The sequence below is a fragment of the Peromyscus californicus genome, unplaced genomic scaffold, assembly GCF_007827085.1.
Source record: "Peromyscus californicus insignis strain IS unplaced genomic scaffold, ASM782708v3 Scaffold_13__1_contigs__length_99412109, whole genome shotgun sequence".
In the NCBI taxonomy this organism is placed as follows: domain Eukaryota; kingdom Metazoa; phylum Chordata; class Mammalia; order Rodentia; family Cricetidae; genus Peromyscus; species Peromyscus californicus.
The window spans coordinates 3,623,001-3,744,896 of NW_026294424.1; the positions used below are offsets into that span (position 1 = coordinate 3,623,001).

At 52.5% G+C, this 121,896-nt stretch overlaps 3 protein-coding genes and 1 pseudogene across 4 annotated transcripts; 2 read left to right on the forward strand and 2 right to left on the reverse strand.

Annotated features, from left to right (window-relative positions):
- Window positions 1-33,430: 33,430 nt before the first annotated feature.
- LOC128108829 (thymosin beta-4-like) lies at window positions 33,431-33,896 on the forward strand (annotated as a pseudogene).
- Window positions 33,897-51,750: 17,854 nt separating this feature from the next.
- On the forward strand, window positions 51,751-67,307 carry Lrpap1 (LDL receptor related protein associated protein 1). The gene is made up of 8 exons (XM_052736136.1): window positions 51,751-52,014; window positions 55,094-55,238; window positions 58,588-58,706; window positions 59,630-59,750; window positions 60,224-60,382; window positions 62,709-62,791; window positions 63,905-64,081; window positions 65,219-67,307. The coding sequence occupies exons 1-8, from the start codon at window positions 51,802-51,804 to the stop codon at window positions 65,279-65,281; spliced, it is 1,080 nt and encodes a 359-aa protein (XP_052592096.1). The 5' UTR covers window positions 51,751-51,801; the 3' UTR covers window positions 65,282-67,307.
- A 5,603-nt stretch (window positions 67,308-72,910) lies between these two features.
- On the reverse strand, window positions 72,911-106,165 carry Dok7 (docking protein 7). 2 transcript variants are annotated; one of them, XM_052736138.1, is made up of 10 exons: window positions 105,913-106,165; window positions 105,762-105,807; window positions 97,910-98,140; window positions 96,150-96,350; window positions 87,224-87,343; window positions 84,189-84,308; window positions 81,434-82,158; window positions 77,740-77,782; window positions 74,103-74,255; window positions 72,911-73,795 (listed from the first exon to the last, which is right to left on the reverse strand). In XM_052736138.1, exons 1-10 carry the CDS (start codon window positions 105,964-105,966, stop codon window positions 73,662-73,664), a joined length of 1,827 nt encoding a protein of 608 aa, XP_052592098.1. In that variant the 5' UTR covers window positions 105,967-106,165; the 3' UTR covers window positions 72,911-73,661. The 2 variants fall into 2 exon arrangements, with proteins under 2 accessions (XP_052592098.1, XP_052592097.1); XM_052736137.1 differs by lacking the exons at window positions 72,911-73,795; window positions 74,103-74,255; window positions 77,740-77,782 and having other exon boundaries at window positions 80,222-82,158; window positions 105,937-106,155.
- Window positions 106,166-114,425: 8,260 nt separating this feature from the next.
- Window positions 114,426-121,188, reverse strand: Hgfac (HGF activator). Its single transcript, XM_052735862.1, has 14 exons — window positions 121,075-121,188; window positions 120,333-120,504; window positions 120,131-120,227; window positions 119,861-119,940; window positions 119,102-119,224; window positions 118,830-118,961; window positions 118,529-118,639; window positions 118,266-118,440; window positions 117,947-118,032; window positions 117,286-117,541; window positions 116,129-116,268; window positions 115,733-115,873; window positions 115,498-115,646; window positions 114,426-114,608 (listed from the first exon to the last, which is right to left on the reverse strand). Exons 1-14 carry the CDS (start codon window positions 121,186-121,188, stop codon window positions 114,426-114,428), a joined length of 1,959 nt encoding a protein of 652 aa, XP_052591822.1.
- Between the last annotated feature and the right edge of the window lie 708 nt (window positions 121,189-121,896).

A 121,896-nucleotide genomic window follows, 5' to 3' on the forward strand; every position in this document is an offset into this window, starting at 1 on the left:
GGCTTGGGCCACAATCAGGTTATGACCCAGACTTATGGGGGTCAGGACCAATGGCCCCACCCCTCCCAGTGGAACCAACCTCACCTCCTACAACCCTACCCCCACATGACCCCCACCCTACCTGGAGGGCCAGCTCCTCCCAGACTCACATAGGCACCCTCACAGGCCACCCTCACAGGCCCACCCTCACAGGCCACCCTCACAGAGACTCACATAGCTACCCTCACAGGCCACCCTCACAGGCCCACCCTCACAGGCCCACCCTCACAGAGACTCACAGAGCCACCCTCACAGGCCACCCTCACAGGCCATCCTCTCAGAGACTCACAGGCCACCCTCACAGAGACTCACAGGCCACCCTCACAGAGACTCACATAGCCACCCTCATAGGCCATTCTCCCAGAGACTCACAGGCCACCCTCACAGACCCACTTGTGCCCTGGCACAACTCTCCTTGGGACAGGCTGCCTGTGTCAGAGGGGTCAGGAATCAACTGCTGGCTGAGAACACAGTCTCTGCTCCCAGGGCTCCACCTTTGCTCCCAGACCTCCCTCTGGATTCAGGGAAACTGTGCTTCCTAAGAGTCTGTCACCTCTGATAGGTGACAGAAAGCCTTGTGAGTGCTCCAGAGGGTTGGGGGAGGGCCATCCACACAAAGAAGGCAAAGCCAGGAAAGGGTAGCTAGCCCACCCCAGCTGCTGCCCCTACCCTCAACCCCACCCTCTTCCTCCCACAACCACCACTTCCAAAGCTACATGGGGCCATCCTGAGCCTCTGAGGCTTCTGGAAGTCGTAGGACCCCATCCCACTTTACTCCACCCTGCCAACCCCCCAGAGGACTTTAAACATGGCTGTTGCTTAGTGAGTCTAACTTGGACAAGGATTCTTCTCTCTAGATTCAGGAGCTGCCTGCTGGGACACTATCCCCCTTTCCACTACCCACCTTCACCCCTTACCATGCCTCCTTTACATCTCTGTTCCATCTGCATGAGGGCCCCACTCCGAACCACTGCCTAGGACAAATCCACACATCCCCCAGTGGACACTCTGCCATCCAGGGCTCCCAGCCTAGTAGAGGCCACTCCACATGCATTCAGAGGAAAGCAAGGCAGCCAGGGTGAGCGCTGGATGGAAAGTGGGGGGCCTCTAAGAGCCACAACCGGGGTGGACACCTTAGGCTTGTCTGACCAGGTCGTAGAAGCCCACCTGTCACAAAGCATGTTAGGTCTGTGAGCTCCGAGCCTTAAGAAGGCAGCTGAGACACTTTGGTAGGGTCTTGGCCGGTGTGTAGAAGGTCTTCTTGTCCTGACTTCCCGACCACTTGCACTTGGATGGGCTTCCCTGTTCTGTGTGTCTGTATGTGCTGAATGTGTCCTTCTCCTGGGGTCCTCAAAGGCTCTGGCCTCTGTGGGCAGTTCCAAGCCTGCTGTCTGGGCCCCAGGTGGTCCCCCCCCTTAGGACTCTCTTGGCTTGCAACAGACCCTCACAGACCCTCCCCTATTCCACCCCCTTCCTCATCCCCTCCCTCAAAGCTGCGCTTAGCCTTTTCTTCTTAAAAGTTTTTCATTTTTATTTTATGTATATAGACATCTTGCCTGCACATATATATGTCTGTGGACCATTTGTATGCCTGCTGCCCGTGGAAGCCAGAGGAGGAAGTTGGATCCCCTAGAACTGGAGTTACAGAAGGTTGGAAGTGCCATGTGGGTGCTGGGAACTGAACCCAGGACCTGTGGAAGAGCAGCTGGTGATTTAATCTCTCAAGCCCCCCAGCTTTTTTATTCCAGCCTCATGGACCCTCTGTCACAGCTTCGACCTCCCAGAATTGCCACAGCCCATGGTGCCATGTCCACATCTGGGTCTCTCCCAACAGACTGGGGGCTCCTGGGAAGTGGGGGTCAGGAACAGCCTGTCCCCGTACTCCTGAGGAAGACCTGGCCCAGGATGGGATCCAGGGAGGAATGCTATGGGGCTCATCTCAACGTTGCATAATTGAGTCAGCCCAGTTGCTGGAGCTCCATGGTTAAAACTCCGTCTGGGGAACAATTCTCTTACTGCTCTGGCCCAGTTATGTCCCTGGTTTCTGGGCAAAGCTGCTGAGTGATGTTCTGAGGATCGCTGTGGTAGCGGCTGATAGCTGGCAGCGTGCAGGATCTCCCCCACATGCTGCCTGGTGACAACCCCACACTACCTCATACCCCCTGCCTTACAGCCTGGGGCAAGAGATCAGCCTAGTTGAACCCCTGTGTCCTTTGCAGTAAAGACGGGATTGGTGTTGAGGTCATGAGATCATCCGTGTATTAGTACATGCCAGACTCAAGTGGAGATGCCAGAAATGAACTCCCTGGATCCAGACAGATGGTCCTGGGTCTGATGCTTCCATCAGCTAAGTGGTCTGCCTGGAGGCAGCCATATTCCCCAGCTGAACATCAGCTTCCCCATAACTAGCACCTTCCCCAACTAAAAGGATCCAAAGAGAACAGCTCAAGAATAACATAGAAACTAAGAGGGCCAGGATACCTGAGAGGTTGTCCTGAAGCTCGGGCCATGATAAGGATAGTAGTCTTCTATCCTTAGACACTTCGGGCCTCAAGGAGCCCAAGACAGACATAAGAGACACATATGTACCCATGCACACAGGCACACGACACACTTGCACACACACTCACATGTGCACACTCACACTAGCCAGCTCTCCTTGCCTGGCCACCCTGGAGGGAACCCCAGGGATGAAACCAGCATGTCTAGGAGTTAGGGGCTCCCAGACCAGGGCACTGTCCTGGACCGGGCCAGCCTACTCTAGTCAGAAGGAAGTGGGACAGAGGCTGCCCCTGCCAGAGCAAAGACCCTTCTATGCAGAGGAGGTGGTTTTCAGTGCTGGGAGAGAGAGAGAGGCAGCACAGGGACAGCCACACACACGAAGACAGGTCAGGAAGGTCCCAGAACTCTCTGAATCATCTAACAGCCCCCGAGAGCAGGTTCCCGACCCTTGGGCAACTGTGCAGTAAAATGACTCCAGTTTCACCCCTGAGTTCCCAGGCAGCCCGATCTCTGACTCAAAAAGCTGAGGAACACCATTTCTGGGTAACCAATAGTCACCTAAGGTGGCCTGGCCACAGCTGTCTGAGCAGGCCCACTCCCTGGAAGTGCATGCTGGTTCCTCATCCCTTGGACCAGGACCCTGCCAGCAACCGGTCAGAGACAAGGAAAGGGAGTAGGAAGGCAAAATACCCCATTCAGATCTGTAAGACCTGAGGTACAGCAACCAGGAAGACTGTGTGGTGGACCTGCTTCTGCTTGGACAGTCAGCCAGCTCCACAGTCAGCTCTCCAACTACTAATCTACCCACCCAACATCTACCACTACAGCCAACTCCCCAGACATCCATTTAAAACCTGTACCCTCGTCTTACCTGTCAGCCACCCTCCATCAGCCCCACTCAACCCAGTGCCCCCCATTATGGCCATATTTTTCTCCAAACATTCCCACCCACAGATACACAAACCCATCCATCCTTATATGCCCAGACAGCCACACCCCCAAACACCGTGAATATGCAATCTATCTACACAATGTTCACCTAAAAACTAACTAACCAGTCACTGGACACAGCACCCACCTAGCGACCATCCTACCACCAAACAGTCCACTGGTGCACTCAGGCACCCATAGACTCGTGCACCTCATTCTGACCACCAGGACAACCATCTACTGAGGAACACAGTGCCATACCAATTAATGCACCTCACCATTAGCCCAGCCGGTGCCCATCCTCTTGCCCACACCCATTCAAACAACTGTCACTTTTCATTCAGCTACATACCCACCCATCAATCCATGTCTTTCCTATACTGGGCCATTTATCCACCCATTCCGTTTATCCACCCTCCAGAACCTGTTTTTTTTGTTTGTTTTATTTTGCTTTGTTTTTCGAGACAGGATTTCTCTGTGTAACAGCTCTGGGTGTCCCAGAACTTGCTTTATAGACCAGGCTGGCCTTGAACGCACAGAGATCTGCCTGCCTCTGCCTCCTGAGTGCTGGGACTAAAGGTGTGCACCACCACCACCCAGCTCAGAACCTGCTTTTAAAGCCCCCCAGGTGATGAGTAGATCTGCCCCTTGTCCCCAGTGAGCTATCTATCAGAACAAAATGACCTGCTTTTCTCTGTGCGGCAAAAGGCAAGCTCTCTCAAGCATGGACAGGGCGAAACATGACAGATCTCATGAAGTCTTTGGAAGCAATAAACATCAGACTTTTAGCTGCAGAAATGAAAAATTGGAAAGGAATAAGAGATAACATTCCTAACTGCAAATGAAACAAAAGTTGCAGCTGGGCTCGGTAGTACATTCCAGTCAACTCAGCACTTAGGAGGCCAAAGCAAGAGGATCAGGAATTTGAGTCCAGCCTGGGCTATAGAGCAAACCTTGTCAAGGAGGGAGAAAGGGAAAGAGGGAGGGAGGGGGAGGGAGGGAGGAGAGAGGGAGCAGAGAATCGGGTGAAACAGGTACTAGGCAGACAAGATGAAGTAAGAAAACAAAAAGAATGACCACAGACATAATAGAAGAAAACTTTCCACTCTTGGAACTGAAATTCTGGGGAGAGCAATGTAGAGACCAATAGGAGAGAACAGTGCGGGACAACACTTCCATTACATGAAAAAGATCTCTGAAAAATTCAAAAACGAAGATAAACAGATTTCCTTAAAACCAGCTAAAATTAAGCCTAAATCCCATGTCCTCCACTGAAAGGTGTCTGGAGACTGTGGGATGATTGACCCTGGTATGCCAGGCCTGAAACCTTCCAGAATGACGCCCTCAACCTCATTCTGTAGGAGCTGCTTGACCAAGGCACCCATTTAAAGGAGCGGCTTAGATCAGTCTCTAAAACAGTGCCACTGGGGATCCTGGAGCTAGAGAGAAAAAGAGAATAAAGTGACAGTGACTGCTGGAGAAAGCTTGCAGCTGACACAAATGTGAATATAATCACAGCAATGCCAGCAAAGGAGAATGTATGACAGAAGAGCAGGAGACTTCAACTTGACGCAAGATGGCTCGTGGTTCTGTGGAAGTGAATGCACCTGGAAAGGGGCCGGGGACAGAAAGGAGGAAGAGTGACTCTTGTTTCTTGCAAAATGGAACCCAAAATAGCTGCTTAGATTTTGATTATTAACTAAGTAAAAATGTATGACTATTTTAAAACTAAGAGTAGAGTCATGACTAGAAAGGAGAAAGACGGAAGTCATAAGTCTGCAAGATGGAGAAGAGAAGGGTAGGAGAGGGGTGGGAGAGGAACACCGTGCCACTTGGACAATTGCAATCCAGATTCAATCCACGACCTCCCGCCTGTGAGAGACACCATAAAACAAAAAAACACAGAGGGTTTAATATGGAAAAGATGGCAAAAGCCAAGAAGGCTGGTCGGGGAATTCACATCACAAAACTGAATTGACAACGAAAATGCCTGGAATATTGAGGGTCCTTCTGTATTTTTCCAAATAAAGGTGGTGACTAACATTTGTGAGCTAATTAAGCCACAAAAATACACAGCAGAGGAAGAAGGGGAGGGGAGAAAGAGAGAAAGAAGAGAGAGAAGGGGTGAGGAGAGAGAGAGAATGTAATAATTATTACAAACACAGCCCCCGTCTATCCCCTTTCTATTCTCAATTCTACTCTTATTTTAGTCTTGGAGGCCGAGACAACTAAGCCAGGCATATGGTAAGAGATCCGGGATGCACAGCAGTGCTGATGCTGCGGAGAAGGGGCCCAGGCACTGCGGCATTGTCACAGTCATTTAGATGCAAAGGAAATCTCAATAAATATTTAAAATGAAATTCTACACAGCTCCTGTTTTCCTAACACAATGAAGCTACAAATAATAAACATGAAAACAAAACCCAAAAAGATCCAGCCACTTGGAAAAGTAGGGGTTTCAGAGCAAGGCAGATATAAAATAATATATTTGTAATAAAATAAACATAAGGTTGTCCCTCAGGGAAGCATAAGAAATGGAGCCAAGACTGTAATCAGGCCCCATCCATAGCTTCGACAGCTAATGCACTTTGGAAAAGTGTGCTCTTGGCATTCACCTTGAGAACACGGAGAGCCCTTCTGGTTCAAAGCGAGTCTGGCAAGAGACTGTGACACAGACCAGCTTCATGGGACCTTGAAGTCCTCAGGGATATGGATGCCATGAAAAGAAATATTGAGATCAAGCAAACCATTCCTCTATGACTACATACCGTGGACAAGGGCAGAGAGCAAAATCAACTTAACAAGCATGCTGTACAAGCTTAGAAGATGCCAATCAAAAGTTTTTCAAGGAGATGGAGAGAGGGCTCAGTGCTTAAGAGCACTTGCTGCTCTTGCAGAGGACCAGAGTTTGGTTCCCAGCATCCACATCGGGCAGCAGACAGCTGTCTATCATTCTAACTCCAAGGGATCCATTGCCCCCTTCTGGCCTCTATGAGCACCTGTACTCATGTGCTCAGACCCACACTCAGACACATACATACACATAAATTTAAAACATGGGATAATTTTTTTTAAAAATACCATGTCAAAGACCCGGGAGTTCCCCCACTCCTTGCCCTTGTGAGTCTCTGACAGTGGCCTGGGTTCCTTCCAGTGACAGATCCCTGCATGGGGCAGCAAAACACACGACTCCTTTGAAAGTTCCAACATGCAGAAGGGGCAGGTGCTACAGCTGGAGACTTGTTCTGACTGGGAGGCAGAAGGAGTAATACTTCAACTATGCTTGCCAGGCCAGCTCTTGGATGGGGAGTCTGTTGTGGACTATTACTTTAACTGTGTATAGATGTGTTACATTTGTTTACACTGAAGAATATTTAACTATGCAAAGATGTGTTACATTTGTTTATGCTACATTTGTTCAACTCTGTAAAGATGTGTTGCTGTTTCACCTTGCCTGCCTAAGGCACTGATTGGTCTAATAAGAAGCTGAACGGCCAATAGCTAGGCAGTAGAGGGATAGGTGGGGCTGGCGGGCAGAGAGAATAAGTAGGAGGAGGAATCTAGGATTGAGAAAAAGAAAACAAGGAAGAAAGAGAGGGAGACGCCTGGGACCAGCCTGCTGGACAGCTGCCAGACAGAAGACAGACATGGAAGAAGCAGGAAAAGTAGGAGATACAGAATAAAAGAAAGATTAAAAAGCCCCCGAGGCAAAATGTAGATGAAGAGAAACAGGTTAAATTAAGTTATAAGAGTTAGTGGGACAAGCATAAGGTAAGGCCAAGCATTCATAACTAATACTAAGTGTCTGTGTCTTGATTTGGGAGCTGGTTGGCGACCCAAAGAGAAAGCCTGCTACAGGAGTCAGGACCAAAGAAAGGCCACTTAGGCAGGAAGAGGTGGGCCCAATCTGAGGCTTGACTCTTGGGAAAGTGCAGGCTGCCATGGAAGCCAAAGCCTGGTGGGGCCTGAGGCACAGGCCTTTTATCGGTCAGCTCTTGCATAGCAAGTACCTATAGCTCCTCACACAGCACCAGCCAAGGACTGGGCTTGGCCTGGAGGCCAACTGGTGCCAGCAGGTGAGACTGGGTCAGTTTCTTCTCTCTGTGGACAGTAGACAGGTAAGACACCTATTTGCTCTTTGGTCCATGTTCTTTACGGTTGAACCAGTTCTGGGTCCAGAGTGTGCCCTCTTCCCCCAGGAACACAAAGACTTCTCTGGCAAAAGGCCTGAATGCATGAAAGATAATCTCTGTCTATATGCCACCTGCTACACCAGCCTGGGTAAAGTTGGACTCCATCCTAGGGGCAGCAAAAGTCCATTAGCAAGTGTCACGGGAAAAGGGTGGCCGAGCAGAAAGCTGGGGACCAGGAGCAATTGCAGTCATCATCCTGGAGGGAGATAAGGGAAGCCTGGATCAGGGTGATGGGCTGAGTGAAGGACATAAGCAGAGGTGATTAGAAGGTGGGGCCTCTGTATTAGAGAATGGCTCGAGGCCAAATGGTGCAGGCAAGGCCAAGAATCTGGCTGTGCCATGGGCACCAGGAGACAGGGTACAGACAAAAGCAACAGGCGATGTGAGCAGCTCTAGTCTCCGGTGGCCTGGGGCACCTGTGTTTGCAGTGGAGCCTGAACTATGGGGGACGGGGCAGTGGTAGTGGTCATAGTGCCTGCCCAGGACACCATCCCAGGGCATGCTTAGTCTCAAAGGAACCCCAGCCCTGACTCCCTCCTCAGAGAAAATTATTCAGAAAATCAGTAGTGGGTTTCCACAGCAACCCAAAAGCCAGCTAGTCCTCACCCGGAAGCCTGGCTGCCAGATCCTAGGTGGGCAGGGGAAGGCACACACAGGTCCCTGTCACTAGGGAACGTATAGCTTGTGTGCCTGTGCTATGCTCTGATAACAGCAGGATCTCCACAGCTCTTCAGTCTCACAGGAAAGTGGAGTCCAGAGCCAGGGGCAGCAGCGCTGTCCTGGTCACCTCTATACACCCAAGGTCCTGCCCTCCATACATGTTCCCAATCCCCAGAACCACTGCATGCATGTATACACACACACACACACACACACACACACACACACACACACACACACACACACACACATACACACCCATTTAAAATAACTCAAAACAGTGTTTTATGTCTATTTATGGCAAGATAATCCCAAGTCTTGAAAGGTCTATGGGACCCTGGGGTTCCCCACATGCAAAATATGATACTAAGGAGCCCCATGTCCTCAGAGCATCCGCTTTCACCAAAGAGGGTCCCCCTCCCTCTCCCCAGTTCACATGGACCCAATGTTCTTATAGAGTTACAAGGTCCTTTTGTAACCAGGAGGTTTCCTTGCCAGCCCCCTCTCTCCGGTTGCTTTCTCGTGCTGAGACAAAGCACTGCCCAAAGCCAAGTTGGAAGAGGAAAGGGTCTATTTGTCTTCCATCAGTCCATCACTGAAGGAAGGCAGGGCAGGAACTCAAGCAGGAGCTTGGAGGCAGGAACGGAAACAGAGGCCGTGGAGGAGGATGCTTACTGGCTTCCTCTCCACAGCTTGCACAACCTGCTTTTTTATGCAGCCCAGGACCACCTGCCCAGAGATGACACTATCCTTAGTGGCTTGGGCCTTTCCACATCAACCATTAATCAAGAAGAAGCCCCACAGACGTGCCCACAGGCCAATCTAAAGGAGGCTGTTCCTCAGCTGAGACTCCCTCTTCCCAGGTGACTCTAGTTTGTGTCAAGTTGACAAAATGAACCAGCACACCCCCAGCACTCTCTGAGGACCCCTCTCTCTATCTCAGCCTCCATCTCTCCCATCTTCACCCTGACCTGCCTGCCTCTGCAGCCCCTGGGTCTGGTGTCTGAACCATTCCCACGGGAAATGCCCCAACACAAAGGGAGATTCGGTGCCCCCTCTCTCTTCCTGGTCCTCACACCCTGCAGAGCGTCCGACCTTGGCCATGCCCCTCGTCTGTCATGTCCAACCTTCAGTGCAGTAACACAGTGCAAGGAAGGCTGTTCAGGGCTGCTCTAGACTCAGCTCTGGTTTGGAAAGGTCATCAAGAGGGTCCCACCACACTCACCTGAGAGCCAATACAACTCAGCAAGCTCACTGTGGGTTCCTTCCAGACCCAATTCATAGACTAGGGACTGCTGGTTAGATAGAGATCAGTGTGAGGAAGGATGAAACACTCACACAGATGGGTAGAGAATGGACAGACAGATAGATGTGTGCTGAATGGAGGTAGATATAGATGGTGAGTGGATAGGAGCAGATAGATGGGATGATGAATGGGATGGAAAGGAGGGTGGGAGAGTGGGTGGGCAACTGAATGGACCATACATAAATGATAAGTGGTCGATGTGTGAGGAAACCCTTGGCAGTGAGTCCGTCAAAGACCCAAACCGAAGCTGAGTTCCATCTGCCCATGTTATCTTAGTGTGGTCAATGAGCAGGTGCAAGTCCAGATAGCTCTGGTAGGGCTGCTCAGCTGTCAGAAACACCCCTGGGGGACAGCTGGGGGCTAACGGAGTCAGGATGAATGGCTGGATTTCACCTGCCCGTGTACTTCTGCGTTACAATGTGGGTGCGTATGTGTGAATGTGTAAGTGTGTGCTGCTGTGTCTTCCTGTGCGTATGAGCGTATCTGTGTGCCTTGCCCACGTGTGTGCCTGTATCTGCAGGTGTGTGTGTACCTGTGTCTGGATGTCTCTGTGGGAGTTTGTGCACCTTGGTGACTGAGTCTCTGTGTCTGCATGCATCTGTCTGTCCATCTGTGTCTATTTGCGTTGGCGTCATCTTCGCACCCTAAAGCTGGAATACCTGCTATGTTCCTCGCAGGTTTCTGCCAGTGCTCAGTGCTGATAAATGTTTGACAATTGGCTCTTAGAGCAAGAGCTGGGGAGCCCTGTGCCGGATGTTTGCTGATCCCCATGAATCAATCGCCTCCGACACTCTCCACTGGTCTCTAGTCACTCCACCCAGAAGGCAGAGTTGGTGGTCAGAGCAGACGCCACCTGGCGTCTTTGGGTACTTTGGCAGAGGTTTGGCTCCTTGGCTGACAAGCCTATGCCACCCCATTCTCCCTTGCTCACCCCATGCTCCCTTGGCTTCCTGCCCAAGCAGCTCCTCCCGTAGTCTCAGGCCTGTTCTAGTGGTGCTGTTCAAAACCAGTCTAGACAGTTCTTTCCAGCCTGTCCCGTGTAGTAGGCTGTAGAGCCCTGAGTGAGTGTTCAAGGGCAGCGCACAGCTCTACAGAAGGACCAGGGGCTCCCTGAGGACTGCACAAGCTGTCTGTAGCCCTGGAGGAGGGTGTCACCCTGCCCATCTCCCCCTGTCTCCTAGAAGCCCCCTCCAGAGATGCTGCTTCACCTCCTATCAGACAGCAACACTTCCCATGAAGTATATGCAGAAAGCGGGATCCCAAAATGGTGCCACCATTCACTCATTCATTCTAAAACCCAAGCCTTTTCTCCTCCGGGATCCCACCCACTGTGCTAGATGCAGAGCTCCAGAAACAGTGGCACAGCCTCACACAGAAAGACAGCCTTGGCTCTGACCAGCCCATCCACACGAGAACGGGGACATGGGGCTCTCTGTCCCTCGGCTACACAGATAAGGAGCATGCCCACTCTCAGCAGGGAGGCGGGTGGACCAGGCACAAATGGAGGAGGGCCCTCTCCCTCCTCCACGTCCAGCCTCCCCTTTTGGGCTAGCATCTCACCATCTGCACTCACTTGGCTGCCAGCTCTGCTGCCTTAGCCTACCTAAGGTGAACTTCCTCCTGTCCTCCCTACCCACCCGCCTTCAGTAGCCACCTTTTCCACTAGGGTGGCCTTATACGCCTTCCTATAGCCCTCCATGGCTCCCCAGGCCTGGAGACCTAAGCTTCTCTCCTGAGCCCAGGCTCTGGGGACCCTGGCTCTTCCATCCTGCGGGTCTCCCTGGCCAGTTTCATCCGGGTAAAGTAGTTGCCATTCTTTTTCCCTCTTCTCCACACACTCGAAGTGCTCAGCACGTCCAGGAAGTACTGAAGGAGCCAAGGACCAGGCTCCAACAACCAGGCCTCCTGGAAGCAAGGCCACGGGTGAGGAAGAGGCCAGGCTAGAGGTGGTCGTGGGCACGGAGGAGGATGGAGGGCAGAGAGGAAAGGAGGAAAGCCTGTGAGTTGGGGGTCGGAGGAGCAGAAGTCAACTGGAGTGGTTCAATGTTGCCTTTGAAGGAAACCTTGCCGGAAGATGGATGTGAGCAGACCTAAGCGAGGCAGTCAGCCAGACAAAGGATGGGGGATAGTGTCTCAGGCAGTAAGCACAAAGGACTGAGGCAGAACTTGTCAAAAGAAATCACCGAAGAGCCAGAAGGTCCGAGGTGAGTGAGGCAGAGTCTACAGAGGCCATGCTTAGGAGATGCCAGCCAGCTGGGAGGCTTGCTGAGCGCCTAAGAAAACTCAGCAGACGTGTTGACTCACTCACTCATTCTCTCACTCATTTATTCCCTCCCTCCCTCCCTCCCACAGTCCCTTCCTTGATTGCTCCTTGTAATCCTGGCTCCCTTTTCTGTCCCTCACAAGGCTGAACCCTGGGGACATGGAGGACATGGGTCTAATGTATTTTGAAGGCATCTCTGGTCTGCGGGTGGGTGAGGGGCCTCTGAAGCAGCTGCAGCTTCCATCACTGCTGGGCCCCTGAGCACAGCACTGCTGTTGCATTACCTCCTGCTAAGCACGCCCTGGGCACCTGTGCCACTCGGATGCACAAACCCCTGCAGGGGATCTGGACTCAGGAGGTGGGGATGGGGACAGTTAGCATTTTATCTATACCCTTCCTGGTCTGAAGCTGAGCTTCTGCCATCCCCAGGGAACGCTGAGGCTGGCCTTTGAGGTGGGTAGGAATGAAGGACAGGTGTACCCTGCTTCCCCCAACCCAGGAGCCCCAAAGAGCACTGTGAACCGTGGCGTGTGATAGAGCATTGTTGGCTTGGATCATGTTACCAGCAGGGTGACTTTAGCCATTCAGTGAGATGCCTCACAGGAGTTCCTGGTGCAGGTCCTCTGGTAACCTTCTGGAGGATAAGACAAGAGGGGTTTGAGAAGACCCAAGGCCGAGGGCAGGGCTGTGGGGGATAGGGACCAGGCCTAAGATCTTCAGAGAGGCTGGGAGGACCAGGATCTTGAGGTTGTGGGTAAAGAGAGGTAGACTGGGAAGGCCCTGGTGCCTCCATTACTCTCCCAGAAGGCCCATGGATCCTGGCATATCCAGGTGCCACACCAGGCCTCCAAGGTGAACTAGTTGGCTCCTGGCCCCCTAGTCTTCAATGCCCTTGGTGGGTGGTCACATGTCTCCTGTCCCCACATGGTCCCACTGGAGGGGTATGGAGACCATGCTGTAGGCTGCTCTGAGCTGGAGTCTCAACGTATGAATCCTACAGACCTAGCAGTGAATCTGAGGATGGAAGTGTCACGTGACAACCAGGTGGCCAAGATGCTCAGTCACCACTTCAGACAAACCCTGTCCCAGTACTCCAGCTGCCACCCCGAGCAGTCCTCTGCAGGGTGGGCTCCCTCTGGCTTCAGCTTCTGGCCTGCCTAGTGTCTAGAACCCTCTTGGTGAGACAAACTCAACTGTGGCCCACTTGGCCACCGTGGCTCTCCTGTTGGGTGGAGGCCAGGTCATCTGGCCCCTTCCCACTTCCAATTGCCTTGGCCGTGAGGCTGGCCCAGTCCCTGCCTGAAATCTGGCCTAGACAGACCTTGCCTTCAGGCATCTATCAAGGGTCTGCCAGGCTCTACAGGACCCACCTGTCTGACTAGTAACAGATTTAGTAGTTAGCAAATACCTGGTGCAGTGGGACAAGCAGGCGGGCTGAATGCCATCACCATATGTATGGGCCCAGACTAGGGACACAGAGGAGGATGCATTTGGAGCAGGTATCTGTTGGAATTCCTGGCCACTCCCCCAGCTACATGACCGCACATGCCCCTTTCAGATGTTTAGTCATTCCAGGGCTTTACGTCCTACATAATCCATGCCCTGCATGGTCATGTAACTTGTGCTCAATGTGATCACATAATCTATGCGCATGCATGGTGTAGTTTCATAAGTCCATATGCACATGTACAGGGGAATCCATAAAAAGCGGGTCACAGACTCTCCCCCCTTTCTTCTATTCCCCCCCACACACATGTCTTTCAAACAAGCCTGATCATATTCTGTCCTGTCACTCCCTCCTCCTAATAAAACTCTCATAGTGGGTTTTGTTGTGCTTCATGGCTTAATGAATAACATTGTGCCACCACATAAAACCAACAGTATCCTCAGAATCTCTTGTATCCCTTAGATACCCCCTTAGATACCTGAGGGAAGAATGGAAGGTTTGTAACTAAAGGTGGAGAGGGTACTTACCCCACCCAGGAAAGGTGTGCTCTTTGACCTCTGCCTAGTGGAAAGTCCTTCTAAGTTTAGCTACACCTGGAATTTCCTTCCGGTTGTCCTTGTCTGATGTCACCAGGCTGGGGAAAAGATACCCCAGTGCCTTCTGCTAACCCCAGAAAATAGATTGGGCCAGGATGGTCTGGGTGAATGAAAGATGAGCAAGTGAACGAGTGAATAGTGAGTGGATGAGAGAGTGAGCGAGTGAGTGAGTGAGCGAGCGAGCGAGCGAGCAAGCAAGCAAGCCAGTCAGTTCACGTGAGATAACAGATTGTCTGTTCAGAGATACAGAACCAGATCTGGGTGACCCTCCAGGCTCCAGGCAGGGCGCTGCCCATGTTCCACCAATGCAGCCTTCATCACTGGCCTGGAGCCACCTGAGGGCTTTGCCCCTGGGTCCCTCTTGCTGATGTTATTTTGTACAGATCAGCAGAGAATTGGGGTTGCAGGAGACTACAGCTTCTAGAGGACTCAGCAGGATTTGACCCAGAAGCCCCTGTTGTGGGAATTCGTTCTGTTCAGCCAATGGCTAGCTCAGTCAGTAGATCACAGGACTCAATCCCAGGGTCATGTGTTCGTGCCCCATGTTGGGCGCCACTTGTTATGTGAAACCATGAGAGTCTATTAAAGGATCTCAAGAATTCATTAAGGTATAAAATGGGGATAATAAATAACTCACTGATACAGAATAAGGAAGATGACAACGCTGATCCTGCTGGTCCAGCTGCCGCTCTCCTGACCTTCCACCCCAGGGGTGATGGGGACCAACTGCAAGCTGCTCCACGCTGCTTGACCCAGTCCTGGCCACCCAAGAGAGCAAACGACTCCCCTCTCTCAGCTCTTAAGGAGTCACATATGCAGACAAAGCCAAGCTCTAGGGCTTGTACTCCAAAGCCATTGGCTGAACAGAATAAACTCCCACAACAGGCCCCAGCCCTGGAGATACCACTTAACCTTCTGCACAAATCCCTGCACATTCTGGCTCCTTCTCCCACAGAACCCTCCCTCTGCCTGGAGGGACTTCAGACTTCAGCACAAAGAGCTGCCTCTACCAGGAAACCTTCCCTGACTGCCTGTCCACATGGGGTTGCTTGTGCAGCTGTGTCTCACCCCCACCCCAGCAAAGGCCCTTCCAATGACAGTTGCTCACTTATTGGACACAGTATGTACCATGCACGCCTCTGCCTCCTGGCCAACCCCCTGTGCACAACAGGCTGGCACCCTGCTGGTGGCCCTGCTGGATTTGTCCTGGTCTGAAGAGCTCCCATCTTTGGGTGGCTGTAAGTTTCCAAGCCCAGCCTTCAGCCAAAAACCTTTCATTAGCTCTGTTTGTTTGGGCTGTTTTTTTGCCCTTTTAAAGTGAAAATAGTTTATTTTTAACATATGGATGCTGTTGTTTTCTTTTTAAGATGGTGTAAAAATTAAAAAAAGCTCTGGCCTGCTGCTTTTCTTGGCCTGTGTGTCTGAGCAACCTTCTTCAGCAGACACCCTGGGCTCTTTCAACCCCACCCCGCACCCCCACCCAGAGCACCCACTGTTCCACTGGCTCCTCAGAGAAGAGCTGCTTAGGTACAAAAGGAGGTGGGCCGAAGCTCAAGAAACAAACCAAAGGGGCCCAGGAGCAGCCCGGGGACAGAGAGAGACCGAGGAGCAAAAGTAAGCTGTCAAGTGGCTGCCACAGCACAGAGCACAAGGGAACAGCCCTGCCTATGCCCTCAAAACCACAGGGCAGAGGGTAAAGGGGGCAGCGAAGAAGGGAACAAGGCGTGGAAACAGAAGAGACGAGAGGGCAAGGGGGGCAGCCCCTGAGCTGGGCCCTGAAGGTTGAGAAACATAAGGTGAACCCGCCCAAAGTAGGAACGGTACCCCCTGTGGTGCAGAGCATGGTGGAGCATGCTTGTAGTACCAGCCTTTGGGAGGCAGAGGCTGGAGTTTGAAGCCAGCTGAGACACATACATAGCAACAAAACGAAGAGACTCTGATGGGGATGAGAGACAAAAGACAGAAAAGACCAGGCCAGAGAAAGGGTCATGGTTATGCACACACACACAGCCCTCATAGCCAATAGGGTGAGCCTGATTTCTAGGGTGGCACTCACCTGGGAACAGAGGCCTCCTGATATTACCATCTCCAATCTCCCGTGAAGATACCTAGCTTCCGTGGGAAGAGCACACACCAAGGACAGCCATAGCCATGGCATTAGTGACAGCACAATGGATGTGCCTCCGGTGTCCTTCAGCAGATGACCAAGATTCAGCCACACAATGAAGCTCTTAGAGCAGAGGGGACATCAGCTCTCTGTGTGCCCTCACACTATGTTCTCTGGGATGTTGTTCAGAGAGAAGCACAAGGCACAGACTGAGGTGTGCAGAATGCCACCATCTGAAAAGGAAAACACACCTGACATACGGCTTCTGCTATGACAGACACTGGTGGTACCTCCCAAACACAGCCATAGAACCTGACAATACGTTACAGGTAGTAGAGACTATGCTCCTGTTCTACCATTTCTGCCCAGAACATTTCTAAAACAGTAGAAACAAAGGCGGTCCCAGGAAGGCATGGTGGTACTAGTGAGTAGAATGTGGGGGGGGGGGAGTGCTAATGCAGCTAGAATCCCAGTGCAGAAGCCCCAAGAGGGGGGAGCTGAATAGGTTGGGGATTCTGAAATGTACACAAGGACCCCCAAAGTCCTCTACACAAAGCTGTCTGAGCAAGGGAACATGGAGTGGATATTCACTTGTTCTGGGAGCAGAGGGCAGTCTGGAGGCTGCACAGAGCTAAGAGACATTTGTACCTTGGCCAGTTAGCCCCCAGGCACTCATCAGGAAGGCCAGGCATGAGGAAGAGGCCACTGGCCACAGAGCAAGAAACACACCAGTTCCTCCCCCTAGGAAGCTGTTAACAAGGCTCCCAAGGGCAACACTGACCCGAGGGGCAAACATCTCCCAGTGGGCCTCACTGCAGCCAAACCCAGACTAGAAGGCAGCAACCAGCAACCCAGCCAGAGGAAAGACCAACTGTGAAGACCCAGAAACCGTGAGCATGCCTGGGAGGAGAGCTGCCCAAGACGGGCACTCAGAGATGTGGGAAGCCGCTTCTCCGGCTAGGCTCAACGCAGAACAGTTTTTCAAAGAATTCCAAAAACCAGATGGTCACAATGAGACAGCAGATGGAGGCTGTCAGCAGAGAAACGCAATGCCCCAAAGAACAAAACAGGAATTCTAACCTGCAAAGTTCAGTATCTAGAATGGAATTACCACTGGGTGGGCTGCAAGCAGCAGACAGTGTGGCTGGGGCACAGCGGCAGCATAGGCCTTGCTTAGAGTACGGGAAGTCACAAAGCCACAGGCTGGTTCCACAGCCCTGGAAAATAAAAACAGTTGGTGAACGCAGAGACAGAGCAGCGCAAACGATCCATCTTAGAGATTCCGAGAATAAAGCTAAGTGTGTTGTGGGACTGACCTTGGAGCAGAACGTGGCTATCCTAGACTGGATCTGTTAGCATGCCCTCATGGAAATGAAGGGGGCTTAGCAGGTAGCACACAAGGCTGTGCGCGAGGTCTTGCTCCTCCCAGAAAACATAAAAGCAGTAATTGCTGGTGAGGAGACCTTTCTTAAGCAGTGTAAGTAGCCTAGCACACATGTGGAGGTTAGGGAACAAGTTTCGGGAGTTGATTTTTTTCCTTCCACCATATGTGAATCGTGGAGATTGAACTCAGGTCACCAGGTTAACACATGTATCACTGGTGTCCCAGAAGGAGAAGAAATAGAGAAGGGATCAGAAGAAATACAAGGAATCGTAACTACCATTTGCCAAGTTGGTGACAGACACCAGATCACAGAGCCAAGAAACCCAGAGAACCCCAACAAAGATAAGATACCAAGAAAACAGTGGCATGCCTGCCCACATTTTCAAACCACTGGAAACCAGAGACAGAAATCCTTCAAGGCAGACAGCAAGAAAGGCCGTGTTATCCACACAGAAACAGAAGCAAGGCTTTCCAGATTTCTCATCACCAACTGTGTAGCAAACACAAAAGAGAAACCAGCCTTCTCCAACCAAAGCTGGGGTGATCATTGTCTGAAGATCCACTCAGGGGAACTGCTTCCACCCACCAGACAGGAAGAATGTTGAGAGGAAACGTTAGGAACTGAAGGTACTAGATACTGGAGATGGAGTCATGGCAGTAAAGCAGATCAATGTTTTATTTTGATTACTTTGAGGAGTCCCCAACTACTGGGGATATGTGTTTACAGCATGCTAGCAATAGCACATGGACAGTGGGAAGGGAGCCCTAGTGAGGCTCAGGGAGAGACACGATACCCTTTGGTTGTCTGCATGAGACCCCCACAAGACAGGCCTTTTACCAGCCAGCTGAGGCCTGACCCCTCCATGAGGATCTGTAGCAGTTAACGGTTGGCGGTAGAAGGAGATGTTTTCTATAATGGTGTAGCTACTGGCAAAGGGGCCCATGCTCCTGTAAAGTAACTCTAATTAAACTCTTGTGGGGAGGGGCATGAAAGTAGAAGGAAGTCTACTTAGGAAGGAAACAAGAATGTGTAGAGGGTGGGAGAGCCATCAAAATACGTTGCAAAAATGTATGAAAATGTCATAATGAAAACCATTGTTTTGAATAATTAATGCATGCTAATAAAAACATTTTAAGTTAGCATCACTACAGAAAAGGAGCTAATTTTAATCTGAAGCTTTCCATCTGGAAGGAAGGGGGCTAGTCTCACCTAAGAGACACTAAAGAGACACCAGTGACCAGTGTGTGACTCTTGTTGAGCCTTGGCCACACAGGGACATGAAGGACTTGGGGACATGTCGGACACTTGTAATCTGGAGGGATATTACGTGAGTTTGGAGAATTCATTGCTACCTTCAGTGTGGAAATGGCTCTGAATTCTGTGGGACATGATCGAGCTTTTGACAGAGGTGAACTGAAGGGTTAGGGTACCAAGTGCCACAATGCCTGATACTTATGGTGACACGTTCTGCAAGACCTGGGGAAGGGGAGGGTGCTCTCTTTCACTAGCTGAACCTGGGGGTGAGGGGAAGGTCGGTGTTGTTGTATTATTCTTCCATAGTGTTCTACAAGCATAACAATTTTCATAATTAAGAAAAATCCTCTAATTTCCCACAGATCAGATTTCCAGGAGGTGCAGCCATCTGGCACATAGGCATATGCCCAAAAGCAAGCAAGAGGACTGCTGAGCAGCCAGCCATGCCACCACAGAGCCCGGCAGGCTGCGAGCCCATGATGGGCACTTATTGACGAAACTCTCTTCCATCTGCTCCGACTTCCACTAAGAGATCTGTGTGGTTTGGGAGAGGCTGACTCCACCCCAACTGGGACATTCTGTGCCCCCGACCAGAGACTCAAGGACACCGTGTACTCTGAGCCAGCCCAGTCATTTCAGAGTGGGCATGAATGAAGCTGCCACCACTCAGCAGGTGCCGGCACACAGCCCAAGGAACACAAGGGCCTAAGACAAAGCCAGCTCCCAAGAAAGTGGAGCCCAAGGGTACAGGGTTGGTTCTTGGGCACCCTGGAAGTTCTGAGCATGCTTCACCTAAACCAGCATCAAAGAGCTACTTATTAATCTGTGGCAGAAGTTGACAGAGTCACTCAGTGATGACATGAGGCCCTATGATTCTGTAGGAGGTGCCTGCCAACCCTCACTGACAGGCTCAAAGCAGGAGACTGTGTTACATGTATGTATACACATACACACACACACACACACACACACACACACACACACACACACAATTAACAAAAATGGTGTAACATGAGTTTCTAAATTGTCTTTTAATAAAAAACCTGGAACCTGATATTGGGGTGAAAGCTGAAAGATTAAAGAAGCAGGGCAAGCCACAACCACCACCTCTTACCTCACCAACTCCTCAGCCTGAAAAAGCCTCTAGCTGAAAGAGACGCTTCTGCTAAAAAGACTTTAGTTCCTGTCTCCTCATGCCTTATATACCTTTCTCTACCCACCGATATCATGTCCTGTCTCAACTTTCCTAGTGCTGGGATTAAAGGCATGTGACTCCCAAGTATTGGGATTAAAGGTGTGTACCACCTCTGCCTGACTCTGTTTCTCTCCTAGACTGAGTCAATCTCATGTAGTCCCAGGTGGCTTTGAACTCACAGAGATCCAGACAGATTTCTACCTCCTGAGTGCAAGGATTAAAGATGTGTGCCACCATTGCCTGGCATCTATGTTTAATCTAGTGGCTTGTTCTTTTCTCTGATCTTCAGGCAAATTTATTAGGGTACACAATCTATCACCACAGATGGCTACTGTGAAATCACATCCTAAGACTCAGGAGTGTCGATCCTGCAAATGAAGAGTTGAAAGGGCAGCTGGAAGCAGGCACACCACCGACAGCATCCAACAGTAAGCAAGGATGGCACGCGAGCAGATGGACTCCTGGCGAGGGAGGGAGCCCAGATGCTCAGCCACATGCAGAACTGGGGAAATGCAAATTAAAGCCACAACAAGACGCCTCTTTACGCCCACTGGCTGGCAGAACCCCCAAACTAGGATAATATCAAGTGCTGGCACAGACATCCAACACTAAGAATGCTTCCATGCTGCCGGGGTAGGGAGGGGTGTATGGAATACACTAGAACAACAACAATGCACGTGTAAGGGCACATGCATCCATGTGCATGTGGATTATAGACCCGTACACGTGTTTATACACAGATGTGCAAATCTATATATGTGGTATACCTATGTGTACATGTGTCAACATCCTGAATATGGGTACAGCACAAGAATGGTTATGTTGTATAGATGGATGTGTCTGCACATGTGTGTATTAAAACACAGATATGCATATGGATCATGGGTCTGTGTAAACAAGTAGACATGGGCATGTGTACATGCAAGTATACTCATAGGTATGCATATATGTTCATACATAGATGTCTCTGCACAGATGTGGCAAAACTTCAGCAGCTGTGAATCTGCTTGGAAGGTGTGCATGTGACCTCTGTTCTAATCTTCCAATTTTTCTGTTTGCTTGAAAATTATCAAACAGAAGCTGTGGGAAAGTAGTCTAGAAGAAGACAAAGAGAGAGAGGGGGGGGGGTTGTGCACAGAATCAGTGAAGGAAGTGCAAAGGAAGGCAGAGCCATAAACTCACACCTGTGTCTGCTCGTGCCCTGGATGCAGTGGACCAATCGCTCTACTAAAGCCAGCACAGGGGCCAACAAGATGTCTGCGTGGCTAAAGCCCTTGTCACGCAAGCCTGATGACCTGGGCTCAACTCCTGCAACCCATGGTAGAAGGAAAGAACTGTGTGCCATGGAACGTGTGCACACACATACACACACACACACACACACACACACACACACACACACACACACACACACTCAAGAATGAACTAATCAAAAATCATTTTAAGGCTGTCATAAGGTGGTTTCAGTGGGTAAAGGTGTTGGCAGTGCCTAATGATCTGAGTTCCATCCTAGAACCCACGTAAAAGTGGAAGGGGAGCTGGGCAGGGTGGCACATACCTTTAATTTCAGCACTCAAAAGGCAGAGGTGGGATGATCTCTCTAAGTTCCCAGGCCAGCCTGGTCTCCATAGTGAGAGAGACCCTGTCTCAAAACAAATAGACAAAGCAGAAGGAAAGACAACCCAACTCCACAAAATTGTCCTTTAATCTCCACACATATACTATCACATGCCCCCACCATGTACATCATACACAAGTACCCACAGCATGCACATGCATGCACACACATAAACAACACACACACTAATAAAAATAAGTAAAATAAAGTTTTGTTTTGTTTTAAAGAAGAGTGGCTACGGTCCTCTGCCGCTGTTTGGAAGGTGTGCAAGTCCGAGAGAGATGCACTGGAGGGCAGACTCCTCCCAGGTGGCATATTTGGGTCAGTTTTCTCTACAGTGACTAAAACTTCAAAGCCAGTGAGTTCATAAGCTAAGACACCTCAGAAATTATTCCTTACTGACCCTGGAAAAGCCTAACTCCTAAAACAGTCATCAGAGTCAACGGTAAGAAACAGGGAGAGATATGAATAATACAGCCTGGTCCCTTTTGCCTGAAAACCTGGGAGTGCAGGTGCACCGGGGAAGTAATACCTGTGAGGTCAGACGTACCAGGGAGTCTCAGCTGGGAGTGCAGGTGCGTCAGGGAAGTCAAGTGGAGGTGCAGATGCACCAAGGAATAATACCTGTGAGGTCAGATGTACCAGGGAGTCTCAGCTGGGAATGCAGGTACACCAGGGATTGTCAGCAGGTGATATGGGTATACTAGGAAATCCCAAAGAGGGGATACACCAAGGACTCACACCTGGAAGAGTGGTCACACCCTTCCACCTCACCCGAGGTCATCTCTGGTCCCTTTTAGATTCTTCAGTCTGCCAGCATTCATGCACAACAGAGGCTCTGTGCTCTGAGCCCATGAGCCTCTCACTCCACCCTGGTCTAGCCTGTGCTTCTTAGCTCCCTGGCAGGAAGCCCAGAGGAGTAAGCACTACTCCTCACTGTTCACTGTGGAAAGGAACACAAAAAGTCTGATGGGCACAGCATGGGAACGTGTGCTTCATAAAAAGAAATTCAAATGGGAAATAAGTAAAACCAAAGACATGGAAGCTCATTTGTTCTTGAGAATTGCAAGCCAGAACCACAACTAGTTCTCATCCACAGCCATAAGATGGTCCAAAGTGTTAAAACCTGGGGCCGGTGCTTAGCAGAGTACATGCTTAGCATGTGTGATGATGTGGGTTTAATTCCCAACACCTAAAAGAAATAAAAGGAGTTGTAAACACCATAGTAAGTTAAGATAACCACAATGCCCAGCTTCACACCAAGCTACCAACGCTGTGAAAATGAAAGCTTTTCAATTTTTAAGACTTACTATGTGCACGTATGTGGATATTTGCATATGGAAGTGCAGGTGCCCACAGAGGCTAGAGGCATCAGATCCCCCTTGATAAGGGTATTGGGAACTAAACTCAGGTCCTCTTAACCACTGAGCAATCTCTCAAGCCCAAGAAGTGAAACCTTTCTAGATTTTGTTCCAAATATAATTTTGGATTCAAACACCTATCTACCAGAAACAACTAAGAAAGGAAGAAGCATCATGTTGGTCCTCTGAGGTTGCAAAAGTCTGGTGTCACCAGCTGGTGGTTGGTAGCATCCCCACCCACTACTCATGGGTTGGCATGACCCTACTTAGGTTGTGTTACAGGAGCTTCAGATCATAGATCTAGATCTGGTGGCTTCTGCCTCATACAGAACATCATCCTCTTCCTTTCTCATGCACCTTCAAGCCCTTCCCAGGAGTCCAATTGGCCTTCACAGTAAGCAAAGTTCTCCATGACCATAATGGTCTTCCTGGCAAGCCCAGAGGCCAGAAGTGGTAAGATGACATCTATTGGACACTACACCTCTCAAGGCTGAGTTGGAATCTTTGGATGAATCATCTAAGATCATACTGCTGATGTGTGGTGCTCAGGTAGATGAATGGAGGGGGTAGATGGGAAGTGGAGAGGCAAATGGTGGGTGTGAAGAGAGATAGGAGAGTGGATGGGTGGATAGGTGGATGGATGGACTTTGTGGAGGTAGGGGGGATGGATGGATGGATGGATGGATGGATGGATGGATGGATGGGTGGATGGATGGAAAATGAGTGGATAAAGAGTTGGAGGATGGGTGAGTGGAAAAATGAATGGATGGGTAGATGGGTGGGCAGATGCACTGGTGGTAGGTAAGTAGGTTGGTGGGTGGATGGATGGACAGATTGGTGGATGGATGGATGTATAGTGGATGGATGGATGATGGATGGATGGTAGCTGGGTGGCTGGTAAAATAATAAATGTTTATAGTTTAGAAGACTAGCGTCCTCAAAGAACTCTCTCAGAGTTCCTGGGTACCACAAAGTTGCTTTCTAATTCTTCCCTCTCTGTACTCAGTTTCCCCATCTGCTGCCCCAGGATGCCAAATCATTTGGACTGGTTAACTTAGCCTGTTTCCACTCCCCAGCCCAAGCTTAGGTGTCTGGAGTGGCTCTCTGAGACACTTGGCTTCTACCACTTGATGCCAAGGTCACCAGCCTCTGGCCAGCACTGTCCTCTTGGGACAAGCTCAGACTGGGAGAAACCCTGGGTCCTGCTGCTGGTTGCCATGGAAACCCTTCATCTCTTGTTTTTGTCCCTGACTGATTAAGGAAGGAGACTTGTAAAAATGACAGCACGTTACTGGGCCTTGTCTCAAGCCAGCTCTGATTTATCCCTGACATTTCCCAAGAGCCAGCTAACCTTTCTGCCACAAATAGACTGATGTAGGTTCCTCAAGGCAGCCTAGTGGGGACAGAGTCCTGTCTCAGAGGAGTTGAGGACCCAAGGGACAGAGAAAAAAGGAGCTACGTAAGGATAATAACCAGGCCAGAGAACAGGCTGTCCTGTGGGGCCGGGCCACTGCTCTACTGCACTAGGGATAAGCAGTCCCTTCTTTCCGGCTTCTCCTGGCTCAGCCCTGAGGACCCTCATAGGCCACAGATGTCTGCCTCCATCTCTGTTTCCCTGACTGAGGGTTGGGGTCAGAGAGCTGGGGCCTGTCCAAGCCCGTGTTACGATCAGCAAATGCGGGCTCCCCCACAAGAGCTCACATCCAGCTACTCCTGGGGAAGAAGGGCTGAGTAGGGAGGGGCCTCTCCTCAGAGCCATGTCCTCCAGCCCAGCTTCCCCAGCCATCGTCTCTCATGACTGCATCTCAGTGAGGGGACAGAAGGCGATGTCCCTCTCGGGTATGAGGCAAGTTGAATACAGATTGCCCTATTGAGCTGGCTAGTTGTATGTCAATTTGACGTAAGCTAGAGTCATTTGGCAAGAGGGAACTGCAACTGAGAAAATGCCTGAATCAGGTTGTCCTGTGGACAAGAGCTTGGTGCATTTTCTCAATGGATGATTGATGTGGAGGGCCCAGCTCACTAGGAGCGGTACCTTCCTGGGCTGGTGGTCCTGGGTGCTATAAGAAAGCAGGCTGAGCAAGCCATGAGGAGCAAGCCAGTAAGCAGCATCCTCCACGGCTTCTGCTTCAGTTCCTGCCTCCAGGTTCCTATCCTGACTTCCCTCAGTGACATATTATGACCTGAGAGTTGTAAGATGAAATAAATCCTTCCTTCCTGATTTGCTTCCTTCCAGGGGCTGCATCGGGTCCAGAAACTGGGCCCAACAGCAGCACCTGGTGCAGGCTCACTGGGGTGGGGTGCCGGGACAACATGGAAGGCAACTGTGCCATCTGCATGGCAAAAACGGGTCCTGGGGACTTTAACAAAGGCACCAGAAGGAAGCGGGTCGTAGAGCATTCACAGCTATCTCTGGGCCCGAGGACAAAAAGGAGAGCCGCCCAGAAATCTGGAGAGGCCCAAGGGGTGATAGGGACGCTGGGGAATCTCTGGTGACACTAAAGAGACTGCCCCATGGGACAGATGCTTCCCAAACCCTGCAGCCTCATCCAGAAATTTCTCCAGAAAATGGCACTGCTGTGGCTTTATTTAAAGGGTCAGAAAATCGGGACACGGTCCCACATAGCTCAGTTTCACACTTTGGCACCTTCCCTGCCCTCCCAGTGTAAATCAGGACTTTGTCATGGGAAAAGCAGAAATGGAAGAGTAAGCCAAGGGGAGCCTGCGCCTCCCTCCCAGACCCTGGTTTCAGCATCCAGATATGAGACTGTAACCCCAAAAGGCCCAGCTCCTGGTCTGTCAGACAGACAGCCTTCAACTGGGATTGCTGAGGGAAAAAGAGCCTGAGGTCTCCAACAGGACGCCAGAGGGAGGCCTCAGCCAGAAGAGGGCAGTGCTGAGACAGAAGTCAGAATCCACCCGAAGCAGAGTGCATTGTGTCCAGCCAGCTGCCTTACCAAGGCCAGCAGAGGCTGCAGCCATGCAGGGACTGGGCCAGAGGAGAGGAAGGGGCGCTTCCCAAGTAGTGAGTGAATGAACAAGGAAGAAAGAAGAGAAGGGCTGGTTCCACAGCCCAGCCCAGCAACTCTCCTGGTTGAAACCAACCATGTTTACTCTCACCAGGTGCAGACTCCAGTCCTGGAGGGGCTCTTGGGCTACCTCGTCTGAGCCCTTGGTTTTGCCAATAAGGAAGCAAGGCTCAGGGCCCCCACAGAAACAGTGATGCCAAGAGGGCTTGCCTTTTGGTGTCCTCAGCCAGAGCCACCTCTAGTGTCCATTCAGCATCCCCCTACCCCCACCCTCGAAGAGGCCCTCACCCTAGCATCTGGGATCCCCGACTCTCAGGTCGAGGCAGGCAAGCTGAAAGGCCTCTGGAAGTGCCTGTCACCCCTGCCATCTACGGTGGGAAACATCCTCGGCCATGCCAGGGCCAAGGAAGGCTCAGCAAGGTTACTGGGTATCTGCAAGTCAAGACTCTATGGGGAACGGCCACTTCAATGTACCTGCCATGCTGAGCATTGGGACCCTTGGCCACATATGCCTTCTGCAGCTAGAGGTCCAAAAAGCTGGGTTTCTAGGAGTAGACTGTCTCCCCTCCAACAGGTACCCTTGGAACTCCAAGGCCCCTGTGCTTGTCAGCTTTCTGTCATTATAAAGAATTATCTGGGCTAGGAAGGTGGATCAGCAGGTAAAGCTCTCACCACACAACTATGAGGACCGGAGTTTGAATCCCCAGAATGCACATAAAACCAAGCCCAACAGTGCATATTTATAAACCTAGCATTCCTACCAGGAGATTAGGGGCAAACAAGAGAATGCCTGGGGGCTCAGAGACCAGCGAGCCCAACATATGCCGCTTCAAACAAGAGAGCCTGTCTCAAACAAGGTGGAAAGCAAGGACTGAAAATGGAGATTGTCCTCTGACGTCCACGTGCATGTGCCGTGGTATGCATGTATGCTGCACACACACACACACACACACAGAGAGAGAGAGAAAGAGCGAGTGAGCAAGCAAGAGAGAGAGTTTTTTTAAAAATTACTTGAGATAACCAACTTAAAACTAGGAAAGTTTTAAATTTTTTTAATTAAAAAAAATTTTTTTTAACCTAGAAAAGTTTTCATCAGCTCAGCTTTAGGGTTTCCAGCCTCTGGTTTGGTGTGGAAGCTTGTGAGGGTGGGCTTGTGCTCCCCTCATGGCCAGGATTTAGTCGTTTTTCTCATTCCTGTGACTACACATCTACAGGAGCAGCGTAAGAAAGGGACCATCTATTCTGCTCACGGTTTCAGAGGGCTCAGTCCACAGACACCCGGCGCTGTGTTCCAGCATCATGGCCGCAGGTGCACGCAGAGGGCATCTTACAGGGACAGAGGAGGGTACAGCCACCGCAGTCCTACATCCTCCAGGTAAGTTTTCCTCCTCCCTTTCACCACCTCCCAACAGCACTGCCAAAGTACGAATCAATTCCCCTCAAGGAATTAATCTATTGATTAAATCAGATCCCTCACAGCCTGGTAGACTCTTGAGGATAGAGTCACTCAGAGGCTGCTCCAGGATAAACCATCACAACCAGGAAAGGGGGCTGGGTCCCAGTACCCCCTCCAAGGGACACCCAGTGAGCTAACTTCCTGCAGACCCACCTCTTAGAGTTTCTACTTCCCCATAGCACTGCTCTGAAGGCCATGACTTTGTCACGTGGCCTCTGGGAGAGTCAACATCCAACAATTGCACTACACAGCCCCAGAGCCTAGGACTGAAGTGGCATGCAGCGGGTACTCTACAGATGGATAGAATAGCAAAGGTGGCCAGGAAGCCCCCCCCCCACTCAGCGACAGCAGCTCCTGCACTGGGTGTGGTGATGCACACTGGTAGTGCTGGGGAGCGTGAGGCAGGAGGAGCTCCAGGCCTGAGGAGCGTGTTGAGGGCCTGTTTCAGAAAATAAAAAGTGGAGTCTTGGGCCTGGGTGTAGCTCCACAATAGAGTGTGTGCAGAATGTGTGAGGTTCTGGGTCCCATCGCTGCCACCAAACAGAAGGAAAAAGCTGTGTCTCTTCTTCCACCCTGGATGGAAGCTCGGCCTGGGACTACTTTAGCTGGTGATGGCAGCTGGGCTGCCATAAAAGCGTGGGAAGCGCCTGTCTGTGCCCAGGGTTGGCTCTCCCTTGCTCCTGCAGGGCCTGGGACACCTCCCTCTGTGTGAAGGTGCTAAGGCTGGTCCCTGCAGGGAGAGACTCCAGCCAGGTTGTCCTCTTCTCGCCAGCGGACACAGGGCGCAGAGACAAGGAGTCGTGGAGAACGACCATGTCCAGCTGAGCCGCCAGCCGACTCTGAGCACGTCAGCCAGACAAGCTGCCCACTCGATCTAAACCACCGAGAGGGCCGCTCCTGGCTACCAAGCCTCCCGAGCATCCAACCGAGTCAAAGCTGACTAGCGTAGACTCCGCATCTCCCAAGCGGGCCCACACAGGAGCTGAGCTGAAGGGCAAAGCATACCACTAGCAGAGATAGACCTGCTGGGTAGTGGCTAGACATCTCCCCTCTCCTCTTTGTCTCCTCCTCAAACTTTTCCACCATGCCACACCTCATCCCACCTCCAGCCTACCCTCCTCATCTCCCCTCCCCTCCTGGCCTCCCCTCCATCCCTCCCCTTCAGGACAAAGTGGCCACCCCACACTCTGCTGCCACATCCCCTCACTGAAAGCGCAGTTGCCAGGTTACTCAGCAGAAGAGTCCCACGCTATGACATAAACATGCTGCCACTTGACGTCCGCCATGTCTTCCCCACCAAGGACAGATGGTGCAGTGATTTTTCATTTCCCGGCTCTTCGGCGAAAGCACTGAAGAGGAAGGCAGCGGAACAGCAGGTGGAGAGGGAGGGCCACCCCACACAGCCATGCTGGCATGCTGCACACTCAGAAGAGGTGGGAGGCAGCTGTAGCCAAGAGAAGCACACGTGGGCACAGGGTCTCGGGACAGGGAAACCTGGGCTGCTGCCTGGCTTCCTAGGTACGGTCCCCACACACACCCATCACTCAGGCTACCAAACCTGACTGCTGTGTCCTAGACCTTGATCAGGTGGGGTGAGCACATGGAGACACTTGGCAGGAGGGAGCCTCCTCCTTGCACAGTCCCCCACCCCCAGGAGCATGCACTGCTCCCATGTACAACCCAGCACCCCAGAATCCTCAAAGCAGTGCTCTGTCCCTAGGCCTCCCAGGGGACAGCACAAATCCACAGCAGCTTAGAGCTGGAGGAGCAGCCCCAGGGTCAGCACCAGGCCCGAAAGCCTACAGAGCTTCAAATGTCGACGCATCGATTCATACATTACAATTGAGACACAAGCAGAGAATGGTACTACGAGCAACCTTCCGCCCTTGCTTTATTAGACGTATAATAGAGCTGGCCCTCCCTGATACAGGTTCTGGATCTGGATTCAGTCAGCTGAGATTTAAAACTTTATAAAAATAAAATGTACGCCCAAGTCGAACATATGAGGATGTCCCCACTTGTAGCACTGCTAAAAATCACAGCATCTCTGTTTACTCAGTGCCAATGTCACGTTAGGCCCCCAACTGAGATGGCTTAGACTCTAGGGAAATGGATGCAAGCTTGTGCAAACGGGACATATCTCTACAGAGGGCCTGGGTCTGTGGATTTTGGTCTCTGTGGAGGGTCCTGGACCTTGTGGCTCCTGACGAGCGACTGTTCATATATGTAGACACATATGAAACTGCTAACATGGTGCAACACAGATTCAAGAACACCATATGAAAGCGGCAATCAAGGGGCGGGAGAGATGGCTCAGGGGTTAAGAACAGTGGCTGCTCTTCCAGAAGGACCAGGGTTCAATTCCCAGCACCCATATGGCAGCTCAGAACTGTCTGTGGCTCCAGTTCCGAGGGATCTATCTGACCCTCATACAGACATACATGGAAGCAAAACACCAATGCACATAAATTAAAAACAAAACAAAATAAGCATTCAAACTTTTCAAATATCCCCCCAGCTACAAGTGTGTATGCATAATGTGTGTGTGTGTGTGTGAGTGTGTTACACACAAGTGTATGTGCCTGTGTGTACACAGTCATGACTGTGTGCTGGTGTACATGGCATGTGCATGTGTGTGGAATACACTAGAGTGTATTTGGATGTTTTGATCCAAGATCCAATAAAGAACAGGTGCCCAGGGCCCCTGGGGTCCCCCTCACAGTAGAATACCTCTTCTCCTCCAGTGACATTGATAGCTTCAATGGGGCCAGTTCTGGAGGGTTCTGGACCATGTGGGACTCAAGTTAGATATTTGGGGAGCCAGCACTTGTAAGAGCCACTGTGCCCCCATGTCAGCTTATCACACAGGGACACTTGACATCTGTCTGGCCGGTGTGATGGACACTAAATGGACAAATGGACTCCTCTGGCTGGGTATGTGTATCCCCGCTACAGATGCCCCCATACCCTTCGTGATTCTGCCACAATTTCCTAGCCTGATGGCTGTCGTTGCTGAACCATTAGCTCTCGCTGTGGGGTTTCTGGGTTTTCTAGGTTGTTTTAATAGTTCCTGCACAGAGAATGGGAGCAAAGGGGGATCCCAGAAAAGACCACAGAAAACCAGCAACTCCCTCACAGAGGCACGGGAGTGGGGTATGTCTCTTTGGCTCTGGAAGCTCTAGAAAGAAAAGGAAAAAGACACTCTAGAGAGTTCTGGTCACAAGCCTGGGTCAGAAGAGTGGGCACAATTCATACTTGTTGAGTGACCCAAACACCAAGCCACAAAGCTCAACTTAGAGCAGCCTTGACAACATAGATTCCTGGCAGAAGTGAAAGCAAACATTTCCAGAGAAAAATATTTGAGACTCTAGTCTTTAAAATTCCCACAGATATAATAAGTCCAAGGGGGCGGGCTCACTGTGAGAAGCCACAAGGAGAAATCTCAGCATAAGACTATAGGACCAGACCCACAGATGGGGCATGCACAGAATAAGAAAATTAGTCTATTTGATTTGTTTAAATATCTAAAAAATAAATAAATAAATAGACAGACTGTTCAAAACTCCTGAGCAGATTTAAAGGGAGACCAGACACTGAAATTAGAAACTCAAATGGGTGAAGCAGAAGATAAAAGGTAGCTGCAGAGAGAATTCAAGAACTGGAGAACAGACCTGAAGAAATCACTCAGAAGGCAGAACAGAAAGACAGAGGGATGAGACACAAGAGACCTGCCAAGGACTGATCTGAGGGGACTCTCCCTGAGGAGTTCCACCAGGGGGTGATGGTTCACAGACAGGCCTCGTAAGGAGACCCTCCAGGTAGTTTGAATGTGAAATGTCTCCCATAGGCTCAACTGTTTGAACACTGGGTCCCCAGCTAATGGTGCTGTTTTGGGGTGCTGTGGAACCTTTAGGAGAGGGAGCCTCATTGTGAGTGACTGGGCGTCACTCACTGAGGCACGAGGAGCGTTCATTTAGGTTCCATAGCCTGACTGCACTTTCTATCTATGTTGCTTCCTGACTGAAGACACGATTTGACCGGCCACCTCACACGCCTCCCATCATGTCTTCCTCACTATTTCCCTTCAGGAACTGTGAACCAAAATAAACCTTTTATGTTGTTTTTGTCAGATATTTCTGACAAAGCAATGAGAAAAGAAATCAATACACTCTCTGAGGACACTTTCCCTTAGGAGGGCTCCCCAAAGAGACCCTCCTTGGAGAAATGGCCCTGGAGAGAACTCTATAAAGAGACCTTCTCTGAGGAGACCCACCATGAGGAGCCTTGGGGAGAAACTGCATGGTGAGACCCATCCCAAAAAGATAAGCACGGGACAATCCTCCTTGTTGTGGACTATTACTTTAACTAGGCAAAGAGGTGTTACATTTGTTTATGAAGGGGAATATTACTTTAACTGTATAAAGGTGTGTTACATTTGTTTCTGCTGCCTTTGTCAATGATGTAAAGATGTGTTACATTTGTTTATGAAGGGAAATATTACTTTAACTGTGTAAAAATGTGTTATATTTGTTTATGAAGGAGACTATGACTTTAACTGTAAAAAGGTGTTACATTTATTTTTGCTGCCTTTGTTAATGATGTAAAGATGTGTTACATTTGTTTACGTTGCATTTGATTACGTAAAGTTGTGTTGCATTTGTTTCACCTTGCTGACCTAAGGCACCTGATTGGTCTAGTAAAAATCTGAATGGCTAATAGCTAGGCAGGAGAGGGATGGGTGGGGCTGGTGGGCAGAGAGAATAAGTAGGAGGAGAAATCTAGGCTCAGAAGAGAGAAGGGAGAATGAGAGAAAGAAGAGAACAAGGGAGAAAGAGAGGACATGCCTTGGCCCAGAAGCCAGGCAAGCCACCAGCCAGACACTGGAGGAAGCAGGAAAGTAAGACGTACAGAAAGGAAGAAAGGTAAAATGTCCCAAGACAAAACATAGATAAAGAGAAATGGGTTAATTTAAGTTAAAAGAGCTAGCTAGAAACGAGCCTAAGCTAGGCCGAGCATTCATAACCAATAAGAAATCTCCTTATCATGATTCGGGAGCTAGTTGGTAGCCCCCCAAAAAAACCTGGTATACCTCCTCAAGGAGGACCTTCCTGGAAACAACCATGAAGAATCTCTAACTGGGGAGAGTCCCCTGAGTCCCTCCTTCAGAGAATACCTTCCCAAGGAAAACTCCCTGAAGAGCTCTCCCTCCCTGGTAAGACCTTCCTCCCCACAGACTTCCCTGATGATGCTCTCTCTAAGGAGACTTCACTGAAGAGATATGCCTCAGGGGACCTGATTAGAATTCCCAGTTTGATAAGGTCTTAACAAGTCTTAGGAGGGAAGACCTGCTCTTAGGAGGACTGCATGAGTCCTACCTGTGGATCCCTGTGAGAAGATTCTCCATGACAAGAAGTCCCCCCAAGAGATGGAAATGACTCGAATACATAATGTCCTCCCTTGGCTCATGAACTGAATGCTTGGTGCCCAACTAGGGCCACTATTCTGAATAATTCTGGAGACTTCACAGGGTGGGACCTAACCAAAGGAAGTAGGTCAGTGTGTGTGTGTGTGGGGGGGGGGGTGTCCTGGTCTTTCTGTGTCTGTCTCTTTGGCCTCTGTGTATTTGTCTCTGTGTGCATCTGTCTGTCTGTCTGTGGTGTCTCCTTCCTATCCACCATGAGGTAAACAGCTTTCTTCTTTATACACTAAACATGATGTTCTGCTATAGAATGAAATCTCTGGAACATGAGGCAAAATAAATCTTGCCCTCTTTCAAGTGGTTTGTCAGAAATTTGTGTCACACGATGAGGAAAGCTAACACTGAAAACTGGTACCCAAGAACTGAGATCATTTCTGTGACTAAATCTGAAGGCATGATTTGTAAGCCTTTGGAGCTGATGTCTGGAAGAATATGGAAATGTTCAGAGATGCAGGCTAGGGAAGCCCAATGATGCTGGGAACACCGCTTCATGGCTGATTCTCGTGGGAGCTCAGACGAGAAGAATGCTGTTAAAAATGTAGATGGGAATCCACAGTGGCCTCTGAGCCGATTGGACTCTCCTCTGTTCGTGCACTTTGCTCGGCTCCTTCCGGCAACCATGTCTGACAAACCCGAAATGGATGAGATTGAGAAATTCGTTAAGTCGAAATTGAAGAAGACAGAAATGTAAGAGAAAAATCCTCTGCCTTCAAAAGAAACGAATGAACAGGAGAAGCAAGCTGGCGAATCGTGATGAGGCGAGCGCCGCCAATATGCACTGTACATTCCACAAGCATTGCCTTCTTATTTTACTTCCTTAGCTGTTCAATTTTGTAAGATGCAAAGAGGTTGGATCAAGTTTAAATGCCTGTGCTGCCCCTTTCACATCAAAGAATCAGAACTACTGACCAGGAAGGCCTCCCCTGCCCCTCCCACCTATCTGTCGGTCTAGCTGGCAGGGAGGGAAAAGAACTTGTATGTTGGTGAAGGAAAAAGCTGGGTGGGAGGTGGTGAAACACAAAGTAAAATTCAAGGTGGTCCAAGGTGTCCTGCAGGATGTAAAATGCAGTTTAATCAGAGTGCCATTTTTTTGTTCAAATGATTTTAATTATTGGAATGCACAATTTTTTAATGTGCAAATAAAGTTTTAAAACCTGAAAAAAAGGTAGATGGGGGCTAGAGAGATGGTCCAGTGGTTAGGAGCACTTACAGAAAACTCACATGGCATCTCACAACTGTCTGTAACTCCAGTTCCAAGGGATCTGACGTGCTCTTTTGGCCTCCACAGGCACAGGCATGTATGTAGTGCACATACACATATACAGGCAAAGTATTTGTACATACAAAACAAAATGTTAAGAAAAGAATTTATCTACATTTCCCTGTGTCTTGAGATCTTGAGACAGAATTAAAAAATAATGGACTATTGGGCAGAGAAAAGTTCATGACAGCATATCATGAAGCTGTTTGTTTTGTTTTGTTTGTTTTTCTTTGTTGTTGTTTTTCAGGCACCCAAAATGTAACTTTTTGAACCATGGAAGCATCTACCTAGATTTCAAAGGTTGGAGAAGCTTGGCAATGTGCAGCAAGGTCAGGGTCCCTGCAGGCATTCCCCAGGGCATTGCATGAAGTTACAACAGTAAATTTCTTCAGGGAGGTGGTGACTCACGCCTTTAATCCCAGCACTTGGGAGGCAGAGGCAGGCAGATCTCTGTGAGTTCAAGGCCAGCCTGGTCTAGGAAGTAAGTTCCAGGACAGCCAGGGCTGTTACACAGAGAAACCCTGTCTCGAAAACAACAACAACAACAACAACAAAAGAAAAAGAGTAAACTTCTAAGCTTCAGGGGGAACTCCAGGTCATTAGAAATGCTAGGAACATGGGATGTCTGTTGAGAGTCAGGACAACTAGTGGAGCCGGCCCAGGAGAGAGGTTGTGTGGGTGCAAATCTCAAGGCCCTAAGAACAGGGCTGCCCATGCCTGTTAGAATCGACATCACAACACTGCAGAGATCCTGGGCATGGATGGGCATGGCCAGGGTGATGTTTACCCTGTTGGGCTTTGGTATTGCTTTAGCTCTTTTGGAACAGGGACATTTATTTTATTGTGTACTGGAAGTACGCAACTTGTGGGGGGTTTATATATATAATTACAGGTATTCACAGTGCCCTGGTTTGGTTTTCTACTGCCATAATAAGCACATGACCAAGAGCAACCAGGGAAGGAAAGGGCTTATTTGTCTGACACATCCTGCATGGTTGACCACTGAAGATAGTCAGGGCAGAAACTCAAACAGGAGCAGAGGCAGGAACCATGGAGGAAAGCTGCTGCTAGACCCGTGTTCACCTACCTTCCTTATACCGCCAGGAGCACCTGCCCAGGGGAGACACTGCCCACAGTGGTCCAGGCCCTCCCACATCAATCATTAATCAATAAGGTGCCCCCACAGACTTGCCTATAAGGTCGATCTGGTGGAGGAAATCCCTCGGTTAATATTCCCTCTTTCTGGATGACTCACTTTAGCTTGTGTCAAGTTGACAAAAAAAACTAATCAGCACACACAGGTGGTTTTTTGGTTTTTTGGTTTTTTTGTTTTTTGTTTTTTTGGTTTTGTTTTTGTTTTTGACCTTGATTCTGACAAGAAACTTTGAACTTAAACTTCTGTGCAATGTTGAGAACTACGAAGACTTCAGATCTCGGGGTCTAAAGAGATGCTCAGTGGTTAAGAGCACTTGCTGTTCTTCCAATGAACCTAAGTTCAGTTCCCAGCACCCACATTTGGTGGCTTACAACCTCTTGTAACCCCAGCGCATGGGGAGCTCCATCCAGACAGAACGTGCCCATCATTGAAGACATGCCACTTATCTGTCAGTCCCCACTCCCACCCCCTTTAGAAATGAGAGCCACCCTGACTTCCCACCATAGACAGTGTGGCCTCTTCTGCAGCTTCATGCAGTCAGTGTCTCGTGGACCTGCCTTGTCCTGGTGTGTAGGGGCCAGCTGACACTGTACAGCAGCACACTCTAGTAGTTCTTTCTTGTCAGGACCACCAGCCTGCACACACAGAGACTTATTATTAATTATGAAAATCAGCCTTAACTTAGGCTTGTTCCTAACTAGTTCTTATAACTTAACCCATATTTTTTAATCTACATTCTTTCATGAGGCTCCTTACCTCATCTCCATACTGCCCATCCTGCTTCCTCCACATCTGGCTGGTGACTCTGCCTTTCTTCTTCCCAGAGTCCTCTCTGTCCAGAAGTCCCCCCTATACTCCCCTGAACAGCTATTGGCTGTTCAGCTTTTTATTACACCAATCACAGCAATAAATCTTCATACAGTGTACAAATATCCCACACCTCAGCTGTAACTCGGGAGATGAGGCCTGAAGACTGAGCCCTCCTGTTTGCAGGTATGTAACAGGTCCCTAGATCTTAGCATAACTGACGCCATGTTAGAGGCACCAAGGTACCATTCTGACCTAAGAGCCCAGCATGTAGACCCCAAAACCTGCCAAAATCAGAACAAAGACCCAATCCATCATAGCTCACAGTTTCAGAAAGTTCCTAAATATACTAACCTTGTCTTTTGGCTTCTGTAACTTTGCTTATTGCTAACTGTTCTTGCTAATTGCAGTGTGTCAACCAGGATAAGGCTTTTGTGCATAAAAATCCAAGAACAGTAAGGCTCATGGCCACACCATTTGGGCAAGTTTCCTGTGTAGCCCACTGGCCGGTGGAGAAAAACTGTTTCTTACCTTGCAGCAGGTAGGACCCACTGTCTAAACTGCAGTCCCACACTATTTTCCTGGGGTACACAAGGATGTACACACCAAAGACTTGAGGCATTGAAATAGAGTGATCAATCCAGGACATGCCATGGTACAACTGCTGGGTTTTAAATGCTAAAGACACAATCCTTTGGGCACTATACCCCAAAACTGAGCATCATGTAAGGAAAGAAAGCCAAGTTAGCATCCGACGCCTGCTCAGTACCAGTCAATACTAGAAAGAAAAGAAATGATGTTTCTTTATCTGAATGACACTTGTCTTGAGTAGATTTATGTTCCTCCCCCAAAATATGCTTGAGTCCTAACCTCTGGCCCTGTGAATGTGACCTTATTTAGAAGTGGGGTCACTGCAGATATAATCGATGCTCCATATGGTGAGTCCTAGTCCCATACACCTGTTGTCCTTAGGAGGAGAGCCACAGACACGGGAAGACAGGCATGTGACGACAAAATAGTTTAGCAGTTGATAAGCAATAGGACCCAGTAGGAATGCATATAGCACTCAGCACCTCCAGCTAGAGAACACAGACCTGCTGGTATTTGGTGGTGAAGCCGTGGCCTCCAGAAGGATGAGGGGATAGAGTTCCGTTGTTTTCAGCTCCCTGTTGTAGGACTTGATGCAGGCAGTCCCAGAAGATCAGCACAGTCCTCATGGGAAGAAGGTGAGGTTTTTACACATCTCTCCTGCTCAGCTGTCCTCAGGCACAAAGGCTGCTGTGAGGGTTCCATGTTTGAGGACATGCAAAAATCAAGCCCTGGGGCACATGCATGTTCCTGAAGAAGAGCCTTCCTACTACCCAGAGAATTTGGAAAGGGTTGACAGAAATCATTAAATGTAATTAATTACAGACCAAAAAATAAAAGTAGGGATGTGTGCTGCTGATGTAGCCTGGTGATAGAGCACTTGCCCAGCATACATGAGGCCCTGAGTTTGATCTCCAGTACCAGAAAAAAAAAATGATGGACATAAAAAGTAAAGATAAAATAAAAGAGCATAATGGAAATTGAATAAAAATGTTGCATAGTCCAATGATAAAGGAATCAGTAACAAGACAGCAAAACGCAGGAGGTGGGGCACACTTGGCTGCCAGGCTTCCTTGATGACTGCCAAAAATTAGAGGATAACAACATGGACAAATGGAGGAGACCAGATGGCCAGTTTACAGCATAGCCCGAGCACTGCAGACAGAAGTGACTAATGGAGAGGAAAGGGGGGCTCAGAGGAACAACTGAACCTCCCCCAACACACATCAACACACACACAATGCCTAGATGGGTAAGCCTGGGACAGAGCGAAATGACTGCCCGAAGAACAGTAGGGCAGGCACAGCCAAGGTAGGAGACGCGCTTGGCCACCTAGGACTTTACCGACAAGTACTAAGCACACATACCCCTCTTCTAACAGTGCACCTAGCATCAGGCTACAGGCACACCCCTCTCTAAACAATGGAAAAGGTTTCTCTCCTTCCTAGTAACCATCAAACTTGGGCAGTTTCTGTTAAATATATTCCCAGCATGTCCAAGAAGAATGTAGCAGGGCCAATCTGGCTTGAACTAGTTTTGAGCACACATGCAGCAAGACAAACTGTGTCCTTGAAGTAAACTTTTAGGAAAAGTCCCCTCTTTGCCATCTTGTGTATGCCTGAAGTCAGAAGACTTGAGGGAAAGGATATGCACAGTGAGCAAAATCAAAACACAGTACTGCCCACCTCCTGAACCCCATAAAAGGAAGCCCTAAAACAATGATCAGTGGCCTTGAGTACTCTCTCCCATGTGGCCTTGTCTCTCTTGACAGAAATAATTCTCTTTTTTAAAGTTGTAATTTGCTTTTATCTGTGTGTCTGTGTGTGAGTGTGTGCGCCCTGTGTGCAATGCCTGAAGAGACCAGAGAGGGCGTCAGATTCCCGGGAGCTGGAGTTAGTTAGAAGGGGCTGTGAGCAGCCCCGTGTTGGGGCTGGGGATTAGACTTCTGTCCTCTGTAAGAGTGACAAGTTGCCTTCATCACTGAGTTAGCTCTCCAGCCCAAGAATGAAGGAATGTAGCCATCTTACTAAGCTTTTCCTTCTGGATTTTCATCTGGGGTCTATGTGTGTGCATGTTTGCACACATGTGTCTATGTGTGTGAGTATGTGTGTGTGTGTGTGTGTGCGCGCACACGTGTGTGCATGAGTGCAGGTGAATGTATGTGTGTGATTTCTTTCTGATCTGTATTGCTTTGCTGTGAATATAGTTTCCTTGCTACTTTGTAGTCCGTATGAGCTTTTGTTTCAGTTCTTTGAATAAGAGCACAAAATCCTGGCAAGAGAGGCTCAGACCCAGATCACCAGGAACATGGCCGTGGGCAAAGACCTGCAGCAGCCGATGCACAGCCCCAATTGCAACCAATGACATCCCTCCCCAATCCAATTTAAATTCCTTGACCCCCAACTCTCTATATATGATATTCAGACAAATAACGTTAAGGGACCCATGAGAACTGAGGAACTGGAGTCTCTCTTACATAGAATCCAACACCATTATACCTTCAGGACCCCAACGACTCTAGAGTCACAGACCTGAGAAGAACTAGGCATCATCCCTGCCCCCAGACTGGCTCTGCCAGGCCAGCTGAATAAACTTAGAGCCAATTCTTCCTCTCTAGGGATGGTATGCTGCAAAGCCTGAGGAGCTTGGGGTCTGAGGCTCTGGGTCACAGGTCCTGGTGTGGGTAGGAGGCTGGACCCCTACCCACCAGGGCCCAGGGAGTGGACTTGCACTCAGTGAGTGGAAGATGCTATGGCTTGGGTCCAGCTGACTCATCACGCTGAATCTCTCCAAGGACAACAGTTCCCAGCTCATTTCCAGAGCAGCCACTCAGGAAATCCTTGATGACAGAGCACTGGCTGGTAGTCCCAAACACCAGAAGGGATGAGAGGCAGGGAGGGGGGCAGATTCTAGATCAGGGTTTCCTGAGACACACCTGATGCCCACATCAGCTTCATTTGCTTTAGATCAGAAAGTAATACAGGGCACAGGTTCAGACCACAGGAAAGGCAAGAGCCCCTTGAGCTACCACCCCGCCCTGGGATTGATAGACATCATGTAGAGAGATTCAGAAGCTTAAAGGAACACAGGTAGAAGGTTGGAGAGATGACTCATTAGTTAAGAGCACTGGTTGCTTTTCCAGAGGACCTGGGTTCGATTCCCAGCTAACTCTGTAACTCCAGTTCCAGTGGATCCAACACCCTGGCTGGCTTCTGCAAGCACAGTGATGCACAGACATACATGTAGTCAAAACACCGACACACATGAAAAATTTTAGAGAAATGAAAAGAAAGAAAGAAACACAGCTAGAATGAGGAAAGAGCCAGAAGGTTCTGATGATGAGAAGAGGGGCCCAGCTTACACCTCTTCTTGCTCAGTTCCTGAGGGAGTTTGGGGGCAGGTCTCCGGACTCTGCCCTTTGGAGAGGTACCCGTGAAGGTCTGTCCCTCTGTCTTTGTCCCTGTCCCTTCCCAGGTTGGCTGTGTTCTACCAAAGCCATAGGACTCTCTTGAGTCAGCTCATGTGGCCATCTCAGCAGATACAAGAGAGTATCGAGTGTCGGACAAAATTCAGTTTTTGTTCTTAGGAAAAAGTGTTAGCCACCCAGAAAGAAAAAGACTCACTGTCCCTCTGATAAAGTCTATCTGGCAAAAGCCACAGGCAGTAATCACAGTTAATGAGAAAATGCTGAAAGCTCTCGGGATGAGATTAGCGAGCAGACAAAGATGCCCGTGAGTCCGCCGCTGGCCAATGTCAGCTTGGACATGGCACACAGCTCAGGGGGTGAGTCAGGGAGAGCCTGGAAAGAAAGCAACAAAAACCCTTTATTCAAAGCTCATGCGGCAAAAGACCCTAAGGAATCCACGAGAGATTAAAAGGAGAGATTAAGAGCCAAGGTTGTAGACAAGGTGATGCAGTTGGCTCTCTGCTCATCAAACTTGGCTGGCCAGAACTCCACCTGATGCTCAGCATGGCCCATGGAGACCAGCACTGCAGTTCCCTAAAACCCCAGGCAGAGGAAGAGAAGAGGGTACGGTGCAGGAAAAGAATACAGGCCAGTGAGAGACCCTGTCTCAAAACACAAGGTGGATGGATCCTAAGGAACAACACCCCAATCTGGGCTTGGTGGGGCACAGTTTAAATCCCAGCACTCAGAGGCAGAGGCAGGCAGATAGCTTTGAGTTTGAGGCCAGCCTAGTGTGCATAGTGAGACTCTGTGTAAAAAAAAAAAAGAAAAGAAAGAAATAAAAAATAACTTTTTTTAAATGAGAAAGATAATAACCAAAACACAATATATAGTGGAAGGCAAATAAATACTTTGTAGAAACTAGCAGTTTTCTTGGTATTTTACTGCAATAAATACTTTGGAGATACTGGCAGGGTGGGGCAGTTTGTGGAATGAGCTGAGGCCAGGGAGGGCTGCATTGAAGGTGACATTTAGGAGACTCAAGCGCAGCTAAGACATTCTAGAAGTGATAAACATGGGCTGTGCTCTGTCGGAGATCAAGGTGTATTTACAAACCCTCCATAATCAAGACAGTGTGGAACTGGGTGGAGAAGCCTGCAACACCAGATGAGGAGGAGCCCAGTCTTGCTCACGACAACTAAGGCAGGAACACGTCGGCAAAGAACGAACTCTGCAGGGAGCGACTGTGGCAGCAGCTCTCTGATAGGAGGGGAAAGTGAAGCTGTTCTCTGTCCTCAGAAACCGACATCAGGGACATTAAGATGTGACATGAAAGGCAGAGCCATAGCACTTTTAAAAGATAGTACAGCCGGGTGGTGGTGACGGCGGCGGCGCACGCCTTTGATCCCAGCACTCGGGAGGCAGAGCCAGGTGGATCTCTGTGAGTTCAAGGCCAGCCTGGGCTACAGAGTGAGTTCCAGGACAGGCTCCAAAGCTACACAAAGAAACCCTGTCTCAAAAAAACCCAAAAAAAGAAAGAAAAGAAAAAAAAAAGACAGTACAGAAATGTGTTCGTGACCTTGAACCTGAAGAGATTTCTTAAAGGTGCAAGAGCCAGGCGTGGTAGCCCAGGCCTTTAATCCAAGCACACAGGAAGCAGAAGCAGGTGGATCTGTGAGAGTCCAAGGCCAGCCTGGTCTGCATAGTGAGTTCCAGGACAGTCAGGGTTATGTAGAGAGACCCTGTCTCAAAAAGTCAAACAAAAAAAGAAAGAAAGAAAGAGATGAGGGGGAGAAAGGGAGGGAGGGAAGGGGGAGGGAATGCAAGAAACACCAAAAACTAGAGGAAAATGCTGGTAACATCAAGTATATTAACATGTCTAGGTCGTGTGGGGCTCAGAGCTCAATCTGCTGCACCGCACAGAGAGAGAGACAGGCAGAGGGAGAGCGAGAGGGGTGTCTGCATCCAAGAAAGTCACGGTTAGAGTGAGCTTCCTTCTGGGATGGGAGTGGATACTTGCAACAAGTGAAACTGCCGTGTCTACCGAGAGAACTTCCCCACGTTGGTGACAAGAGGCAGGGACAATGGCCAGCCGAAACACTGCCTGGGAACCTGGCAACACAGCCAGCCTATGCAGATGACACAGAACAGGGCCACACTATTGTCACAGTCAATTTGAAAATCAACAGTTACAGATTAAACCTGCAGCAGGTAGGATTCCAGATTAACAGGCAGGGACAGTCAGCTGACATCAGGGTGGGCCATAGGTCACCCATGCTCCCTACACCCTGCCACTGTTGGAAGACAGTTCTAGACTATCTCTCCAGGCTAAGGGAAATGCAGACTAATGACCCAGAAATTCCATTCCGAAGTCAACAAATACTCCAGAGGAATGCAAACTTGTGCTTGCCTGTCCTTCGCAGCACTGAGGACAACTGCCGAAGGTCCTTCAAAGGTCAGACACAAACCCACTATGAGTGGAGTGGATAAATGAGCGGAGTAGGTTCACACAAAGGAATCAATCTCACCTAGCCTGGAAACGTGTGAACTGGGACGGTGTGACACAGAAGGTTCACCGACAGGACACGGGCAGAGGGATACTTTCATCTGAAAGAGTATGTGCAATGTAGTTAGTATGTTGTTCAAAAGCTGTAGCCAACATTGTAAAACTACAAAGTAACACAAAGAAGTGATTGCTGCTAAGGGGAAGGGAGGGAATAGGGTTGGGAGGGGCCCCAGGGGACCAGTAATGTTCTGATGGGCAGATGCCCTAGGACTAGTGACCCAACTGTGTATGCACGTGGGTTACATGCTTCTCCATGTGTTAGATTTTACTCTACATGCCTATTCTGTAATAGTATTTGGGGCCAGGAGCTGGGCTGCCTCTCCAGTCCCCTCCATCTGACCTTGATCTGGCAGGGGCCTGTTTGGGGCCTGGAGGATGCATCCACCCCTGGCACTTGTTGAGTGAGTGAATGACTCAGGATAGACGGAGGGCTGAGCCATGGCAGGGAAAGCGCTTCTTTACTGTTGCTGTGAGAACCCCTGACAGTGCTGCTCTTGTGCCAAATCTTGAGTGAGAACTGTCTTTCCCCATGAGCCATCTCTGCAACCCGGTAAGAAAGAGGCTCTGGGTGGACTATCCTAGTCTTTGCTGTGCTGCTGACCAGGTGTGGAATCAGTCCTCTGAATGCCAAGCCCAGGCTCTCTGTAACCTCCCTGAGGAGATTCCCAGGATGTCTTGTGCACCCCTGTGGCGGGAAGCAGACTCTAACAATCTCAGACCTCTTAGGAGTTGCTTTCCACTCTCAGGGCTGACCCCTAAGCGGCCACCTGCTCAATACCCCAGCCAGATGTTCCCATCACATTCCTGCTTAAGGACTTCTGCTGTGCATGCGAGTCCCAGCACAGACCATGCAGGCTAAATGCAGTCTGGCCAGGGACCTATGCCCCACTTCATCTCAGCACTTAAAGGTCCTTAATTCCTGCCCCAAACTGTGAGCCACCCTGGAAGTATATTCCATTCATGTTATATTGTGTCTTTTCATTTACCCAGGAGCCTTTAAGTAGAGTCCTGTTTGCATCAGAAAGAAGCAATATCAATGATGTTTCAGTTTGTAACCAAGTCACACCTGCATGCCCATCACTGTCAGTGAGCTGCTTTCACATCCATGCCTTGTTGGTGACCTCAGAGCAGAGCTGGGAGGCAGGCCCACACGTGTGAGAGGTGAAGTGTGAGATGCCACAGGGTGGTCAGTGCACCGGTGGAACAGAGCTTCCAATGCCTGGTGCAGGCTCCCCCGTAGGGAAGCAGGCTACAGGTCATGGAGTGATACAATTGTCCATGCCTGACATCAGCCACTTAGAGGATGCTTTTTGTAATTTTGTACACTGGCCCTGGCAAATGAGCATGCCCAGCACAGGACTGACCTCCTTTGTTACTGCCTGACACACAGGAATGGCCAGGAATGTTTGTCTAATACGAAGCAGTGCACAGTAGAAGGGCCTCAGGAATGGAGATCTTGGCACAGCTGGGGAAGCGCTTGCCACGAAAATCTGATGACCTGTGTTCACTCCCTGGAATCCATGGATAGCTGCACAAAGTTATCCTCTGCTCTCCACAGATGCAGCCTGGCACACAGAGGCCCACACATACATCATGCATACACATACAAATAATAATAATAATAGTAAATAAAACATTAAAACTACAAGAAATGGGGATCTTGATATAGGACGTAGCTCAGTTGGTAGAGTGCTTGACCAGCACATATAAAGCCCTGGGTTCCAGGCCCAGTACCACATAAAAGCAAAGGTGGTGCATGCCTGTAATCCCAGCACTCCACAAGTTCGAGGTTATCCTCAGCTACACAGAGAGGTTTAGGCCAGTTTGGGCTGGAGTTCCTATCAAAAAGCAAAACCAAAAACAAGACATAAAAAATTAAAAAAAAAAAAAGTGTGAGGGTCCCGGTAGGAGCAGGAGGAAGGGGGACAGGAAGGGATGAGAGAACCCACAGGGTATTCAGCCTCTAACCTGGAGAAGATCTGCTCGTATGGGTTCAAATCCTGCCTGACCCTAGAGAAATACCCTCCCCATCCTTAATTTCATCTGTGAATCTGTAAAATAGGGTGTGGGCAAGCCCTTATCAGATGCTCCTGAGCAGAGAAGCCCACACTGCTGCCTCTTTGAGTGCCTTTTTGAGCCCCAATCTGTGCAGGCAGCAGGTCCCATGGTTATTCCACTCTAGTATGGCCTTCTTAGGGCCTCATAAAGTCGCTCTTGTCATCTGAAAAGGGGCCTGCAGTGTCTGTCTTAGTTACTGGTGTCATAATGGGGTTCTTCTTTTGCTGAAGCTCTGCTGCTTGGTACAAGAAGACAGCCCTGGTGGAGGACAAATTTCCTAAGGGAGCAGTGGTAGGCAACTGGGCCCCCCACCCACCTGGGGCCCTGGCAGTGGGGAGCAGCCAGAGCCAATGTAACTGCAGCTTTGGAAGTCAGGCTCACAGAAAAGACCTAAATAGCTATCTCCTCGGGGGAGGCTGGGAGCGGGGGAGGGCAAACTCTCACAGAAACGTCAACTTTTTTAAAAATATGTTTTCAGTAATTGCTGTTCTGTGTCAAGTTTCAGCCTGGTGGGAGTTTCCTGTCAGAATTACTAAGTAGGTGTTCCTAACAGACAAGATAATCACCCCTGTGTAGGGGCGAGATGCTGAGCACTGATCCGGATCCCTGTGCCCAGGTGAGGTGCCTCCTGGGTGTGCTAGAACCGGCGTGGGGGGAGGGAGGGGTTCTGGGCTGGGAAAGGTGCTGTGCAGGGGCAGAGGAGACAGGGACTCGGAGGGTAGCTACACACCAAAAGTGGAGGATGCTGTCCCACTCCAGTCCCTTCAGGACTACCTTGCCCATGTCCTCAGCATCCTAGAGGAGGCGGGATGTGTGTTCTGAGAGGCCTAGAGGGGGCTTCTCTCCCCACCTCAGCCGCGGCTCCTCAGCAGCAGCAGAGTTCACCTGGGTGATCTCTGGCAGTTTCTGAATCTGAGGTTAAAGGGGTCACTCACTGTCTATCTCTGTCTCTTACTGTCACTGGGGACTTTGGGGTTTTGTTGTTTTGTCTTGTTCAGATTTATTTGTATGTGTATAAATGTTTTGCTTGCATGTATGTCTGCATACTAGGTGCTTGCCTGGTACCCAAAGAAGTCAGAAGAGGTCATGAATCTCCTGGAACCTGAGTTACAGATGGTTTTGAGCCACCATGTGGGTGCTGGGAATCGAACCCTGGTCCCCTGCAACAACAGTCAGAGCTCTTAACCACTAAGCCATCTCGCCAGATTTTGGGGGGGAAGGGCTGTTTGCTTGTTTTTTATTTTGTTTTGGATACAGGATCTCATTATGTAGCCCTGGTTGGCCAAGAGCTCACGATGTAGATCAGGCTGGCCTCAAGTTCACAGAAATCACCTCTGCTAAAGGCATGCACCACCATGCCCAGCATGACAAGCTGTTTTTGAGAAACGGCAGCATTCTCTGTGACAGAACTTGAAACAAGAGAGGAATTTAGAATTTATCCCACCATCTATTCTTCTACCTATCTACCCACCCACTCACTTACCTACTGTCTACCTACCCACCCACTCATGGATCCATCTGTGTATCTACTTATCTACTCATCTACCATCTATTCCTTTATCTATCCACCTACCTATCCATTCATCAACCCATCCACCTACCTACTCTCCATCCACCCATCCATCCATCCATCCATCCACCCACCCACCATCCATTCATCTATCCATCCATCCATCCATCCATCCATTCCACCATCCACCATCCATTCATGCATGACTCCATCCAACCATCCATCCATCCATCCATGCATGACTCCATCCATGCATTCATCTGTCTACCCATCCATGCACCCAAGTATTCATCCATCTACTCATCTCTCAACCAGCTCTCCATCCATGCATTCATCTACCTACTCATCCATGCATCCAAGCATTCATCCATCTACTCACCTCTCAACCAGCTCTCCATCCAGGCATTCATCTACCTCCTCATCCATCCACTCACCTATCACTCATATCCCTTTTCTGAGCAATAGGAAACAGCTATAGAAGCATAATCCCTGCCCTCAGAGACCACACAAGCTAGGAAGAGGAAGACACAGACAGAAGCCCCAGAGGAAGCTGCATAAGGAACAACCCTAAAGTTGGGGGAGAGGAGTGGGTAGCTTGCAGCTCAAGATCATCAGAGGAGATCAGATCAGGGTTTTAGAGGCATCATCCAGGTGAGACTTGAAATCAAGGATCATAAAAGTAGGAGTGCTAGAGAGAGTGATGCTGTCTTTTGTATTTTAGGTTTTAGGTTGTTTGGGTTTTTTTTTTTCATTGTTGTTGTTGGTTTTGTTTTGATTTTAGTTTCTTTCAGTCATTATTTGACTCTATTGCCCAAACTAGCCTGAAACTCACTCTGTAGTCCAGACTGCCCTCAAACTCACAATCCTACCACTTCAGCCACCCAAGAGCTGGGGTTACAAATGTGCAGCTCTACCCATGGTTTGTCTTTGAAAGATAAGATAGTACCCATTTCCAGTTATAACTGGGTCAAGGGAGGACCCAAAGGTTGGGATATAGGAGGTACTGCTCATGGCAGGTCATGAGGAATGTGGGAATTATACAGTGCCACACGTCACATGTCATTATAAAAGGGCCTATGATGCCCACCTGGGTGGGATAATAAGGGGTCTGAGGAGACATACAAAACTGTGTGAGATAAGGAATAACTTTGGGGACCTTTACTTGACACACAGAGGGAGTAAAATCATAGAAAGATTAGTCCCAGGGTCTGGAGTGGCAAGGGGTGGGAAGCAGCGAGAGTCCTGGGTTTGCCCATGAAGGAGGCCAGGTGAGGATGGTCTGCTTTCAAGGATGCTCTGGGTGGAAGGATGGAGAGAGGGTGCTCAAGACATGAGTCCCATATGTCTCCAGATGATGGCACTGGCAAAGGATAGAGATGATTCTAGTGCATATCTAGATGCCTTTCTGCCTGCTAGAGTAACCACTCCCAGCTGCTCACAGTTGTCCCTCTTGGGAACTGCTTTGGCCAAACAGGAATAGTCTATCCTTTCCCAGAACCCAGTGGGGCAGGGGCATGAATACCTGAGGGCCCTGGCCTTGAGGTGGGCTGGTTGGGAGGTGAATTTGAATCTCCTGAGCTCCTAAGTGATAGACTGAAGCTGTGCAGGTCACAACCTGGAAGGAACCGGAAGTTCTTTGTACTTGTACACATCCTCACTCTTTGCTCCTCCCTCTCTTTCTCCCTTTTTCACTCCCCCTCTCTCTCCCTTACCCCTTCCTTCCCTCTCTTTCTTCTTGGAGAGAAATGGGTGGCTCTTCGGCTTTCCAACAAGGAGCTGGAGGCTAACTTGGGCATTCTTTCTTGAGGTTTAAAAACACAGACTAATGGCAATGGCAGAATTTCATCTGTTTGTCCCTTGAGTCAACTATCACCCACCCTCTCATTCCCACTCTCAGGGATTCCTCTTACCTCTTCCTACAGTACTTTCCAATTGGGTCTGGTACTTGTCTGCCTCTGCTTTTGATTTATTTCCCTACTCTGGTGGAGCATTTGTGTCTGGAGTGTATTTATTAACCCGATCTCATGAAGTTCTCTCACATTTTCTTAGTAGTTTGGCTGAGTATAAAATTCTAGGTCAGAAGTCATTTTCCTTCTAAATATGAAATGATTGTTCTACTCATCTTTCTTTCTTTCTTTCTTTCTTTCTTTCTTTCTTTTTCTTTCTTTCTTTCTTTCTCTCTTTCTTTATTGTAAAGACAGAGTCTCATGTTGTCCAGCTATCCTCAAACTGTAGGATGTAGCTGAGGATATCCCTGAACTTATGATTCTCTTCTCTCCACTTCCCAAGTGCTGGGATTACAGCTTCTGCATTCATGGTGCATGCCAGGCAAGCATTTTAACAACTAAACTCCTGCCCTCACCCAGTGCCTTTCTATTTTAAGGGGTTGTTGTTGTTGTTTGGTTTTGTTTTTGTTTGTTTTGTTTGTTTTTTGAGACAGGCTTTCTCTCTGTGTAGTCCTAGCTGTCCTGGAACTCACTCTGTAGCCCAGGCTGGCCTTGAACTCACTGAGATCCACCTGCTCCTACCTTCCAAGTACTGGGATTAAAGACATGTGCCACCACTGCCTGGCTTATTTTAAGGATTGTTATTGGGAAGCCTAGAGACAGTTTATAACCTTCTGTTTGTTTCTTTTTCTCTTTTAAAAAAGGTTTATAAAATCTTTTTGCCTTCTACACTGTAGATTTTCACAGTAACATGCCTGGCTGTAAGGTTTATTTTCACTCATTCTAGGAGTCACCCCATGGGCTCTGTTCATCCCTTTGGGGTCTGGATATTGTCTTAAATTATTAATTTTGAGCCGGGCGGTGGTGGCACACACCTGTAATCCCAGCACTGGGGAGGCAGAGGCAGGTGGATCTCTGTGAGTTCGAGGCCAGCCTGGTCTGCAGAGCTAGTCTAGGACAGGCTCCAAAACTACACAGAGAAACCCTGTCTCGAAAAACCAAAAAAAAAAAAAAATTATTAACTTTGTAGTTTCTAGTTTCCATTTCCTCTGTGCTTTCTTGGGGGTAGGTAGGTGCCGACATTCTAGAGGGCACACATGTAGCCATCAGAGGACAACTTTTGGGGAGTTCTCTCTTTCCACCAGGTGGATCCCAGGGTTTGAACTCAGGTAGCATGGCTTGGTGGCAAGCACCCTTACCTCCTGGGCCATCTCACGGACCCTCTGTGCTTTCTGAAACTCCTGTTCATCAAAGAATAGGTCTCTTGGATTGGAAATCATGTTTTTCCTTCCTGTTGACCACCTCCTTGTAGCTTCAACGTACTTTCTCAGAGTTCTCTTTCAATTATTATTTAGGTTTTAATTTCTGCTCTCAGTTTGTGAGCTGATGGCTCTTTCTGCTCTCTAACATGCTTTTATTTATCTATCTATTTATTTATTTTTATATTTCATGTGCATTGATGTTTTGCCACAGGTGTCCAGTCCCCTGGAACTGGAGCTACAGACAGTTGTGAGCCGCCATGTGGGCGCTGGGAATTGAGCCTGAGTCCTCTGGAAGAGTGTCCCTGAGCTTAACCACTGAGCCATCTCTCCAGCCCCCTCTAACATGCTTTTTATGTTCCATATAATTATGTGTCATAACATCCATGACTATGTGTGTGAATTCTTTCCACAGCCAAGGGCTTCTGTTGTCTCTTCAAGGATAACATTTCTTCCCGTTTTCTTTCACTGTGTGTGTGTTTATCTCCTGTTTCCACTTTGCTGGGTTTTTTGTTTGTGTGTTTGCACTGCTCAGGACCAAAGCCCAGGCATGTAAGGCCCCTGCTTTGACCTTGCTACAGTCCTACATTCTTCCTTTCTGTTTTCTTCCAGCTGCTTCTCTGCAGTTGTCTGTTTCTGTCTCTCCAACTAGGAGCACCCCTTAGCCTTAGAACGGTAAGGAGTGTGAAGTTTAAAGGTTGACAGGAAGCTACTTCCGTGGTACCCATCTCTCTGTGGATTCTCTTCAGACTAAGAAAAAGGCCTGCAGCTTTCCATCCTCTCATCTCCTCTCCTTTCAGAACTACACACCATTCCCAGCCTCCAACACAACCAGGAGGATCCCAGCAGTGAATCCTAAGCAGGGGTAACATAGCTAGCCTATCAACCGCTGCTTCCCTCCGCCTGTGGGAGGCAGTCTTGGAAACTGCAGCATGCAGGTGAAGAGCCTGGCTTCGAACCACACCTGGAGTGCATCTGCCTAAGACTGAAGCAAGGGCAAGATGAACCTCTGTCCTCTGGGACCCTCATGCATTACCAGGCTTATTACAGTTACGCTAATCTGAGCAAATAAATAAGGGTAAGTTAGTAAACATTAAACATTAATAGCCAAGCGGCAGGGAGCCTGTGTTTCTTGACAAGACAGAGGACTAGGGACTGACTTCACGCTCTTGTCTGAATCCACTGGAAAAAATTAACTCAAGCAACTGCTCTCAAGATCTGGGACAACTGGGAGGTAGAGAAGGGTGGATCCCTGTGAGTTCAAAGCCAGCCTGGTCTACATAGTTGAGTTCCAGGGCTCCCGAGTGAGATCCTGTTTCATCTCAAAAACCAACAAGACTAAAAAGCCCCCAAACAAAAACAAAACACCCTTCTTCTATCTGAAGGGGAGGTATTTGAGGCCAAGCATAGTGGTGCACACCTTTAATCCCAGCACTTGGGAGGCAGAGGCAGACAGATCTCTATTGAGTTTGAGACCAGCCTGGTCTACACAGTGAGTTCCAGGACAGCCAGAGGTACATTGTGAGGCTCTGTTCGAAAAACAAAAGAAAACAAAAGAGCTCAGAAAACAGGTGCCAACTTTGGCAAATCACCAGGTTTCCAGGCATCCTGAACCCTTTCTGGAGAAACACAAGGTACAGCTTAAAGCTAAAAAAAAATAAGCACTGGCTCCCTCAAAGACCCCCTCCTTTTGTCCTCTATGTCCCTCCCCATTGCAGACCCTTTCGGGTCATCCTCACCAGATGACTCTTCTGCCTGTCCCTCTTAGTTCCCCAAACTGTGCTGGTGCCTGTACCAGACCCTGGGTTCCTTTCAGGGCCAGGCTCTCTCCAAGCCAGGCCACGCCCCCAACAGGCTGGCCACACCTCATTCTGTCCACTGGAGTTTCTTCAGGGCTGCAGGTGGGAAGAGACTAGGAAGGTGCACAGAGCCTGTCAATCGGAACCCGCGCGGAGGAGAAGCGTCCCAAAGACCAAGCGGAGATAGCTGCTCCCAGGTTTAATGGCAAAGTCCTCTCCCGCCGCGCTTCTTGCGTGATTACATGAGGAGTGGGGTTGTGCGTGAGGACGCAGATGAGACGGAGCAGCCCCAGTTCGGCCGCAGGGCCCGACTTTCCCAGTTTCCACTTCTTGGAGGAACCCAGGAGACCAGCTAGTGGGCTCTGCAGGCCGAAGCCCCAGGCCCAGAGCATGAAATGCGCTGGGACCTTTGCGCTCTGCAGGCGGTGGGCGGAGCCGAGCCAGTAGACTGGGTCTGAAAGCGAGAGGAGGGCAGTCATGTGGGCGGGGCTTGGAGGAGGGCGGGATCGGGATAAGGAGAGAGGCGGGGTCCGGAGGTGGGCCTGCTTGGTGGGCGGGGCTACCGGTGGGCGGTCCTACACGACCAAGCCTGTCAGTCGGCGAGCCTCAGGCTCTGCAGAGAAAGATGGCGCCGCGAAGAGAGAGGGTTTCTGCGCTGCCTCGGCTCCAACTGTGGGTGCTGTTGTTTCTGCCGCTGCTGCTCGTGCCCCAGCCCATCGCCGGTCATGGCGGCAAGTACTCGCGGGAGAAGAACGAGCCTGAGATGGCCGCCAAGCGCGAGCCCGGGGAGGAGTTCCGCATGGAAAAGCTGAACCAGCTATGGGAGAAGGCCCAGCGGGTAAGCGGGATCCGGGAGATGCACGGGGCTAGGGGTAAGGAGTTGCTTGTGAGCAAAGGAGAGCAGTGCCCTGGTCAAGAGGCTGGCGTGGCCTCCGGGCCGGGGGCAGCCTACCCTTTGTACTGCTTCCCCTAAGTGTCAGATGGGCCACCCAGACCTTGCAATAAGGAGAGACCCAAAGGCCCAAGAGGAACTTGGTGCTGATCGTACGGGGCTGTGGTTGCCTTTAGTGTAGCTGGGGACCCCAAAGAATGAGTGATGCCTACCCTTCCTACCTATGCACACCAGATCACTCTGTCCAGAAAGCCAATTTTCCAAAGAGCCAGTTATTCAGATGCGGGTAGCCGGGTGCTTTCTACATGAGATCTTGTTTGCAAGCCTTTTCTTTTATCTATATTTTCCCCCGATGGAAAGAAGCAAAGCAGATGACCTGAGATGGTGACAGTACAGAAACAGCAGATGTCTCAGTTGCTAGCAGAGGTGGTTAATTTGGATGCCTTTCCCAAGGGGGTGAGGGGTGACACTACACAAGACCTGGAGAATGCCTAACTCACATTTAGCAGATATCTTTATCTGATTCTCTTCCTTTTGGAATGGAGATAGGAAGAGCCTGAGGGCTGGCTTGGAACTTGGGTCCCCTCCCTGATTGAGATCCTAAAGCAGGGCTTTTGTTGTGGTATAACTAGGCCCTCAGGGCCACAGTCTCTTCCACTCTGGCTTGAAGAGAGTAGCCCTTTAGCCCTCCAGCTTGAACATTCCTGAGTCTGGGAGGATAGTAAATAATTTGCAAATGAAGAATGAGTTTTCAAAGAAAACAGTGGAGAAACTTTGGCCCTGGAGGATTAGGATGGAGAGATAGTTGGGAGGTTGGCGTACAGCCCCACAGGCCCCTCCTGAACTACCACAGGGCCCAGCTTAGTGCCCAGCCAGTGCGTTTGAGGGGCTGCTGCAAGAGGGGGGGACAATGTGCAGTGTCCAGCCTGCGAAGGTTTGGGACAGCCCTGGTGCCCGAAGCAGCAGTTCAGCTCCCTGGAGAAACAGGCCAGGAGCACAGCGGGGAGTGGATGCCAGCAGAGTGTCAGCCATGGGAACCATCTAGAGTGAAGAGGCCTGCTCTCCCTGACAGCTGTGCCCACTGTGATGTTCACTGTGAGGAACACTGTTCACCTGAGATTACCCAAGAGAAGGATGGGGGCCCCGAAGACAGTACTAGTCTGACAGAGACAAAGTCTGTGGGGGAAGTGCACTCTGGTGCCCACAGAGCCTGGCATCCCCTTTTGCTCAGAAGCTGGCCCCAAGTCCTCCCCCGGCATGTCCAGGTGACTTTCTCAGACCTGCCGTGGCCTCACCTGTCCTCATCCTGTGCCTGTGTGGTCCCTGGGTCCTTCCCTGCGGTATCCACTCATCTGTTGCAGCATCCATTATGTCTCCTGATTGTCCACAGCTCCTTGTCACTGCTGGCATGGCTGCTCTCCTCATCCTGTCTAAGCCTCGGGCCGCGTGTCCTTCCAGCCCTGTAGCCTGAAAGTTCGGCTAAACGGAAGGGGATAGTCTTCCAGGTGGCTTTCCTTTTAGGATGCCTAGTGTCTACTCCCCGCTTCCAAAGTTGAGTAGTGTTGCTTTTCCTTTCAGACATGAAGGCTTCCAGCTGTGTCCTAGCTGCCAAGTCACCTCTGCTGAAGGGAAGAGCACCAGGTTCTTATCTTTCATGTAAACATTTGGAAGTGGCCTTCTGTTCCTTCAGGATTCAATAGTTATTAGTGCTGCCATCTCCCACCCCCACTCCCACCCTTTAGGTAGATACATGCTCACCTAGGCCCTCCCTGGATTGTAGTCTCTTAGGGGTTCTCAATGATCTTCACCATTCAGGGAGGTTTTATTTATTCTTTAAACAGTCTGTGTTTCTTTGTGTTCCAAATACGAAACTACATCATAGTGAATGGAATATAGTTTTATCATGCATGAAGCCAAAGAAAAGGTGTGGCAGAGCTGTTTGCCTCACCCCATTTCCAGCCCACCTTTAGAACTGAGGTCAGTCTTGAGAGCCCAGGGAGTGGAGTGGGCCATGGGAGAGCTCTGCAGAGGCCTGGGGCCCACCTCCATCTTGTGAGATTGAGCAATGTGACATTTGGGGAGTCATTGCTTCATGCCAGTCTAGCCCTCATGCCCTGACTCTGGTATTACCCAGTTCCTGTTTCATAGACATGCTTGTGAGGAGCTGTGAGCCGGTCAGTGGGGGACTCCTGGCTCAACCAACCATCCTGACTCAGTGCTGTGACATGCCTAGTGAGTTACAAGAGGGAGACTCCTGGGTAATGTGGAGAGCAAAGGACTGTCCTTGGAGTTGGAGGGAGGGGAACCTCTGCAGGTTGTTACACACTCCCAGAGACTCAGTTTCTCATTGACTCTTAGAGCGGCCATGTATTCAGATGACAGTTGACTTCTCAGGTCCCCTGGGAGGGCGGTCCTTCCTTCTGATTTTTTTTTTTTGTTTGAGACAAGCTCTCTCTGTGGTAGTATGCCTAGTATGGATAAGGCCCTGGATCCTGGTCCTAGTACCTCAAAAAAAAAAAAAAATCAAGATTTTATTGGGAAGTTTTCTGTAAACTCAATCTTCTACTCTGTAGTGGTTTTTTTCTTCTTCTCATACTTACTGTAGAAAAATCATTTCTTCACCAAGTCCAGCCCTTCACTGGTGTACCCTTTACCTGGTTCATAGCTCCAGGTGTCAGAATGTGAAGGTGTAGCCTGGCGGTGGTGGGCACGCCTTTAATCCCAGCACTTGGGAGGCAGGGGCAGGCGGATCTCGGTGAGTTCGAGGTCAGCCTGGTTATAAAGTGAGTTCCAGGACAAAAAAAGAACATAAAGGTGTCCTGCCCTGTTGCAGGAGGCTGCTGACAGCAGACCTCGCCTCAGCTGGGTTCCTGACACAGGGCACAGTCTCTGAAGTCCTTGTGTGTCTTGTCAGCCCTGTCCACTCTGGACTCCTAGTCTCCCGCCCCCCCACCCCCACCCAGGTCTTGTTCACCATGCCTGTCACACAGAGCTCATCACATGTCGGCCCTTTCTTCTTGGGCAGCTTCATCTGTCTCCTGTGAAGCTGGCGGAACTCCACTCTGACCTGAAGATACAGGAAAGGGATGAACTCAACTGGAAGAAGCTGAAGGCGGAAGGCTTGGACGAGGATGGGGAGAAAGAAGCAAAACTGATCCACAACCTCAATGGTACCTTCCCATTCTCACGACGGGTGCAGCCACCAGCTAGGGGCCAAGTTGAGAGGTGGGGGGGGAGGTATTGAGACATCAAGTGTAGCCTGCGAGGTGGCTCATCTGAGGACAGATAGATGCCCTGGGTCATGGTCAAAAGTCTCTGTGCTGCTTTCTGAATGTTGGAAGGGCGTCAGGGCTGGGGACTTGACGAATTGATACCCAGGCAACCAAAGGCTCTGGAGCTTTTTGGCCAGGAACAGGATATAGGATGCTGTCAGCCAGATGAGGAAGCAGGTGTGATCTCAGAATGGAGTATGCTGGCAAGGCAGGGTTGTGAGCATCTCCTTGTTGTGGACATTGAAGATGGGCAGAGCTCTCACATGCCCTATTCAGTGTGCATACTTATGCATCCTTAGGTCTAGATGATAGGTGTGACTGCTCCATTTGGATTTTCCTCTGCCATCCTCCCAACACCCTCAGCCCACACTCAGGCACTAATAGGAAGAGTTGGGTTCATTGTGTGCCATCCTGTGGCCTTCAGGATACGGCACGTAGACTGGCCACCAACCCTTCTGTATGCCCTGGGCATTAGGGTTTTACCCTAGCTCTGCCACCCCATCCACTATACCCCCACTCCTTGAGCTAACACCCTGCTTCTCACATGACCGGGTCATGTGCTGCCTCTCATGGAAGTCCCAAACTGAGTGGAGTATCCACCATGAGACTCCACTGGACTGCAGGATGGGTGGAGTTCTCGTTGACCGGCATAAGCAACTGAACTGTACCCAGGGTTCACACAGGTGGCTTCTTCAGAACTAGCCCTCAGGGTCCATACCTCAGGCCTGATGTCCACTGTGGAGTTGGTCCCCCAGGAGAGGAGGCCAGGAGCTGCCAGAGGGAAGTAGGCAGCCAGCTCTGCAGAGATGGGGTTGGGCTCAGAGGTAGAGGGATGCAGACGTTCCAAGGAAGTGGGCCAGTGACCAGCCTCTGGCTAGCCAGTGTCCTGGCCAGGGAGTAGTTTCTTCCAGCGTGGCAGAGTCTGGCCCACAACTCAAGTAGGGCAAGGCTGCTTGGGCGATGCTTTCTTTTCACTGGTGCTTGGCAGCACACCTAACAGGATTTGGAGCCGACACCTGAAGCTGACTCTTCTAAGCACTTGGTAGATGGGTGTTTACTGATGCTGGCTACCCGCTGGCTGTGGTCCATGTGCGCCCCTCCATTCACTGTTCAAGTCATTGTCAATGCTGCTCCCACACCTTGGGGACCAAAGTACAGAGTACAGACCCGTAACCTGGGGATAAGAAATAGACACTGCTGGTAATCACAAGGAAGGGGTAGGCCCCCTAGCTATAGCCAGCTCTACCCTGGGCCAGGCCAGATCCTTAAGGCCTAGTCTCATGGAAGCAGCCTCATCTAGACCCTCAGCTCTTGTGCAAAACCCCGCATGGACTCAGTCCTGTGAGGCAGCGATCCTGCTGGTCTATTCAGGGGCATGCCCACTATCAGCTCCAGGGCTACCTCACTCCCCTGGCTGGGCCTGGACACTGCTAGGAACTATGTGAGACCTCAGCTTTCTGGGATTCTATTTCATACAGAGCTCAGCACTCCAGGATCCAGAACCTTGCTCAGCTTTACTTCTGAACAGTCTTGAGCAATTTGCTTATGGGCCCCGAGTCTGATAAAGCCCCTTCTGCCCAAGCTCCCCTCCTACCCCTACCCAGCTCAAGCACCAGGGTTACCCAGCTTGAGGGTAACAGTGACAGCTCTTTTCCATGGTGGCAAGCAGTGAGCAGGCTTGGGCTAGGCAGCAAAGTTGCAGAGGCAATGCCAGGCACTGGCTCTCTGAGACTGAGGTGTCTGAGCCCCCAGACTCCAAGACTCCAGCAATCTTCCTGCCTAAGCCTCCCACGAGCAGGGATTACAGGCACCAGCGGCTGTCCACGTATAGCTTTGCACGTCTGAGTTAGAGTCCAGATCAAGTCAGTGTATGTACCCACACCGTCTGCTCACGGATGCCTCCTGACCTGTGAGTAGAAGTGGCTTTCCATGGTCATCTAGAATGCTACAGACCGCTTGTGACTGTGGCGCAAGGCCCTGTGCTCACAAACTGGAAGGTAGGTATGCACATTATACCAGGTTCCAGGGGTTCAAGCTTCCAGACAAAATGAGGCATCTTAGTTCTTAGGCCTGGGAAAAGGGTAGAAATCCCCCAAAGGCAGGTACAGACTGAGCAACAGGGACACTTGCAGGGCTGGCCGTGACTGAAAGCAGACCCCAGAAGAAGGAACGAGGTGGGGGCTACGGTGTCAGCCATATGGCCACTGACCCACTGGAGCGTGGAGACCATGGTGCCATGTGGAACTGTCCAGTGAGAGCTGTGTGATGAAGGTGCTAAGGAAAGGCTGGGGACCAGTGGGTCACCAGCTTGGACCCAACAGAGTAACACAGCAGAGAAGTTCTGTACCCTTTCTAGACAGGACAGGGTCACAGGGGAGGATCCCCAGTGGCTAAGCAGACATTAGGCCTAGGAGTGTCTCTGCCTTTAAGAGACAAGCAAGCCGGGAGGTGGTGGCACATGCCTTTAATCCCAGCACTTGGGAGGCAGAGGCAGATGGATCTCTCTGAGTTTGAGGCTAGCCTGGGCTACAGAGTGAGTTCCAGGACAGGCACAAAGCTACACAGAGAAACCCTGTCTCGAAAAACCAAAAAAAAAAAAAAAAAAAAAAAAGAAGAAGAAGAGAGAGACAGACAGAAAGACAGACAAGCAAACCCTCTAACCAAACAGACATTATGGGTGGCTGCTCATGGAATACAAGTTCCAGGGCAGTCTGGCTGGCAGGGGTGTGGAAGTTAGAGGCCAGGCATTTGTGAAGTCAGCTGGCCTGCTTGCCCTTGTTATGTGTTGGTGACAAAAGGTGCCGAGCCCTCCAGAGTGGAGGGGCTGTGGTGTGGGTATGCACAGAACCTGGGCATCTCAGAGGCCAGGTGCCTGTTGGCCAGCCTCTCCTAGCCATCACCCTGACACCCAGGAGACTGTTCTGTGCTGGTTTTTGCTGGGGTTTGGCATATGCCAGAAATGGGAGCATCATGATGCGGTCCTACTCCACACATCAGGTCACACCCTCCCATGAGCTCCTGATTCAGGAGGGCTCAAGCAGGGGGTGTCTGTGGTGGATGGAATTCAGGATGTCTGTGAGTCCCTGGCCATGCCCTAACCTGGTACGTGTTTTCCCAGATCACTTAGGAGAAGGGTGAAAGGAATCTTCTAGAAAATGAGAAGCAGACTCACCTTACAGGCCCCCATGGCAGCTTCTGCCTGTCAAGGGAAACAGTGTCCACTAAAAATCAAATACCCGCTCTCTAGTCATCTTGGCCAGGTACGGACTGGATGGGAGGAAGGACACCCAGATGGTGCACAGCAACGCACTTGAAGACACCCAGGACGAGCTGGGGGACCCCAGGCTGGAGAAGTTGTGGCACAAGGTACCATTCACCTTTCCCCCTCCCCTTCTGAACTTGGGCCGACCTATAGAGTTAAGATGTGGGGCCGTGGGGCTCTCTCTGTGGTCTTGCTGCCTGCTCTGTGGTGAAGCCTGCTGTGTGGGAACCAACTCAGGCTTCTGGCTTCTCCACGAGACATGATCTGTGCTCAGACTTCCCTTCCTGTGAAGTCTGCTGTCCTGGTTGGTCAACAGAGGAGTTCTACAGTGCTCCTAGCTGTCAGGACTGCAGGCATTAGAAGGCTCTTCAGGGTATGTGGCTGAATCACAGGTGTATCAGGTCAGGCCGCTCTGTCTTTACTTTGTCTCTGGGACTGGCCTCGGTCTTGCTTCTGTGCTTAGGAAGGGGGCCCTCAGCTGTGTGCAATGTCGGCGTGGGCTCTTGGGGCTGTGATTGGGAAGGCGAGCAGTGCTGGGTCTGGCCCATCTTTGCTTTGGGGTGCAGACCTAAGCAGAGCACAGGTGCAGGGTGGGCATTGGGATATGGCAGCAGTTCAGTGCCACAGGCTCACTTGCTCCCGCTCCCAGAGTAGCCCATCTGGGTTACACTCATCTAGTCCCTGCTGGACCATGGAGATGGCCCTGCTGTCACCACCATCCACACAGCCAGAAGAGCTAAGCAGATGTAGGTAACTTCCTCAGTCAGGGTCCTTCCTCTGTCTTCTCTAGCCAGCCCTGTCATATCTGTGGACATCAAGGGAAAGGGACACTGTCCATCAGGAGCTTCCAATTTGGGTTTTCTTTTCCTGGTACACACACCTAGTAGAGGGTCACAAGGCTAGCAGAGGATGAGAACAGCCCCAAGCTCTTTGCTCTGGAGCAAGGATCCTGCCGACAGGCGCCTGAACTCCTTGGGGTGTGCTGATGACGGGACAGGCATGGTCACTCCAGGCTGTTTCTTCTCAGGCCAAGACATCAGGGAAATTCTCCAGTGAAGAACTGGACAAGCTGTGGCGGGAGTTTCTGCACCACAAAGAGAAGATCCACGAATACAATGTGATGCTAGACACACTGAGCAGAGCTGAAGGTGCGCCCCGTGTCTACCTGTGCCCCCCTGGGCCCACCTGTACCGGGCACAGTATTCCATGGTTCCCAAGGGTTGTGGGGAGGGGACGGGACATTTTTCTCATGTTTCTACCCATGTTCATGGATGCAAACAGGTTTTGTACCAGTCGTGTTACACCAGTCCGGCTGCACAGATGAAAGGTGGCTTCTGGGGTGACTGAGGTACCCTGACGTAGCAAGCCAGCCACCATCACTTCTCACTGGTGTGACCTTGCCAAGTAGGGGACCTGAGAAAGTTGGTCCCTGGGGCAGGCCTTTGGGTACAGATGCCGAGACATCCACCCTTAGACGTTTGTGTGAGAAAGCACATGCACCAGCCCACACTCAGGGTTGGCAGAGGCATGGCCAGTGGATGGACTCAGGGCCGTCTTGGCCACTAGGACCCCAGGCCTGCAGGGGAAGTCCTTGTCAGACACGCTGCATCTTGTTCCACAGAAGGTTATGAGAACCTTCTCAGTCCTTCCGACATGAGCCACATCAAGAGCGACGCGCTGAGCAGCAAGCACAGCGAGCTGAAGGACAGGCTGCGGAGTATCAACCAGGGCCTAGACCGCCTGAGGAAGGTCAGCCACCAGGGCTACAGCCCCACCACCGGTAAGCCCTTGCTTGCCCCGTCGGTGTGCAGTTTATTTATTTATTATTATTATTTTGTTGTTGTTGTTGTTTGGTTTGGAGGGGGGTTTTGATTTTGTTGTTTTTTGTTTGTTTGTTTTTCAAGACAGTGTTTCCTCTGTGTAGTTTTGGTGCCTATCCTGGAACTCACTCTGTAGCCCAGGCTGGCCTTGAACTCACAGAGATCCACCTGGCTCTGCCTCCCGAGTGCTGGGATCAAAGGCGTGCACCACCACCACCCGGCATCCTATGTGCAGTTTATGCCTGCTGATGCCTGATGGGGGAATTGTCTGCTTCTGCTTGGGGCGGGCAGACTGACAGACACATGCTTAGGGGACAGGTACATGGACTCAGGAGTGCCCAGGAGACTTGTCAAACTCAGTCCTTGTCTGTGTTGAAGAGTGGCCTGTCCTGGGCCTCACTTGCTGTAATATAAATGTCTGGGCTGGGAACTAGAGAGAGATGGCTCAGTGATTAGGAGCACTGGTCTCTTCCAGAGGACCTGGCTTCTATCCCTGGAACCAACATGGCAGTTCACAACCATCTAACTCCAGTCCCAAGTGGTCCAGTGCCCTCTTCTGGCCTCCGTGGGCACCATGCCTGTGAAAGATACATAGACAGACATACATGCAGGCAAAACACTCATAAAGGTTAATTACCAGGACTGGTTTGAAGTGGTAGCAGAGTGGCCCTCAAGGTGGTGGCTCATCCAGGCCACTTTTCAGTCTTGATAATCTCACACAGGACTGTCTCCCCAAACCCTTGCCAGTGGAGGCCAGCTTTGACAGTATCACTGACCTTTAGCCCTTCTATCAAGCAAGCAGGATGACGGCTTCTGCGGCAGTGACAGTCCCACCCTCTGGGGCTTACAAAAGTGTTGGGGCCAGGCCTGCTGTCCATCCTGGGGCTCTAGGCAGTAGGTACCTAGTTTCATCCCTAAGCACAGGGCAGTAGCCGGCAATGGATAAAGTCCTGCTTGCTCAGCCTTAGATAGCATGGGCCCAGGCAGAACCTCCTCCTTCCGGGGCAGCACCTGCAAGGCCTTGTGGGGCTGGGCTTGAGGCCTACTACGAAGTCTTAGCACCCTATCCCAAGACTGCTTGCTGTGGGGGTGACCAATCTACCTTGTAGGCCAGCTGTGAGGTACTGTTGTTGGGTTAATGGGACTATACAAGGGAGTGTGGCCATGGTCAGTGTGCTGGGTATCACCTCTTTCTCCAACCACAATCCTGCTCTATAGTTGGAATTTTGTCTTTGGGCTGCCAACCAGCTCCCAAATAAAGACACGGAAACTTATTATTAATTATGAATGCTCAGCCTTAGCCGAGACTTGTCCCACTAGCTCTTTTAACTTAATTTAATTTAACCTGATTCTTTCTATTCATCTGTGTTTCGCCTCAGGGCGTTTTACCTTTCATTCTGTATGTCCTTCTACTTTCCTGCTTCCTCATTTCGGGCTGGCCCCGGCACCTCTTTTTCTTTCTTCCTTCTTCTGCACGCCCCCCCGCAGCCTAGATTCCTCCTCTCACTTACTCTCCCTGCCCGGAAGTCCCGCCTATACCTCCTTCCTCACTATTGGCTACTCAGCTGTTTATTAGACCAATCGGGTTCCTTAGGCAGGCGAGGTAAAACAGCAACACATCTTTACATAATTAAACAAATGCAGCACCTCTTTACATGGTTAAACAAATATTCCTCAACACTGCCCTCCATGGGCCATCTCCTAGGGAGCTGTATCCAGACAGTCCCTTCGCTTCTCTCACTGGCCTGCCTGTTCCTAACCCCTACACTCCCAGGAAAACCAGGGTTCCCTTGGGTCCTAGACAGGAGTGGCCCTGTGGAAAACTAGGATCTTCTGCTGTGGCTCAGGGGTAGCCAGACCAGGGAGCCTTGCTGTTTACCCCCAGAGGTGGGTTGATATCAGGGGTTCATGGGAGCTAGAAGGTGAATGGCCGAACCCCAGCCTTAACTAGATGACTCTCAGCCCTCCCCAATGCCCATCTGGTCTTCATGACCTATCACACCCCAGCTCTCACTCCCTCTCACCTCAGCGGCGGTCAGGGGTGTGCCGATGGTCCTGGCCATGTGTAGCAGGTGATTCTGAGTCCACGGGATATGACCCCTCACTTCAGGCAGTGAGGTTACAATCAGGCTACATCTAAGCTGGTGCTGTGAGCACAGACCAGGTACTTAGTGCTCCCAAAATGCAACACACACAGAATTCCCTCAGGCTGACAGGCCACATGGGCCCCCAGCACCAGGGTGTGTCCTCTACCTACCCAGACAGACGACCCTTGCTCTCCTGCAGAATTTGAAGAGCCCCGGGTGATAGATCTGTGGGACCTGGCCCAGTCTGCCAACTTCACCGAGAAGGAACTGGAGTCATTCCGGGTAAGGAAACTGGGAGGCAAAGCTGTGTCGCCTTCTATTGTGGCCTCTGTCTCTTGCCGGTCTCCAGTGGGATCAGGCTCTCTGTTCTTTTTCCTCATGCCGCAGTCCCTTCATGTTTTTGTCCTGACCCTTTACCTTCCTGCCCCTGGCCTCTGCAGCCCTGTCATCCTGGTTGGAAGCCAAGTGGCAGCAGGTGGGCACGCACCTCCCATGCCCTCAGTCTCAGTACCTCCTGTGTGTGGCATCTGGTTGGAGTGGGGGGGAGGGGCTGCCCGGCATTGTGCTGTGAGATGCTGAGAGGGATGATGGCCAAGGTGTGAGGTGTGGGCAGAGCTGCGGAGGCTGAGTGGTGGAGTATCTTCTAAGCAGGATTGTTGATAGTCAGTTGCTGTTTAGGGTAGGGTGGAACATGCTTGGGACCTGTATGGTTTGAGGCCCCCAAGTCCAAGGCTCCTCCAGTGTGTCTGTGCCCAAGGAACTCCAGGGGTGAGGCTTCTAGAGGCTGCCACTGACCTCCCAGAAAGCACTGGACCCATGGGGTAAAAGGGAGCAGGCAGCCTGTGAGAAGCAAAGGCATCCTTGGGAAGCAAGGCAGTGAAACGGAGGTGAGACTGTCCTCATGAAGCTTGAGCTTTTGTGGCCTTGGGAAGAGACCTTGTATCCCAAGATGCAGGCTCCCTCAGTCATGATCTCATGAAGGCAGAAGACGGGATAACCACCAGGACCTGGGGTGGTGGGCCTGTTAGGGAAGGAGGGAGCAGAGAGGGTACAGAGCACTTGTGGTCAAGCTAATCCCTGGGCACCAGCCTGTGGGGCCAGGAAGGAGCTGGATGCCTAGTAGGCAGGGCTGCTGTTTCCAGAGGTTCCATATCTAGATGTGGTGGGTGGGAGCAGAGTCAGCATGGGAAAGAAGGTATCCAGGGATGAGAGTACAAAGGTCCCTGCTGCCACCCGGTTCTAGTGGACAACCCCCGTTTAGAGATTCTTAGCAGGAAGCATGTACCAGTTTTCGTGTGTGCAGCCTGGTGGTTGCCGGCAGTGGTCAGGACCATTGCTGGACAAGAGACCTCGGGTCTCTGTGTTGGAGGAAGCTAAGTTGTTGACACCCTCTAGGAGGAGCTCAAGCACTTTGAGGCCAAAATTGAAAAGCATAATCACTACCAGAAGCAGCTGGAGATTTCCCACCAGAAACTGAAGCACGTGGAGAGCATCGGTGACCCCGAGCACATCAGCCGCAACAAGGAGAAGTACGTGCTGCTGGAGGAGAAGACCAAGGAGCTGGGCTACAAGGTGGGACACGCTGTTCCTCTCACCCCCTCCGCCCTTGTACCCAGTCCTCTTCAGCCCTGTGCTTGGGTCTCGATCCGTGACCTCCTGACTCAAGGAAACATAAATGCCGTCCATGGGAGCTCGGAGTGGCCTGGTGCTCAGTGTGGCAGATGCTGGCACTGCCAACAGACGTGATGCCTGTAGACGTGTAGGGCAGCAAGCGTTGTAGCAGTCGGGGACAGGGAGCTGTTTCCTGGCCTGCTGAGGTGTGGGCTTGAATCCTAGGCTGGCCGTGCTGTGGGGCGACTGAGGTGTCGCAGGGGGGTCCCCAGGAGTCCTTTGGGGAACAACCTCTGGGTTAGTTGCAGACAAGCAGAGGCACAGCAACTGCATGAGCAGTCCCCACAGATTCCTGGAAACCTGAGGAAGCAGCTTCCTGCCTCCGGAGGGACCTGGGGCTACAGCCAGCATGGGAGAGCCCCTCCCGTACCTTCTCAAGTTGAGCCACCACGGGGTGTGTTAGCTATGCAGAAATAAGTAAATCTGAGAAGTTAAGTGGCAAGAGAAGAGTGCTTATGGACGAGGCTGAAATCTAAGCACATTCTCAGCTGCCCCTGGCTGCCAAGGGACTTGGAACAGTGTGCGAGGGGCCCCATGAATCTGAACAATAGACTGGGGATGCTGGGGCCACGGGGTATGCTTGGAGACCTGCCAGCAACTAACTCCAGTGGGTAGCACTACCACCCACCATTTTGAGAGAACTCATAAAATCAGAGATCAAGCCTGGGCCTTGCTGGCAAGCCACTAAGGTTCTTTGTGTCTTTGTGGTGTTAAGGGGTCAGAAATGGAGTTCTCCGTGTCCCCTTGCAGGCATCCACCACTGTGAGGGAGAGTCACTATCCTCATGGCCCATCACAGGGTCTCCTAGAAATAACAGGGCAAATGTCCCAATGTCAGTGTCTTTTGGGACGATCTGCTTCCAACTGCTTGGTTTTAGTATCCCTTGTGTCTTTGAGTCTTCCTTATGACATGTTCTAGATGGCTCTGTAATGGAAGATGGGCCAGAGTGTTTAGTATTGGTTTTCAGCTGTCTCCCGTGATCTCATGAAGTGACAGGCTTGCCATGCTGTCCCCCACTGACAGGTGTCCCTTCCACAGGTGAAGAAGCATCTGCAGGACCTGTCCAGCAGGGTCTCGAGAGCTCGGCACAATGAGCTCTGAGGACCAGGAGCTGCCAGCAGAGAGGCTCCTGAGGACACGGGGAGCCGGCAGCATGTCATCTGCATGCACAGCCCCGTGGTAACTGGTGTGGCTGACCACAGTGACGTGGCAAGGAGGATCCTTGGACACACTAATGTGATCCTGCTGTGGTTGGCAAGGACTTCTTTTCTTTCAAGCAAGTGTGTGTGGCTGTCACCACCCTGGTTGAGGGCCGTGGGCACAGCCACCAGTGAGATATGGCTGTACTCCATGCTGCAGCAGCACAGTTTACATTGAAATTACATAAATCTGTCACTGGAAATGTTCTGTACGGAGTCCTTAAATACATGGCAGGATTTTGAGCCACCCAGTCCTTACCTGGTATCTCGATGGATGGGTCCAACTAGAGTCAGAGCCAGCACCATGGCAAAGTAAGTTATGGATGATGGGAGGCGGGATGGGCTAGTTTATTTGAAGCATTTCCCTCAAGGCCCCTATCCTCTGTCTCATGGTCCCCAGACAATCACTGTCCCCACTTCACTCACCCTCTCGCCCTCCTCGGTGTCCTGACCCCAGGTAGTTTGAAATCAAGAGCCCAGTAGAGGTGAGATTTCAGGAAGAAGATGGCAGAAGTGAAAGCCAGCAGGTGTGGAGGGGTGGGGGGGAGAGTCAGGGGTCATTTTGTGCCTCCCCAAATACCCTGATGGGCTTCCATGTCCAGACTCAGTATTTGATCCCTCACACAGGAGATAGTCAAAAGGACCTCTGACCCCTGCAGCCGATCCTGGAAGATCAGGCCATTGGGCTCGATAGTGTCAGGATCTCAGCTTAAAAGTTGAAATCTGCCTAACAGGAGTACACAGTTAACGTTGTTTGTAAGAACATCAAAGCTGGAGAGATAACTTAGTAAATAAAATGCTTGCTCTGCAAGCTTGAGGTCTATAGAATTCAGATCTCCAGAACCATGTAAATGCCTTGTGGGTGTGGCGGCCTGCCTGTAATCCCAGCACTTGAGAGGCAGGGAAAGAGGACAGCCAGGGTGAGCTGGCTAGCTCTATCAGCCAGTTAGCAAAAGTAGAGCATGATGGAAGAAGACACACAGTTCTGATGTGTGCACACACTTACACATATACCTATACACAAGTGAACACATGTAGACACTCATACATGGGCAAAACTTCAAGGGCAGCATGCAAGAAGCCTCCTGTTGGTTAAAGACAGCAGCGGCAAGGAGCAGCAGGCCACAGTGACTCCCTCACCCACACAGTGTGTGCCACCGCCCGGGCCAGCTAGGATATGTCCCTTTCAGAACTAGTAAACATCTGCCCAGAGCTCTCAGCAGTGTCTGAGGCCCAGAGAAGTGCCTGTGACTAGGTTTTCAGCTCTGTCTTTCTGGTTCAGAGACACACTCTGAAGGACTCCTGTGCCACACACAGCTCAGGGACCTGGGATGACGCTGGGCCCCTTGAACACCAGGCTCAGTCTACTACAGGAGCAATGCCTGGTATCAGAGATGCAAAAGAAGGAGATGAACCTTCACTCAGGTTTGTTTCTGTCCCTAGAGTCAGAGGTCATGGCTGCATTTTCCTATGTAGAAATGAGAAATGAGCGTGTTTGTAGCAGCCCAGTGAGCCATCTCTGTGAGTGATGTGGAGCCCATAGCTGAGTCGGAGCAGATGTGACCAGTGCAGGGGCCGCCTGCTCCTCGGAGCTGACTGACCCCTCGGTACAGAATTGGGAGGCTACTCCTGGCTAACTCGGGAGTCAGACCCTGCAAACTGCTCCCTGGGGGAGTGTGACTCATGGCAAGGAATGCTCAAACTACAGACCTAGACGAGGTGGTTCTGGCTGGCAGTGCTCTGCCATCTAGCAAAAGTACAAGTCCTCAGGCTGGCAGGGGAAGGCATTTGCTGCCCAGGCTGGTGACCTAAGTTCAGTCCCCAGGGACCATATGATAGAAGGGAAGAACAGATTTGTGCAAGTTGTCCTCTGGCCACATGTGTGCTGTGACATGTGTCCCCTACACAATAAAATATTTTTCAAAGTATTTCTGGGAAAATGACCTGTGTCCCTATTTTTCCAACCCAAAGGTAAGGTCCCATAAGCCCAGGGTAGCTCACAGTTGAAAACACAAGACAGCCAGGCCCAGGAGTGAGAGCTTATAGGGGTGACAGCAGAAAGGAGCCAGCAGGTAGGGAGGGTGGTAAGACAAACAGGGATATGAGCATCTGAATGGCACCTCTAGATTCAAGAGATGTCTGCACTGAAAAGAGTGTCTTCACAGGAAAGGGAGCTGGAGCCACTTGGCTCCTTGGGGGAAGACTAAAGTCACCTTGCACATCATGCACAATGCAAAACTGTCCATGGGCCCAGTGTGCAAACCATGCTGATGGGCCGGGTGGTGGTGGTGAAGAACTAGAAGATGACCAGGCAGTGGTAGTGCACGCCTTTAATCCCAGCACTCAGGAGGCAGAGCCAGACAGAGCTCTGTGAGTTCAAGGCCAGCCTGGTCTACAGAGTGAGATCCAGGACAGGTACCAAAACTATACAGAAAAAACGTGTCTTAAAAAAAAAATTAAAAAACAAAATCTAGAAGATGGCCAGGTGGTGGTGGTGCACACCTTTAATACCAGCACTCTGGGAGATAGAGGTAGGTGGATCTCTGTGAGTTCAAGGCCAGCCAGAGTAAGCTCCAGGACAACCAGGGCTACACAGAGTAACCCTGTCTTGAGACAAAAAAAGAAGAAAAGAAGAAAGAAGAAAGAAAGAAAGAAAGAAAGAAAGAAAGAAAGAAAGAAAGAAAGAAAGAAAGAAAGAAGAGAATAGAAAAGAAAAAAGGTAACCCAGGAGGATCTCCTGAAGTTAGACCAAGTTGAATGATTTACTCATGAAAGAAAAGTTTAGATTTCATCAGAATTGGAAATCTGCTCAGCAAAGATGTCACTAAGAAAGTCAACAGAAAATTGGACTGGGGCTCAGTTAGCAGAGTACCCGCTTAGCATGCACTGAGCCCTGCGATCAATCCCCAGCACCTCACGCACTGGGTGTCGCGGCACATACCTGTAATCACAGCATTGGGGAAGGGTCAGAAGGGTCAGAAGTTTGAGGTCATCCTGGGCACGTGAGACTTTATGTCCAAAGCTCGCCTAAACGGCATAGAGAATTGTCCAGCCAGTTCTTTTTAATGAGCAAAAAGATCGTGTAGGCTCTTTACCAGTGAAGATGCCCACATGCCCAGCAGCATGAGAAGGGGCACTCAGCATGTACAGGTGGTGAGGATGCAAAATCTTCCAGTGAGATGCCACTGTATCCCCCTCCCCTGAAATGGCTGAGCTCAGAGTCCCCACGCCCTAGTGCTTGAGTGTGCATGCGTGCTTACGTGTGTGCATGTAGTGTGCAATGGTGAAGCCTCCCTAAATTTGAACACCCTCTACCAGACAACCTGAATCGGCACTGGCATGAACACATGTCCGAAGATAATGCCCCAGCAAGTTTATTCCCAGCTGTCCCAGCTGTAAGCAACCTCATTGAGCAGGAGTGTTAGAGGCATAATATATAGTGTGTTTGTATGCTGGGACAGTATTTAAATGAGTGACTTGCTAACACGACATGTGTGAATCTCAACACTTTGCTGAGCTAACACAGCTGAATGCAAGACAAGATTAATCTCCAGAGATGCGTGCCAAAGCATCAGTTACACGCTGTCTCTTCAGTTGCTGATGGAGGGTGTGCTCCTGAAGATGAAAGCTTATGTCAAGAAAGCATGGGACCCATCGGTTGGGGATTTAGCTCAGTGGTAGAGCGCTTGCCTAGCAAGCACAAGGCCCTGGGTTCGATCCTCAGCTCAAAAAAAGAAAGAAAGAAAGAAAGAAAGAAAGAAAGAAAGAAAGAAAGAAAGAAAGAAAGAAAGAAAGAAAGAAAGAAAGAAAGCATGGGACCCAGGAAAGCTGCCTGAAGGCTACGAGACACCAACAGCCACTAACAGTAAGCCCTTGACTGGGATGGTTCAGAAGCTTTGAACTCAGCAACAAAAAAGGTTGCAGCCTGTGTTGGGACATTCTGAGATGAGATTACACAACTGGAGGAGAGTTGACCATGTATGAACAGAGTGAGTCACAGAAAATTTCATTCCAAGTAGAGCTGAACTTCAGCAAGGAGGGAAGCAGAGTGACATGAAGCATCACCCTGGAGCTCTCAGTCAACACTGGTTAAGCACGAGGGCAGGCCTGACCAGAGCTGCGTGCAGCAAGCACAGAGGATGTGCACATGCAGCAGCCATAGAGGATGTGCGCATGCAGGTGGCACAGAGCATCCTCACAGTCCATGGGGTGAATGGATGTGCAGGACCTGGACTGACAAGTGGCCACAAGATGGGCATGTTCATATAGTGACATAAATACAAACTGTCTTAAGACAGTTGAAAGTGGAGGGTGAACGGGGTTGCTATCTTTAGTAACAAGTCTAGATCTAGGTGCTGGGCATGTGGCTCAGCAGGTGCTTAGCACGCTTGCTTAGCATGCATGAAGCCCTGGTTTGGTCTCTAGTCACATAAACTGAATGTGGTGACACAAGCCTGTGATCCTGTGCTTGGGAGATAGAGGCAGGACAATCAGAAGTTCAGGTCATCCTTGGCTACACAGTGAAATCAAGGCTGGCCTGAGCAACATGAGATCCTGTCCCAACAACAACACAAATCTCTCATAGATGTATCTGACTTGAGAAGCATCTCTGATGAAAAACATTAGCAAGTGTCCATCTATGACGTCTTAATAAGCAGCCCAATGCAGGAAAGCTAAACACACAAGCAGGTCATGCAAAGGGGCCATTCTGAGGCCATGGAGCTGTTGGAGTGCCGGAAAGGCTGCTGCTTATCTGATCATGAGGGAAGTGCAAATGGGACTCAGACACTACCAGCACACACCCTGATGGCAGGTCTACCCAGGCCTCCAGACACTCCTAACTAATGAGGTACACCAGTCTGACAGAACCCGAAGATGTGCACCTGCTCAGCCTGGCAGAAAGTCTACCAGCCACCAGGAGGCAGCATCTTGCCGCAGGACAAGCCACCTGAGCCTCCACACCCATCAGTAACGCCCAACGGCCCACCAAGGTCCCCATACACAGTGTGTTACCAGATACAGTGGCAGCATGGCTTCTCACTATGATTGACAGCAGATGGGCCAGGGTGGCAGCATGGCTTCTCATTATGATTGACAGTGGATGGGCTAGGTGGCAGTATGGGTTCTCCGTGTATTGAAAGGAGATAGGCAATGCCTACTTAGAACACCATTTGTATAAAATAAAAATGTTAGCATATGTGTGTGGTGTGTGTATATATGTATGTGTATATGTTTACATGTGTGGGCAAACATGGAGGCTATATTACCACATGTGTGTGTATATAAGTGGAGGTCCAAAGTTAATATTGGGTGTTTTTCTCAATCATACTCAACTTCGGGTCCCTGAACCTAGAATTCACCAATTCTGCCATATCTAGCTAGCCATTCCCCCCGCACCCCCAGGGAAGCCTCCTAAGTGCTGGGATGATAGGAGAGCCCCCCCACCCGCCTGCATTTTTTTGAGTCCCGAGGATCTGAACTCTGGTTCTCATGTTCTACAAGAGTCCTGACTGTTCTAAAACACACCAGTTTACCCAGGCTGGCTTAAGTTTCTGGCAATCATTCTACCTCAGCTTCCCATGAGCTGGTATCACTGATGGACCCACCTCACTCAGTTCCTAAACGTTTAACTCCCTTGAGACAGTTACATGAGGAGCCGCAGGCATTGGTGCCCTTGGGTTAGCCAATGGACACGTGTGGGTGGCATGAGCTGCCTGCTCCTTGAGCTGGATCCTGAGTGCCCAATGGCACCAACCTTACACTCTCTGTGGGCCTAAATGCCCTGCAGGGAGAAGCTTGAAGGAAACCTTCCCACCCTCCCCACCCTGGCTGCCCCCCAGGACAACCATGGTCCTCTCCTGTGAGCCCTCCCGGGATGCCCCACATATAGACATGCCTCAGTCCACTGTGCTCTGCAGCCGTGAACCACCACATGCTCTTGAGTGTTGTCTCCAGATCTTCTCTCCACTTGCACACTCGGCTGCCTCATCCACAGCTATGTGCCACATGGATAGATGCCAAGTGCTTCAACATATTCCCTGTTCCGAGATGAGACTGCCCACCTGACGTGTGTTCCCAGGCCCAGCATGGAGGGCACAGGAGTCCTTGTGTGAGGTGTTGGTGGCTGATGTGCTGGAGAAGTAGATGCACTCTTCTGTCAGGATTTGAGTACAGTTCCTGGTCCCAAAGTCCTCCCGCAACTCAGATACCAACCAGTGCTGGGCCTGGCCTAGAACTGGCCTTCAGTACACAGCCCAGAAAGGATCCTTATCTGACTGAAGAGAAGTCAGGATAAGATGGCATCCAGGGACAGTGTGAGGAAAGGGTACAGGAGGGCAGCCAAAAAGGCAGTGGGCAGGGCAGAGACAAGGGCCTGGAGAGGCAGGTGCTCAACCCACGGGCCCACTAAGGACCTCTTCCTAGACTTAAGCTCCAGGCCATTGTTCCTGAGACCTCTCTAGCCACACACAGAGTGGGCCTGGGACTCCACACCACTGACAGTGTTAACAGGGATGGCCCCGGGGACAGGCTCTGGATATCCAACTCTGAAAGGAGGTCAAGTGACTCTCTACTGTGGCCTCAATGGGCTCTCCTGGCTGGCTGAACCCTGGCAGCCCTAAGGCTACCTGGGCTAGAGGTCATCTGCTATCATAGCAGAGCAATCCCACCAGAGGTGGCCTCACCCTTCTCTGGACAATCCGAGCATGGCTTGGGCTCCAAGGTGGGACCCTCCCTGTGCCACCACTGGCCACATCTGCCGGAACCCTGAGGTAAGCCTGGATCTGTCCCCTACTATGGCTTCCCACACTCATGGCTGCCCCAGCCCCACTTCACTCTTCAGATGAGCAGTTTTCTAGGGGATCCTCTAGGCACCCCAGTGCAGAAAACATATGGCCCAAGCCATGCAGATTCACCAGTCCTGGATGAAATGTCCCTCCTACCACATTGCCTTTCTCATCACAGAACTACAGCCCTAGTCTAGAGGGACAGACCCCAAGGCTCATTCTCTAGATAAAGCACCTGCCCTGGCTGCCAGGCTGGCCCAGGGATGATAATTCTCTCATGTCACATAGTCACATTCTACCAGTCAGCAGCAGAGATACTCGGGCTAATGTATAACGTACCTGCCAACACCAGGGCCCCACAAAGGAACTGAGTGCTGACCCCACCACAGCCAACCACAGATCTAGGGGATTCCTGGTGAACTCCTTGGAGGCAGAAAAGCAGAAGGGCAAAGAGAAGGATGTGATGGACTGCGATTGGATCCTGGGGGGAGGCCCTGCCAAAGCTTCTCCCCACAGGGCTGAGGCAGGGCAGGAAACCTGTCACCCCAGAAACTCAGTCCTGAAAATACCATGTGCTGCCCCAAACAACAGGGACATCTGTAAATGCCAGCATGGCATCATCATACACCCCCATCCCAGAACCCCTTGTCCCAGCAGCAAGATGTTGGTCCCATCCAGCCCAGGGCAGAAATCACATGTGAAAGACCTCACAGCTTTGGAAAATAATATGGATTGTTAAAAATATAACAGTAGAGATTTAAAACCGTTTACCCGACTGGCTGGAATAGGTCCCAACAAGATGACAAGGATAGTCCTGTGCCCACCATGGCCTTCACCTCAAGGTACAGGGCCTGGCTCAGGAGTGACCGTGCAGGAGGAGGCGGGTAGGGGAGGCTGCAGGATCCCAGCCCCAGAGCCAGTCAGCGGTATGGCAGTTACAAGTCACAGGTCCCTCTACAGTACAGAACTGGTTCAGAGTGCTCTGTTAATACAAGCTGTCATTCCAGTCACCTCATCCGGGATGGGGAGTGCAGCTTACATTCCAGGCCTGGGAGACTGTTTCCGGTTTCCACTGGTCAGCTGTAGCTCTGCTGTTGTGGCAGGTACTGAGGCTACCAACACCTGGAGATAGGTCCCTTGGTGGCTCCATGGCCTAGGAGAACTTGTTCAGGCCAAAGGAAAGGTCACTCTTGGGCACCAGTGAGGCAAGAGGCCCTGATGGCAGAGAGGAGGCTGCTACATGGCTTTCACACATTGGAATGAACTGATAGGGTATGGGCCCAGAACCTTTGACCGCTCATTCCAATGCACAAAGACCAACCACAGCCTCCATTGGAGACTTAAGACTCAGCTTCAATCACTGACCACCAGAGAGTACAGACTGGCCAGAGCCCCTAGCCACAAGGGCCATTATCTGCAAAAGGGGATGGCCTGTCTGGCCACATCAGATGGTCCAGCTGGCCAGGTGCCCAGCCAGCCCCAACCTGAGCTGCAGCCTCAGGGCCCTTTCTTCCGCTGCTCCAACTCTGGCAATCGTTCTTCCCGAGTCTGTGCATGCCGGACCCCCACACGATGTGCTGTCTCGGTAGCTGTGATGTCAATCTGGGCATAGCGGGAGGAGGAGCTGGCCCCTGAAAGCAACCCACTGTGAGTGGACCCAGGAGGAATGGCCCCCAGCCCAGCTGCCCCTGGCCTGGTCTACAGGTATGTCCGGTGATAGGGTAGGAGGCACTCTGATCCTTCTCCAATCCCACCCACCCAAGTAATCATGTCAGGACGTGGGCAGCAGCCCAGGGCAGGACATGAGGGTCCTGGCTGTTTGGAAAGGTCATTTGCAAGCTAGAAAGAAGGGCTCCCTTGCCAGGGCTGATGTGCCTGGGGCTCAGGCCCAAAGCTAAGGTCACAACTCCCCTATGAGGCCTTCCTATGGTAACTCACCTCGCACACCTCCACTGGCCCCTGGGAACTCCAGGCCCATGTAGTGCAACTGCATTCGGGAGGTGGGGCTGATGGGGATATTCACATACGTGGGCATCTCGCTGCGTGGTCGTTCTGGCCCTGGGCTGTCAGCAGCCATGGGCCCTGGAGATCCTGTGGAGAGAGGTCCTCTGAATCCCTGAGATGTGGGTGGGAGCTGTACAGTCACCCCCCAAGGCCACCCTCCATGGCCCAGTCCCTTCTTCCCACCTTCTACCTCACCTTGGAGACCATTTTCCATTCAGCCCAGGGCTATGATCCTAGGAGTCACCCACTGTCCCCTCCCCAGTCCAGACACTCATGCATACGGATCCCACAAGGCCTGTTCTCTGTCCAGTCAAACCTCATCTTACATCCTCCCAGGCACCCTCTAGTACAATCTCCCCGCCCCTCCCCATCCCCCAACCCCACTTCTCCAGGGCCAGCATATTCCTGCTGTCTCAGTCTGACCCTCTTCTCTCTCCTGGGTCTTCCACCTGCTACAGGCTGCTGCTGGAGTAATCTCCACTAGCAAGGATAATTCCCACCAGGACCCCTCTGCAGGTCATAGCCAACAACTCCATCTCTGTCCCCAGAAAAGCAGGCATCCTCTCCCTCTCGGACACCTCAGCAGTTTGAATTTTCTTCTAAGAATCCACTTCTTGCCCCTGTCCCATATCCTAACAGTTGACTGTCGATGTGTGCAAAGCCCATGGTGCTGGCTGCCAAGGAGCCAGGGACCCTCCATGCCCAGCTGGCAGTGCTCATGGTAGACTCACTGCCAAGTGAGCTGTCTGGGTGGGCCCCAGCCCCTTCCGTGCAGGCCCAGGGACTCCACACACAGTTGGCAAAGTTAAGACCTTTCTCCAGAGGCACTCTCATAATCCTGTCCCTCTGGGGTGGGAACAGTCATATAGAATGGGACACAAAGTACCATTTCAGAGTGATAGGCAAGAGCAGTCATCCTCTATTCCAAGTGCCAGAGCTTAGACATAGACAGGCTGCTGAAATCCTTGCCCCATAGCACATGCCAAGCCCACAGAATCCAGTTCAGGGCTGGGGCTCAGGATGGGGACATTGAGGGCTTGTTCTGTACCCTGTATCCAGAGAGAGGCCTGGCTTCTGCCTGTTTGCCCCAGGATCCCGACCACCCAGCCATGTCCCTGACACAGCTCCATCTGAAAGTGTCCGTCAGCGCCTCTCCTCCTCCTCCCCCTTCCTGCCACCAACACGGCTAGTGTGGAATGTGGCAACAGTTTGCCCTTCATGGAGAAACCCCAAGTTCCCAAGTCACACATCCATCAGCCAGTATATCCAGATGAGACCCCAGGGTTGTGGGGGGTCCACCTCTGACTATTCACCGAAGCAAGGAAGTAGTTCTGTTCTGTCTCCATCCCCCAGACTTGGGGACCCCACGGCAGACCTCCTACTACACAGTACATGTCCTTGGAGGTCTTGAGGTCCTTGGACTGTCCAAGCTATGGTGAGGCTCAGCTGCTGCACAGGACCAAGTGAGACATCCATTCGCTGGCCTCAAATCAGGGAGCTGGCTTTGCTCGCTCACAGAACATCCTGTCTTAGGCCTTGGCAAACAAAGGTAGGCTCAGTGTTTCAATCCCCAGAAAATCTCTGATCTGAAGCAAAGGATTTCTGAGAATCTGATGCATTTGTAGCACAGAGAATCCATCATAGCCGAAGAAAACCTCCCCAAGGAGGCTTAACCAGCAGGGTGGAGGGAAAGCCAGGGCCAGCCAGCACTGGCCAGCCAGGCAACAAGGCAGAGCCCACAGCAGGCCTTCCCATGGTTGGGTTGGCAGGCTGGAGAAGGGGCGTGGCTAAGAGGAGGAGGAGAGGGGATGGGTGTTTGGAGACTGGAGATGTCAGACTTCAGCACTGAGCCTTTGAAGGCCAAAGAGGGAGACCTGGGGCTGGGCTCCGTGCTTTAGTGCACTTGAATATATTCCCTGAGTCTAGACACTGTTTGGGCTTGGATCCATTTTGTCCAAGATGGTCTGGACAGGTGAATTGAAGAGCAGCAGGGAGAAGCAGAAGAAACCTGAAACCTAAATTCAGGGACGTAGATGAAAAGTTCGAAGCCACTGACATCGGAAGTCAAAGGCCAGAGGGGTGCTGTTGAGACTCCAATGCAGTGAGTGCCTCCTCTCCCGTTAAACTCACTCTCCTCCCAAAGGGACGTGACCAGCTGGCCAGGAAGGTGTGGGTTCGCTATGCCCCATGTCCTTCCTGGCACTTTAATTCAGTTTTAGCTTTGGCAGCATCATTTTAGAACTCACATATTTACTAGAACAAAACAGACAACAGGATGGTGTCGCCTTTTTCCCTCCCGCAGCTGTGGGCTGACCACCATCCGACTATAACCAGGCACATCTCTGTTCCTAGTCTGGTCCAGGGTGAACTCACATGTCCCTCATCAGAGTCAGGGCCCTACCTCCCACGTCACCCTACCCTTGCCCTCAGAGGGAAAGGGCCCTGTTCTCAAGTGGTACCGTCTCCATCTCTTTGGTCCTGGGGTGGAGTATTCATCGTATTAAAGTAAAATCCAGCTGGGCGGTGGTGGTGCACGCCTTTAATCCCAGCACTCGGGAGGCAGAGGCAGGTGGATCTCTGTGAGTTCGAGGCCAGCCTGGTCTACAAAGCGAGTTCCAGGAAAGGCGCAAAGCTACCCAGAGAAACCCTGTCTCGAAAAACCAAAAAAAAAAAAAAAAAAAAAGTAAAATCCTGGCATCCCTAGTGGGGTAGCAGTAGGAGATGTCTAAACAGTGAGGGCCAGCCACCCCTGCTACTCCATGATGTCAGGGAGGACCCTGGACCATAGGCTTCACATGGACTCAGAATTCAGGCTGAGCATTCCAGACAGAAAACCCCAGTAAACAGATGGGATTGGGGCTTTCCTGTTGGGCAGGGTGCTGACCCACGTGGCCTGCCTGTGGCCCCACCCACAGCTTTCTGCCCCGGTGTCTCCTTGGGTCTGATTGGACTCTCTATCTTACCTACAGGGCTTGGCCTTCCAAAGGCACAACTCATCTCTGGAAAAAAGACCCAGGGATCTGTAGCACCCACGCAGAAGGAGACAAGGAAAGAGGTATCCCTGGCCTCCAGTCAACTGGCCCAAGGTCAGGCGCCTGGGACCTATAGGCTCTCCCAACCCTCCCAGGTTGGGCCAGCACCCTCCAGCCTTCATCGGCAGACAGCCAGGCTTCTTCCAAGAAGTGTCCCCTGCTTGCTGAGTACTCTGGCATTCCCACCCTTCCCCAAACCTGTCCTGAGGAGCTGGAACCTCTGGGGGCCATTGCTTCCTTGCCCATTCACTATCTTGTACACACTTAGAGCTTGGGGCCAACCCCTCCAATGTGACTTCTGAGCTACAGACCATGGTCCAGCTGTCACTGGCCCCTCCTAGCCAGGCCACTCAGTCATGCTCCAGAGCCATGCACCTGTCTTTAGCTCACCACCTCACCCTACTCACCTGTTCCAGGCTTCCCAAATGCCACTGTCACCCCACTACCCATACCCTTCCCATCCAACAGGGCTACCCCTTAGCTCTAAACCCTTCATCCCTACACTGTGAGTGCTGGGGGTTTCAAAGCCAGGTGCCTACCTGGATATGTCACCGTGAGTCCAGAGGGTGAAGTAGCCATGACCTAGACCAAAGACAACAGGGGTTAGTGCGTACATTCCACTCACCCTTTGCCCTGCCCCCCCGAGCCCCAAGAAATGGAATGGTAACTCCAAAAATGGCATAGGTCTGAAGATCTGGGCAACCTACAGCCTGGAGGAGCACAGCTTTGTCCTCCAGACCCTTCTGTTCTTAGACCCCATGGCCCCGACCACCCAAGCAATGGTTTGACATGACAATCCAGGGGACAGCTGAGGCCAGCAGTGTTCTGAGGAAGTTTACAAACAAAGGTTCCCAAGCTACTCCCTTCCAGCTTATGGCTCAGCTAGACTCCAAGATGATTCATCATCAGTGCTTACGGCTCAGCTAGACCCTACTGAGTAGTACATGATTGCTGAATAACATGCCTACGTGGCCTATAGTGACCACAGTGTTACTCTCTGGCTCCGGCATATTGTCCCATCCCTTACAGAGCCCCCCAGGGAGCCCATCAGTGAGACAAACAGTCACCCAGCCCTGGAATGAGTCCCAGACCTCTGTTTCAGGCAGAACCGGATCAGGGAGTTGATGGAGCACGAGAAGAAAGAGCTTAGGTAGCTGCATGGGCAGGTAGGGGAGGATGAAGGCCACAGCTGGGTGCATTTGCTATCTCATGCACAGGCCTCCCCACTCCAGCTGGGGGAAAGTGGAGGCTGAACCTGCCCAGGGCTCCAAACATCCCCAGCCCCTTGTCAAAGGGCCTGTCCTGAGCAGGTAACACACAGTCCCACAATCCCAGCGACTCTAAAGGAGCAGCTTGGTAGTGGGACCTCTTGGGGGTGGGGGCAGAGAAGGGAACTTGACACCCAGCACTGTTCAAGCCAACTTTGAGAGTGATAGTCACATGCCTAGGGTACAGACAGGGATACCCCTGAGCAGACCACACGGATCTGACCGCATCGCCATTTATAACAGAGCCCTGTGCAGGCTTGGGGACTCAAGCAGGTATAAAGCAGCCCCCAGGACAAGAGTCGAACACCCTAGAGCCAGAGCCAACCACATACAGGCCCCTGAGGGTGTACTTTGTCACCAAGCAAGAAGCCAAGTCCTCAATAGCCACCACAAAGGGCAACTGCTCAGGGAAGGCCATGGCTACAGGATCAGCACCAGACCTTAGCATGGGTGGGCCACACGGGACAACAAAGCACATGATCAGCTTAGGCCCTTGGGTGGGCAATGCATGAGGAGGCAAGGTCTGAGGCCAGCGTCTACCTATCTGCGGGCCCCTGACGTGAGGGGAGGCCCCCATCATGTCAGCCACCCCATTTCATGAAGAGGAGTCGTGGCTGGTGACCCTGGGTTCCACATGAGACCCTAATCACTGATGCCTTTGCAAACTGCTGGGGCTTCTAGTGTCTTGGAGGATGGACTGGCACAGAAGAGTCTGGGATGGTCTTCCCCTGGAGACTTTCCATTTGACGTCTACCTTCTCCCAGGGTGTCATGGTGCTCCCTTCCTAAAGTGAGGACTTCTTGCCCACAGGACAACCCCCACCCACCCAGGTCCAGGACCCAGGCCAACTTGCCTCAGGTGGAGGGAGGATGGACATCCAGGCTCCTACAGCATGGATTCACCCTTAATAGACCTGCCCACCTGGGTGTCCCTCTGCCTGCTGCAGGGAGGACCCATGGAGTATGGAGAACAAGGGCCTCGGGCCAGAGCAGTGCCTGCCCCTCTGGCGGGCCATCCCGCTGGCTCCCTGGTCCCAGGAATCTGCATCCTCAGTCCTTTTGCAGGAAGAATGCCTAGCTCTCTCTAGTGAACACACATCTGCTGGGTGCTTACACAGGAACTCATCAGACCCTTGGGCCAGCCCATGAGGTGAGGACGGTTACCCATCAATGGAGGAGGAAACTGAGGCTCCCAGAGGTACAGTGACTTTCAGGGTCACCCAGTCAGTGGGTAGTGAATGTGGCCAAGCTCCCAAAGCCTGCTCTTCCCTACACAGCAGCTTGGGGGAAGCCAGGCTCCCAACTTCCAGCAGCAGGGCTGCCAGCAAGGATGGAAACAGACAGGCAGGGAGGAGCTGCTCCCTGGAGCTGTCTCTGCACAGGGGAAATGGGTTGGGTTGGGTTAGGAGTTGGGTGAGTCTGAACTTGGAGCAAGCCCTGCATGGGGGGGATGAAACACGCAACACTGTGCACGGGCAGCCCTGGGCCTGAGTCTGAATGACCACTGCTGATCGCAGTGTGGTTTCCACAAGCCACACATAATACACACAGTCATAACGCTCCCCACCCCCCACCACATACACACACCATGTACCCAGCCCCAGGGCTATCCAAAGCCGCCTGTCCTCTTTCCCACATCCACAACACCCAGACCTCAGGCTGAGGGCCAGGACCCTGGAGTTTCTTCAGTCCCAGGCCTGGAGCGGGGGGGGGGGGGGGGGGGGGGGGTCAGCCAAATGGAACAAGGCAAGGCAGTAAGAAAAGATAACTTTATTTCCAGTCTGAGAATGTAATTACAAACAGATTTTTTTTTTTTAAAAACGCAATAGAGCAACATGATCGGCCGACAGCGCAGGTACAGATGAGTCGGCCTGCCGGATCGGAACTGCAGGGGCCAATGAAGAGACTCACACAGGGTGGGCACAGCCACACCAACCCCCTGACACTGGGAAACGGAGCACCCCTGCTCCGTGCAAGGGAACACACAGCCTGGGGTGGGAGACACCCGAACACAGAGCCAGGGTGACCTGTGGGTAGGGCCAGAGCCCTCTACATGCCAGTGGAGCCCCGACTTCTTCCACCTGGTCCTGGCCACCAGCTTCCTGGTCCCAGCAAGGAGGCACAGGGGAACACTGCTGGGAGGTTCTGCAAGAGACCCTCCAGCAAACTGATCTCGGGATCCTGGGGAAAACTCAGCCTCTGGGGGTGCTGCACACTCCTGTCAGGCAGCCCACTTCCCAGAGTCCCCCAGAAGCCCAGGAGCAGGCTGAAGTGAAGAGGGGGGTCAAAGCCACAGGCCCCTCCAGTCAGGGAGCCTCCTGAGCGTCAGTTTCCTCCCCGTGGGATGGGATACCGACCCCACCTGTGGGTGCTGCAGGGTGATGTGTAAAGCAGATCGCGTACAGACTGTGCCCAGTCTATGGGCTGCATACACAGAGCAGCTGGCTCACAGAACTAGGGATTCTAGTGCAGCTGCGGTAGATTTGATTTGGGGTAGGAAGTGTGTCTGTTTACTGCAGAACTGACCGAGAATGACAAAGGGTCAGTTATCCAGGAAGAGGGCAGTGGGCCAGGCCAAGCCTCGTCCCTGAGAGCTGACCCCAGCCATGGAGGTCTTCTGCCCCCAGCAGCAATACCTGGCAGGAGGCCCCAGCCCCCCATGGGCAGAGCACCCCCGTGCCTGATCCACAGGTGAGGAGATAGCAGGAGAAGCTGGATCAGTGGCTCTCCTGACCCTACCCTGCCCAGCCTCTGTCACTGGCGGCCATAGCACCCACCTAGGGGAGGACAGCCTTATGGATGTCATCCTGCCCCTGAAGCCCTTGCTACAGGTCTGGTGGCTTCTCAAAACAGCACAGAGCACCCCCTCTGCGAAGAGGCTAGGGGCCCCCCTCTCCTGTCTGGGGGGGCCATATCCAGCCCCTGGCAGCAGTGGCCAGCCTGCTCTCTCAGGGAGGGGGCTTTACCTTGAGTCCGCCACAGACTGAACATGACAAAAAGAAAGCCGGAGGTGGCCCTGCATGGGGGCTGCCTGCTTCCCAGGACTCGCCAGGGGACGGACTGGGCAGCGTGGCTTCACTGCCGGGGCCTTCTGTTGCCTGGCCCCGTCGTCGCGCTCCCAGGCAACTGGCGGGACACCCCGGGGGTGCCTGACCACCCAAGTCCGTGGCTGAACTGTGGTCAGAGCTGCCCTGAGAGGCTGGGCTTGGGTCTCTGGGGGCCTGGCGCAGGCTTCGAGGCGTGTCATAGTGCTGTCGTAAGGAGGTGGGCACCTGGTACTCGGCCACCCCAGGTGGGCAGGCACACAGTTTGGGCTCAGGTGCGCTGGCTCCAGGCGGCAGGCTAAGCAGAGAACCAAACTCCTCTCCAGCCCGCCACACGTCCAGGTTGCTGCCAGCGTAGGATGAGAAGCTGCCGGAGTAGGAGGAGTGGCTGCCTGTGGCGATGCCACTGTCAGAGGAGCTCTGGCGGCCGACCTCCTGTAACTGTCGCGGCCGCAGTGGCTTGAGGGGTGGCCTGGAGGCTCCCAGCATGGCTTCTCCTGGACCCTGGGCAGCCACCAGCCCCGGCCCTTCCTGGGATGTGCTGGCTGAGGACGAGGACTGTTCTGGCCATGCAGTGAGCCGGCTGCTGGCACTGATGTCTGAGTGGCTGGCCTCGGAAGAGGAGCTGGACAGGCTTCGATCATCCCCTGAGACAAAGCAGAAACTGAGGCTGCTGGGGGGGGTCCAAGGAGGTGAGGGGTGGTCTCCAGTCAGCATGCTATGACAGTCCACTTCTTCCTAGCCTCTACACCTGGAAGCTGGAGCAGTAGGCCAGGACCTGCAAGACAGCCCTTCCCTCATCCGACCCCTGGCCCACTTTCAATGCTAGCCTTTCTAGAGCCTTCCCTCCCCAAGGCACTTCCTTGGTCCCAGTCTGAGTCTCCCCATTGAGACTCCCCCTCACTGCCACGGTCCCTCTGAGGCAGGTACCTGCTTACAGTCCCTCCATGCTGTGTGTCTATGACCCAGCTCCTGAGCTTCCTCCTCCTCCTCTCTCAACCCAACTATTCTGACTACCATCCTGGCCACCTTCTAGCCCAGCCAAGACCTGGGGCAACCCATCCATCTTCACCACCCCAGGTATGCTCACACACTAGACTGCCCCTTCCTCTGACCCCATCACTGCCTCATCGCCTCATGGGGATGTGAGCCTCCGAGGACAAGAGCATGCCTACGATCAAATCCTGTCCACTACCCTCCCATCCGGCCTCAGGAACTCTGCCTTGCCTCACTCTGTGAATGAGAAAGAAAAAAAAAATGATGCCATCTTGGCTTTTCCTCTCAGCTTGCCTGGCCTAGCTCGCAGGACTCCCCAAGCAGATACCAGAGGCGAAACCCTCTAAGGAGATAAGAAAGCTTATTGCAAGCTTAAGAGTCCCTGCTTCTAGAGGGAGGGACTGGGAGGGGAGAGGGCCACCATCCCTGGCCCAGACAGTACTTCTCTGGCCTAGGAAGGCCTGGTACAGCCCGCCTGCCAAGCTGGCCTCAGCCACGGCTGGGCGTCCAGGTTCTTCCATCCTGTTCCCATTGACAGTAGCTGTAGAGGACCGTCTGCTCCTGGGAAGCCAGCTCAGTTGGCCCCTGAGCATTTTGTCAGAAAATAGACAGTAAAACTAAATTGCAGACGGCTTGGGCCTTGCCCAGGCCACACAGCTAGTGGGTGGGAAGGAATTCAAACCCAGGTCACACTTCCCATCACAGCGGCTGTTGTCATTTGATATGTTTATAGGCTAGTGAGTGAATGGATGAAGGGAGAATAAATGAATGAATAGGAGAAAGCAGAAAGAATGAGTAGGAAGGGGAGCAATGAGTGGCTGAATGGATGGGTGATGAATGAATTAGCAGGAGGAATGATGGATGGATGGATGGATGGATGGAGAGATGGGTGGGTGGATGGATGGATGGATGGAGAGATGGGTGGGTGGATGGATGGATGGGTGGATAGATGGATGATGGATGGATAGATGGGTGGATGAATGGATGGAGAGATGGGTGGGTGGATGGATGGATGGATGGAGAGATGGGTGGGTGGATGGATGGATGGGTGGATAGATGTGTGGGTGGATGGATGGATAGATGGGTGGATGGATGGATGGATGGATAGATGGGTGGGTGGATGGATGGATGGGTGGATGGGTGGGTGGATGGATGGATGGATAGATGGGTGGATGGATAGATAGATGGGTGGGTGGATGGATGGATGGATGGGTGGATGGGTGGATGGATGGATGGGTGGATGGGTGGATGGATGGATGGATAGATGGGTGGATGGATGGATAGATGGGTGGATGGGTGGATGGATGGATGGATGGATGGATGGATGGATGGATGGATGGGTGGGTAGACGGATGGATGGATGGAGGGATGGATGGATAGATGGGTGGGTGGATGGATGGAAAGATGGATGGATGGAGGGATGGATAGATGGGTGGGTGGATGGATGAATGCATGGATGGATGCATGCATGGGTGGATGAAGAATGAATGAACAAGAGGGAAAAGGCCTGACTGAGATGGATGACAGCTACCTGCAGAGGTCAGAAGGGTCATGAGTACGTACACAAGGAGACTCCCACAGCCCATGCAGACAGATTGCTGCCCGGCCTTGAGTGGAGTGGGGAAGTGAGTACTTAGGGAGAGGTCCCAGCAGCCCAGACAAAGCCAACCACTGACTCTACCTCCACTGCCTGGCCTGCCGGAGTGTGAAAGCAGGCTAAGTCGCTTCTCCAGCTGCAGGGCCTCCAACGCCTCCTGGGCAACACGCTCCTCTGAGGCTGTGGGCCCCCCAGAGCTTGGGTCTGTGCAGAGAAAAGGGTCAGTGAGGCAACAACCACTGGACTCCACCCTACATCACCCTATACTCCACCCTACACCACCCCTGCACTCCACCCTACACCACCAGGATACCTGGTGAGCCTAGAACCTTCAGAGCCAAGGCACCCTGAGCTAGCCCCTAGGAGGCCCAGCTCTGCCCTGCACCTTGGCCCAGCTGCTGGGCACCAAACACAGGATACCCAAACCAGTCACTCAGACCCCCTAGATGCCTAGCTTAGGTCCCTCTCTGTGGACAAGGCCCCATCTGCCCAGCCCATGTTCTTGTTCCTGTAGACATGCCCCTGAACTACCCAGCCTGAGTCTTTGTCCCTGAAGTTGGTCCCCTATCTGTCCATCAGAGGTGCCTGTCAGTGTACAACCCCCAGCTCAGGTCCTTGTCCCTGAGGATGGCTCCACATCTGCCCAGCCTGGGTTACTGTCCCTGTGACAACCCCCACTAAGGCAAATAGACTGACTCCTCTTCCTCACCCTCACCAGGCATGAGCCTCTCCTTGCCAGCAATGACACTTCCTCAGTACCACAGCTCCCCTGATCTAGGAGAGGTCTGCCCAGCCCTAGCTCACCACACCCACTTCTCAGGAGCCCCACTTTGGTCCGAATAAAATGCCTCCATAGTCCTGTTACTGCCTGCAGCTCCCAGGTTGGGTGGGATCTTTTCCTGGCCCCTCATCATCCGCCATCCCTGAGCTATACTGCAATAGGTGACAGAGAGCAGGAAAGTTGTCACCCTGTCCTCCCCAGGCACCCTCCCCTGCTGTCTTTGCTGGGGTGCTCACATAAGGTACTCCTTACCCATATCCACACTGCCTATCTGAAGCCCTTGACAATGTCAACATTTGGCTGAGAGGCAGCCAGGCTGTAAGTAGTGGGGACCTGCTCCTCTGGCTCTGTGTATGTTCTGTGCACAGCCACTGACGTGTAGAAAAGCTACCCTGTAAGGGAAGCCTCTGGCCACCCCTTTCTAGCTCACAGTAGCCTCCTTCCTTCAGAAATACCTTGGAGTACAGTTGGTCCCAGAGAGCCCAAAGGGGGGTTTCTACAATTGGCATCTTGTTGCCATGGGCTTCCTCAGCTATGAATGCCTACCCTCCAGCAGTAGTGCCCCTCAATTAGGAAGGGTCACTAAAGCATCATGAACGCTGTCCTTCTGAGCAAGAGTCCCCAGAATCCTCGATCCTTCCCTTCCCTCCAGTCCCCTCTGTGCTCTGGTCTTCATGTGGGCCTCAGTGGGTCTGATCCCAGTAAGAGTCCACACAATAGCACACCAGAAAACCTAGACGGTGGGGTGCTGCTCAAGTGTGCACCCCAGGAGCCCCCCACAGCTGTGGGACTTTAATGCCATACCACCCAGAGTCCTTGTCACCCTATAACTCCTCCCCACATAGGTCAGCGCTCCAGGACTCCACAACTGCCCTAGCTAGATGCTAACTATGATCCATATAGTTGGCATGCTGGAGTGACCCAAGGCCCCATACACCTAGGCAGGACACCTCGGGTACAATGCCTATTGTCTGAGCACGCCAAGATGATCTGGCAAGGACAGTTGTAGAGCAGGTCTGGGTACCCCATCTGCCCAGCCATTTACCAACAGTCACCAATGGCCCTATCTGGGGACAGCCCACCCCCTGCCTGTGTTGGGGCGCAACTCACTTCCAAGATGATTCTTCTATGCCATTCTCTGCCCAGTGTTCTGTCCAGTGCTCCCTTCACCCAGAACCATTTAAAACAATGGACCTGGGCTTTAGGAGTGGGTACCCCTAAAGCCCAGGTGCTGCTTCCAGGCACACAGACAGCGGCCCATACACTACAGTGAGTTGGGGGATGAATATGCTCCAAAGAACCTCTGAAAATGTGTGTCTCTTGGAGAAAAACATGGTCCCCCCCACACCCTGACACCCAGGTGGCCCATTGGCATTTCCCCTTCACATTGGACATCTGCAGCTGCAAGGTAGAAAAGTACCAGCAGGGGGCGCTGCAGGAGGGCTCTGACCACAGGGAAGGCCTCAGGTTCTCCAGCCGCTATCTCACTGGCTGCTGGGGCGGGAGGGGGCAGCAGGTATAGAGCAGATATGGAGGGCCTGGTGCCTGTGCGTTTGGCTCAGCATTTGAAAGTGTGTCTTTATGTCCCATCTCCTGGCAAGATGACCCCGTAAGGACCCAGCAGATGGAAGTTTTGATCACCCATGCGTGGTCACACTTGGACCCTGTCCTCATTGGGAATCTTCCACATAAGGCCCCCAACTCGGGGCCTGGCAGAATCTAGAAAGTCCATCCCACTCTGGGTTCCTCAGCGCCAGGGCCATGAACCCTTTAGCTCTGGCAGCACACCTGGTCAAGGTGCCCTCGGCCACTTCAGGGATTAGAGCTTAGATAAGAGGCAGGTTCAGTGGAACCCACCCCCAAATACATCTTAAAACCCCCACACATACCAGATAACCTCAGAGTGTCTCCTAGCCCAAATGCCAGGCTCAGACACCATGGTCCTGACCCCCAGCCGCAGAGAAAGATCAGCTGTCCACATGTCAACGACCTATGGCCAGGCTCTCTCTGTTCCATCTCCAGGGTCTTGGGCCACTTACTGTCCAGCCCCTGCAGCTGTGGCTTACCTGAATCAACCAGAAGGCCACAGGCCCTGGTGTACCAAGGTCCATGTCCAGAAGGAGAGGCAGCTGCAGAAGAGCCAGGCCTGAGACACGCCAGCCGGGCCACTTAGGGACCCCAGGCTGCATAGTGGCTAGAGCGCTAGAGTCCCAGGCCAGGGGGCTCCAGGGTTCTTAGTTGTGGCTGGGAAAGGGCAGGCTACCTCACTAGGCTGACGAAGCAGGTTAGCAGTCCCCGGACCACCACGTGCCTCTCCCTGCCACATCCCCACACACACCTGGGAGAACTGGCCGGAGTCCAAATGGGCCTTTGGTCGGGGAGATGCCTCGGACAATGCAGTCAAACAGGAAGCTGATCTGCTCTCCCTCAGTTGAGGACAAGAAGAAGACTCCAGCCCCTGCAGAGGAAGGGACACAGGGGTCAGCCAGCCCCAGCAGGACTTGGAGAGACACCCAGAGCAAGCCTGGGGTTCTCAGGTTGGGGTGCAAGAAACCTGAGCAATCTCCAACCCAAATCCAAGGGACCTTGTACAACTTCGTGGAGCCACACCCCCAGAGCCCCAGAGCCCTTGTGCCTCTTCTGCCGCCTAGGGAGCCCACAGATGCTTCACACACACAAACAGCCATGCCTTGGGCACCAGCTCCATACCACCACAGCCCGTCTGAACTAGCCCAAAGCAGCAGCCTTCTCCACCCGCAACAACGTGTCCCCAGGGTGCTGAGTTGAGTGCCGTCTCTTTAGCAATGCCTAGGGACTGGTGGAGAAACTTGTGCCAAGATGCCAGCTTGGTGCCCTTCCCAGTCGGCACCGCATGGCCTGAGAACAGTGGTCCCACATCTCATGAGGGCGACCTGTCCTGACTACTCTGTCCAAGACTGCTCTCCTAAAAGAATGTTCACCAGCTCCCTGCATGCACCTTCTGTGAGGAGACATGCAGGTCAAGCCACCCTCTGCCCTCCAGGCTCCCTCCAGGCTTCCTGGGGCTCTGTGCCAATGACAAGAGAGGCACTTCTGGGAGGTTTCCTTGGGTGTCTAAGAGCTCAGGCTGTCACCTCAGTATGGCCATCTCTGACTCAGACCCTCATCCAGGACTGTGCCAAGTCACCTATGGATGCTTGTCCCATTGTGGCACAGTGCGGTGTGCCCACACCACAAATGATCAGCTGTCACTCTGACCAGTGCCGTGTCCCCCCCCCCCACACACACTGAGTGACCTCTTCTTTTCTTGGAGGTCAAAGGTTCAAGATGAACCTCTGAGGTAGCACATGTGTCCCAGGGCTGCCTATGCCCCTCCTGCCCACTCAGCAGAAGGGAGGAATGGTGTGCAATCAGTCCAGGGTCACTTGGGCAGAGGGACCACAGAGGTGCTCAGAGCCTTGGTGCCCAGAGAAGCCCAGAGCAATGAGTCAGCAGGGAGGCCACCCCAAGGCCATCTGCCATCAGGCACCAGGCCGGCCCTCCTGCTGGGCCGAGCATCCACCAAGGGTGAATGAAATCCCTCCCTGGCTGAGTGAATGAGAGAGCAGCCAGGCTGACTGCAACCCCCTGCTGAGCCAAGGCCATGAGGCTGGACATGGTAATGTCACCACACAAGAATCTCCCTCTGCTCCAGGCCTCTGCCATTGCCCAAAGAAAGGCAGGCAGGGTCCATGAGGGATTCTCAGGGGCAGAAGGCAGGGACAGCTCTCTATGGCTGGGGAAAGGGGTAAGATTTGAGAAGCCCCCTCGCTAAAAATTCTGCCTCCAGGTCACACTCCATCTTTGCTGAACATGAAGCTGTGGATTCCAGGGACTCAGCCAGTACCAAGGTATGCATGGCCACCCCAGTGCACACAGGGAATGACATCACCCGTGATCGCTGAAGCTTCGTGTTGTCTTAAACAACGTGGTCTAGCAATGTCATCCTTGTTTTAGAGATAGGCAGACAGAACCCACGGCAGGCAAGAATGTCCATGATCCCAGGCAAGAGATGGACTCAAACCTAGGGTCAGAGGCCACTGGGACATTGCTCAGTACCACAGAACTGTTTCTATGCCAGAAAGCTGTGGACCAAAAGAAAAGGGGGGGGCATGGAGCAGAAGTGGACAGCTCCCCTAAAGCCCACCCAGGAGGCCACCTCCAGAGACTCACTGGCTCAGAAAGGCCCTGGTGGATCTGGTAGATGGCCTCTGCAAGCCAAGAACTCTGCTGGGCCTTAGTTAAGTGAAGCATGCTCATCAGGCTGGCCATCATCTGCTGGTCAGTTCACACAAAGCATCCCGTGCTTGCTCCCTGTCCCCATCTACCACCCCACCCACTGTAGGGCTCAGTCAGTCTGGCCCCAGCTCTCATGGAAGGCCAGGCCTCTAATCCTGAGCTTACAGGCAGCTGGCAGAAGCCATAGGACAATCAGTCCCCCGACTATAAAAAACCACATTACCGAAGGGAGTGGAGCCGGCCCTGCATTCCACCACGGCGGCGTCTGCGGAGTATCATGCTCCCCCAGGAGATGCAATCAGCCAGACAAGGTCCAGGAGCCCAGCAGCTACCAATCCGGGCCCAAAATGCCCATATGGCATCCCTACTAGCCACCCTATCTACAGCTCTGGAGGGCACCCATCTTCAAGGGCCCATTAACCTGGGCCCTCAGAGTCCAGGGATGAGGCCCCCTGGGATATATTTCTATTTCCTACCCTGTCCCCACTGTCCTCCCTACCTGCCTGAGGCTCTCAGAATCACCCCGGGCTCCTAAACATGCCTGCCTTACCTAGCATGCCTCCACATGAGAGATGCCCATCCATACTCCTTAGCCTGTAACGACGTCCTTTAAGAGAGCACCTTTTACTAAGTCGTTCCAAACCCTGACCCTTACCCCCATCTAAGGAAGCCAGAGGTTCATCCTGAGATGCTTTCACTTCTGAGACAGAACCTTGTGATGCTTACTCTGCCTCACATCCCTTTACCTGTCTGCTGCACTTGACCAAGCACTGTGTGACAGTGGCCCCATGACCTCTCAGGACCTGCTGCCAGAGGAGCCACCCTTAAGTGAGAGTGAAAAGACACCTCCAGGGACTTCTCTGTGTTGCTTATTGGCTTGTATGTCCTAAGAAAGAGTAGAGCCCGGGTTCCCAGTCCATGTGCCTGCCCACCCAGGAGGCTGGGTCACCGTCCTTCACTGCCCCAGGGCCAGCCTGAGCCTCCTCTGAGTGGTATAAAGTAACAAAAGTAACACTCTACTCTTCCAGTTCTGGGAGGAGGCCACTGAGGGAGCCTGGCGCCACCCACTTGTGCTCTCTTGGAACCATCCACCATGTAGAAAAGCCCAGCTATTCTGCTAGAAAAGGAGGTTCCAAGAGGAACTGTGGCCTCCCTACCAAGCACAGACCCTGCCACCATCATCCTGGCTTTCACTGTTTGAGTGACCCAATCTGTGTCTGGTGGGACGGAGATAAGTCACCTCATGGATCCCTGCCCAGAACTCTGACCCAGATACGCAGTAGAACAGACACTACACTCAGGGCGTTTACTACATGGCAATGGGGAATACAAGGACCCGAAGAGGAGGAGCCAGGAGCTCTTGGGATGTACCCGCTTTAGCTCTAGTGGAGAATGTCTTTGACATGACTATGACAATGACCTCTAGATATACACATAATTCAAAGTGTCTCAGGCCCAGCAAGGACCAGCATCTTCCAGAGCAGAGTGAGGGACATCAGCTACAGACCCTGTCAGCTTGTCCCTGGGTACCCTTGACATCACCTTCATCGACCCATGGAACGCTCTGCAGGCCCAGGTGAGGCCACTCCTTCATGACTCCCATCCTCTGCCTGCTTCTGCTCTCCTGCACCCACTTTGGGCCTTGGGGGTTCCTGCTAACCTACACAGTCTACACCAGCACAGGACCTGATAGGCCCTGACTCTTCTGTTTCTTGAAGACCAAGCTGAGGTCCTGGTTGGACATAGGGGGGCTCATTTCCAAACCTCAGGAAGGGGGGAACCTCCTCAAGTCCAAGCTCAGGCACACTGTAGGTGCACAGGGCCACCTCAGGAGGGAGTTCCTTGGTGGGGGTTGACACTTGCTCTCCTGTCCAGATGAGGAAGTCAAGGCATTGGACTCCATCACAACTGCAGTCAGCCACACACCATCACTAGCATTCCCAAAGAGTGAGGTTCCTGTCTAGGAACCCAGGTTCTCCTATGTAGCAGCCTGAGCTGAGGCACGGAGCCTCTATGCACCCCAGGAGGTCACATGGCCTGTCTCAGAGGTCAGAGGGCACTGCCTCTCCTCTCTAACAGCTTGTGGCAAGTCAGCCCCTAGAGGACACAGATGGTAGCAGCTGACAGCTGGCAGTGTCTGAATTACCTAGCAGCTGGTCCTGCTCCCTGGCTCCAGCTTGGTACCCACTCTGCCCAAGAAGGCCTTTTGTTCCTCAAGAGGAAAAAGGGCTGGCACGTGGCAGATGGAGGCCTGGGGTAAGCAGCCAGCCCCACCCTGCCTCAGGAACAGCTGCACAGACAAGCAGCAAGGCATGGGCTGGGCCACTTCCGTCACTGCCCCCACATGGCCACGAGTACCCATGGCAGTCCATGCCTCAGTCTCCTCTTCTTCAAAACTGAGCTAGGGTGGGGGTGGGGCCCCATGAGCTAGGGACCGTGTGTGCCCTTATATGTGTCCCTCTTGGTGTCCTGTAGGGTAGCTCTCAGGAAGCCCACTATGGCCAGCCTGGACCTTGTGTGACAGCAGATACCACACTGATGGGACCTGGACTCACTTCTTATGCTGATGTTACTATACGACTACAAAGAGAGAGAGTCCACTCAAATCCAGGCCAGCAGAACCTGCAAAGCCACTGGAGACATGACCATGGGCCTGGAGAATCGTGACACGCAGCCACAGGGGCTTGACTCAGTACCAGCCACGGAATGCAGGATCATCTCCGGAGGCCACAGAGAAGTCTCTGCAAACGGCCACATCTCTTGAATGTCACTGTCACTCCACCACTACTGAGTCCAAGAGTTTTGTACCGGATGACTCCTGTCTGGGATGCCTGCATCACTACCCCTGCTGCCCATGAACAAAGCACTGGGAAGGTACTGGGCTCCACAGAGCCAAGGGTCCTCATCCCAGCCCTGATCCTGCTGCCCCCACCTCAGCAAGAGGTCCTGCCTCTCCCACAGTCACCATGCAGATGGCACTCCTGGAAACCACCAACCACCCTGCTACAGCTACTGTGCAGCTAAAGCTTCCTGTTCTTGTCTGGAGAGAAACCAGAATCTTCTAGGCCCCTCTGGCCATTCCAGACTGTACTGTGGAGCCTGGTGGTGTCATTCCCAAGTGCCCAGCCTGGGTCAGCTCTCCAATCCCTCTGTGTCCCTCCCTTTCTCTTGTCTTTCCCAGGACTCTGTGTCTCTGTGAGAACCCATGAGGTTATATTTCACGTCCGTGTGTCAGAATCATACATGGCTATTTGCTTCAAATCTATGTTTGCCAGATACCACCAAAGGGGGCTACAACCTGTCTCCAGTGGCCATGATTGTGAGTGGAGGGATGCTGGGGCCAGAAATGATGCCAAGAAGAGGGACCAGTCCTGAGATGCACTTCCTGGGGAGTCTTAAGGAGATTCCCCAGAAGAAAGGCCAGGATAGGCGTAGTACCTGAGAAAGCCACCAAGATGGTCTGACTCAGACAGGGGACAGCCTGGCATCTTCCTGCTACCTGACACCGACTGGATCTTAGCAGGAGAGGATCCTGCCGTTCTGGGGACAGGGCATGGAGATGGTCCTGGAAAGCCCTGCAGCGGGCAGGAGCAGGGACTTCCCGGTTAGTTCCCTCCTCTAGAAACTTCTGCTCGCCCTTAATGTCAGCCTCCCCCACCCTCCCCCACAGACCTTCTCTTCCTAGTCTTCCCTCTCTCTCCTGGGGTGCCTGTCCCAGAGCAAGTGGCCCCAGCAAATCTCTTCCCTACCAGGCCCCTGGCACCCAGACAAACCGACAAGTTTGAGTAGATGAAAAGCAACCTTGGGGACAGAGTCCCCTCTATGCTCTCTGGGGAGCAGGCTAGGGCAGTACCACATGGCATGGTCTAGAAGGGGCAGGGCCAGGCTGGGGTCTGTCCTCAGGGGTGAAAGAGAATGTTGATTTTATATACTCAAGATCTTCCAAGGCCTTCTGATAAGGTCCTCTAGCCATCTGTCCTCCAAGCTAGATATGGCAAAGTCATATGTACCATGACTCAATTTTTATAACCATCACGGCTAAATGGTGGCTTCCAAAAGACCTGTCCATGTGTATATGGAAAGGGTCTTTGTCGATGAGCTGGGTTGGAATGTGGACACAACACTATCCTGGCTGTTCCAGGTGGCCCTACATACAGCCAGTGACAGTCCTCGTGAGAGAGAGAGACAGAGGAGACACCAGCTGGGACACCAGGAACACAGTTACTGAGGAAATAACTCAGAAATAACCCAGAAGCTCTAGAGGAAGGGCCTCACGTTGGGGACTGTTGACCCCAAACTACAAAGGAGCCAATTTCTGTTGCCTTAACAACCCCATCCTGGTCTGTGGTCGACTGCAGATGCCTGGGGCTCCATGAGCCACCCTGGGCTGCAGTTCCTTTCCTGGGTCTGCCCACATGTAGGGCAGGTGCATGGCCTCCAGCCACTTCCCTGCCCACCGGCCCTGTGTGTCCCATGTTGTGCCAGGGTGTCACACCATGGCTGTATCAGTTTCTGTGACCAGCTGAAGTAGAGTCAAGCTTGTCTTTATTGGAGAACAGAGCTCCAGGGCACCTGGCAGGGACAGAGGGGTGGGCTTTCCTAGTTGGTCCCTCCATACTGACCTTCCCAGAGAAGTGGTGGGGGCATGACTCCCAGGTCCCTGTGGATACACATCCAGTCAGGCCGTGCAGAGCCTGCCTGTGCTACACAGGGGCTGAGCCCAAACTCTTACATCTCACACCTTCCTCACACCCCAGCGTAGGTCAGGGCTACACTCCTAATAAGGGGAGGGTGGGTGGACAGATTACAGAGTTGCCACCGCCTCTCCTAGGAATTCTACTACTCAAGGTCCGGGCCTCTAGACAGCAGGGCCTCCTTGGCCCTGACGCAGCACCTAACCATGGTCACCACACGGCTTTTTCCAGCAGCCAGTGACCCATGGGCCAAGTAGGATTTCGTCTGGAGGGAGAGAATTCCCAGCAGTGCCAGTGCCAGGGTTATGAAGCGGGACCCAGACTAGCCGGCTCCAGGCACAGTGGTTCCAGGCAGATTCCTGCAGTTGACAAGCTAATTCAGGACCTTGCTCAGAAGCCTCGGGTCAGCCCTGAAGAGTTTACCACAGCCACAGGGAAAACACGACAGCCCAGGTCAGATGCTTGCCTTCTCAGCGGCACTACCACTCAGTGCCCAGGATGGTGACAAGCAGAATGGAGCCCCACTGGCACCAAGAAACCGAGTTGTACACTCAGAAGGCCCAGAGGAGAAACGCGTGGCGGGCTCTAAGACACAGGAGCCCAGACAAAGTGAACGGGCCTCCGTGGAAATGGGTCCTCTGACCCAGGCCACCTGAGAGGACTGTCTGGCCTGGAGGGCATGCTGGCCAGCACCACGCATAACCTGGACCTGGGGATCCCATGGAACCAAGGATTCCATCATGCTCAATCGGAGTGACTCCAGGAACTCCCAAATCGAGAGGCTCCCAGGAGGGAGAGGCCACAGCGCGACTGACTGACCTATAGTTCCCAGTTATCCAGTAACAGAGGAGACCAACTGGCCATCCCACCACCCCAACCACAGGTCATCCTGGAATCCTCTGCTCTTGAGACCTGCCAAGGGAGAAGACTGCGCACCACAGCTGGCATGGGAAATGGCCGTGCTTGCCACAGCGCTGTGATGTCATGCTGCCTCTTGGTCCGGGAAGAATGTTGCCTTGCCCCATCGCCTCGTGTACCCTTTTGCTAAGCATCTCTTCAGATCACACCTCACCCCCCCCCAAAGGTCCCCACGGGACTGCCTCCCACTCAGAGGCTCACTGTCTGCCCCTAGTATCCAACAGAAACTGCGGGGGAAGTGTCCACCTCAGGCCTTTGCAGAGCATGGGGTCCAGGCAGCCAGTGACCAGCACAACACATATCTCTGCCATCCAAAGACAGGGAGGCATCACTCCCAGGTCCCTGTGGATGCACACCCAGTCAGGCCATGCTGAGCCTGCCTGTGCTACATGGGGGCTGAGCCCAAACTCTTACATCTCACACCTTCCTCACACCCCAGCGTAGGTCAGGGTTACACCTTTGGCAAGAGAAGGATGGGTGGACAGGTTACAGGAGTCTCCGCTGCCTGTCCTAGGAATTCTACTACTCAAGGTCCAGGCCTCTACAGAGCAGGGGCTCCCTAGCCTTAATACAGCAACCAACCATAGTCACGTCAGCCCCATGAGGCCAGGTTGCCAGGAGGATGAGCACCATGGACAGTCAGCTCAAAGGCATAGTGCAAGTGGCCTCTAAGAGGGGAGAAGGGCTTTGTTCCCTCAGGGACTCTAAGTCTGTACTCCACTACCATGTACACAGTCCCCTTAGAGAGCAGCGTAGCGGGAGGTCACTGGAAGACTTCATTCCCGGTATGAAAGGCCTCAGTGTCCTCCAAATACCGTAACCCACCCACTGACTACCAGATACCAACCCATCATGGCTGTCCCATGTCAGCCTCTGCATTCACCTCACCCTGGTCACACCTGAGTTGAGGACCATACGGAACGGCCGTGAGGACCTTTACACCTCCCAGAGGCCAGACCCACCCTTCCCACACGTGGCCATCTCATTGCTGACATCCAGGCAGCTCTGGGCAGCTCAGCAGTCAAGGCAGCTGGTGTGTCTAGAGGAATTCTGGGTCAGTGAAGGCACTTCAACTGTGGCATCCATGGGACCTCACTCATGGTCTCACTTTTTGTATCTTTTGCCATTCAATTTGAACAGAAGGAACTCTGACACTGTGACCTCACACAGTGACACTAGGCTGTTCTCTGGAGTTTCCCAGGATCACTCAAGCTCCCTCCCAGCCCCAGAAACAGCCAGGGTCCAGGCTCAGTGCAGAGCACCATGCCCAGCTGGAGCCGGCCGCAGCCCTGTTGCTTGGGGACACAGCCCAGAGCCTCGTGTCAGGTCCCCAAGCCAACATGCGTAGGCCAGTCAGCTCCAGCGTCCCGTGTCCCCCACACACAGCATACTTACAGTACCCACACCTGGTCCCGCCTTCGAAGATGAATCCATTTGGCACAGCCCCATAGCGACGGAGATCAGACAGCTTCCACTGCCCCATGACGGCTGGAGGGATGTCTTTGGCCAGGACAAGGATGTCATTGCAGAGATGGAGAGTGGCTGGACCACTCTCCAGCTTGGTGCCAGGAGCTACCGTCACATGGAACCTGTGCACTGAGGGCCAGACAGCGGGCAAAAGGGCATTACCAGGGGGTGGCTGAAGTGGAAGAAGGAATAGTAGTCTAGGGTCAGGCTGGGGACGTTCCCTCACAGCCACCCAGCCAAGAAAAAATGACAAATGTCAGGAAGTGCTAAGGCCATCAGTGGGCCCCACATACATCCTGCCCAGATTCCAGGGTCTTCCTTAACCAGAGGCAAGCAAGTCCTCTGACGGGAGTGACCCCTGCCCATCCCTCCCCAACATATTTAGGGCAGGTCCCATGCACTAAGGCCTCTCCTTGGGGACCCTCCCATCAAGACAGCCAATGTGGTCCAGTTTCAGAGATGGAAAAGCAAAGTTCAGGAGATCCCACATCAGAGTGTGGAGTGGAGTAGGTCTCATCCTGTGTCCAAAGCAGAAGGCAGGTCTGCCTGAGACGAGCATGGCTCAGAGGCAGCAGGATGCTGCCATGGTCCTGTCCACTACTTCAGCTCGGCCCTTTGCCTTGAAAGCCCTTAAGGAGCACAGCCAGAAGCAGTCCCTTCCTCCCCACTCTCCTACATCACCCCACTTCAGAAGGCAGCCCAGGCCTGTGAGCCAGCAACAGCCTGCCGGCCTACAGTGCCTACGTGCCAGCCTCCTGCCCACTTCATCTCCAGACTCCAGAGCCAGAGGGACCCTAGTGATGATGCCACCTGGTCCTCTTCCAAGCTGTGGCCTTGGGTCTGTCACTGACAAATCCACTCTTGGGTCTACAGGAGTCTGTCAAGCCACACTAGTTCTCTTTTGACATCTACAGAGAGACCTGGGAAGCCCACCATCTTGTGGGATGACCCCCCCCCCCCCGCCTTACCTGAATGCGGGGGGCGGGGGGGGGGCTGCAACCAAGCTATGAACCACCACCAGAGAATTCTCTGGAAAGATGAGAGCTTCTACACTAACACTGCCTGCCCTGTACCTTCACTGCACTGTCCACACCACAGCTCTGGGACTGTCCACCAGGCTCCATTGTTCTTACGGATGAAAGCAAAGCTTCCACCTCAGCTGCCTAAACCTCAGCATGTGTAGGCAACGTGTTTTATTTATTCACTTATCAACATCACCATCGCGTGTGTGTGTGTGTGTGTGTGTGTGTGTGTGTGTGTGTGTGTGTGTGTGATGTGGGTGCAGGTGCACACATGCCACAGTGTGCCTGTGGAGATCAGAAGACAATTTGGGGGAACTGGTTCCCTCCTTCCACCCTGAGCCCCTGAAGTTCGATCCCAGTGGCTCCCGCTGACCCCTCTGCATGGGCTCTGGGATGGTACAGAACACATGGGACACAGAATGAGGTTGGGGCTACCTTGGTTAGCTAAGGGTTCCAGCTTTAACAGAGCCACTTTAGGGACCTCAAAGAGCTATGGCACCGGCCCCTAACTAGAGCACCCCAAGGGCCACCCTGCTCTTTCACTCCAAGACATCCACCCATTTTCATCTTTTCTACAAGATTCCCTGGGGTCTCACCCATCTCTGCAGCCCACATTGGTGAAGGGCCCTAGGGCCTCACCTCAAACCCTGAATTCATGTCACTTACCCTCACCCAATGCATAGCGGATACGGGTGTCCCAGGCACACATGGCCTCATGGCTATCGAAGCCCAGCATGACGGCCTGGGACAGGCAGATGATTGCCAGAGTGTGGGCCAGGCCCTCATAGGGCAGGGCAGGCTCCAGGCCACAGATGTCCTCCAGGGTGAGGCTGCTGCGCTCCCGCAGACCCTTGGAGCGTTCACACCTGTCCTTGTAGACCAGCATCAGCAGGCAGTCTGTTCAGACAGGGGAGAGGCCATCAGCGAGAAGCCACAGCACAAGAGCAAGCCCAGCCTACCCCTGCTCTGGGTATCTGAAGCCTACCAGGTATTCATCCCAACAGACCATAGGGCCAACTCCAAACCCCACGCTTCCGACCTCTTTATGCCCAGCCTGTGTAGTGTGGTGAGTGTGTCTAACCTGGCTACAGTGGAGAGGACTGAGTCTTCACTCCCAGGTCCTCCAGAGCAAAGGCATCTTGGAACTGCACCCCGTGTGTTTCCTGTCTGCCTTGGAGCTGTCAACACTGCCACTGCACTGCATCCCAGAAGTGTCACTCCCCATGTGGCCTCAGGCAAATCCTCCTGGAGAAGCTGGGTAGTCTGGTGCAAGGCATGCTTATATCTCCCTGCCCTCAATAGCCACCATCAGCCTTAGTCAGAAGGTCCCCCAGTCACCAGGCCTCCACACCAGCAGCACCAGGACCCCAGGATGCCTACCTGTGAGGAGGGTATAGGCTCATGGGCCTAATGCAAACACCTAAACACTTTCATGAGAGGCAACCCCAAATAGTGCGTGGCACTCAATGAATGGGTATATTGGACTACACCCGAGGAGAGGGTGGAGATCACCCCACAAGGACCACAGAGCAATGCCTCTGACCTCTGCAAGCCAGACATTCCTGCAAACAGCCTCAGCAAACCTATACAACAACCCGAGTCCCAATCATGACTCCCAGAGCCTCTGTGGTTTTCCTTCCTTCCCTACCCAGAATCTGAGAGCCAGGACCATGCGGGGAAGCTGATAGCAGCTAGCTTTCCACAAGAGCCACAGTCTCTTCCTCTACTACCCAACAGGGTCCTGTAGTGGGCAAACAGCCAGGCAGCATGCTCACCAATAAGCACAGGTGTGTGCCACCTTACCAAACCAAGGAAGTAAAGGCAGGAGGGCCAGGAGCTGGTGTCCAGCCTCAGCTGCTCAGCAAGTAGCTACGGACTATGTGAGACCTCATCTCCAAAAGCAGCTAGGCCCTCTGCTTCCTGTTTGTGGACTGAGCTGTGAGCTCTTAGTTGATGCTCCAGCATCATGCCTGCCTGCTGTCATGCTCCTCAACATGGTGGCAATCAACACTTTTTCTTTTCTTTTCTTTTTTTTTTTTTTTTTTTTTTTTTTTTTTTTTTTTTTTTTTTGAGACAGGGTTTCTCCATGTAGTTTTGGTGCCTGTCCTGGATCTCGCTCTGTAGACCAGGCTGGCCTTGAACTCACAGAGATCCACCTGGCTCTGCCTCCTGAGTGCTGGGATTAAAGGCATGTGCCACCGCCGCCTGGCTGGCAATCAACTCTTATCCCTCTGAAACTGGGGTCACAGTTACGAGATTGTCTTGACTCAAGTGAGATGTTGGACTTTGGACTTTTCAACAGTGTTGGGACTGAAAGACATGGAGACTTCTGAAGTTGGACTAAATGCATTTTGTATTAAAAGATCACCACAAATCTGTGGGGGTCAGAGAGTGGAGTGTGGTGGTTTGAACAAGAACGGCCCCCATAGGCCCAGATGCTTTAATACTTTGTCTCCAGTTGGTGGGTTTCATTTAGGAGGTGTGGTCTTGCTGGAGAAAGTATGTCACTGGGGGAGGGGGGTGGCCTTTGAGGTGTCCCGCCATTTTGAGTTAGCTCTCTCTGCTTGCTGTTTGTGGATGGAGATGTGAGCTCTCATCTTCTGCTCCAGCACCATGCCTACCTGCCTGCTGACATGCTCCCCACCATGCGGTAATGAACTCTTATCCCTCTGGAACCATAAGCCCCAAATAAACCCTTCCTTCTGCTAAAACAAACAAACAGGGTGGGGGCTTCCACTTACTGTTTGGGAACTTGTCCATTATTTATAACCATAAAAAATGGGAAATCCTTCCCAATCAGGGGAAAAAAAAACTTGCAGAAATCCACCTGCCACCTCAGGGATTCTGGCTCAGTTTCTCTCAGACACAGGTGAGAAAGCCTGAATGATAGATTCACTGGCACAAAGCAATAAACAGGGCCCAGAGGGAAGTAAATCCAACAAGGCAACAAAACCAGAATGTGTCCCTCAAAAGCATCCCCAAACATACCTGAGAAATGAAAACCCAAGGGACATACTTGGGGATCCACAAAAGAAATCATAGGAATAATGGGGGTGGGCATAGTCAAGGCCCTATGTGTCCCCAGTGTCAGGATGGCAGGGGAGATGACATCCCCCCCACCACCTGTCAACTCATGTCCTCATCTTGCAGGACCCCACCTGAACCAATGCCCTGAGGACCAAATGTGGGAAGGTGTAAAGACCCCACATGTGTTGGGCGCTTAATATGTGCTCACGCATTCCCACTTCACTTTCAGCTGCAGTCTACTTGGCTGTCCGCTGATCTTCGTGAGATGTGCCAGTGTGTACCAATGACCGGGTCACCGTGGCCAAATAGCCCTGGCTCCCTTTACCTCTCAGGCCCTGGGCAGGCAGGACTCAGAGTCCCAGACCCTTCATCCCTGGAGAACCCACCCTGATGGTAGAAGCATCTGAGCCAATGTCCTGCTTCTGCAGCTGCCTGCTGAGGCTGACCTTGCTACCCACCCAACAGACACACTAGCCACCCCAGCCTGGTCCATACACCTGCCTGTCCTTCAGGCCTCGGCACTGCCACCCTGGTATCTTCTCAGTCTCCTCCAGTACTCATCTGCAAACCACCCTCAGGCTAGAGCCCCCGACCATCCTCCTCACATCCCACTCCACCTCTGCAACTCCAGCATCCGTCAGCACAGCTGTCAAGATCAGCATCTACGTCCTTGTCTGACTCCTTAAGCTCCAATGGTAGCTCAACCTCTACCTGAGCTAGCACAGAAGAGAGGCTAGCATTCAGCCAGGAACAGCCTGCTGCTTCGGGGACAGCAGATTGTCACCCTCTTTGTTCAGAAAGCCAATGTTCCCAATGATAGGATCAAGAATGGTGTCGATAAGCTTTTCTTTAACTACCAGACAGTAAATACCTTAGCTGCACAGGGATGGCGGCTTCCATCACAACCACCCAACTCACTAAGCCCACAACGCAGCATGGAGAGGCTGTGGAGGCTTCTGGTGACTCAGAAGGAGGCAGTGGGCTGGGTTTGGCCCATCTCTACCCTAGGGTAGAATTTTCCACAAGTGGTGCTAAGTCTGATGCTTGATTGGTTTAAAGAGCCACAAAGAAGGACCCCATATTTGACCCTGAGACTTTATCCCTAGTAGACTGATGCCACCCCTCAATCTATCTGATTTCTGGGGACACAAACTCTCAACCTGTGCCTCAGGACACTGACAATCAGTGAACCCTTTCCTGCCATCTACGGGGGCTGAATGGTGGTCACTTTCAGCCTGGAGGGGGTGTGTGCGGGGGGAACATCAAAACTGCGGATTGGGAGACAACCTCCTCAGTTATCCTGGGGACACTGACATACCCTCAGATGAGACAGAAGGTGAGGCATGAGAAAGGCCACATGGACACAGGCAGGGGGTGAAGCCATAAGGTCTAAGTCAAGTCTACCCAGAGCCACTAGGAGCAAAACAAGGCAGTGAGCATCTAGCCCTGCCATGGCTTAATCTCACTCTTCTGCCCCTAGACCTGCACAAGGATGAACATCTGATACTGGAAGCCGGTTTGTGGTGCCTGGGTTTCCAAGTTGCAGTTTCAAGAGGCTAACACAGGCTTCAGGACAGTATCTGCATGTTCAACAGAAACAGGACAGGGTGGCATTCAGTGCTGCAGGAGGGGCTCCTGAACTGGCTGCAGAAGCCACGGCTACCACCAGAGTCTTCAGCCTCTGGCTGTGGCTCCATGGGCCTGTGCATGGAGGCAACCGGATGGATAGCTGAAAAGGGGCCCCTCAAGGTGGGCCTGAGTACACAGCAACTGCCCCCATGCCCCACCCTTACCCTGCTATCACCCAGTCCCATCTCCTATGAACTTGGACCAATGGAAAGAGACACTGGGGCATACAAGCCAACAGCTAACTGTACTATATGGAGAAAAAGAACAGGTAACAAGATGGTGGACGGGGCCCTCCTGAGTGGTGTGTGTGTGTGTGTGTGTGTGTGTGTGTGTGTGTGTGTGTGTGTGTGGCGGGTGTGGAACCCCTCGGGGATGAGCAAATAAATGAACCCTCAAGGACCCAGCTTAGCAGCCTCATAGGAAACAGTTAGGCCAAAAGCCCAGAGGTCTCTAGAGAGACTTGAAGGGCCAAGAGAATAAGAAGATGGAGTCATAGGCAGGTGAGCCAGGAAGACTTGGTGCCCAGAAGCTAGCTCTAAGAGTACTGAGCACAGAAGGCTGGCCCAGCCGTGGCTACTGCACAGAGAATAGACTCACTGTGACAGCACAGCTTCAGACACTCCTGTCCCATTAAGGGATACCTTGGGCCTGGGAGCATAGGAAGAAGCAGCCCCAACACCAGCTCTCTGAACCTGCCCCAGTTCTCCAGGCAGGAGCCACAGGACTGTCTCTAGGTTGGCAGGAGGCCAGTGGAGACTAGAGGATGGCTCCTGGGATGCCATGGGAAGAGGATGCCTGGGGAGGGCTTTCTGGGATACAGCTGGGACCAGGGTCTTTCCTAGACGGATGAGGCTAAGAAGCCCATTGGACATTGAATGGCCATGTGGGCAGGCAGCTGGAAGGCATCTAAAGATGTAAAAATAACCATGGAGTTGTCATGAGCTCACAGAGGCCTTCACAGCCAGGGCTCAGGGCCATGCAGAGGGCAGGAGGGACGGGCAGAGATGAAGCCTCCTGGTGGAGGGACACCCTACAGGGAAGACAGAGTGACCAGGCCTGGAGGCCACAGGAGACAGGGAGGGTGGAGCTGGGAGAAGGCAGAAGAGAGTAGCATTGACTGTGGGGTGGAGCTAGCCCCAGAGGGCACGGTGACCTTGAGGCAGTACCCTCAGAAGTGCTGTGGATTGGAGCAAGCAGCAGCCTGAGATTAGCCTGAGCCTGGGATGTATGGGGACAAGATGGAGTGTGAGGCCCCAGGCCTGAAGTTTATCTTAGAGAAGACACCATATCCACTGTGCCACGTAAGTGAGAGAGACTCATAGGCATGGGTGTCCCCAAGAATGTGCACATCATGGAGCAGCCAGGGCTCAGCACTGAGACCCAGGCCCACCTTCTGTCCTCCCCAGTCACCCTCCAGGCAGCTGTGGGAGTAGCCAGGCAGGGACCAGCCTAGAGCGTCCAGCTAAGGACAAAGACACTTAGGGATGATATGGCTGCCTGGGTCACACAGCACAAGAGCTGAATCAAGCCTTGAACCCAGGTATTCCAATTCCCTGTGATGGCCCCACGAAGAGAGAGGTCTGGCTGCTATCCTGGCCTGTCCTCGTCCATGGACTGTCCAGCTGTGTATAACCACTGCTGAGGTCCCTCCATGGGCTGTCTGGAACACTCCAACAGAAGACCATACCACTGAGAAAGGAGAGAGGCTGAGACCTGAAGTTCTTGTCTCAGTGAGCTGCTGGCCCAGGACAGAACCCAGAGCACCCCTTTCCTGAAGGTCCTACCTAGTGGGGAACCCAGATGCACATCCTTCGCCAGGCACAGGCACACTCTAAAATCCCACACTGAGACAGGCCTGCAGGAAAGAACTTCACATCAGCTTACCCTTAGGGGCACCGTTGCCCAGTGGTTGGGCTAGGAGCTACAATGTTTACTTTTTTGCTTAACCAATTCCTTCCATGAGCTCATATTGCCTACCAGAGATCTAGCACTGTGGAACACACCTCTGATCAAAAACGTTTCCCCCCTTTCAGCCAGCTAACCCCTTCCTACAGGACAGCTGCCAGTGTTGGTGGTATACAGGAGCGTGGGCATGCTGACAAAGAAGCCTTTGCTCCCCAACCTCCTGGTCCCTCTCAACTATCTCCCATGAGCCTCCATGACAGAAGCCACAATTTTAAAGCCAAGGATCCCTTGATTTCTTAGAACAAGAAAACAGGGCCTTTTTCTCCCTTCCAAACCAGACCAACGGAGTCCAGACCACAGGTCCTCAAGGACATACATAGGTGCCAGCCTCCATCTAGAGGGAGGGCATGTGTGGAGCAGGGAAGAGCCAGTCTCCAATGGGACAAGCCGGGGAGACAGAAGGAAAAAGCCACAGCGGGGTGGCGATGGGCTGTGTAGCTCAGGAAGAAGTCACCCAAAGCCCAAGAGGTGATGAGACAGTAAGCCGGCTCAGGACGGACAGGCCCAGAGAGGCAGGGCCACATCCGCCACTCTCGGTCACCCTCCAGTCACCTCCCGCCCCTAACAAATCCCAGCCCAACTTCAGAGCCTCCTCTGGAGGCAGTTTCTAGTCCAGGTTCCTTTACCAGTCCCGCCCCTGCGGCCTCTGGCCTGCTCACGGCCGGGCACACGGGAAGCTCTCGGATCCCAACAGTCAGTGAGCATATCTCAGGATGCTCTTTGGGGGTAGCATCTATCCCAGGAGCCTTCCCTATGAGCCCTCACCAGCTACTCTAGTGTTTTGTACATGCTTCAGTCCAACACGGTCCCACACTCTGGCCACATTGTTCATCAAAGCTTCTTACACTCCCTGTGGCCTTTACCTCTCTCCAGATCCACACCCCCAAGCCTGGCAGTGTCCAGGGCCCCTTCCTCTCCCCAGTCTCCAATCTTCCTCTCTCAGACATCCTGGAAACCCAAGGACAAGGACCCCCCAGGCTCTGAGGCACAGAGGGTCCCGGCTTGAAGGACTGATGAAGGCACCAACATTCTGTGGAGCCAGGGCCCTTGGGGAGCCAGCTGAGGCCAGGGCAAAAAGAGACTGACCACAAAAGCAGCTAGTGCATTGTACCACCCCTCCTGGGAGCTGACAGACACCCAGCATCCTGGAAGTCACTCTGGCTGCCTTGCACACGTGTGAGGCTGCCACAACACGTGCCCCCACCCAACTTCCCCTACAGACCCCTGGGTGCCTGGGCCAGCTCCAAGGCACCTGTCTCCTGAAACAGCTGCAATTCCAGGCTGGAGCTGCCGAACTGCCCTGGCTCCTTGCTGGCCCTCCCCATACAGAGGCCACAGACCCTGGTACCAGTCGCTCTTCCCAGAAGTGTGTCTCCCCCAAACAAAGTAGACGTCACCTTTCTGGGACACAAAAGTAGGACTCTTTCTACCTAGTAGTCCACTTTTGCCCTACCTGAGAGGGTGGGATTGGGGAAGCGTGGCACTGCCTGGGATGCAGTTTGGGAGCTCCTGATGCAAGCATTTCCACCAGGACACCTATGTCCCCATGGAACACTCTGGGGTCTGCTTGGTGCTCCATGGGGAGGCCACAACCCCTCTGGGTCTCTGCTGGTCCAGGAAAGGGGTTGGCTCACCCAGAAGCTGGGACTCCCTTGCCCCCAACTCCACACTCGGGACTTGATTGGGGCTGTTTTGCGGGTGGACAGGTCCCAGGGTCCCGGCGCCGGACCGGCTGCGACTCTCCGGTTACCGCCGCGGGGCCGGGTTTCAGCCGCTCCCCCGCGGCTATTTCGGGAGAGCTGGCACCTCGGCCACGCGCAGCAGGGCCCGCAGGGTCCCACCGGCTCGCTGCGACCCGCCCGCCGCCCGCCGCCCCGCCCGCGGCCCGGCCGCTCACCTGCCACCGGCGATGGCTTGCGCAGCACCAGCCACCTACTCTTCCACTGCGGAGACAGGACAGCGTGAGAGGTCGCCCGCGCGCGCGCCCGCCCCGCGCCCCTGCCCCCACCCGCGCGCGCCCCCGCCCCGCGCCCCCGCGGCGCCCCAACCTTCTTGCCGTCCCGCAGCTTGACCTGGCCCTCCACCAGCGCTGCCTCGGTCATCTTCTGTCATGGTTCCCGCCGCCCGCCGCGCCCTCTCCGCGCGCCCCGGGCGCCCGAGCCCAGGGTCACTTTCAAAATAACTCCGGGAGGGCCCAGGGCTGCGCCAGGAGGGCGGGCCCGGCGCGGCGGGCGGGGCGCAGCGACACGGGGACCTGGATGCGCGGGAGACTGGGCGGGGCGCCCCGGGGCCGCAGTCTTTAAGACCCTGGCAAAGTGCAAGCCAATAGGTGGCAGTGGGCTTGCGCAGCCTCTGCACCCAGCTGGCTGCCAGCCGGCCCTGCTCCTGCCAGGTCTCCGGACCGCTGTCTAAGACCACCTGAAGAAGTCTCTCAGAGAAGAAACTCAGCCTGGGGTGGGGGAGCGGGCGGGGGGCGGGTAGAAATTGGGACAGCGGCAGTTTCCCAAAAGAAGGAAACTGTCCCAAGACAACTCCACAGAAGGCTTTGTGGCCATGTGCCTGCTCAGTCTCTGTTTTAGTTTGGGTTCAGTGGCTTCATCCTTTGCACCTGCCCTTCCCCCACCCCATGGAGCCACAAGGCACCCCTGATGACAGACCAACATAGAACATCCCTGGCCAGGGACATTCCCCAGACCCTAGGCCTTTCCCACCCCCAGAGAGGTGGGTGTGTCCACTTTTTAGGTCTTGTCCCCTCCCCTTCAACTGAGTATCTGGCAGAACAGACCTCTGTGCAGGTGGCCGTCAGGACCAGGGGCCACTGTGTCACCTCATTGCCCCATGTCTCCCTGGCTGGTCTCTCCCGCTTCTGAAAGCCAGCTTGCACCAGCCTTGCATCAGGGAGGGCCTAGTGCTGCTTCACAACAGCCTTGCCTAGTCGCCCCCCGCCCGGCCAACTGGCCTCCAAGCCTCTGGCTTTCTCTTCCTCAGCCTGTTGCTCAGGCTAGGGTCAATTAAGGTCTCTATGGCCACCCCAAGTTACTGTGGAGGCAAAGTGCTTTGTCAGGCCTATGTCACGGACTCCCCAGATATAAGACCACCTTAAGACCCATGACCTAGGAGCACCCCAGGAGACAGAGAACAGCCACAGCTGGGAACTGACTGCATCCAACAAAATAAACTCAGACAGGCAATGGAGCCCTGTGCGTTTGCCCATCCCGATCCCCAGCCCCAAGGATCTCTGGTCCAGGTAGAAAGGGGTTAATGGCCAAACTGTATTCCACTTGTGCGATGTGTGTTAGTCTTCCTCCATCCTGCACAGACTCCTCAGGCTGCTTCCAATCTGCTCCATACAGAGAAGCTGAGGGTCAGAGTGGTTGGAGGACTTATGGCCAGGTCTGACCCACACATGCTGACCCCAGAGCAGTAGTCAACCTGGGAGCCCTTACCACAGCCCTTCCAGGAATCTGGAGGATGAACCTTAAGTGGACCATAGGGCTGATTTTTATGTTTTCCTGCTGTCTTGCTGGGGCCTGATGGAGGGAGAAGTTACCAGGTCTAGGAAGGAGCTCTGTATGTTCCTCACCCTCCATCACCTGTGCAAGACATCAGTGCCTTCCGCAGAACAGTTGCTGGCCACAGAGCCCCATTCATACTCCCCACACATCGAAGGCCCCTGGGGACTGGCTCAGGACAGCCGGTATGGAGTCCGTTGGGGGTTGTAGCCATGACCACATCCTCCAGCCCAGAAGCCTGGCACTTGCTCTTCCCTGCAGGGAGGGGCCACGTCCTGCTGCATTCCAAGTGCTGGCCTTGGCCCAAACTCCAGCCACGCCTGGCAGCTGCACCTGCTCCCGCAGTGGCCCCGGAAATGCGGGCACCATAGGGATAAACAGCTTCCTTCTCCCACTCCACATGGCCCAGGAGACAGTACTGTGGTTACCAAGGCTGCTGAAAGGCAGGAAGAACTATCTGCCTCATAGAAAAAGAGGTGGTCTGGCCAAGAATTCTGTGACCTTGGCTCTCTCTGTGCCTCAGTTTCCCCAGATGTTACAACCAGATTTGCTGGGGCTCTCTACATGAGGAAGCTATCTCTGGCCACTGAAGGATGGCCAGTTGACCAGAAGGATGGATGGCAAGCCTCTTGAAGACTCAAGGTGACAGCTGGAAAGAGTGGGATGACAGGAAGGCACAGTCATACGTGAGACAGGATGACACTCAACCCCGTACCCCTGCCTGGCACCGCTGCACACTGGACACCACAAGGCTTTAAGGAAGCCTACAGCTGTGGTCACGGCTGCACCCCTGTCTGAGCTCACAGCCACAGTGCTGCTGCTAGACACTGTGGGCAGCTAAACTACCACCACCACACCCCATGACCTCGGGACGACGCTGTTTCCGCAGTGGCCCTGCAGCCAAACCTCAGTGAGATACTGTACTTGCCACTTACTGGGCAAGAGCATGCACATCATCATGTGGCCTGAGCTTCCTGTTGCAACCTGGGTTTGTTGCCAGGATGACTACATATGCAAGAGGCTCTCAGATGATCAGTTTACAGGTACAGGGGAGGGTGGGACCAGGTGGCCTGCCTGGCTTGGCATCTCTAGGTGATTGGGAATGCTGGGCAGACACACTCCTACAGACTATGGCAAGCACCAAGGCCCATGTCCACCTAGTCCCATCCCCGTTATCCCCTCCACTGGCTGAAACAGTACAGACGACTCTAAGCAGGGGAAATGGAGAGAAGTGACCACCACTTCTGAGCCCAGCCATGAGATGCACTGTGCTATCATGCAAACATTTGTCACTAGTCACATGATGAGAGGAAGGGTATTATGGACTGGATATCCTCCCACCCCCAGCTCCCCAGCCATTTGCTGACGTTCCCACCCCCATGTGACCATGCAGACATGGAGCCTCTATGAGGGTATTTAAGGTAAATGAGGTCATACATGGGGCCCTAATCTGATAGGACAGGTGTCCTTATAAAATGACAAAGAGATCCCAAAGAGTGCTTTCTCCTCTGCACACAGGAAAATCTGCAGAAGGACCCAGCAAAAAGGCAGCTGTCCATAAGCTAGAAGGACTGGGAGCTGAATTTGACAGCCCCTTGATTTCCAGGCTCTTAAATGGCCGAACTATTTTTTTAAGGAAATAGGCTTATTGAGCTGCAAAGAAAGCAGGCATGGCAGTAGCAGAAGAGGAAGAGCTGCCTGCTTAGATGTCTGTTCTGTCAGGGCAACTGCTACCCTTTAGACCTGCAGTGGCTCCCAAGGCCACATGTTAAAGCTTTGGCTCCAGCTCCTATTGCTGCTATTGGGAAGTAGTGGAACCTGGAAGAGGAGAGGCCTGAGAAGGGTCTTCAGGGCATGGCAGGGCATACCATGAAGGCACCAGCAGGCCCCGGGTTATCCTCTTTCTCTTTTGTGTCTTAGCCTTCAAGTGGGTGGATTGCTTTGCTGTATACATCCACTGCAGGCTCAAGAGAAATGAGGCCAACCATGGGCCCAAAGCTCCAAAATGGTGAGCCCAGGAGCCTGCTCTCTATGTAAGCCGATCAGTTCAGATTGTTAATGACAGCCTTTGAGTCATAGCAACAGAGACAACTAACGTCAGCAGCAGCAGCGGAGTAAGAAAGTAGCTGTGGTGGGTTTGAACGTGGTCCTCTGTGATCACCCTTTAGAAAAGTAATACTCAAATCCCTAAGTTAATAGTGTTAGGGGTGCTACTTAGGATTAGTGTGATCTTGGGAACGGGACTCCTTGGTGGAGTTAGTGGCTTTACAAGAAGAGGAGCTCCATCTCACCTTGTGATGGCCTACACCGCATTACACTGCAGCATAAGACCTCAGCAGACACCCAGCACACGCCAGAACCACACTTGTGGACTTCCAGCCCCCAGAACTGTGAGCCAAATGCACCTCTTAGTAAATTATCCAGTCCTGAGTATTCCGTTATAGCAACACAAACGGCCTAAGACACCTGCAAACAATTCCTTCCTTACACTTGTACCCCTTAAAATGTGGCCATGCACCCCCTCCCACAAAGACACGGACATCTTCTCCATCCTCTAAGTCTGGCTTACTTTGATTAAAGGAAAGCTCAGATCCACTTCCCCTTTTGTAGTACTGCCTCTGTCGCGTGAACAAGTCCAAGCCAACCTGCTGGGTGATGAGATCCAATGGTCCTTCCACCCTGGACTTCAGTCGACAACCATCCACTCCTGACGTATAAAAGCCTACAATCCACTGATGACTCCATAGCCTACACTATGGAGACCTCTGCTCAACACAGAAAACCCACCCTGCAGAGCTTGGCCCAGATTATCAACCCTAAGAACTGTGAACTAAGTAAACAGCTGTGGTTTCATGTCACCGAGTTCCGAGTTCACTTGTGGTACAGGAAAGGCTTCTGAAATAATTAGTTATCAGTGGAGGACATCAAGACCTGTGGGTCTCTGGGACCACTGGAGAGATGAAACCCAAATCCTTGAACCGCCATGGAACCCCTATGGGAACACGAGCCTAGACACAGAAGCAGAATGCTACACTCTCACCTCCACACGTATGCCTAGCGCTTCATACCAAGATCAGACAGGATAGAAACCATCCGGACAAGGTAGTAAAAGTTACAGCAGATTGCTCAATGGGAGTAATGGAAGCCAGGAGCCAGTGGGATAGCTTCCAAATGATGACAGAGTAACCTAATCCTCAAATTTCCATGTTTCTGATATCTGGAGGTAGAAGGTAATTGGGGCTAAATTAGGTCACAAGGATGGGGCCCTTTAATGGGATTAGTGGCCTAAAAGAAGAGGCGAGACCCGAGTCAGCAGCTTGCTCTGTCTCACCCTGTGATGTCCTGTTCCATGCTATAATGCAGCACAAGGCCTTAGCAGATGCCAGCTCCACAGCCTTGAACCCCCAACTTCCATTCTTTGCGACTTAGCTAGTGTCATCATTAGCCCCAGCTGTCAACTTGACACAAACCTATTGTCAGCTGGGAAGGGGGGACCTCAACTGAAGGACTGCCCAGATTAGACTGGCTTGTGACCATGCCTTGAGGCATTTTCGTAACTACTCATTGAGGTAGGAGGGCCCAGCCCAGAGTGGGCAGTGCCAACCCTAGGCAGACGAGCCTGCGCTGCAGAGCCAGCAAGGAGGACAAGGTAGTAACCAGAGGTCCTTCATGGTTTCTGCTACATTCTCTTGCCTTGAGATCCTACACTGGGTTATCTCAATGGTGGATGGCAACCTGAAAAAAATGAAATGAATCCATTCCTTCCCAGGTTGGCTTTGGTTAACAGAAAGCCACTAGGGCTGCTGGTCTCCATGGTCAGTTATAGCCACAGAAAATGAGCTGAAACACCCATGCACACCTTTGTGGCAATCAAAGTGAGATTTAGACAAATTCGCTGCTGGTTTCTCCAGCTCTTAGTTGTCTTAGTTCATCTTCACTGTTAACTGGACTTGGAATCGCCTAGGAGATGCACCTCTCACCATGTCCGTGAGTTCATTTCCAGAGAAATTTAACTGAGGAAGGAAGGCCACTGTGACAGCTATTCTTGGTTGTCAACTTGACTGCATCTGGGATTAACTGGAAACCAGAAATAGAGGGTACACCTGTGAAGGCTTTTTTGCTGGGTTTGAAGTAGGTGGATCCACTTCTAGTCTGGGTTTTGAGACAGGAAGACACATGCCTTTGATCCGGATCTTGAGGCAGGAAGATCCGATTTTAGTCTGGACCACAGTTTCTGTTGGAAGCCTGAGGACATGGAAGACAGAAGTTCTTGCTCTTTGCCTGCTTGCCCTCGCCTTGCCAGCAAGTCCAAGTCTATTCCTTCACTGCCATTAGAATCCACTTCTGGATTCCAGCGTATACTAAGACCAACTGAGACATCCAGCCTGGTGGACTGGACAGTTACTGAACTCTTGAACTTTCTGTTCACAGCTAGCCATTGTTGGATAGCTGGATTGCAGCCTGTAAGTCATTCCAATAAATCCCCTTTATATGTGTGTATGTGTGCATGTATATATAGAGAGGGGGGATTAATTCTATAAGTTCTATTGTTCTAGAGAACCCTGACCAATACAACCACCCTGAATGTGGGAAGCACCATTCCATGGGCTGAGGTTCCAGACTGAATATAGGACAAATGAGGGCCTGAAAAGATGGCTCAGCAGTTAAGAGCATGGGCTGCTCTGTCAGAGGATCCAGATTCAGTTTCCAGCACCCAACATGGTGGCCAACAAACATATGTAACTCCAATTCCAGGGGATCCAATGCTTTCTTCTTACCTCTCTTGGCACCAGGCATGTATATAGTGCACAGACATACATGCAGGAAAGATACTCACACGCATAAAAATGATAATAAAATCATTTTTAAAGGAAGAATATGAACTGAGTGCCATCATTCTCTTTGCCTCCCGACTGTGGACTGCCTCAGCTCCCAGGGCCAGGCCCTCCTGCCGTAATGGACTGTACAGGTACAAACTGAGAACCAGAGATCACCCTCCCTTCTTTTCTTAACTTGCTTCTTCTAGGCATATTGTTACAACCCAAGAAAATGATATAGTTAAAATCTAAATTTTGGAGGATGCAGGCTTCAGAAGAAAGAAGATCCCCAGTGAATCCTAAAACTGTTTAAGACCACAAGTCAGGAGACACTGTCCTAAAGAAAATTCCAGGCCAAGTACAATTATAGCTGCATCCTACCAGTTTCCAGAGAGCAGATCATCCCAATCGTGTCTAGAATCTCAAAGAATTTTGAAGAAAAAGGGAATGCTCTAGAACTTATTGCGTGAGTCTATAAAGCAGTCATTTAAAGGACATAAGAAAAATGATAAGTAGACTCCACACAGAGACATAAATAGATCAAAACGGTAAAACAAAAGAAGCAGGATGTGTCCGCCACATCCCAGTGGACTGGTCCCCTGGTAGGACCAATCTGAGATGTGGTCAAGATGAGAGGACCAGGGGTGACTCAGAGCCCTGGACAGCTGTGGAAGGGTGCAGGTCCACACACCTGGGGCCATTCTCCTTGGTTTATTGGCTCATTTTCTCCCCAGATCCAAATACCCTCACCCATCTGTGCGGACCTGTGTCCTAACCTTCTCTTCCTGTGCCGACTTCAGTCACACTGGGCTAGGGCTCATCCTAATTGTCACCCAGAGAAATCTAAATCAGCCCACCGGCTCCACCAGCTCTTAGTTGACTTAAAGGTCACTGGACTGGTAGACCAATGTCAGCAAGCAGCTGGCCTAGGCTTCTGTTGCCTGGGTAGAGCACACTCATCTTGTCTGACTACACCATCCTGATCTCTGGATGCAGTTCTAAACTATCCAGGCCCCGAGTTGAGGGCCTGGCGGAGCCTGGGTCCTTCTGACCAGGACAAATGCATTGGGAGAAGGTTCTGCTGGATCAGTCCCCTCAAGAGTCTCACAGGATGTCATGAGAGTGAGATGTCATCCACAGAGAACCTCCTGGTACTTCAGGTAGCAGTAGAAGGGTTCCTGGGTGGGTAGTGAGCCCACAGGCTGGGCACTTGAGGACTTCTGGGTGGGTTGGGGCAGAAGCATCACCCAGAACTGAACAGACTCTAGGCAGAGCATGGGGAGACCCGGCTGCCACAGGAAGAACAGGTGCAAGGCTGCAGAGGGAGAGCAAGACACGCCCAGGTCACCCAGGGAGGTCAGGCATGGGAAAACCTGGTCCCAGCTACAGACACCGAACAAGATGCCATCTGCTGCCCCAACTCAGGCCACAGGGTCAAGAACCATGTGCTTGGTCTCTGTGTCCCATTCTGAGTGTGCTTGCTTTGGGCACTCATAGGGACAGCTGACCTGGGGCTCCTAACCTGTTTCCCTTACCTGCCCCAGCTTGCTTTACAGCACCTCTGTGCCCTTCCCCAGCTGGTAATGAATTTTCATGCCAGAGACTTTGAAGACCCTTGAGACATACCCAGCTCCTCCCACAGCCTACAGGCTCAGCGAGTCTGTCCCTTGCTCCCCCACCACACTGCCCACTGTCTCTGGCCCCATCTTATCCTTTCCAGAATAAGCTAGCTCCATGTCCTGCCTGGATGTGTTTAGTACCAGCAGTAGCCAATTACTATAATCCAGATGAGGGCCCTGCTCCTCAGGTCTCCTTTAGAGCTGTCACAGCTGATGGGAAGCTGTTGGCAGGCTGCCATCTTGAAGCTAGGTGCACATCCTTGTTCATGGCTTGGGGAACTGGACTTGGCTTCCACGTCCTGCCTTAGGATGCTTAGGGTGCCTGGACCCTGGCCTGGTATAGGGCCTAAAGGAGTCTGACTTTGCTGGCCCCTGGGGCCATCTTTGTGAGGTGGAAGGCTCCTATCCACACTCAGGAGCTATGCTGGCTTCAGGCCCCACCCCTGAAGCCACATCATCTACAGTGAAGACCCAAGTCATGGTTTGGGGAGGCTAGACACAAAGATCTGCCCATCTGGAGGCAGTGCCATTGTGAAGCCAGGTCCTTGGAAACATTTTTATTGTTGGTAGTAGATAGGGAACTGTGGGTAGTCCCGCTGCTGCCGCCGGGGTCTCAGGAGGCAGCTGCTGGTCGCCTGGGTGGTCGAATGCGATCATTGATCCAGTCCACATAATTGGACACACGGGTGTAGACTCCCGGCTTGTTGAGTCGACCACAGCCATCACCCCAGCTGATGATGCCATACAGGTAAGCCACACCATTCTTCTCACAGGCCAAGGGCCCACCTGAGTCCCCCTGGAACAGAGACGCGGCTCAGCCACCCATGCACCAGCAGCCAGGAGCCTGACTCAGGAGCACCTGGGATTCCAACTCTGCAAATGTCCTGAAGTAAGAGGCCAGTAAGAGTCTCATGCTCCCTGAAGACAGAGGATTTTCAAGGCTGACTGCCTGCGGACAGGCGGCAGGCATTTCTGAGAAGTGTGACCTCTCTTCCTGACCCCAGTCAGTCAGGAAGGCATCTCATTCTCAAACTATTGGAAAAGTATTCTTACCGCCACAACCCACAGCTCTGATTCTACTCCATGAGGAACACATGGACACTCTTGGCCCCAGCATGCCAGTAGCACTGCCAGAAATGCCTCCTCATGGCCTGGCACACTTCTCTACATCTCATGGAACAAGTGCAACAGCCCCCTCCCCCAGGAAGCCCTCCCTGATTACCCCAGAATCAAGCCCCACCCACTCTGCCACTTCGCACCTGTGGTACCTCAGAAGAGGGATTTGACCTCTCTGAGACTCAGTTTCCTCACTTATTTAAAGGCATAAAGTAGCCCTTTCATGTTGAAGCAGGTTGACATGTAACCATGACCATGGCCTGGTCTATGAAGCCCTTGATGAACATTAGCTATTGACTGATTGTTGAGTACACAAGAGAACTGTGGCCTTTGAGGCCTGGACAGCAGGGCTTTATCTGGGCTCCGTGTGATGCTGGGCCTGCCTTTGACTTAGTTTCCCATCTGTTTAGACGGTTCTCCTCCTCCTGCAAGGATGTCCTTCAGGAAGTGCCAGGTAGTCCACAGTGGCACCCTCAGGCTCCCTGCTAACCCTTGAGCTCCCTAGGGGCCAGGAAATCCCAGGAAGACCCCATCTGTGTGGTCCTGGTGGGGGCCTGGCAGCAGCCTACCTGGCAGGCATCAGACTTGCAATCGAAGTAGCCAGCACAGAGCATGTTGGGGCTGATGTCGGCACCATACACCTCAGGGCTGCTACACTTGTGGTCAGCAACAAGGGGCACCAGTGCCTCCCTCAGGGAGCTGGAATATTCACTCACATCTGTGGAGCACCACACTCTCAGGGCAGGCAGGCTCACACTGCCTTGCCCCACACCAGGGTGGCACCGGGGACCACCCCCCACTCACTCTCATCCATGTGACCCCAGCCTGCAATCTGACACTTGTGTCCCGGAGGGAAGGAGCTGCCGGCCTCAGGCAGGCAGATGGGCTGAACAAACTGGGAGCGGACAGCACAGCGGTCCCCCTTCTTCTTCAGCCGAATCAAGACTGGACAGGAGAGAGGCCAGAGGTCAGCCTGGACAGCGAAGCCATACCCGATAGAAATACATGGCAGGCAATCCCATGAAATGGGCAAGGGGGGAGGTGGCTGGTGGCCTAAGAGACCAAAGAAGAACACTAAGATTCCTCCAGCACCTCTGACCTCTGACTTTTCCCCTTGTGTTTGCCTGGCTCCTACCCTGTCTGGACTCTGGTTTGGGGTACACAATCCACACCCCCACCCTGCTGAGGCCCTGAGCTCACCAAGGTCATGGTCGCTGGGGTTGAACACCGAATACAGGGAGTAGGGCACATACTTCTCAATGCCAAATGTCTGTGTCACATCCGTTGTGCGGTTGAAGAAGTGCTGACCCAGTACCACTGTGATGCTGTCCCTGGGGGGACTGCACAGGAAGCCGGCAGGAGTGGGCCCCCAACCCTCTCCTCGGCACTATCAGGCCTCCCCAACCTTGGTCCTGTACTTGTTGGTCATGGCCAAGCAAGACAGTCACAGCCCTGGGAAAGGTCTGCACAGATGTTTTAAACCCATGTGACAGCAGTCGAGACCAACAAGGACGGTGGGCCACACTGGCTCTGGCTCAGCAGCCCTGTCTTCAAGGACAACTCCATTCATAAGCCAGTGGGGTCCTCAGGTGAGATCTGCTCTGAGTATAGGCCACATGGGTGGAGATTTGATCTGCCTAGAGACCTTGCCCCAGCCTGGCCTCCTGGCCTGTAGGGTCCCCAGATGCAACTGCTTTACCCCCAGGACTCGGAGCTAGGGGGAATTGCCGGCACTTTTCTACTCAGGCCGGTCAGCCTTGGTGTCTCGGGGCTGCAGCCTTGCCGAGTGGGGACATGAGTGGACCTTGGGCCCTCACTCTGGGAGCCCATTCAGTGGATTGGGCCTTAGTTTCCCTGGCTGTGCAGCAGGGGTTCTACTACATGTCCTAACTGGGCCTAGCCTCATAGGCATAGGCATAGACATAGGCACATGGAGGTGTATGGGATACTCCCCAACTCTGGCACCTTATCGATCTCCACCCCACCACTGTGCTCTTGGAGAGGCAGGGTCTATGCAGACACCAGGACTACACCACCACTCCTCCTCACAGGTGTCCAAGGCAGCTGCAGGAAATGCCCCGCCCTCATGCCCCATGACTACATCAGTGCCCAGCACAAGCATTGAGCCACAGTGGGACCAAAGGCGTGCTAGGGGAACAGAAGAATTGATTAACAGAGCAGAGGATGGAAGTGTGCTGATGCTGGGTAGGAGCCCATGGGATAGAGGGTAGGGACGTGGCATGTGAGTGGCCCCTGAGGAGGGGTGGATGAAGGCAGAATGGAAGGGTAAGCATGTGGGAAGGGACAGAGGGCCAGCTGGGTGGTGGTTGCTCTGGAGGGCGGGCCACTGTGCTCACCTGTTGGAGAAGCAGTGGGCAGCAGACACTACCCAGCACGTGTGGACAAGGCTCCCAGCACAGAAGCTGTTCCCAATGTAGATGGCGGCCAGCCAGGGGTGTGAGCCAGGCAAAGATGATGAGCCACCGATGATGCGTGGTCTCAAGAACGTCCTCTTCTTGTGCCTCTTGCCACAGGTCGGACGGGCAGTCGGGGCTGACTCAGCCAGGGCCACCAGGACCTCTTGGGGTTGGGACTGGACTCTGACCAGGGATTCTGGGAGTGGAGGTCATCAGTTCATACCCCTGGGTTTCCCTGGAGACAGGGAAGAGCCAGAGGGGGTCCTAACTGGACCCATAGCCCAATTTCTCAGGCCTAGCCCTGCTCTGAGCAGTCACCCTGGGAGCCTCTGTCCCCTGCTCTACAGAAGGGGAGAGTATAATGCAGGCTACAGGCTTTAGCAAGACCGGATCACCTGATAAAGAGTGAGCTCTGTCTCTTCTACAGTCTGGGACCTCACTACACACCCAAGACGGCCAGCTATTCCCAGCATGACAGCCTTGGGGCACAGGCCTCTGAGAGCTGACCACCCCAGGGTCTAACTACAGGGTGCCATTGAGTCTGAGGGGCCTCAGGGAGCACCACCCCTACTCTGCCCCCAACCTCTCAGGGTGCCCGCACCACAGGCTGCCAGTTGGCAATACTCCCACGACAGTGCATTGTCCTTCACCACATAGCACCAAGGCCTCTCGTCCTTGTCTGGGTTCCTGGAGGCAGACAAGGGAGTCACACTACCACCTTAACGTCCAACGGGGGAGGGGACCCCCACCAATATCAGAGCTTGCTCTGCAGACCCTGCTGGGCACACTTGGCCCCACCCTCCCAAGAGGCAGAGGTTACTGGCCATCTTGGCAGTGTTGACCCCTGCTGAGTCTGGGGAACCACTCTGTCCAACCCTTTGCCCACACAGAATGAGTCACAGTGGCCATGAGATGCTGACCGACAGTAAGCATGAGGGCCCAGGCCGAGCAGGACAGCAGCACCCACTGAATCCACATCCAGCTCCTGGTAGAGCAGGTCAGAGTTCCAGGCCAGGCAGCTCAGGCCTGAGGCAGTGGTGCTGGCCACGCCACGGTACTCTGTACCATTTCCCAGGATGCAGAGTTCGGCAGGAACTGCGGGCACAGTGTGCACAGTGAGGCCAAGCCACAGTGAGGCCCCCTGACACCATTACCCCACAAGACCAGAAAGAAAGTGGCTCACCGATGTTGCAGAACCGCCCAGCATAGCCCAGTGGGCAGGCGCAGACGCTGGTCCCTGTGCCCACAATCAGGTGGCAGGTGCCTCCGTTCAGACATGGACTGCTCAGGCAAGCTAGGGGAGAGCTCAGAAACTGAACCTGGTCTCCAGGAACTCATAGGGGGACAGAGCTCAGGTCTTTGCCTGTGCCCTTACTGGGTAGCCTTATGCTTGAGTGAGGAAGACGCACCTGCTAGAGAGATATAGCTCACTACCCCCACATATCACGGTACCCGAGGCCTCCCTGAAGCTGGCCATGACACACCTGTGTGGCGGGTGCCTTCACACCGGGTCTGGCCCTCGATACAGCTGCACTGCTCCACCTGTGCCTTGCTCACATGGGCCCAGTGGTCGCCCGCTTCAAAATACTCGTAGCGCGTCTCATCAAAGCATCTCACTACAAATCACACAGTGTTCCCACAGCACCCATGCAGGGCCCCTCCCCCAGGCAGGCACCACCCACCCCAGCCTGGACCCCGCAGCTGCTCTCCCAGCCCCCCAGAATGGCTCCACTCCTGGGCCCCCGAGTCGCCTCACCTGTGCCACAGTCCTTGCCCGTGAAGGCCGGAGGGCAAGCGCAGTGGTAGGACACATGGTCATGGGTACTGGAACATGTGCCCCCATTGAGGCAGGGCCCAGAGGCACAAGGATCAAGGATAGCTGGGTACACGCAGGAGGGAACATTATGGGTGGTGGCAGCGGTCTTTGGGGTCCCTCCACACCCCTTGCCTGCCAAGGGCCTCTGGTGAACTCTCATATTGCCCTCTCCCGGTTGCTGGGTGAGCAAGTTCCCACCTCCCAGTGCCCCCGACCCAGCATCTCAGAAGGTGCCTCACGGCTCTGCATTCCACACCCTACACATCTATACACGTTCTGCCCGGCAACAGGGTCCCCTCCATGTACCCTGGGACAGCACACCCACAGATTTCATGGCTTGTTCTTTTGGACTCCTGGCGCTATCCCAGGGCCTGTCCAAGGGACCATGTATGGCTACAGGGATAAACCTCAACACAAGAGGGCGCCCCAGTACCATCAATGGCCACCAAAGCCATCCAGGGTATAGAAAGGCCATGTCCTGTCTGGGTGAGGCACCCTATGCTGCCCTCTGGGGCTGCTGGCTCTAGATACCTCCGGGCTCAGAAGGCTCATACTCACAGACCACACCCCACTCTGTGCAGAATGCCCTGCCTCAGGTCACCACTGTCTTCACCCTGCTGTTTGAACCTTCTACCCTCAACCCAAGCACCCTGTCAAAGCTCTTCCTGGGGGCTCAGGCTGGCCCCTCCACACACCAACCTGGGCCTTCCACAGGCAGGGTGGCCTCTGCACAGTAGCCCCAGGCTCGGTCCCGGTCATAGTTGTGTGTAGTAGCACACCTGAAGGGTCAGACTGAGGATGACATGGAGCCCCTGCCCAGAGCCCCACCCAGCCCTGCCTAGGCACCCTGGAGCACCTGTTCACTAGATCTACCTGCTTGGCAGTGAGACCTACTAGCTGCAGGGCTCATCAAGGTCCACAGTGGGAACTTGGATGGGGTCCTCAGCCCCTCCCCACCCTGGCACTCACCACTTCCGGTAGGCACTTCCCTCCGAGGTGCAGGAGTACAGCATTCGGCCCCCGTAGCGGAAAGGAAACCTGCATGGCTGCCCGGACTCAGTGAGCACTGTGGAGGGTTGGACGTGGCAGGGGACAGGGGTTCCCACTGGGTACCTACCCCATGATGCCCCACTCCTCTTTAGCAGCTGCTCAGTTGCAGTGTCTGACCTACCTTGGCCCCCAGGGGGGCTGCTGGAGGGAGGGAGGAGCCTCCCACCTTGGGATCCCTCAGTCTCTGTCTCTGGAGCACTTGCTATTGAGGTATTGACACTCCCAGAGGTCACAGGGATCATGGGAGTCACAGGGGTGGCTGTGACATTAGGTCCTGGGGACTCTGTGTAGTTCTAGGAACCCAAAGGGCCACAATGATTGTCAGCATCGGACAGTCCTTCACAGTTGGACTCTACCAGTCAGATATGTCTGAGCCTTCTTGGAACAGGTCCAAGGGCCAACGGATGTCTCCAAGACCTCCTCTGGCCTTTCTTTCCAAGTTTGAGTGGTTCGACAAGCTAGCCTAGAGTCACAGGCCCCCAAGTCACCCTGGTCTTGAGATTAAACCCTAGAATCAGTTCTGGGGTGGACAGGAACAGCTGGAAGGACTCAGGTCTCCTACACCCCATCTCAAACAATGAGATGCAAAAGAAGCTCCAGGGACCCCACACTCACAGGGCCTGGGCTATGCAGGAGGCAACAAGGGGGTCCCCAAAAGTTCAGGCCTCCAAGCCCTCCAGGTCAGCCTAGCCCAGCACTCCACCTCTCTGTGCCAAGGACAATTTCACCTACTAGATCACCCCACTAGGCCCCTAGCCCACTCCTCACCCCAAGTCTGGGGCCATTTCTGGCCTCTTCCCAGGAACCCTGAGTGGGCCTAGGGAGCCCTTGGCCACATTGTTAGGGAGAGGGTCATTGCTCACCCTGCCAGCCTGGGGCTGGGCCCCCCGAGGCACCACCAGCAGCATCAGGAGCAGCAGGAAGGGACATGGCCTGGGTAAGGGACAGGGGCTAGGAACCCAGGCCCGCTGCCCCATGGCTCCTCCTGAGCTGGCGTAAAGGGCAGCAGGAGCAGAGTAGCCAGGGAAGGTGGCCAGGGCAGGTGGGGTCAAGGCTACATGACAATGATTAACCCTGCCTCCCACGTGCATCCTATCAGGATCGTCCTGACAAGGCCATGGCTCCACCCCTTGCCCAGCTCTGCCTGCCCTGCTGGGGCAGCTGTCGTGCCCTAGTGAAGGCTTGCACTGCTCCTGGCCCCAACACCACCTTCAAGTCTCAGCCTCTTCCATGAAGTCTTCCAGGGTGACTTGGGCAGGTCAGGGTCAGGCCTCCCTGGCACGGTTGCCTGGTCACACTGCCGGCCACTCCTGTTTGTGAACCCTTTACAGGACCTCCTGCATGCAAGGCCCTAGGAGCTCCAATTCTTCCCATCCTGCCACTGACTTAAGGTGGAGATGGTACTGTCCCCAATCCGCAGATGTCAATTCAGGGTAGAGGGCGCCTTCTCTGCCCAGGCCCACATAGCAGCTCTAAAGAGGAGAGGGTTGCTCCCTGGGCCAAGTGCTATGACCAATGGCCCCGGAATAGTAACTCTTTCCGCTGCTCTGTTTGTCTACTTGTCCTAAACCTGGGATACCCAGGACCCCAAGATATACATCCTTACTACACAGCCTGGGCACGCTGGGTAAGCTTTCCCAGCCCTGTGGGTAGTCTCAAGTTGGGAAGGCTATACCGAGCATCCC

What these genes read in the sequence shown, in the direction of transcription:
- Lrpap1 (XM_052736136.1), top strand. Translation starts at nt 51,802, where the DNA reads ATGGCGCCGCGAAGAGAGAGGGTTTCTGCGCTGCCTCGGCTCCAACTG. An exon ending in TGGAGAAGTTGTGGCACAAG is followed by an intron (nt 58,707 to 59,629) that starts GTACCATTCACC and finishes GTTTCTTCTCAG; the next exon opens with GCCAAGACATCAGGGAAATT. An exon ending in CACACTGAGCAGAGCTGAAG is followed by an intron (nt 59,751 to 60,223) that starts GTGCGCCCCGTG and finishes CTTGTTCCACAG; the next exon opens with AAGGTTATGAGAACCTTCTC.
- Dok7 (XM_052736138.1), bottom strand. Translation starts at nt 105,966, where the DNA reads ATGACCGAGGCAGCGCTGGTGGAGGGCCAGGTCAAGCTGCGGGACGGC. An exon ending in CCGCTATGCATTGGGTGAGG is followed by an intron (nt 96,351 to 97,909) that starts GTAAGTGACATG and finishes TCTGGCCCTCAG; the next exon opens with TGCACAGGTTCCATGTGACG. An exon ending in ACTCCGGCCAGTTCTCCCAG is followed by an intron (nt 84,309 to 87,223) that starts GTGTGTGTGGGG and finishes TTCTCTGCACAG; the next exon opens with ACCCAAGCTCTGGGGGGCCC.
- Hgfac (XM_052735862.1), bottom strand. Translation starts at nt 121,188, where the DNA reads ATGGGGCAGCGGGCCTGGGTTCCTAGCCCCTGTCCCTTACCCAGGCCA. An exon ending in CCTGCCTGTGGAAGGCCCAG is followed by an intron (nt 119,225 to 119,860) that starts GTTGGTGTGTGG and finishes GCGTGTACCCAG; the next exon opens with CTATCCTTGATCCTTGTGCC. An exon ending in TGAAGGCACCCGCCACACAG is followed by an intron (nt 118,640 to 118,829) that starts GTGTGTCATGGC and finishes GCTCTCCCCTAG; the next exon opens with CTTGCCTGAGCAGTCCATGT.